Source organism: Plectropomus leopardus, chromosome 3 (genome assembly GCF_008729295.1).
Source record: "Plectropomus leopardus isolate mb chromosome 3, YSFRI_Pleo_2.0, whole genome shotgun sequence".
In the NCBI taxonomy this organism is placed as follows: domain Eukaryota; kingdom Metazoa; phylum Chordata; class Actinopteri; order Perciformes; family Serranidae; genus Plectropomus; species Plectropomus leopardus.
In genome coordinates, this window is record NC_056465.1 from 13,733,440 (window position 1) to 13,877,618 (window position 144,179).

At 38.3% G+C, this 144,179-nt stretch overlaps 4 protein-coding genes across 5 annotated transcripts in view; 1 reads left to right on the top strand and 3 right to left on the bottom strand.

Moving 5' to 3' along the window:
• Positions 1–17,663: 17,663 nt before the first annotated feature.
• On the bottom strand, positions 17,664–26,576 carry LOC121941356. The gene is made up of 10 exons (XM_042484134.1): positions 26,513–26,576; positions 23,296–25,116; positions 22,440–22,545; positions 21,753–21,900; positions 21,522–21,569; positions 21,220–21,297; positions 20,617–20,754; positions 19,557–19,640; positions 19,313–19,363; positions 17,664–19,001 (listed from the first exon to the last, which is right to left on the bottom strand). The coding sequence occupies exons 2-10, from the start codon at positions 24,806–24,808 to the stop codon at positions 18,891–18,893; spliced, it is 2,277 nt and encodes a 758-aa protein (XP_042340068.1). The 5' UTR covers positions 24,809–25,116; positions 26,513–26,576; the 3' UTR covers positions 17,664–18,890.
• Positions 26,577–28,649: 2,073 nt separating this feature from the next.
• On the bottom strand, positions 28,650–89,769 carry anos1b (anosmin 1b). Its single transcript, XM_042483932.1, has 15 exons — positions 89,504–89,769; positions 77,788–77,835; positions 60,637–60,699; positions 59,735–59,942; positions 57,983–58,167; positions 55,628–55,757; positions 50,377–50,470; positions 49,566–49,809; positions 45,520–45,658; positions 43,093–43,329; positions 42,265–42,359; positions 40,834–40,996; positions 29,514–29,746; positions 28,954–29,097; positions 28,650–28,686 (listed from the first exon to the last, which is right to left on the bottom strand). Exons 1-14 carry the CDS (start codon positions 89,678–89,680, stop codon positions 28,957–28,959), a joined length of 2,157 nt encoding a protein of 718 aa, XP_042339866.1. The 5' UTR covers positions 89,681–89,769; the 3' UTR covers positions 28,650–28,686; positions 28,954–28,956.
• An 8,137-nt stretch (positions 89,770–97,906) lies between these two features.
• Positions 97,907–128,194, top strand: swt1 (SWT1 RNA endoribonuclease homolog). Of its 2 annotated transcripts, XM_042483830.1 has the most exons (17): positions 97,907–97,940; positions 98,647–98,728; positions 100,522–100,595; positions 100,724–101,813; positions 101,990–102,119; positions 102,715–102,816; positions 103,005–103,196; positions 104,146–104,239; positions 104,726–104,961; positions 105,414–105,559; positions 105,807–105,945; positions 108,907–109,046; positions 109,355–109,485; positions 109,813–109,959; positions 115,202–115,268; positions 115,415–115,482; positions 126,710–128,194. In XM_042483830.1, the coding sequence occupies exons 2-17, from the start codon at positions 98,651–98,653 to the stop codon at positions 126,816–126,818; spliced, it is 2,943 nt and encodes a 980-aa protein (XP_042339764.1). In that variant the 5' UTR covers positions 97,907–97,940; positions 98,647–98,650; the 3' UTR covers positions 126,819–128,194. The 2 variants fall into 2 exon arrangements, with proteins under 2 accessions (XP_042339764.1, XP_042339765.1); XM_042483831.1 differs by lacking the exons at positions 97,907–97,940; positions 100,522–100,595 and having other exon boundaries at positions 98,653–98,728.
• Positions 128,195–130,787: 2,593 nt separating this feature from the next.
• ivns1abpa (influenza virus NS1A binding protein a) overlaps positions 130,788–144,179 on the bottom strand; it is a 14,791-nt gene continuing 1,399 nt past the window's right edge. Inside the window, exons 2-15 of the mRNA XM_042514824.1 lie at positions 139,684–139,974; positions 139,363–139,496; positions 138,563–138,732; positions 138,376–138,451; positions 138,092–138,265; positions 136,564–136,689; positions 134,152–134,262; positions 133,461–133,602; positions 133,010–133,234; positions 132,589–132,710; positions 132,203–132,329; positions 131,957–132,088; positions 131,483–131,656; positions 130,788–131,250 (exon numbers count right to left, since the gene is read on the bottom strand). Of these exons, the coding sequence (XP_042370758.1) occupies positions 130,985–131,250; positions 131,483–131,656; positions 131,957–132,088; positions 132,203–132,329; positions 132,589–132,710; positions 133,010–133,234; positions 133,461–133,602; positions 134,152–134,262; positions 136,564–136,689; positions 138,092–138,265; positions 138,376–138,451; positions 138,563–138,732; positions 139,363–139,473 (1,956 nt within the window). The 5' untranslated portion in view covers positions 139,474–139,496; positions 139,684–139,974 and the 3' untranslated portion in view covers positions 130,788–130,984. The remainder of the gene's footprint in view (positions 131,251–131,482; positions 131,657–131,956; positions 132,089–132,202; positions 132,330–132,588; positions 132,711–133,009; positions 133,235–133,460; positions 133,603–134,151; positions 134,263–136,563; positions 136,690–138,091; positions 138,266–138,375; positions 138,452–138,562; positions 138,733–139,362; positions 139,497–139,683; positions 139,975–144,179) is intronic.

Below are 144,179 nucleotides of genomic sequence, written 5' to 3' on the forward strand. Positions count from 1 at the left end.
TGTGTCACCGGGTCATGTTGTATGTGATTACTCCACATATGCTGTCTCCGGTCTGTCCTCGTTCATTACGCCGTGTCAGACCCTGCTGCCTCGCACTGATTCCTGAGGGATGGCATCAGGGAGTCACAGACCATAATTTTTCTTCGGCTTAAAAATAGATTATTTTTCACAGTCAAATACATATAGTTTGTCTCAAATAATCCACTGACCAGAGAGGTTGTGAAGAAGCTTTTCATGCTTAGGCTTAGTCAAACTGTGAATGCATGTTAGTTTTGGTAAAACCACACACATCCTTTACTTTTTGATCCCCAAACCTGAAAAAAAGCAAATCTCTTTTAAACTTTTGTTGTTCTTCTGTAAGCATGAGCGCAAATTTCTTTGAGTCCTCTAAATTGCAAGACGACACTGTCTGAGCCCTCCAGTGCTTTCTAGAATTGTGACACACACTGATGGAAAAACATAACTGTTTTATAATGTGGCAGTGCTATGATTAAGATTTGAAGAAGTTTTTCATAAAGAGATTTGGTTAGAGTTAGAGAAAGATCATGCAATTGCCACATGGTGAGGTCATGGTTCAAAGAAAACACTGGTGCTGACTGCTGGTAGGAAACAGGAAATGAAATGAACTTTGAATTCTATTTCTGACTAAAGAGCTTAAGACATGTAATGAATTTCTATTTTAATCCAAGCACTGGGGTCGTGTGCCATTTCAATCCAACAGAACGGACAGATTTCAGCAGATTTCAGAGATATAAATATATTATATCTTTCCTTGTACGTTTTTCTCTTTATTTTCAGAGTTGAGATTAATTTAACACACTATGACTAATTGAGATTTTCTTAGTAATATATTAGTGCTCATTATGGCATTCCTTTTGCCTCCCTCACACAGCGATTTGTGTTTTTCTTGGTTTTTTTTTGTTTTTCATAATAAATCCCTTGTCTGTCAGCCACCACAAAGCATGTCTAATCTGCTCAAGCGGACGCAAGAGTAGGTTTCTGTTGAAATGAGGATTTGGAAGCAAAGCAGCAGCCTATTGACTACAAATGTTATTTATTCATTTCTGGCATCGTTGACCCTTTCAGCCTCCTGTGTCAAGAAACAAGTCTGTTTTTATGTGTTACAGAAAAGGATCACACACACGGGAGCTCATAGTATTGAGGCCGAGTTATGCAAATAAAGTATTTAAGGCTTGGCACTGTGAGAAATGAAGATGCTACAAGGAGGAGAGGCGTAGTTTAAATCTTTCCTTTATTGTGCTTCCAATTACAGGAGCATTTTCTGTGAGCATGTGTGTGTAATAGTGCATCTGGTGCTCTGTTGCCAATCATTACCGCTGTTGCCTCTTTCCAGGCTTTATAAACATATTATGATTCGAAGGTAGACGGAGTCAGCCATCACATCCTTAATGTACCGTTCAGCACACCAAGACACAATCTCAGACCCCATCAGCTGTTGATCTGAGACGATAAGCCTCTGGAGGCAATGGCCAATAATTCAGGACTTTTGGTGAAGCCAGTGGATAAAGAGCATTCAATATTCAATCATTTTGGTTCATCTCTACAAAAAAATATTTACATACAAATGCACTGAAATTTTCAAAACTCTAATAAAGAGCTAAATCATTATCAGACGATAACTGGTTCTGAGATTTCGGTCAATGCTACATGAAAAGACCCACACAAAAAAAATCAGTTTATGTGTACACTGTTTTTGGGATGTTTTCACAGCTTTACCTTACACACTAATCATCGAAGCAGCGGTAGACAAGCAGGTCTGTCTGACAGTGTGGTAAAAATAAAATATACACAAATTGATATTGATTTTTTTAGTTGGGCCCTTTTTTAGATGGCTAAAAAATTAACCAAGACAGCATTTGCACAACGCAGTAACATAACATGCACTTGATGTATTATTATGTGGAGGTGTTCTGCCTGGAAGTTATTGTAAACAGTGTAATTCGGTCTCCACCACCTCCTCACCTCACATTAGTCAAAATGAGTTATTAAAGCCTCAGGTCAGAATTTTCCAGTCAGGCACAGTGAAATAATGTAGAAAAAACAGAGTATAAATTAGTTTGGATTAGATCATGAGAATTCTTTCACTTTTTGTATATATGGTAAAAAAAAAAAAAAAAAGTGTACTCACTGGGAATTGTTAAGGATCTGCTGTCAATAACAGGCCATTTTTCCAGCCTGGTTTATTAACTCTGAATCGCTACATCCTTGATTTTCAGTGATTTCAGTAGGTCATTTGACGTGTTCACTGATGATTCACTTTTTTAAGATGAAAATAAGCTATGCTGGCTGTAGTGGCATACAGAACAACTTATACTCAAGTATTGTGATTTTATACCAAAGTGTTATATCTACTTGAAGCCAATAAGCCTGAGGTGTATTTGGTCTCTTTTCCTAGTAAGCAGAAACCCAGAGGAATTACAACCTTTCTTCTTTGCTTATCTAAGCCTCTGAGCATTCTTATGAGGAAAATACAGCACATATACACATGTTCCCTCTCTGCGTTTCCACACACAGCTGCACACACAAAGCCATTTAAACCACTTGCTTCCTTGCTGGCTCAGGCTTTATGGACATTGTGTAGCCAATCTGAGTCTGTCCCATCCAGTTCACGATAATAGAGGAGAGAAGCAGATAGAGGCCCTGCTATCTCAGCTTGAACACGTGATTACCCTTTGCTTTGTGGTGGCAAGGATTGTAAACACGCACACATACACACACACACACACACACACACACACACACACACACACACACACACACACACACACACAAACTGATGAGATATGCAGCACCAGCTCCAATGTCAGGACACTCATCTGTCATATTGCTATGAATAAAGTCATCGGATGAATAGATATGTTTACAGGAGATAAACATGTATCTGCTGGGATGTAAACATCGCCTCTATGTGACAACAGATTCAGATGAAATGAATCTATTTAGGTCTATTCATATTCTGAAGCCAAGATGTATTTCATATGCAACCACATGATGGAAAAGAGAAGAATTATGTTGAATTGGTAAGGGAACAAAACCAAATTGATGCTTCTGAATGCAAATCAATTCAATCCCTCTCAGCATCTCAGTGGATTGACTCAATCTCACATTTAGATGTCCCTGTATCAAGTTAAACTAAAATATCTCTATATCACAATATGTAAAGATGATGCTTCCACGATGCTGATTTCATCTCACTGACATAATTCCTCTGCTCACTGTGTCAACTGCTGTCACTGGAGACACATGAGAATTAGACACGTCCATATCAATGACAGTTGATGCCACTGTGGGTGAACAATCTTATTTGTTAAAGCGATGACACTGTGCATTTAGTATTTCTAATTGGACACAGAGACTCACTGTGTTTTGTTGATTCCCACTCAACCCTGCAAAGCCCAAGAGCTCTGTATGTGTTGTGTTTAATTAATGATGTGTGTGACGCATGTGCATGTTCAAGTGAGGTTAGTACATCTACAAGGTGTGTGTATGTGTGCACAAGCATGTGTCAGTGAGTGTGTGTCGTTTTTTCGACAGGGGGGATTTACTACTTACGTGACACAACTGTGATTAGGAAGCATTGCCATCTGGTAGTTTGAGAGGAGTGCTGAGAGACTCATGCAGATGAGGATATAAACACACACACAAAATTTTACACAAGGATACACACAAGTAAACAGGAACACAGACACACACAAATATCAGCATGTAATAAATTATTCAAATACATAGAAAAAAGGCAACAATGTCTTTTACTGTCTTCCCATCTATGGAGGATGACAAATGACTCTGGTATCAACATGTAAATAATGTATAAATAATTACAGGAATAAATAAATAAAGGAATAAATTAATAATCAAAAGAAAAAACCTAAATGTTAAGATAAATATGGAAATAAATAGAAGAAATAAAAGTTAAATATGGAAATAAAACAGGACATAACGAAATATAAATTTATTTCTACATGTTTGTACAACAACATTAACTTATTTCTGTAATGATTTATATGCATATTAAGATAAATTATATTTATAAACATTTATTCATTAATACTTTTTCATCCTCCATATGTATCAGGCAATAACACACACATTTACATAGATAACACCTTCTGATACATTACTGTGATTGTGTTCCTGTACTTTCTCCTATTCTTAACAGACACTGCAGAGTTACTGAGTTCCTCACACATCTGCCTGATGTTTTCTTTTTCTCTGAAGTGGGAAACAGAATTCACCCTCAGTTAACTCAGGTGAGGACAAAACAACACGTCTACGAGGACAAACTGAATGCTTCTAAGCAACACATTTACCTCTTCCTGTATTGAACAACGAGGGTATTTTACTCCTCAGACATAGAGATAAACATCCTGTTTTCTCAGTGCTGCTTCACCCACAGAAACAACATTATCCCATCATTTATGTGCACAAAGATTAGTTTGACCTTGAAAGCCACCAAGTCAAGCTGATGCATCAAAGCACACTTGTGAGTGTTGTGTTTGTCCAGGATTATAACCGTAACCACTTCCCTCCGTGTGGTGTCAGAATGGGCCACATTTTGACAGAGATAAAGGTGAAGAATTTTAAAAAATGACATGCCGGAGGGCAGTAAGCAGAGGTAAGAGTCCTGACCTTATCCAGTAAATGTTTAGCATTTATCTCATCTTATTCATTATTTCTCCTTTCAAATGCATAACACACCAAACCAGTCTGTTGTAACACAGCAGTTTTTGGCTGACCTGCACTGAACCATTTTAACCCAGAAGAATCTCATCTCATCTCAACCTTACTGTGTTCTGTAGAAGAGAAGTAATACTGGAAACAGTATTGATATATAGATAATGAGATTATAAAAAATAGCATTCTTTGCACTTATGACTAAATCACATGCTATTTCTTCAAGTAGATAACTAAGTGATGCTCCCCAAGCCATCTCATTTTACCTCTACTTTATCTTCAGGCAATATTAACATAAAAACCCCAATGAGTCCTAAAATGCAGAAATAAGTTGGCATTTGGGCACCTCTGGTTCTTTGTCTCAAAATCTGTGGATTTTTGGCTAGATGTCTGAAATGAGGTTGATGGTTAACTCAAGCTTAACAGACTTTCACATTTTGTTTTCCAACATAAAATGTCAGTAAATACCCCACTTGTAAACTCTGAAGCTTTTATGCAACTTATAAGAGGCTCAAAGAGACTACACAATGTCATTACACAGAGTTGTACCAAACATTGCTTTACAGCCTTGTGGTGTGGCGATGCCATCGTAGTGTAGTTCCTAATAGCCTAAAGTTAGGTTTTTACTTCTACTGATTACATTTAGGCTTAAAAATCCCAAAAGTGATGTTAATTTGTAATGATTATCTTGCTGAACAAAACATTTAAGTATCATAAACATTTGTTTGCCACAGCTTTTTTGTGCAATGCTCCAAAATTCAATGGAAAAATCCCTAAGGCTTTTTGACGAGGGAACCGGTTTATTTAGGCTGAAGTGGGGTGTGGTAGGGCCCAACTGCAGCACAACAGAGCAGGTGAGTAGTTGGTGATGACCTTTATTTATTTTCAGGTTGAATGGAGCAAAGGTGAGTATAATCAGGTTGCAGGTAAGTAGGGACAGGTACCATTTGTGCTATTAACAGATCCTTACAGATCTCTGTGTAACATATCGCACCCTCATACTCATGTACACACATACACACACACATACACACATATGGACAACAAAAGTTTACTCCCCTCTCACTGACTCTCTCACACACGTGCACACACACGCACACACTCACACATGCAGATCACTCATTTAAAAAGCTTTTGATCCTCCCTTTGCTCATCTTGTGTACAGTGAGCGAGGCGTGCTGAGAGGTTTTGCCTACACACTGTGGTATCTCACTCTCCTCTTAGTGAGTTTAACCCGTCAGTCCTCCCAGCATAATCTCCAGACATGACTCACTGCTATAACACAGCATCTGTACACACACATACGAGCCTACTTGTTATACAACAAAATGGAGGCATAATTTTGTACACAGTTCATTCAATTTCATCTACGCCTGATTTTCCTTCTTTCACTCACATACTGCAGACCAGAGGTTCCCATGATGTGATGGGTCACACAAGCTCCAACACGACTTCATCATCACCAACTGTCGTGTACCAAATTTATTCAGTTAAGTAGATAATAAATTGCATTATATTTAATACTAAGATTATAGTGGATATTCTAACAATGGTTGAACTGTTTATGTTTTGGCTGGTTTGGCTGAGTTGGCAAAAGCTGAATGTTTCTCACATTACTTGAGCTAAATTTCAGCCAACAACTGTTAACTGTTTAGCCTTCCTTGCTTGCTTAATACTTCACACACTCCCAGTCTCAATAGATATTGTTCAGATGTTACAGATCAGATGTTCAGATGATTAAATATGTAAATGTATAATTAAAACATTTTTCAAATTATCTCACAAGGTACACAAGGCAATATTTGGAAACGACAGAAATAACCCCCATGGTACAAGTACCCCTGGTGAGGAAATGCACCTGTAGACACACACACATACACACACAGAGAGAAACACACACACAACACTGTGACAAGGAGGCATACACCCTGCTGTTCAAATGTTAATAATCTGTGTCATTAAGAAGTTCTTTTTGCATCAGGCACTCATGCAAAGACCAGCCTCTGACACTATACAGTTGGTAAAAGTTCTTACCAGAAATGATCTGATATAGTGAAACACAAGGGCAGCTGATCATCATAATATGAAGCATGCATTCAGTGCTCTGTAAAGTCTTATTTTCAGATGAAATAGTGCAGAGTGGGCTATGCATCAGCTCACAGAAACATATTTAAGTCCCATTTCAGGGTCAGTCTTTGCTTGTAGTGCTTTTCCTCTACATCTCTTTGTCTCCTGGCGCTCAATCTAAATATAGAAATACAGCCTTTGCATGTATACCCTAGTTCTGTAGGCCTGTATACACTCAGAAAAACTCATGTGGAAGCACAAACAAGCATGTGCATTCATGTAAACGCATGTATATACACACATATACTGTATCATCAGGAGATGACCAGCAGTGTTTTTGTGTCATTCTGATTGCACAGACCTGCAATCATGAAGAGACAGAGAGAGAGAGAGGGAGAGAGAGAGAGAGAGCATCCTGGAGGTAGACTGGGTTATTATTTCAATCAGTAGACAATGTGTTGATAGGTCCAGGTGCACAAACAGTTCAATGGAAAAAGACAAACAACCAGACTTCATACATCAAAGGATGCCTTCAAGAATATCTCTACCCAATTACAGACCAATTCTTTGCTTCTTTTTAGTTTTTCTTTTTAACAAGAAAATTTGAGACAGTTTGAAACAAAAACCCATGACTACATTTAACCAATAACATGCACTTACAGTGCAGACACACTGAAGTTTATATTTAAAACTTATGCACAAACAGTCTTGCATAAACTAATAGTAACACGCTTTTACTGAAATCAAGCACACACACTCTCATGTTTTCATCCCTTCAGAGGACATAACATTGACTTACATTCATTCCCTGGAGACTTACCTCAGCCCTCAAAGGTCCAGCGTGTAGGATTACGTGGCATCCAGCAGTAGGATTGCACCATGCAACCAACTGAAACTTCTGCTGTGTGACAAGCATGAAGGACTACAGTGACCAACGCAAAAGAACAAATACCTGAATATCCCAATACCTGAATGACTGTATCTAGAGTCAGTATTAAATTTGTCATCTCTGAGCTATTGTAGAAACAACATGCAAATTCCATATGAGAGGACCTGCTCTGTATGGAAATAAGCAGTTCATTTTAAGGTAACAAAAACACAATGATTCTTAATTTCAGGTGATAATAATGAAAACATAGTTTTAAATATTGTGTTCCATTTATGCCAATACATCCCCCTAAATCCCACACACTGGATCTTTAACCTAAACATAACATTACCCTGACGCCAGTCTTTTCCCATAAACATGATTTACTTTAGGCAGACTTGGATTTTGTTCCCAAAGGGAAAGCAAGTCCCCACAATGTGACTGTGAACAGATTTATGTCCCCACAGCATGAGAAATACACACACACACATACACACACACATACTGTAGACATGTCATAGAGAATTGAAGTTTCAGGCTGTGTGTTAGATCCATTAGACAACCAACCCATGAAAATAAACTGCTGAAATATTTACAGCAGAGTGTCTCTGTATTTATGTCCATATATGTATGTCTATCTCCATGAATGTCTCTGTCCCGCAGAGTGTCCTCTGTGGGATATTTCTTTAATGGCAGCCACCACTGGGATACAGACACTCAGACAAAATCTAATGTGTGCTGATACACTGATGGACTTCAATGCTGCCTGTGGAAGCATTTGAGTTTATTGTAACAGATTTTTTAAAGTTGTGATTTGGAAAATCTCGAGTCAAGTCTTTTTTTTTTTAAGGGACAGTCTCACTATTTTCCTGGTGCTAAGGATAGTGTTATTTTATCCTTTAATATTAAAAAGTCCCCTGGAAAGAGCACAAGCAACAATCAGTTTATCCATCTAACATTTATTATCATTTTTTCATGGATTACGTGCATTACTATTACGACGAACATGGCTGGTGTGGTTTGTTTTGGACAGTTTTGAGATCTTTTTTCCATCTCTGGATGGCAAAGCTTCACAGAGCTCACTAAGGTTGATCTGCTTGTTTGATGAGTTCAGTGAAGACACTGTTGATGTTTACATGTGTTCTAATGATCAAATATGTAATCCAAATGATAAATATTTGGACAACATTGGGGTTTTATGGCACAGAGGCACATAGTATATCAAGCAGGGGCTTAACAATACTTATTGATAGTTAAAATAAACTGACGGTTTTATTTGCTTCATTTGATTTGTTGGTTATAATAAAATAACAATATCACCAGCCTTATTATTTAACACTGCAAATAAACCCAGAGCACAACAGGAATATTGGCTCTATTGTATCAGTGTCTTTGTCCTCCACTGAGCCATGAAACAGAGGCTCATGATTTCCCTTTAATCTAAAGGACAAAATGGCGAACCCCCTGTTTACATGCTTGGCAGAAAAACTCATAATCAACCAGAGTGTGCTTTCCAACACCGACACAACAGCTGTTTCTCCCGTCTCGAAGCACTGCCTGATCATTTTATTGCTGTTTCTGAGACTTTTTCTGTCTCCTTGCTGACAGACACATCAAACTAACATTACTCTGAGGAGACACAAAGACACTTCTCTCAGGCAGAGTGAAAGCACCCAGTTCTCTTGGAGTAACAATACATATTGCAATGCAAATAAATCTTGGGAGTTAAAAGCTCCACAGTCTCCTCTGCAAAATAAGTCAGGGGTTTGCATGTCGCCCAAAAAAAATGTGTTCCCAAAATTTCCCATGGTGGAGTAAAAATGCTGTGTTGAATCTTCTTTGTAATGAGAGTTCGGAGAGCAATCACAGCAAAGCCAAACACTCTGCAGTTTGTGACGGCTGTTAACAGCAGTATTGTTAGCTCAGGGATGGAGAACCTTGGCAATGCAATGGAAATAAATACTTTTGTACATACCAGGAGGCTGGAGATGTGTGTGTAGGCTCTCGTGGTTCTGTATTTGTGAGGACCAGTCTGAGTATAGACCTGTAGGTGAGGGTTTTTGTGAGTCTTCACGACTTCAAAGGGCTGTTTTAGGGATGGTTTAACTTAGTTTCAAAGGATGAGTTTGACATTTTCTGAAGTGCTGTTGGTTTGCTTTTAGTAGAAAACCAATACTACCCTTGCATCTGTTCTGGAAATCTGAAGATATTATTAAAATTAATTAGCATAAAGACTGGAACCAGGGGAAATCATACATATCTTTGTTTATTTAATACAAAAACCAAAGTGTCAAGACTAATGTGCAGTTTTAGGAGAGGACTTCCATTTTTGTGTGGATGAAACAAACTATACAAATATGGTATTAGTCTTTTCTATCTTTCAGCAAGAGAGCAGATAAGTGTATTTCCCAACAAAACTATGACTTTAAAAATGCATTCGGCAATGAAGTTCCTCACGAGCATGGTACAAACATGTGTTTGCGTGTGTTTGTGTGTAAATTCACATGCTGTTCATGAAGTCATGGATAATTTAATCAGCATCTCTGCCCGCCTGAGCATTCAGCGCAACCCAATCTCCAGACAAAATGTTGGCATTGTACATTTCTGCAAACCACGAAAACATTACATCTGTATGTTATTATGAGGCAGATACTTTGAAACTTTACTTTTAGACAATTCTGTGGTTTTGTGTGGTTAGGTTTAAGCACAAAAAAAAACAACTTAGTTATGGTAAAGAAAAGATCTTTAGCTTAAAATGCCTGGCTTTTTGTGGCACTATCCCAACATGAAACACAGTGACATCTCAGTAAAAAACAACAAACACGTTACGTAGAACTATAATTTGTCTCTTTAGAAAAGCTGATATGATCGGTATGACACAAACCAACATTTTCTTCTGATGACTGTGCTGTTTACAAAATTCAGCCAAGTCTACAAGAAAAAAGAAGCCAAAAAAAAATCCATTCCCTGATAATGGATGTGCCACAGCTGCTGAAAAAAAAGTGACTCGTTTTGTCATTTTGTAATTTCTGCCTTTGGAGACAAAAGAGCTACCTGTGGAGTGACCCTTAATGGCAACGCTGACAAAGACATTTAGCCTTGGATTTACCTAAAGGCCATCGTCATGGCAATGAGGTAGCAAGTAGAAGGTTATATATGAAGCTCTACAGGGACAGAAAGAGCTTACAGTGTGTGTGTGTGTGTGTGTGTGTGTGTGTGTGTGTGTGTGTGTACGCGCATCCCTCTCTGTCTGTATTTAGTCGCAAAGGGCTGAAAACAGTCACAGTCTCACCACACCTCTCTCCACACTTAGCACTGTTTTGTCATACTGTAATTACACAGGACATTTTGAGTACATATCATTATTGGCACAACATTTTTTACCTATAAACAAAGACGAAAATTATGTACATACACTTAAAGCAGATCATTTTTTGCTGTGTATTTCAACACACACACCCACATAACACAAACATGTGTTGCTACACCTGAAACCATTGTTTTGTTGCACCATAGTATTTTAAGATAAAATTGATAACGTCAGTAACAAAAAGGGAATTGAGTTGTATACAGTCATGAAGCTCACAAGGAATAGACCCACATGCTTGACTCAGAGGCTGATCAGGTAAGTGGTTATCATGGTCTTCAATCAAAGGCAGAGTCAAAAAACAACACAAACAGGCACAAGGAGGTTAATGCACGGAAAATAGTGCTGAACCACTTGCTACAAGAGACAAAGACAAACTGAAACTAAAGGAACAAACACCCAGCCTATATACACAAGGGGAAGGGACAAGACAAGACACAGGTGTGACAATCAGATGCAGGTGAAACATATTAGGGATGAGCAAGTAATCACGAAGGAGGGAAACTTAGCAGGATGTGGGGGCCTGAAATGATATCAGACAGAGATTTAGGTATGAAAAGACACTTATTCTACAAATAGTAATCATGCCATTTATACATATGGTCCATATTCTCATGGGAAATTAGGGATGTCAAAGTTCTCTGGTAGTATTTAAAAATCCTGTGGTCGACTTTGTTTTTGGCATTGTTTGTTACAGTAATCAAATGGAATTAATCGTTGTTTTTCCAAAGGTCTGATTTTTTTTAGAATCAATACACCTCATGGATCCAAAGGTCAACTCATTCATTGATTCATTCATTGAGTCATTCATTTAGTCAGTCATTCAGTCAGTCAGAGTTAGGCCGTCTGCAAACATCACACACCACACACACCCAGCAGTTTCATTTTACCCGTCTGCACCCTGCTGACTGCTGCTGAGTCACATTGAGTGGTGGCATTTATGCAAAGGTAAAATTTGCTCATCAGTTATCTTTTTTTCCCCCTCATCTAAGATACATGTCTCCCATATCCAATCATTTCAGTACAAGCATCTCACCGCATCAGAAGCTCTGCTGCACACTAATCCAAGCTTCTGCAACAGATGGACATCTTAATCTTCCTTATCATGCCCTCCTCCATCAACACTTCTGTCTTAGTATGGTGCTTGTGCTGTTTACCAGAGACAGCAGATTGATGAAGACGTGCAGCTCTGAGAACAAAATAAACACTGAAATGAGCTAATTGTCATTGAATAGCTTATGCAGCAGTGTGAATGGTTGAACGTGTGTTTATTATATGTAAAATCACATTAGATTTCACCAATAATGTGTAAAATAAATTTTACTGTGCTGTTGTGTTGTACCACAATAGATGAGGACATCTGAGCACTGCAGCTTCATTAAAACAGATGCCTCATGTGGAGGGCTGTAATAGGAATAAAAGCTATAATGATAAGAATCAGAATCAGCTTTATTGGCCAAGTATGCTTACACAAACAAGGAATACGACTCCGGTTAGCTTTTCATTTTTTATATTCAAGGCCTTCTAGAATTTCAAGGCCTTGCACTCTTTGAAGCACTCTTTATGATCACTTAAAAGTTTCATTGATACTGCACAGTATATACAGATCCATTGACATGCTTCTGTATGAATTCATACTTTTTTTATTTCTTCATTTTGTCCATTTCTTGTTTTATTCATTTATTTTTGTTAAAGGAACAGTGTGTAAGATTTAGGGGGATTTAGTGGTGTGTAGTGGTGAGGATTGCAAATTGCAACCAGCTAAAATTGTTGTTAAAAAATTGTTAAAATTCCTTCAGTTTTCATTGTTCAGGAGGTTTTGACCGGGAGCCTCAGAGTTCACTTCCTCTCCAAAAAAATAAAAATAAAATAAAATAAATAAATAAAACATGGAGATCTCCATTGACCTGCTCCCTATGTGGATATAAACAGCTCATTCTTAGGAAAGAAAAACAATGATTCTTATTTTCAGGTGATTCTACACTACAGAAAATATGCTGATTACAATATATTCCATTTCTGCTAATACATCCACCTAAATTTACACTGTTGTTTAATTGAAGTGTTTGAGGAGAAAGAAGTATTTTGAAAACGTATATACACGGCACTCCCTTTATTAAATGACATTAATGTTGTTTACAAATATTGTTTCGTGAACTTCTTTAACTACTCATATTAATGTTTTTTTTCATTGATCTTGTAATTGTGATGTCCTGGTACATGTGAAAGGATAGGTTACCAGTTTTGCCTTTCCACAATCAGGTGGCCAAATGAACATTGCTGCAGATTTTTCCATGTTCATATTGGAAGGATGGAGATCTCTTTTTAATGCGCTTTGAATGTGAGAGATGGTGGTAAAAATCCACAATCCTCACTCTGCGCAAAAATATATTCCAAAGTTTATCTGAAGCTAAGATGAGACCCTTGAATCAAGTGAATATCTTCTAAAGTTACAGTCTTTTAAGTATGAAAACCCCCCTTTGTGTTTCCACAGACAGATTTTCCTTGAAATTCAAGTATTTGAATATTCATCAACCTCTATCGGACTTTCCTTTTCTTAAAGCCTCGACCATGTTTTACATAACTATTTGAAAAGCCTCTTATCCACATTTAGCTGTATGACTAATATCTGTGATGCTGCGTACCTCCTGCAGCGCTGACCTCCTCAGATCTTCCAAACCGTCCATCTCCTCTCATCCTTTAATCCATCTCAGTGTCCTTTAAGATCCAAACTCTTCTTCTTTCTGAGCTTTATCCTCCCTTTCTGACCTTCTTCTCAATCTCTCCAAAATAAATGTCTTTCCCTATGCCCACTTCATGCCACCCCACCTCTGCTTATCCTTCCCCTCCCTTTCACATTCATTTTCTGTGGCAAAGTTTTACTCAGTGAAAATAAGAAATCAGTCATCAATCCAAATAATTAACCCTTTAAGAACTGAGCAAATTGGTTTGTTTTCTTTAAAAACAAAAAACAAAAAAACAACACACACACAGGGAGAAGGCAACAAAAACTTAACAAGACATGGCCCAAAAATTAACAAAAAAATCAGTATAAAAGTTTCAAGAAAATCAACTGAAAATAGTTGAAAAAAATTAAAACCAAACACAAAAAACGTTGAAAAAATAGTAGGACTATTCTGAGTTACTCTCTGTATGAGTTTAACTCTTGCAGCTCCGATAAATCTGCTCTAATTCTTTAAAACAGGACTGCAGAGACAACAAGTCAAGATGTCCTGCAAGACCACTTCAACAAACTGCACCGTCTTTGAACACTCATCTGACATTAGTTGTATTGCATGGTATCAAAAACAACTGTTAAGCACATAGTCCTGCCTTATCCAAATAAAAATACAAACAAACAAAAATGAAAACTGTCTTTGGTACAAAGAACAAAGCTGCTGTCACAGAGAAGACATGGTGACAAACTTTTCGTTATATGAACAAGCTTCCTTCTAAATTCATCTGTAATAATCCCATATGGAATGAAATACATGTCAGGCCTCATGATAGAGGTAAAGACATAATCTCACTGGATTATTTTACTTTAAAGCGGCTGCCAGATAACCAGAAAAGTTTTTTTCTGATATTTAATACTCTTTCAGTGTTCTTCTATCATACTTATCTTTCCCTCTGAGATTATGATTTATGTCATATTTCCAGGTCTGCTGCTACAACTGACTTAATATATACTGTAGCACTGCAATGCTTTATTACTAACTTTACTTTTTTGTCCCTGCTCCAAAAAATAAGGACTCCAAAGCTTTGAATTACTTGACACCAGTGGCTCTCTCTGATGAAAATTATTTCAAGAGGTCACTGGAGTTCAACTTTTACATTTTTATTCTTATTTCAACATTCAGTTGTCAGTCAGTTCGGCTTCTTTTTCAGCCTTACGTGTTTAATGAAACTAAGATTTTGGATTGCAAAGTTTTTTTCTTGTCGATTTTTTATATAACCTCAATTTGCTCCTTTATATTCTCTGTGCATCAACATAAATCATGGTAAATGGTAAAATAGTTTCCCTTTCAGTTCACTGATGAAGGCCACGAACTGAAGAGGCTCTACCTGCCTGCAGTGTTCATTATATTCTTTCAAATGCTTTTAGCATAAATGGTCATCATTAGGGACTATAAACCCTCTGGAAATATTTACTGCCTACAGAGTCATGGTGCCCAAAATGAATGCAAGGTGCGTCAGAGACTCTTCCAGCAGACTAAATGTTTTAATGTAATGAGAGCTGGCTCTTAGCAGTTGGCTTCTCATACTGCAGCACTTCACTTTGACTGGATCTTATTCTTATGCTTTTAAAAGATCAATGTGACAGGAGCTACTCTGAGTTATCTGTTGGTGTCTTCTGGAGTTTTTATTTATCAGTGCTGGCGACTTTATTTTTGCCTTTATTTGCTATTTATTTAAGTCATATTTTGGTTTCTTTGTCCTATTTGTGGGTGGTTTTTAATATATTTTTGTTTTATGTACTTTCATGAATATTTTTAGTTGTTGGTTTGCAGCCAACTTTCCCTTTGGGACTATAAAGTTGAAGTTGGGGGCTCCAGACAGAAAGGCATCAGAGAGACAAGAGGAATATATTTCAACAGACCAACAGAGGCAAGTGGGGTGAAAGAAAAGACAAGAACAAATCTAACTGGGAGATGAAATCAGACTCATGCCAGCAGCTCTCACACAGAGGGAGGGCAGTTTCCTCCTGACTCTTATCAGCTCATCCTATTAAAGTTTCCCCACATTATGGGGATAAAGCTGTGCTTTGCAGCACTTAGGCTGCCTGTGTAGAGCTGAATTAGTTTTGCTGGTAGAGGAAGACAGAGGCACCCGCACCTACTGCTGTGCCTCCAAACTGCCTCCACACCACTACAGCAAACCTCCACACTGATGCTTAAACTAAAGCAGGGATGTAATCAGTTAAAGCTGAAGTCTATATTTTATAGCTATGTGAGCAGTGTGGCTCTATATAGTATGCCACTGTCTATTGGTAAATCCAACATTTTGGTCAAAATATCTCAAAAATTATTGGATCGCCTTGAAGAGACAGAGAACCACAAGCCGAGTGCCATCTAGTTGCAATATATGGGCAAGAGGACATCTCAAACAACCTAGATAGATAAATGGCATTACAGATTAGATGAAAAATCTGTATTTCTGATAATGGGGTAAACTGTCCCTTTAAAGGGATTACTTCCCCAAAAAGGCACAATAAAGGAGGGAAGAATAAACATGCTAATCTCAGCAGCAATAACATAAGTTGAGAAGAATTGATCTGAAGGAGAGTAAATAGTTTGATGCATACAGAAAGCCGCAGAGCCTTAATGCATTATATTCTATATTTTGAATTGTCCCCCAGCACCTGAATTTTGTGTTTTCTTTAACAGAAATAGAAACAATTCCACCATAAATTGATGCAGAAAAATTCACCAGAATGTAGAAAATTAGTTTTCGATGCTAAAAAAAAAAAAAATCAGATCAGATAATCAAGTGCAAAACAGGCAGCACAGCTCTTGTGTGCTCTTTTCAACTGTGCATATTTGAAGAAAACACTCCCCACAGGCTGAGATGAGCTCGAGCAGTAGTCTCAAACTGGAAGTTGCCTTTATATAATGCACATGATTAGCATAATGCTGTACTTAAAGGTCAACTAATTCATGGGCCTGTGTAATGCTAATTATGACATTAAAGTATGTAGCACAAAGGTAATCAGACAGACGTCACTCTGTAGGCATGTGTCAAGCACCTCAGTAGGTGTCACTGCCAAACGCCCTCAAGCAACACAATCTCGATTCAGCTCCAGAGCTCCTGTCATGGTCCTGACCTTGTGCTCTGGATGTGCAGCAAGAAAAAAAAAAGAAAGGACGACCCAGGCAACATTATGACTGCAGATAAAGGGCCCCCTCTTCTGGTAATTAAATAGTAATGCAGTAGTTCATTAGGCTCTGAATTAAGTACATTGATCTGTAACATATCATTTTTATCAAATAGATACTTTAGGTTTTTCATCCCTCACTAACGCAGAGATCCTCTCCTAATGATAGATTATTTTCATTAATAAAAAAAAGAAAAACGAACCTCATGATTTTGATGAGACTTTGAGGGGGAGATATGATCATCCTTAAAGTCAATCTCACACTATTAATGAGGGAATGAGAATTTACTGTATTAATATAAATAATTGTGCAGATGTCAAAATGAAGTCAATTCCTCTACTTACTTTTGGCAAGTAGATTTTTTATTTGGTACTGGGTCTTCAGGGACATCTAAAAAAGGATAAATCTTTTCAAGGGTGAAATGCTGAAGGGGTTTTGTTGGTTGAAAAAAAACCCCTCAATTATCACTATTAGTACAGTTTAAAAGTAGTCGTCCATCCTGTCACTGTATATGGTTGCCACCATGTTTTTTGGTTTGTTTAGTTTTTTAAAATTTTTTTTATAAACATATTTTTGATTTTGTTAATCACACCAGTGTGCTACTCACTCTAAACCACTTCAGAGAAAAGCGGCAACAAAATTCCCAGCAGTATTGGCCTTTTAATAACAACAATAAAAACAGTCCAGAAACAGCTGTGGTTTCTGGCCAAAGCAAGCATGTACAGTAGTAGGCCAGTAGAAGTACAATAAAATTTGTAAATACATATAAGTGAATATAACAACAACTCTATGTTGGACAGAAGATTTATTCAAAATAGCTGAGGTCCACTTGTTTCTCTGTAACTACGACTTCCTGCAACTGCGTTAATGCATCCATGTGAAGCAGTCGACTTTGACACTATAAAGTCAACATGGAGAAAATGCTTGGCCAAAAGAAAAAGAAAAAAATGGTGGTCCTCAAATCAGCAGCTAGCTGTACAGCTGAACAAGAAATTTACTCACCAGCATGAAAAACTGTTTCCAAATTGATGGATTCAGATGTAAGGTCAAACAATGGCTTTCAGCTGAAAAGGCAGGAAAATGCGTGTGCAAAACCTATCATACGAATGTGATCACAGCAACCCCCTCCAAAAAAGCTGTAAATGTGGAATTTTAGTAAGAAATTATATGAAGTAATGTGTCAAAAACCTGATACTCTGAACAAAAATGACCTTGAAAAATCAGATCCCTGTTTCAAGCCATAGCCAAAATGTGCCATCAGCCAGTACGGTGCTGAGTCTCCACCCTGCGAGGCAGCCAGGAAGAATACGTGATCAGTACATTCAGTTGATATCTTCATTGAATTGGCCTCTAACGGTGCAAATATCTGATGTCCAGGAGGAGGAAACCAACTCAAACCTTCAAGTTTTAAGTGAACGGTTGGTCCACTGAATCGAAACATCCTAATTTTAATAAACATGTTAGAAAAACAAGCATATAACTGTAAGCATGACACTGCTGTAAAGTCCAGCATGAAATGCATAAAATGATGCTAAAACAGTTAAAAATGTCGTTCAGGTTAAAATGGCCATCAGGGAGGTAAGGCCACTCCATTTGGGATGGAAGGTCCGTCCCATTGGTCCAGGCTGGTCCGACGCCTGTGTCCTCGGTCCAATTCAGAGCTCTCTTGTGTCCTTAACAGACCATGTGGCCATTTAGTTGAAATCCACGGAGAAAGATAAATGCACAACGCAATAACAACCTGATGGGTCCAGCATTTCTGTGGGTCAGTAGAGGGCCACGTCAGTAGTTCTTTGCCAGTAAAAATCTGATTAGCTACAGATTATTATTGAACTCCAAAAGTAACCAAAAGTGAGCAGCCATTCTGTAGTTCGGGCTCCCTGGAACACCGAAGGCCGGGTTGTGTTAGCTTACGTGACGGACTGTCAGTGACAGAGGTCGTCTGACAGGTTTGGACACAACGTCTCATGTAACCAGGCGAGCAGTCAGTGAGTGAAAGGGACTATTATTCAGTCGTTTAATCGTTGAGGCGACAGTCACACAGCTCCTTGTGGATTCTCTTGCGGATGCGAGGCATGTCCTCCTGACTGAACAGCAGTGGCTGCTTCACAGACAGACATCGGCAGTACTGAGAGACAAAGACAAAAAGAAAAGACAGTCAAGAAAATGATCCACAACCACAGCTAGGTTGCCATATTAAACGCGGAAAATGACAGAAACTTCTCTCCAGCGTCTTTCGCCCCCTTGGAGACAGAGTAATGATCACATTTGTGTAGAATCCTGGGGCAGGAAAGACACGCTGGAGACAAAGCTGTACTTAATGTCTTTTTCTGAGAGCAAAGAGAGGGGGCAAACAGGGACAGGAGATGAGGAAAAGAAAGAAAAGGAAAGAGTGATGAAAATGGACAGCTGTGAAGTTGGGAGAGGATAATGTCTCACCTCGAGGACAAAAACTCCACAGTCGCTGTCGTTCTTCTGCTGAGGAATACCCTGAGGAGTCAGCAAGTCACAGTCAGACAGGGGACATAAAATGTCACAGTTACAGCTTCTCAAGTGTCTTTATATGTGTATGTTTACTGCACATACATACAACTATATACAGTAGATGTTGGACATTATAGTTATTGTAGTTTAGATTGTAGGTGAATGCAGGATGAGCATTGCAGTCGGGGTTCAGGGTTACCTTGATGATGGTTATCTTCCAGCCTTTCTGGAAAGCTGTCTGTTGTCTTTCTTTGGCTTCAGACTGAAGATATTTCATAATGTTCTGAATCACACACAAAGACGACAACAGAGTTATGCTACGATGTAATTATCGCCAGGGACTAGCTTTGTCCTGGAAGCACAAACTTTTTTACATTTCTACTGTGAAATATGATGAATACCTACATCAAACAGGTTTAACACATTTTAACTTAATGTGAAGGCATTTAAATAGCAATAAGGAAGAGCAGACATGATCTTCACTAAAAAGCTGAGGGTAAGGACAGCTGAGGAAGACACTCCTTAGTATGATTAAGCAGATGGTGAGAGTGTGAGCTAAATTTAAACATGAAAATGTATGGTCAAAATGTATCTTCAGCTGCATGCCAACATATCTACACTGATGGTTTTGACTTGTTAGGGATCGGGTTGTAAGGGCATATATGTAATGTGACTGATGATTTCACTATTTCCGTCTACAAAAACTTCCCCTTTAATAATGCTGATAAAAGGTCATTCTGTACAGCTGTCAGAAATGCTACATATATGCAAGCATGCAAGCAGACAAATAATAATTATCAAACCAAGTTTACTATAGTTAACTAAAACTAAAATAAAACTAAAACTAGGTGTAAAAAAATTATGGAAATAAATATAAAAACCTGACTTAAAAATATAAAAAAGAATAAAAAAAGAAAACTAACTGAAGTAATTAAAAATATCATGTAGAAACTCTCCAAAAACTCTGAAAAAGAGGAGAGAAGAGGACGTTAGTATCACTAAATCCTGTGATCGATAATCTTTTCCCTGACAAATACCCCATATTATAATGAAAAAAACTAACCTAAAACTCGACATTTTTATACAATAAAACTAAACCGAAACCAGCAAACTTGACGGTTCAATAATTTATCAGAAAACAAGAGCAGAAGCGCTGGATCGCTGATGATCTCGTTTGTTTCACAAGGATTTAAAAACATCCAAAAATCTGAAATAATGAACTACGACCCAAAGACATCAACATGCATGCAGGCGCTCACATCTGTAGTGTGTCTGAAGACGATTCCCTGACTGTCGTAGTAACTGATGGTTTTGGTTGCCATGGTGACCGTGATGAGGGACCAGTGGATTTCTAAGTGGATGGGAAATAGCAGCAGCCACTTGGAGAACAGGTCAACCTGAAATAATCCGACAAATTAAAATACACACAAATTAATTATCCAAGATACTACATGTTGCAGGTGTGTACCGTCAAATTAATGATTTATTAAATGCTTAAACATTTTATTTAACACTAAGCCAAACAGGTGTTTTAGAATTGCTGTTTCACACAGGAAAATGTGTTGACCTCCTTTATTTACACGGCTGAACAGTAAGGTGGTTGGAAATGGTGGTTTTGTTAATTAGCACATTTCACATGACATACATTTACTTTATGTAGTTAGCCAACTGAATGTAAAGTTTGATGCCAACAGAGAAACCAGACCACAAAAAGGTAGACAGTAAAATCTCATTTCCTGCTGCATCTGGGCACCAGCTGCTGTCAAGCCCAGACACCAAGAGGCAAATAAAAAGCCAAAAACAAAAAAGTGACATTCAAGTAAATGTAAAATGGCTAAACTCCAAATTATATTCTTCCTTACTTTTTTAGTCCATCTCTTCACGCCCTCGTAACCCTTGGCAACCAGCTGCTTGTGGAAAAAACTGTTGAAAAAGTGGACCTGGGAGAGAAATAAGTAAGGCATTACACAGATTAATTGTTTATTTATTAATAATAAATGACATGTCTAAGACTTGAAATATTATATCAAGAGTCTCAAAACACTGTGAAACAGTTTGTCGACTCCTACACTGAGCCCTTTTTATATTTTATAAATCTCATCTTATGTCCTCGTTATATGACTTTTTTAATTTTTATATCGACTATATGAACACCCTGACTTACCTTGTGTTCTGTGGCCTCCATGATGAGTTCACCATACATGTTGATAATCTACACAGACAGAAGAAAAAGTTTCACTATAAAACTGTCTTACATCACTAACACAACAAATCTTTACATTGTTGATTTCATCTTTCAAATGACTTTTTATTTTAGAAGGGCAGACAGAGAACAACGAAGTGTGATGGTTGGAAGAATGCTTTTCTAACAGCACGACACTTCGTCTGTCTTTACCTGGTCATTAAGCCAATTCTGTTCCTCCAGTGTGCCGAGGTCCTCCAGGCCCAGGGTGTGTTTGTTATACGTCACCATGAAACCTGCGACAGGAGCAGAGGCCAGCGCCGCCCTGTACCGAGTCATCTCCCCTTTAATGTCCAGTCCCCTTCAACAAAAACAACACAGGAAATGCAGCGAAAATGTGTTCACTTTATCTACAGGAACATTAAAATGAACATGGCAGTTGCAGATTGATTTGACATAAAATGACATATGATGACATATAATGTCGTCCCACAGATAATGAAAAGGGTTCATATTTACTTTGAATAACACGTTATGTCAAGTTGATCATAACAGCAAAAAATCTCTGTACACAGTAAATGATGCATTCTATGGTTCGTTGTCGATGTTTCAGTGTGCTGTTTGGAAAAATTATGTATAAGGCATCTATGTTTCATCTTATTCCTGGTCAACTGAAGTACTTGCTGCTGTTTCCCCTGTATCACTTGTTTAATTTATGGCCGTCCTTGCAGGATTTTAAAAATGGCATATGCAAAAGTACTGACACACATAGATAAACCTTCAAGAAACATTCAGACAGACTGAGTGTGACTGTGAGTGTGTGTGTGTGTGTGTGTGTGTGTGTGTGTGTGTGTGTGTGTGTGTGTGTGTGTGTGTGTGTGTGTGTGTGTGTATACTGACCTGTTGCTGAGGTCAGAGTTTCCTTTCTTCTTCAGGTATTCCAAAACATCAGTCTCACTGAGAGGAATGAAACTGCCGTACTTCATGTAGAAACTCTCCAAAAACTCTGAAAAAGAGGAGAGAAGAGGACATTAGTATCACTAAATCCTGTGATCTTAACAATTGCTGCTCGTCATTTCAGGCCTGTGAGTTAATAAATTCAAGTGGTGTTACATTTTTGTGGATTTACCTCGAGTAACACACACGCTGCTGATATTTGCACATCCAATACCAATAACTCTCTGAAATTGTTTTTGTTTGTTTGTGTAAAAGCTGCAGTCATATTTATTCACTGGCAAACATTAGAAATGCCAGAAACATACTGTCTACAAATAAAAACCTTATTCTAAGAGGGTACATCAGGATAATGTGTTGTAAATAGAAAAAATCCCTCCCTATTTCTGATTCATGATATGTGCAGATGACTGATTTGTTCTTAGCCATGTGGAAAAAAAAGAAACTCAGGGCTGATCTTAAATTAGGCTTGTCCTTAAAGCTAAAATATCTCTGGGATTTCTGGACTGTTTTTTATTAAGCTAGATGACCAAGTTAAAACAAAAAAAAGGAACTTGTTTACATCAGCTTAAAAATAATTAACCTATGTCTTATCCGGGAAATTACTGTTAAGTGATTTTGAAATAAGAAAATATCCCATAAAAGTTCTGTGTGTACAAATGTTTCATGGAAGAGGCCACATTTTATGAATGTCATATGACAGATAAAAATGCTCTCCTCAGCACTTACTTCTTTCAGTTTCTGTGTAAAAAGGTCAATGATTTAACACGCTTCACACCAACAAACTGAGAGGACATCTCACCGTGGATCATATCTGTAAGCTGCTCTTTATCATTCTGCTTCTCCACATCCATCTTTTGTCCCTTTGTGTCTTCTGACAGCTCTTTGTCCCAGTTTTCTTCCACCCCCTCCTTCTCCCAGGTTCCACGCTGACAGTACAGCCTGTGGTCTCTTAATGCCCTGCTGTGCTCCATGCTGCTCACTGTGATCGGGCCCCGGAATGGAGGTGCAATCAAAGTTGGATGAGAAGTTTCCACCTCCATAAGTGTGGAGGAGTGGTCAGCACTTGTTGGTGTGGTGACATTTCCGTTGGACAGAGTTACTGGAACAGACACCAAGTCCGTTTTGTCAGGAGTCTTGTCCACCTGCATCTCAGAGTCCAGATCCAGAGGAGATCCTGACCTTGAAGCGGGATCTGATGGCCGCGAGATAGAAAGCGTTCCATTTTTCACTTCACTCATGATTATGTCACCGTCTTTAGTCTCCTCTGCAGGTTCGGTGTCACTCAGATTTACAGTGTCTCCATTTCCAAATGGAGCTTTAAGTGAGCTGGGGTCAGTCTGCTCTCCATGGTTCATCTGTGCATCTTTGTTTTGCCTTTGCACAAACACCAATGGAGCTGGTGCATTGATTTTAGAATTGATGACAACACCACCTGAACCTCCCCTCTTTATTCCACCGTCTACTTTCATTTTTGATGCAAGTGTAGCTCCCACCATTACCCTCCCTCCACTCTCTCTTACTACTGGTGCTCCCCTGCCCACTGTTCCTGACAATATCATCTCTACATTCTTGCAGTCACCGCCTCCTTTTCTCCCTGACACATCCATCAACATGTCCTCCTTTTTCTGTCCATCGCTTTTCTCCGGAGCAACATAGTTCCTTATTGGTCCCTCCTGCAGGGAGACTTTGGCAGGGGGAGCAACAGATATTTGTGACTGAGTTTCAGCCACTACTACAGTCTTTTGCACCTTCTCATGTCTTTCATCGTCATCTTCTGCTTCCTCTCCCGTCTCCTTGGTCAAATCAAAACACTTGAAACGTGTCAGCTGGCCATCCACTTTTCTTTTAGGGGTGTCCCCGAGGTCCCTAATGGCCCCTCTCCCTCTTCCTCTCCCTCTCCCCCTCCCTCTGCCCAAGGCTCTAACATCATGTCCCGTACTGTTGGGGCCACAACAGTCACAGGCTTTAGGCGTCCTCTTCCTGCCTGACGTACGGCCATTGACTGGACCCTGAGCAGCAGTAGATGTCTGTGTAGAAGACCAGGATGATACTGGGGTTGAATTAGGAGTAAGTGCTTCTCCAGCAGTTACAACAGGGGGCTCAGGATCAGCAGGAGTTGGAGTAGAGGGCTGTGTCGGGTCTGAGTTAGAGGTAAGGTCTTTGGTGAGGAGTTTGGTAGGGGTCTGGGTTAGGTCTTGATCTGTAGAATCTCCAGGGGGAGGCACTAGAGGAGGTGCTGTAGCAGTCACAGTTAAATGAGGTGATGCTGATGGTGTTGTTTTCATTGGGGATGCAGAGCCGCTGTGAACCATGACGTCCTCCGTTGGCTCTTCAACCCCATCCCCAACACCCCCTCTCTGCACTCCTGTCCTCTCCTTCCCCTTTGGTCCTGAATTGTATGTGTGTTGTGATTTTCTTTCCTTAGTCTTTATCCTTATGTTTCCATCCAGGCAGACTTCTGTAAAGTACTTTTACTGTGTAAAACAGAAGTTGTTCTCAAGCCTTCTCCACCATCGAGCTCATTGACTTGACAGCAGACTAGAACATGGCACTCATAAAGTGTTCCTCAGTGATCAGTAGACTCTGTACACTTCAGTAATACCACCATGGTCTCCTAAATCTGGCAAGACAAGGAGGAAACAGAGAGACAGAACAAGAGCCAATGAATGAAATGTTGGCAAGCGCTTCTCATTGTACAGTTAAATCTTTGCAGTTCAAATGTTTAAGGCATTACTTATTATTTCAAATAATGACCCCCCCCCTTTTTTTCTTTGTCCTCCTCTCTCTTTCTATGTATTATTTTGTAATATGGATTACTGTCATTTTATTACGTTGATCTGTTCAGTACACACAGCATCTATTACACGTGTGTCCGTCCTGGCACAGTAATCCGTCCTCAGTTGCTCCTCCTGAGGTTTAAACCATTTTCCCCTGTTAAAGGTTTGCTTTTTTTTAGAGGGAATTTTTTTTATCCACTCTGAGGAACAGCGGGATGTTGTATCTTGTGAAGCCCTCTGTAGGTAATTATGATTTGTGATATTGGACTTTATTAATCAAATTGAAATTGTTATTGAATTGCATTTATTATAGTTCAGCCCTTTGTAACATGCTCTGTGACTGGCCAACAATGAACTTTGACTCGACTAGTCTATAAATCACTTTGCCGTTGCCTTTGGGTATGAAATGTGCTATATATATAAATTTGCCTTGCCTTGCCTAAACAAAGTGCCCTTTTAATCTGTTTCTCGTTCTGCTGGGGACTTTATTCACTGCTTGTTTAAGACTTGGCCAAATACTGAACTGAAGTAGCAACTACAGTTATCTTCTATTAGGCTAACAGGTGTCTCGCTGTTCAGATACAGTATGTGAATAATTCGTTTTAGCTTGCAACAAACATAAATTTTGCACAAAGATATGCCGACTTAACAATACTAACTACTTAAGTGTGGCACTCGCCTATTTTTCCTAGTAACGTTACTGTCACTTTTCCAAAGAGATGTAATTTCGCCGAGAAGCTAAACTCGTAGTTAGCTTACGTTAGCAACATAGCAGCGACATTTAACAATGCCCGAGCTGTAAAAATTCAGTATGCACATATAAATTCGTCATGGCAGCTTTGCTGGTCATTAGCAAAAATGCAAAAGTCTGTTACAGTACCCACAATCACTCAAGTTATGAAAAGCTACGTTAGCTCAGGTAATGTAACATTATGCACCGGGCTGCTGCACACACAATTAATAATATAACGCACTGTCAGATAATTTACGCATGTCAGATATCACATATCATTAAGTTTTGCATAAGTTAGTCGTCCCCTGGAGGCTAGCTAACTCAGCTAGCTGCAGCCAAAACAAGAGAAAACACAAAGCAGCGACTACACACATTTCCTCCATTTTCAATAGGAAGTTGGAGACGTCTATAAACAAAACACGGAGCTGAAAGACGGTAGTTAAGGTGTTATGGCGTAAAAGGCAAAAACATGACTAAAAGAGAAGAGAAAAAACGTTATACAGTACCTTGTATGTGAAATAACAAACTGTGTTTCTTCTGACCACGATTTGAAGAAACAACAACTCAAGCTGTAGTCGCTGATTGATTACGTCACGGTGTCGGGCTCAGCTTCGGCTGCGTCCGGATTCTTCCGGCTGCTCCCCCGAAGTAACCGAACATCTTTCAATATCTTTTAATTAACTCTTCCTAATTTAATTAACTCTTCCTAATTCGACTCTCCCTTTAAATATCGCTGTAACGCTTCTAAACTCAATATTTTACAAAAGACAACAATATCTCCAGCAGATATTGTAGTCGATTTCCTATTTTAGTGTCTTTTATTTGCGTGACACGTCCATTAACCATTTGAAACCTGAGTTGGCTTAATTTCTTATTATTATTTAAGAAGGCGATGAGCAACAAAACGACCCAAAAATTAGCAAGAAATCAGTGAAAAATACGAGAAAATTACCTGAGAATTAGTGGGACAAAAATCCAAGTCCAATGGGAAAAAAGGTTTAAATAATAATAATAATACAAATAAACAACAACAAAAAATATGATTATATATATATATATATATATATATATATATATAATATATATATATATACACACATATATCCCTTTTTCCCCTGGACATTTTCCTGTAGCTTTTAAATAATACATTTCTACATTTACTAATTTATTGCAATTTGTGGAGAATTTCTTACCAGTTTGCACATTGCCGTTCTTTTTTTGCATGTTTTTGAAAGAAATTGCACCAGTTTGCTCACGGTTCAAAGGTTTAATCAGTAATGACATAGCAAATAAGATAAAATAGTGGATAAAGTGATGTTGAACATTGGCAAAACACATCTAAAACATAATATAATTACAATGCAAAATATAATGCATACTGCTATTATCATGGTTTTATGTTATTATCCTTTTTTATTTTCTTTTTACCCACCTGATCACTGACACAACACACATTGTATCTTGATAATCTTTAATTACAAAAACAACTAAGATAGGAAAACAATAAATAAAACTAATGGTCAAAAAGTAAAGGAATTGCGGTAAGTACAAAATTATCAACAGTAAAATTTCAAAGAGGTTACATGGAGAGAAAATTGACATGATTATTACTGGTTGCTTGACACCAGTAGTTTCCAATCTTGTCAATGTAATGCCGTGACTTTTTGTAAAAACAGAAAAATCGACCACAGGTAAACTGAATTAACAGTGTAAAAATATCACATATTATTGTTTAGTGAAATGGGTATACCATAATGTAAAGTAATGCTGCACAAGGCCCAAAATGTATCAAACAAGCAAATTCAAACAGATTTTAGTGAAAAAATTAGCTTTAAAAAACACATGTCAACAAAATATTTAAACATATTTCAGCTTAATTCAAGGCTTCAACAAACCAACTCAGACCTACCATTTTTAAAAATAATGCAGCAGAATATGCATTGAAAAAAAACAGTCAGTCTGTTGCTATACATTTCTATTTGTACATAAGGTCAGTGCTCTATTGTTCTCTACTTGCATGATCAAAAACAAAAGACATATTAAGCCTCTTTACAAGTGTTGTTTGGCTCCAGTGATGTCAGATGATTAGAGATGACCTGATTAGTCCCATCTAAACACCACCCCATTACCAGGTGCAGCTGTGCAAGGGGTCTCACTTTTCACATACAAGTCTTGCAACGCTGCGGTGCCGTGGCACTAATGCCACGAGGAGTCATTTGGAAAATGCTGCAGTTTTAATACAAAAATAGAAAAAATATGCTTTAAGGATACATGTTTTACTGCAAAGACAAACTGTGAGAACATAGTGCTTTTTAAATCGGCACCATGTACAGGTACAGTTTTTTTCACAATTTATACAAAACAATATTGACTTGGGTCATAACCTTTGGATCACCTGACAGATTGATCGATTAGATGAATGATTAATGATAATTTTCCATTAAAGCGGGCTCACAACCTTCCTGATGTTTGAAAAGTGGGGGGGGAGGGGGGTCATAGTAAGACAAACAGTTATGATGAAAGAATGATCTACACAGAGTAACTTTCTTTATTTTACAGCATGTTTTCTGCACTCAGACTGCAATTAAAGCATGTCGCACTGTGGAAGACAGCGGAGAAGTAGATGTTGGTGAAGATGACCGTTTAGTGCAGCAGATGGTGACAACTGCAGGGTTTGGGTCTGGAAGAGATGACAGGTAGGATTAATTAGACAAAAGGTGACTATTATCCTTTGATAGAAACACATTCTCAAACATGACAGAAATGTATGCTATTTTATCATGTAAAGGGATAGATAGTAAGAATATTAGTTTTTACCAGAGCTACAAATTAAAGCAATACAACAGACTTTACAACAACTTTATTTTCTATATCTAATTTATTTTTCTTCTTAAACCCTGGCCCTAATCCTGCATCGTAAAGCAGTGAGTTACTGAGAAAGCATTACCTATCAATGTGTGGTGTTGAGAGCTGGAGTATGTATGGTCTTGGAGACTGCTGCACCGTTGCTGCCTCCTGTTGTTAGCACCTGGAGCTGCAGCTGGTAAACACTGTCGGCCTGAAGGCTCTGAACTGACACCGACCGCTGAGACTGTGAAGGGTGAAGCAGGGTCAGTTTCAAAGACACAGAACAGATAAACTGCTCTAATTTGACAATAACAAAAATCCAGAATATCACCACATTTATGCTTTGTTATAAAATATGTAAATGCTGTATTATGATGGGGTTTTTTTTTTTTTACTATTTTTAACATTTTCTCAAAGTGACTAAATTGTTTGAATGCAAATACTGCCTCTTTAAAGTACAAATTAAAAGAAAAGAAAAAGGAAAGTGATATAGATATAGAAAGACTACCCTACTGAAAACACACACACACACACACACACACACACACACACACACACACACACACACACACACACACACACACAAAACCCTCTCTTATTCCAGCTGCATTTTTTCCACACACACAATGCCATCACTGTTGACCTGTCTTCATGTCTCACCGGTGCAATTGTCTGTGTCTGGGAGATAAGTGTGTCTTCTTGCCCCTCTGTTTCCATGGTAACACCTGATTGCAGTGTCCAGGTGAACTGGAACCCCTCCACAGCTGCTGGGTCCAGTGCATGCTGGGACATCCTCCAGCGAAGCGTCATGAGCAGGGTGCCATTGACTTGTTGAAAGTCTGCAGTCAGTCGTTCTGGTCGTAGTATCACCTTTCTGCCTGACAGGAGGCGCTCTGACACAAAGGACATAAAACATCATCTCACACTAAGAACACTTAAGGTATTTCTCAACAGGCTAAATATGACACGTTTTGTACACTGAAATGACCTGAACAATTATTTACACTTTGATAATAAAAGCAGTTATTTGAACTGTATTTAACTAGCGAACTGTGCGCATGCAAAAAGACTGGTGACAGGTTAACGTGTGATAATATATACAGGGTTCCAATGGTCATGGGAAACCTGAAAAAGTCATGGCTTTTCACAATCACATTTTCCAGGCCTGGAAAAGTCATAGAATTAGCAAAAAATATTGAAAGTTTTGGAAAAGTCATGGAATGTGCGTAATGAAATTGTTATAGTAATCTTAAGTGGATAATCCATGTAATGTACTATAACAGCAAATTTATTTTCTAAAGCTGTCAACATAACGTGGCTCCAATATGCGTCAATGTGCGACAACATTTTGTTCACCATCACATATGTTTTTCCATTTTCTCATTCTTACTCTTCCCCATGTATGCCAGATAAAAATTGTTTGACTTGTGATAGCAGTTAATCAAAAATGTTGCTGTTACTGTAGAATGTTACAGTTCTAGAATGTTGATGTAACTGTAGAATGTTAAAGTTCTAGAATGTTATGATGTACTGTAGAAAGTTAATGTTCTAGAATGTTGCTGTTATTGTTGAATGTTACAGTTCTAGAATGTTGCTGTAACTGTAGAATGTTAAAGTAATAAAATGTTATGATGTAAGTGTAGAATGTTACAGTTCTAGAATGTTATGATGTAACTTTAATGTTACAGTTGTAGAATGTTGCTGTTACTGTAGAATGTTACATTTCTAGAATGTTATGATGTAACTGTGGAATGTAAAAGTAATAGAATGTTATGATGTAAGTGTAGAATGTTTAAGTTCTAGACAGTTATGATGTAACTAGAATGTTACAATTCTAGGATGTTGTTGTTACTGTAGAATGTTACATTTCTAGAATGTTGCTGTTACTGTAGAATGTTACAGTTCTACAATGTTATGATGTAACTGTAGAAAGTTAATGTTCTAGAATGTTGCTGTTATTGTTGAATGTTACAGTTCTAGAATGTTGCTGTAACTGTAGAATGTTAAAGTAATAAAATGTTATGATGTAAGTGTAGAATGTTACAGTTCTAGAATGTTATGATGTAACTAGAATGTTACAGTTCTAGAATGTTGCTGTTACTGTTGAATGTTACAGTTCTAGAATGTTGCTGTAACTGTAGAATGTTATGATGTAAGTGTAGAATGTTAAAGGTCTAGAATGTTATGATGTAACTAGAATGTTACAGTTCTAGAATGTTGCTGTTACTGTAGAATGTTACAGTTCTAGAATGTTATGATGTAATTAGAATGTTACAGTTCTAGAATGTTGCTGTAACTGTAGAATGTTATGATGTAAGTGTAGAATATTAAAGGTCTACAATGTTATGATGTAACTAGAATGTTACAGTTCTAGAATGTTGCTGTTACTGTAGAATGTTACAGTTCTAGAATGTTATGATGTAACTAGAATGTTACAGTTCTAGAATGTTGCTGTTACGGTTGAATGTTACAGTTCTAGAATGTTATGATGTAACTGTAGAAAGTTAATGTTCTAGAATGTTGCTGTTATTGTTGAATGTTACAGTTCTAGAATGTTATGATGTAACTAGAATGTTACAGTTGTAGAATGTTGCTGTTACTGTAGAATGTTACAGTTCTAGAATGTTATGATGTAATTAGAATGTTACAGTTGTAGAATGTTGCTGTTACTGTAGAATGTTACAGTTCTAGAATGTTATGATGTAACTAGAATGTTACAGTTCTAGAATGTTGCTGTTACGGTTGAATGTTACAGTTCTAGAATGTTGCTGTTACGGTTGAATGTTACAGTTCTAGAATGTTATGATGTAACTGTAGAAAGTTAATGTTCTAGAATGTTGCTGTTATTGTTGAATGTTACAGTTCTAGAATGTTGCTGGAACTGTAGAATGTTAAAGTAATAAAATGTTATGATGTAAGTGTAGAATGTTACAGTTCTAGAATGTTATGATGTAACTAGAATGTTACAGTTCTAGAATGTTGCTGTTACTGTTGAATGTTACAGTTCTAGAATGTTGCTGTAACTGTAGAATGTTATGATGTAAGTGTAGAATGTTAAAGGTCTAGAATGTTAGGATGTAACTAGAATGTTACAATTCTAGGATGTTGTAGTTACTGTAGAATGTTACAGTTCTAGAATGTTGCTGTTACTGTAGAATGTTACAGTTCTACAATGTTATGATGTAACTGTAGAAAGTTAATGTTCTAGAATGTTGCTGTTATTGTTGAATGTTACAGTTCTAGAATGTTGCTGTAACTGTAGAATGTTAAAGTAATAAAATGTTATGATGTAAGTGTAGAATGTTACAGTTCTAGAATGTTATGATGTAACTAGAATGTTACAGTTCTAGAATGTTGCTGTTACTGTTGAATGTTACAGTTCTAGAATGTTGCTGTAACTGTAGAATGTTATGATGTAAGTGTAGAATGTTGAAGGTCTAGAATGTTATGATGTAACTAGAATTGTTACAGTTGTAGAATGTTGCTGTTACTGTAGAATGTTAAAAGTTTCTAGAATGTTATGATGTAATTAGAATGTTACAGTTGTAGAATGTTGCTGTTACTGTAGAATGTTACAGTTGTAGAATGTTGCTGTTACTGTAGAATGTTACAATTCTAGGATGTTGTTGTTACTGTAGAATGTTAAATTTCTAGAATGTTGCTGTTACTGTAGAATGTTACAGTTCTACAATGTTATGATGTAAATGTAGAAAGTTAATGTTCTAGAATGTTGCTGTTATTGTTGAATGTTGCAGTTCTAGAATGTTGCTGTTACTGTAGAATGTTAAAGTAATAAAATGTTATGATGTAAGTGTAGAATGTTACAGTTCTAGAATGTTATGATGTATCTGTAGAATGTTACAGTTCTAGAATGTTATGATGTAACTAGAATGTTACAGTTCTAGAATGTTGCTGTGACTGTAGAATGTTACAGTTCTAGAATGTTATGATGTAACTGTGGAATGTAAAAGTAATAGAATGTTATGATGTAAGTGTAGAATGTTAAAGTTTGAGAATGTTATGATGTAACTAGAATGTTACAGTTGTAGAATGTAGCTGTTACTGTAGAATGTTACAGTTCTAGAATGTTATGATGTAACTAGAATGTTACAGTTCTAGAATGTTGCTGTTACGGTTGAATGTTACAGTTCTAGAATGTTGCTGTTACTGTAGAATGTTACAATTCTAGGATGTTATGATGTAACTGTGGAATGTAAAAGTAATAGAATGTTATGATGTAAGTGTAGAATGTTAAAGTAATAAAATGTTATGATGTAAGTGTAGAATGTTACAGTTCTAGAATGTTATGATGTATCTGTAGAATGTTACAGTTCTAGAATGTTATGATGTAACTAGAATGTTACAGTTGTAGAATGTTATTACTGTAGAATGTTTACAGTTCTAGAATGTTGCTGTTACTGTAGAATTTTACAGTTCTACAATGTTATGATGTAACTGTAGAATGTTAATGTTCTAGAATGTTGCTGTTATTGTTGAATGTTACAGTTCTAGAATGTTGCTGTTACTGTAGAATGTTACAGTTCTAGAATGTTATGATGTAACTGTGGAATGCAAAAGTAATAGAATGTTATGATGTAAGTGTAGAATGTTAAAGTTCGAGAATGTTATGATGTAACTAGAATGTTACAGTTGTAGAATGTAGCTGTTACTGTAGAATGTTACAGTTCTAGAATGTTATGATGTAAGTGTAGAATGTTACAGTTCTAGAATGTTATGATGTATCTGTAGAATGTTACAGTTCTAGAATGTTATGATGTAACTAGAATGTTACAGTTGTAGAATGTTATTACTGTAGAATGTTACAGTTCTAGAATGTTGCTGTTACTGTAGAATTTTACAGTTCTACAATGTTATGATGTAACTGTAGAATGTTAATGTTCTAGAATGTTGCTGTTACTGTAGAATTTTTACAGTTCTACAATGTTATGATGTAACTGTAGAATGTTAATGTTCTAGAATGTTGCTGTTATTGTTGAATGTTACAGTTCTAGAATGTTGCTGTTACTGTAGAATGTTACAGTTCTAGAATGTTATGATGTAACTGTGGAATGCAAAAGTATAGAGAATTATGATGTAAGTGTAGAATGTTAAAGTTCGAGAATGTTATGATGTAACTAGAATGTTACAGTTGTAGAATGTAGCTGTTACTGTAGAATGTTACAGTTCTAGAATGTTATGATGTAACTAGAATGTTGCTGTGACTGTAGAATGTTACAGTTCTAGAATGTTATGATGTAACTGTGGAATGTAAAAGTAATAGAATGTTATGATGTAAGTGTAGAATGTTAAAGTTCGAGAATGTTATGATGTAACTAGAATGTTACAGTTGTAGAATGTAGCTGTTACTGTAGAATGTTACAGTTCTACAATGTTATGATGTAACTAGAATGTTACAGTTCTAGAATGTTGCTGTTACGGTTGAATGTTACAGTTCTAGAATGTTATGATGTAACTGTAGAAAGTTAATGTTCTAGAATGTTGCTGTTATTGTTGAATGTTACAGTTCTAGAATGTTGCTGTAACTGTAGAATGTTACAGTTGTAGAATGTTATGATGTAACTAGAATGTTACAATTCTAGGATGTTGTTGTTACTGTAGAATGTTAAATTTCTAGAATGTTGCTGTAACTGTAGAATGTTACAGTTCTACAATGTTATGATGTAAATGTAGAAAGTTAATGTTCTAGAATGTTGCTGTTATTGTTGAATGTTGCAGTTCTACCATGTTGCTGTAACTGTAGAATTTTACAGTTGTAGAATGTTATGATGTAACTAGAATGTTACAATTCTAGGATGTTGTTGTTACTGTAGAATGTTAAATTTCTAGAATGTTGCTGTTACTGTAGAATGTTACAGTTCTACAATGTTATGATGTAAATGTAGAAAGTTAATGTTCTAGAATGTTGCTGTTATTGTTGAATGTTGCAGTTCTAGAATGTTGCTGTTACTGTAGAATGTTAAAGTAATAAAATGTTATGATGTAAGTGTAGAATGTTACAGTTCTAGAATGTTATGATGTATCTGTAGAATGTTACAGTTCTAGAATGTTATGATGTAATTAGAATGTTACAGTTGTAGAATGTTGCTGTTACTGTAGAATGTTACAGTTCTAGAATGTTATGATGTAACTAGAATGTTACAGTTCTAGAATGTTGCTGTTATTGTTGAATGTTACAGTTCTAGAATGTTGCTGTAACTGTAGAATGTTAAAGTAATAAAATGTTATGATGTAAGTGTAGAATGTTACAGTTCTAGAATGTTATGATGTAACTAGAATGTTACAGTTCTAGAATGTTGCTGTTACTGTAGAATGTTACAGTTCTAGAAAGTTGCTGTAACTGTAGAATGTTATGATGTAAGTGTAGAATGTTAAAGGTCTAGAATGTTATGATGTAACTAGAATGTTACAGTTGTAGAATGTTGCTGTTACTGTAGAATGTTACAGTTCTAGAATGTTGCTGTTATTGTTGAATGTTACAGTTCTAGAATGTTGCTGTAACTGTAGAATGTTAAAGTAATAAAATGTTATGATGTAAGTGTAGAATGTTAAAGTTCGAGAAATGTTATGATGTAACTAGAATGTTACAGTTGTAGAATGTAGCTGTTACTGTAGAATGTTAAAGTTCGAGAATGTTATGATGTAACTAGAATGTTACAGTTGTAGAATGTAGCTGTTACTGTAGAATGTTACAATTCGAGAATGTTGCTGTTTACTGTAGAATGTTAGTTCTAGAATGTTATGATGTAACTAGAATGTTACAGTTCTAGAATGTTGCTGTGACTGTAGAAATGTTACAGTTCTAGAATGTTATGATGTAACTAGAATGTTACAGTTCTAGAATGTTGCTGTGACTGTAGAATGTTACAGTTCTAGAATGTTATGATGTAACTGTGGAATGTAAAAGTAATAGAATGTTATGATGTAAGTGTAGAATGTTAAAGTTCGAGAATGTTGTGATGTAACTAGAATGTTACAGTTGTAGAATGTAGCTGTTACTGTAGAATGTTACAGTTCTAGAATGTTATGATGTAACTAGAATGTTGCTGTTATTGTTGAATGTTACAATTCTAGAATGTTGCTGGAACTGTAGAATGTTAAAGTAATAAAATGTTATGATGTAAGTGTAGAATGTTACAGTTCTAGAATGTTATGATGTAACTAGAATGTTACAGTTCTAGAATGTTGCTGTTACTGTTGAATGTTACAGTTCTAGAATGTTGCTGTCACTGTAGAATGTTATGATATAAGTGTAGAATGTTAAAGGTCTAGAATGTTAGGATGTAACTAGAATGTTACAATTCTAGGATGTTGTAGTTACTGTAGAATGTTACAGTTCTAGAATGTTGCTGTTACTGTAGAATGTTACAGTTCTACAATGTTATGATGTAACTGTAGAAAGTTAATGTTCTAGAATGTTGCTGTTATTGTTGAATGTTACAGTTCTAGAATGTTGCTGTAACTGTAGAATGTTAAAAGTAATAAAATGTTATGATGTAAGTGTGGAATGTTACAGTTCTAGAATGTTATGATGTAACTAGAATGTTACAGTTCTAGAATGTTGCTGTTACTGTTGAATGTTACAGTTCTAGAATGTTGCTGTAACTGTAGAATGTTATGATGTAAGTGTAGAATGTTAAAGGTCTAGAATGTTATGATGTAACTAGAATGTTACAGTTGTAGAATGTTGCTGTTACTGTAGAATGTTACACTTCTAGAATGTTATGATGTAATTAGAATGTTACAGTTGTAGAATGTTGCTGTTACTGTAGAATGTTACAGTTGTAGAATGTTGCTGTAACAGTAGAATGTTAAAGTAATAAAATGTTATGATGTAAGTGTAGAATGTTACAGTTCTAGAATGTTATGATGTAACTAGAATGTTACAGTTCTAGAATGTTGCTGTTACTGTTGAATGTTACAGTTCTAGAATGTTGCTGTAACTGTAGAATGTTATGATGTAAGTGTAGAACGTTAAAGGTCTAGAATGTTATGATGTAACTAGAATGTTACAGTTCTAGAATGTTGCTGTTACTGTAGAATGTTACAGTTCTAGAATGTTATGATGTAATTGGAATGTTACAGTTGTAGAATGTTGCTGTTACTGTAGAATGTTACAGTTCTAGAATATTATGATGTAACTAGAATGTTACAATTCTAGGATGTTGTTACTGTAGAATGTTAAATTTCTAGAATGTTGCTGTTACTGTAGAATGTTGCAGTTCTAGAATGTTGCTGTTACTGTAGAATGTTAAAGTAATAAAATGTTATGATGTAAGTGTAGAATGTTACAGTTCTAGAATGTTATGATGTATCTGTAGAATGTTACAGTTCTAGAATGTTATGATGTAACTAGAATGTTACAGTTGTAGAATGTTGTTGTTACTGTAGAATGTTACAGTTCTAGAATGTTGCTGTTACTGTAGAATTTTACAGTTCTACAATGTTATGATGTAACTGTAGAATGTTAATGTTCTAGAATGTTGCTGTTATTGTTGAATGTTACAGTTCTAGAATGTTGCTGTTACTGTAGAATGTTACAGTTCTAGAATGTTATGATGTAACTGTGGAATGTAAAAGTAATAGAATGTGATGATGTAAGTGTAGAATGTTAAAGTTGCTGTTACTGTAGAATGTTACAGTTCTAGAATGTTATGATGTAATTAGAATGTTACAGTTCTAGAATGTTGCTGTTACTGTAGAATGTTACAGCTCTAGAATGTTATGATGTAACTAGAATGTTACAATTCTAGGATGTTGTTGTTACTGTAGAATGTTACAGTTCTAGAATGTTGCTGTTACTGTAGAATGTTACAGTTCTACAATGTTATGATGTAACTGTAGAAAGTTAATGTTCTAGAATGTTGCTGTTATTGTTGAATGTTACAGTTCTAGAATGTTGCTGTAACTGTAGAATGTTAAAGTAATAAAATGTTATGATGTAAGTGTAGAATGTTACAGTTCTAGAATGTTATGATGTAACTAGAATGTTACAGTTCTAGAATGTTGCTGTTACTGTTGAATGTTACAGTTCTAGAATGTTATGATGTAACTGTGGAATGTAAAAGTAATAGAATGTTATGCTGTAACTGTAGAATGTTAAAGTTCTAGAATGTTATGTTACAGTTCTAGAATGTTGCTGTTACTGTAGAATGTTACATTTCTACAATGTTTTGATGTAACTGTAGATTGTTAATGTTCTAGAATGATGTAACATTCTAGTTACATCATAACATTCCACAGTTACAGCAACATTTTAGAACTGTAAAATTCAACAGTAACAGCAACATTCTAGAACATTAACATTCTACAGTTACATCATAACATTCTAGAACTGTAACATTCTACAGTAACAGCAACATCATAGAACTTTAACATTCTACAGTTACAGCATAACATTCTAGAACTGTAACATTCTAGTTACATCATACATTCTAGAACTGTAACATTCTCCAGTAACAGCAACATTCTAAAACTGTAACATTCTAGTTTACATCATAACATTCTAGAACTTTAACATTCTACAGTTACATCATAAACATTCTATCACTTTTACATTCCACAGTTACATCATAACATTCTAGAACTGTAACATTCTACAGTAACAGCAACATCATAGAACTTTAACATTCTACAGTTACAGCATAACATTCTAGAACTGTAACATTCTAGTTACATCATAACATTCTAGAACTGTAACATTCTACAGTAACAGCAACATTCTAAAACTGTAACATTCTAGTTACATCATAACATTCTAGAACTTTAACATTCTACAGTTACATCATAACATTCTATCACTTTTACATTCCACAGTTACATCATAACATTCTAGAACTGTAACATTCTACAGTAACAGCAACATCATAGAACTTTAACATTCTACAGTTACAGCATAACATTCTAGAACTGTAACATTCTAGTTACATCATAACATTCTAGAACTGTAACATTCTACAGTAACAGCAACATTCTAAAACTGTAACATTCTAGTTACATCATAACATTCTATCACTTTTACATTCCACAGTTACATCATAAACATTCTAGAACTGTAACATTCTACAGTAACAGCAACATCATAGAACTTTAACATTCTACAGTTACATCATAACATTCTATCACTTTTACATTCCACAGTTACATCATAACATTCTAGAACTGTAACATTCTACAGTAACAGCAACATTCTAAAACTGTAACATTCTAGTTACATCATAACATTCTAGAACTTTAACATTCTACACTTACATCATAACATTCTATTACTTTTACATTCCACAGTTACATCATAACATTCTAGAACTGTAACATTCTTCAGTTACATCAACATTCTAGAACTGTAACATTCTACAGTAACAGCAACATTCTACAAATGTAAAATTCTACAGTTACATCATAACATTGTAGAACTGTAACATTCTACAGTAACAGCAACATTGTAGCTAGAATGTTACAGTTCTAGAATGTTGCTGTTACTGTTGAATGTTACAGTTCTAGAATGTTGCTGTAACTGTAGAATGTTATGATGTAAGTGTAGAATGTTAAAGGTCTAGAATGTTATGATGTAACTAGAATGTTACAGTTCTAGAATGTTGCTGTTACTGTTGAATGTTACAGTTCTAGAATGTTATGATGTAATTAGAATGTTACAGTTCTAGAATGTTGCTGTAACTGTAGAATGTTATGATGTAAGTGTAGAATGTTAAAAGTCTAGAATGTTATGATGTAACTAGAATGTTACAGTTCTAGAATGTTGCTGTTACTGTAGAATGTTACAGTTCTAGAATGTTATGATGTAATCTAGAATGTTACAGTTCTAGAATGTTGCTGTTACTGTAGAATGTTACAGTTCTAGAATGTTATGATGTAACTAGAATGTTACAATTCTAGGATGTTGTTGTTACTGTAGAATGTTACAGTTCTAGAATGTTGCTGTTACTGTAGAATGTTACAGTTCTACAATGTTATGATGTAACTGTAGAAAGTTAATGTTCTAGAATGTTGCTGTTATTGTTGAATGTTACAATTCTAGAATGTTGCTGTAACTGTAGAATGTTAAAGTAATAAAATGTTATGATGTAACTGTAGAATGTTACAGTTCTAGAATGTTATGATGTGTCTGTAGAATGTTACAGTTCTAGAATGTTATGATGTAACTAGAATGTTACAGTTGTAGAATGTTGTTGTTACTGTAGAATGTTACATTTCTAGAATGTTGCTGTTACTGTAGAATGTTACAGTTCTACAATGTTATGCTGTAACTGTAGAATGTTAATGTTCTAGAATGTTGCTGTTATTGTTGAATGTTACAGTTTTAGAATGTTGCTGTGACTGTAGAATGTTACAGTTCTAAAATGTTATGATGTAACTGTGCAAGGTAAAAGCGAATAGAATGTTATTATGTAAGTGTAGAATGTTAAAGTTCGAGAATGTTATGATGTATGATGAATCAGTCATTAAGATTTTAACCAAACATGTTACAATATCGATAGGCTATGCAATACTGTCAAATTATGTAATATGCTGCTGTGAGCCTTGATTGAGGAAAAACACATTTGGTATTTGAAATAATTTTATTTTACCAATAATTGATCAAGGGCAGTGTTTATTATTTACATCCCTTTATATAATCCCCCTTCATAATTCGTATCTGATATGTCTGAAAAATGCGCTGCAAGTAGCAAGTAGGGCAAGAAAAAATTATTATGGGTCCTTGAAAAGTCATGAAAAAGATTGGAAATTTTCTCCATGAAAATGGGCGGGAACCCTTAATACAGTGTTTCAGTGCATTTTCAAGTATGTAGGCTACTGTTAATGTTCTCTTAAAAAGACAAGAAAACAACCACATTTAAAAAAATTAATTAAAAAAAAGGCATTTTGGGGTTTCACATAATGAATGAAGATCAATGGAACACTCGCATTTATGTATGGTTGAGTGTGTGTCTTTAATTACCCTTACCCTCAGTGTTGCAGGGCAAAGCTTTGCCTCCTCTGACCCTGATGGAGGAGCAAGTCGGGGTTGTAACCCAGGCAACCGCCTCTGACCCCGGGTCCGCCTTCAGTGCCACAGCAACCTGGTACTTACAGGCAAACAGCAGGCCTGTGATGGTGTGATGGGTGCCCTGTGGAGAGATAAAAAGAGTGTTTAAACTGCACACAGCTGGTTGTTAAAACTGACATATTACAAGGTTCCCTAAAATATACACATTACCTCTAGTTTTGTTTGGGAACCTGTCTCACATAAGCAGCTTGTTAGCTCCATGTTAACATAAACAGCACAGTTTGGCAGCTTTGCAGGCTGGCGGTTTCCAATGGCGAGAAATGGAATAACTGTTTAAAAAAGGCTGAACTTCAATGAGAAGAAATCATGCTCTGTGACCTCAGCAAATTGCACACAGCACTTTGATATTTATCAGATCACTGAGTCTGTGATCATTTTAGACGAAGGTTAACACCAGGGCAACAAGTGGGTAAAGATCTAATGTTGGTGGTGAGTCCAATTTTCTCTTGATGCAGTGCTACATCACAGCTATTACAGCTGTATACACGGCACATCTGTTTATCTATTAAAACACTCCTCTTTTTGTTTTAAATGCTTTAGCCCTGTTTTATAACCTGGAGCCACATTACTTTTCTTGTGATGCTTTTAGATGCCTTTTGCAAGTATTTAAACCTTTGAACCCTGAGTAATCTGGTGTGATTTTTTTTAAAACATGGGGAAAAAGGCAATAAACAACATGGTAAAAATGTTCCACAAATGATTTAAAATTTGTAGATTTAGAACATTACTTTAAAAAAGCTGGAATGGGAAAATGTCTAGTGAAAAAAAGGAACAACTGTATTTCTTTTCAAACTTACGTATTTACAATTATGGTATAGAATTATGATAATTGTTTAAGCACTTCCTGCAGGTCGTTCCTTTTTTTTTTTTTTTTTTTTTTTTTTACAAATTTTCTGGTAATTCTCTTCTTTTTACTCATTTCTTGCAAAATTTGAGGTCATTTTTTTCTTTTAACACATTTAATGGTTAGAAGTTGCTGCTGAAATGATTCAGCAAATCACTTTCCCGTAGATCATTCTCAGTCAAATCCCTTTCTATATTGCATTATTTTAAATTTAAACATAGCATATTGCAGCCAGGGATTTGACAGAGTTATGTTAACAGTGATGTCAGGCAGAGACAGAGCAAAATGATGGCAGAGAGACAAAGTTACACCCAGACAGAGAATGAGAGCATTCCACACTGATCTGAGTTATGGTGCTGAAATCTGATCTCTGATACACACATATGCACAAAAAGACACAGCAAAAATGCTCATATAGAAACAAGATGCTTATATACATTTACACAAACAGAGACACACAAAAAACTTGGCCAGGGTAGTTATACCTGCACAGTTGCTGTTCTCTCTGTGCCTGTAACATTAGTACTGCAGGTATGTGGATGCCACCGCAAAACATATGGACCAGGGTGTCTCTGCCTACCTGTAGAGCAAAAGAGAGACAGACACTTAATGGACATTTGTCTGAGTCGTATGTTTGTTTTCATGGATTAGACTGCTTAAAAACAAAAGAAAAAAAAATGTCTTGATGCACACTGATAAATTTCCAACTTTTCTCTACATTTCTCTCTTTTACATTCTTTCCGTTTTCCATCTTTGAGTAAAAAATCGCTTGTGTCTTTATTCTTTATTTGATGATCAATAATCCTATTTGTAGTGACAGAGTTTTGTCAGAGTTCTCTCTTGTGAAGATGATTATTTTAATTCAAAATCTGCATCTCAAGCATAAGTATATACAATATATAGTAATTTAATACAATGACCAAAAAAATTCTGTATTAATTTTAAGTGTAACTCCTGGGAACATCCCCATAGTTTTTAGTGTATTTTTTGAGTGTTTTTGGTGTTTTTAGTTTATCTCCCTCATACAGATTAGTTCATACAGAGAGACATTACATTACTAAAATTATGGTTGGATAAGGGATGCGACTAAAAGGCAGAGCAGGGTTGAGCAACAAAGCAGACAGTGTGGGTAACAGGATTTTCAATGAAACTGGATTCACCCAAATAAATACATAAAATAAAATAGAAACACACTGTTTATTTTTTAGTTTTTACAGTTAAGTTAAACTATTAACACAGTATATCCAAGAGCCCACTCAAGCATAACATAATAAAAAAACTAACAGGAAAGTGACCGTTAAAACTCTACTCACCATGATGCGGCCACTTCCAGAATACCTTGACCTGCAGCTGGTCGTCATGGTAATGAGGAGCGGCGACCTCCAGGCGCAGGTTGCCGGGGGCAACAGGGTTAAGGGGGGATTCGGGCTGAGGCAGGGAGGAGGAGAGGGGGAGGTCAGAGGATGAGGGGGAGGACGATGAGAGAGAAGGAGAGGAGGGCAGAGATGATGAGGATGAGGAAGAGGGGAGCTCATTGGAGAAGTCTTCGCCTTTCGGAGGAGGAGAGAAGAAATAATAAGTTACAATTTCAAACTTTGGCTGATATGGCAGTATGTCTTTCCAATGAAAACAAATGGGGTGGAAAAATGTAAAAATATTTCGCTTTTTATTTTTAATATTAAGCTCATACATAAGCTGTGTTTCTCGCACATTTTCACAATAAAAATACCTTTTATGAGGTCAAAAAAAAAAAAAAAAAGGTTGCAGGAGTGATATTTATTTTATGCGTGTAATAAAGAAGCCACTTCTTAACCACTCTACTGTAAGCACGATTTATACAGTAGCTGTTCTGAATATCTATAACTGGCAACACACCAAAAATACATCATATGAAAGCCTGAATGTATGAGGCCTGTTACATAGCACATGGAAAGTATGCACTGTGCCAGGAATATCATAAACCAGCGATGAGAGTGCAGCTGGTAGCTAGCTTTCCCGTTGATTCATTTGCTCAGAAAAACTAATTGGCTTTATCTGGCCTAACTGACCCTCATTAGCACTGAGGGAAACCAGACCAATACACACACTATCAAATATTAATACTGCTAAATCATAAACGGCAATATGTTTCATGTAAAATTGTTAGTATGTGGTTTGATAATTGAGCTGCAGCTGGCTATAATCCTCCGCTGGACTGACCGATGGGTCACCTATAAATACCTCTGTTGCCTGGACGACCATTAACATCGCCACTTTCCACTGTATGTGAATGTTTAAATAGTGCAGCTGCAGGGAGACCAAATATGCTGACAGTCAGCAAATGCAGCAGCTCCGCATGAACTACTTACTTAGCTAAAATCATTAACTCAATAATGTATGGCTCTGTTAACAAATGGGTGCTGTGGACTGCACGTACAGTTCTCACTAATGGCATGACAAGTAAATGAAATGTTCAAAAATGTGTACTTGAGTGAGTCTTTATTTGGGGTAGGGTTGCTAGGGGAGTCCTTAGGTGGCTGTATTGTGGAATCACAGCAACATAAACAGTACAGCTACAGTTTTCACTACTTAGGCAAGAAACCTCTGTCTACCGGGCAACTATCAGCTTTATTTATAGCCCATTATTGTTTATTCTTTCAAGACAAACCTGTTCAAAACCTACTGGAGTTTTGGTTCCTCCCTAAAAGATATACATTTCTAAATGACTTTACACCTGGCACTACTTATTCATCCAAAGACATCATGCTCATCTAACCTGCTCAGAGAAGCAATGGTGAAAACACTGGATTCGTGGTATGTAACATCAAGCTGCAATTTTTTCTCGAACTAGAGCTTTAAACTACAGCTGCTAGTCTATGCAGACACTTGCACCATGTTTAAAATTCAGTGCAACCACTGTAACGCATATCAACTCTTCAAAACCTGGATCGACATCAGTACAACATTTGGACACCTTTCAAAATCATTTAAACCTTTGAAACGTGAGCAAATTGGCAGCAACATGCCCAAGCAACCGTATGGAATTTTCATAGTAGCTGGTGATTTCAAACAACTCATCCTTCAATTACAAAAATGTAGCAGGATCAAGAAAAAAATTTAATAAAATTTTTTAAACATTTAAATATAGTTGAAAATGAAATCTACCTTGTATCTTGACTTCTTTTGAAAACATGGCTAAAAAGACAACCATAAATTTGGCAAGAGATGTCCCACAAATTGCAAGAAATTAGGAAAAGCTGACAAAAAATAACTAAGAAATTAGTAAAAATAATAATGAAAAGAAGAAGTGAAGAAATAAAAAAAGAAAGAAAGAAAGACTCAGAGAGAGACAAATATTAGGAAAAAATGAGCCCCTTTGTTTGTTTGTTTTACATTCTTTTGTCTTTTTTGTGTGCTAATTTTTAGGCTATTTTCTTGTAACTTTTTTGCCTCACTAGTTTGGGGTTATTTCTTGTTAAGTTGCTCATTGCCTTCATACCATGTCTTTGAAGAGATTAAGCCAATTTGCTCAGGTTTCAAGTGGTTAATAGTAACACAGAAAAATACTGCAATTCCTCCTCTTACATCCTTTAATGCATTCAATTACGTGCTACTTAAATAAACAAATAGAACAGTGGCAAACAATGTTACTGTCAAATATGCAAAGTGAACAAGTATACCATGAGACAGTACACAGTAAATATCAAGTATTTAAATATTAAACCACACATCCCTGTGAGGAAGATGCTTTGTTTGTTTACCTGAATAAGACATTGTAGTGAAGACAATTTGGGCTCTGGGACTTTTCAGCCTCTTCTGACCCCAATAGGCTACCGTCTGGACAGAAAGGAAGTAAGATGTTGCTGGCAGCAGACCCTGCAGCCACAGCTCACACTGCGCCTATAACACATTAGAGAATGGGAAAATGGAAAGAGAAGTGTTTTTATCCTTTGGGAACAGCGATTCTTGGCTATGTTCACTTATGTAGAATTTTACTGATGTTTCAAACAAATGGTACCAAATTAATTCTAAGTATTAAACTGTAAGCAACTTGCTTGAGTTTCTTGAAGACATTTCACCCTTCATTTTAGGGCCAAATGAAAGACAAACAGTGAAAACATAAACTTACAATCACCACAGTTACTGCCACCATCACCAACATTTTAATCATCCTTCCTGTCGTCACACTCCTCACTGTGAGAGCTGTGTGTGTGCCGTTTTGCGACTGACATCCCAGACATGTTCTGCATTAGCCTGCTGTTTGACTGACAGCTCATTAACAGGCTCTTAGTCAATCAGGTCTGTCTGTCTGTGTGGATTCCAGCTAGTCACAACAAAGAGATGCTTGGATGATAACAAGTGCGTGTCTATGTGTGTGCATGTGTGTGTGGTTCTGTATGTGCATACACTTAAGACAGAATGAGACAAAAGCAGGTTAAAAGCAGTTTCTTGGTGACCTGCAGACAAAATGGGGTGGAAGTATTTCCATTACAGTGGAGATAGACAAAACATATGGCCTGTACAGCTGTACGCGTCTGTGTGTTTGTGAGCGGATAGAGTGAGCGGGAAAAGCCTGGATTTCTATTTCGGTGCATAATGTCAGTGAACATTATATGTAAGAGGCTGATGTATATTTAAAAGCACCGATTCAGCAGAGGTTTTTCCATGTTTGAATACTTCCTCCAATTTCCCCTTTTTACTTTAGGTTTAATGCTAAATCCCTCCAGTCCTGCATAAATTCCTGACTGACAGGATATATGTTTTATCCACATCTAGGGAATGTATCATCATGTGCTAATAGAGAGCAATAAAATATAAATGCTTTCCGGGATTTGAAAACTATTTTACACAACGAGGGACGTGCTTCTTGTCCCTAGCTACCTGTTGTGATGCTGCTGGCTCTGTGTGTGTCTAGATGCAGCTGCAAATAGGAAACACTAGTTAGGGGGCCTCATTTAAATTCCAGGCTGCCCAGCCAAGCAGAACAGAGGACCAGACTAGAGATAAATGGCTCCACCAGGCTTAGTCTGGGATCGCCATCACTACTTAGGATAGCCAGGTCCATATGAGTGCACTTGCAATAAAAAAAAAACCCTCCAAACTCTGATGTTTATGTTTTTCATTTTTTTGTTCCTTGAAGTGAGTGCTCACGTTAGGGTCGGTCTGAAGCTAAAGGATCCTGTGCACAGAGTACTGTTCACTAATATGAAGAAAAAAAAGAATGTTCAGTCACCACAAAGGCAATCTTAACTGTTGCGTCAAAGTTGTAATATAGCTGTTGTCTACTGTGATTATGGGTTTTTTGATGCTGCTGACTGGCCTTAGTTGCATCATGAACATATTACATCACCACCATACCTGTAATCATAATGGTAAAATCCACCCTCTTCTCTGTTGTTGCTGCATTAAAAACAATTTCAAAAGAAAACCTGTGGTATTTCTCAACATGTTATCTTTGAATTGAGTTAAGTGAGAGCAATGGTGCACTTTATCACTCTGTTTAATAACTTCACATCCCATAGATCTCTTGCTAAAATGCTTTTTAGGATAATTTTCATGTTGTGCTAAAAGCTACAGAAAATAATCATCTAAGTAGTCACATAACACACTTTACTTCTATGATAACTGAAGACTCACTCTCTAATGCCCTTGTGCTGTAATGACTGGCATAATGTAGGTACATTCCCACATGCTTTTGAGTTAAACTTGTTATCCAAATGCAGAGAGGCCACTTCCCTCTGTGTTGTCCATCAATCTACATGGCTAAGTTGTCATGTTATTTCACCGCTGTAAAGCCAGACTCGCATGTTGTCGTAGCACTCTAACAAAGTTATGTCCCATGAAGATAATGGTACGTCTGTCTGAGGACAATACTGCATTTTCATTTCCACAAGGCACATATGCACAAAATGTCTGCAGAATGCAGAAGTGGAGGGAAAGCGTGCCAAACACTGATTTCCGGGTAAATACATCAGAACCAGATCTAAAGGTGGTGCACATGTTGATTATTAACTTAAATACATGAGCATGTAACATGATAAAAAAAGTATAAAATCTGAATTATCTTCTAAAAGGTAAAGTTTTAACTTTGCAAATTCAATGGTTGTGCAGCTAGCTAATTATTGCTCATTATATAAATCACACGCTTAATTAAGAAGTCTGATTAGTTTGACTGTGTCTTCACCTAATTCTTATTTGTAGGCTTTTTTACAGGCCACAGGTGGCTCAGCAGGACAGTATTGCATTTGAGGTAATAATTTAATGTCTAATATTAAGTAATGTTAATGTCCAATGTCAGTACCATCCTTTTTTTGGTGTGTGTTGTTTCCTGTTTACTTATGCAATGCTGCACCCCAAACACTCACAACATACAAGTTGCTATGATTGTAATAAATGAGTAACTCCAGTTTGCGGGTTCTGTGAACAGCTACTGTGTGCCAACAGCACACAGTAGCTGTTCACAGAACCTGCTCTGTTGGAGCTCTGCAGAGGCCTGTAAAATCATTGCAGTAATCACAACCAGGATACAGCAAGGAATGTATGCATATGTGTTTGTGTGGTGCATGGGATTACAGACCCAGTAAAATCTCTCAGGTGCACCTACAGATGTGTGTGTGTGTGTGTGTGTGTGTGTATGTGTGTGTGTGTGTGCATGCATTTTATTTTGATCTTTGTATGGATTATTCTGTATTAAACCTACAAACGGAGATGTTTGTTTCAAAAGTGAAGACATTTTGCCCAGTACTAGAAAGTGCAGTTTTAGGGTCAAAATTTGATTTTAAGGTTAAAGAAATAGTTTTTACGTTATATTATTCATGTACTCCTGTTCCTGTTAAGACTTTAATGATAAAATCTCTGTTCTTGGCCTGAAATACAAAATCATTGCTCCTGACTAAGAAATAGTCCATAACATAATCCCCCATAAAACCACATCATGTCATTTCTACATTTTAGTTTTTGATATATAAAAGACATAAAATGTATTGATTAGTAAGCTTTGAAGGCACTGGGCAAATATTCTTAACTCTGGACACAGTGAAGCAAGTTTGCACCAGCCTCCCCTCTTCAAGATCAGCTAACTCTGCTGGATGTAGCTGCATATTCATCACATTTTTTTCATCTTATTCTTAGCAAGAGAAAGTCAATAAGCATATTTTTTAAAAATGCTGAACTTATAGTGTTTACTAAGCAGCAATTTTTCGGTACTGCCTGTAAACAGTTTCCCCGAGGAAAGTGAAAGTGGGAGCCAACCAGAGACTCACTCCTGTTTTGGAACGACCTTTGTCTGCTTGTCATTTGGCCTCACCATATTTCTGTTTTTAATTCCTCTTATATGGGTGCTGCTTAAAGTCTGGCACACAGTCACTACCTTTTTACAAAGTCCCAACATGACCTGTGTGCTGTAACCTGGAACTTCCCAAACACAGCAAAATAAGAGGAAAATAAGTCTCTGTAGATACAGACACTGCCACACACTTCTAGTTGGTTGTAGTGATGTTGAGAGAGATAACTTCTGTACGAGTCTATGCACATTTTTTTCCTCTGTAGGTTTCTAGGTCTTCAGATGTAAAAGAGTACAAATATGTGTGTATGTCACATAACATAACAACATACATACAACAACAACATAACAGTTTAGATATGAATGGGTTATTGTGTATATCATAAATTCGATGTATTCATATGTGTCTGTTTCTGATTGCAGAGAAAAAGGTTTAAAAAAATTAAATTGGTGTAATGTTAAAATGAACAACAGTTAATCACTTTTTGTCTTAGCGTAATGATGTTTATAAAAATGATTCCTTACCCCCTGAGTCACTCTGCTGTTGCTCTCCTTTTTACCCTGCTCCGCTGTGCGTGAGTGTGCTGGACGCGTGTGCATGTTACTGTGCACTGTATGCGTGTGTGCATGCAGCGTGTGTGTGTGTTTGTGGGCTGTGTGTTCAAGTCGAGACATCCAGGTGACTCTGTAGTTGTGGACTGGCAGGTCTCCCTCTCTGGGGGGCTCCCAGGTTAATAAGACCACCGCTGTGACCCCACTTCCCCTCGACCTAAAGAGAGACAGCAACAAGTCAAACAACATCACAGCATGGATGTAAACACATTTGTGGCAATAAAGTAGAAAGAAAAGCACTTTCTTATGAGATTAGATTTTAGTTTAGATGTAAATGTTTTTGAACACTGAGTGGCAGTTAAATAGTTTCGACACTTGTTTGTCAACTGCTTTCAATGTTGGGTTTCCTATCTTTCTTTAAGTTATGTATGTGCAGTCGCATTGAACCAAAGCTACAATTTAAGTCCTTAGTTCTGTGATCAAATGTTTTATTGGAATATTGCTGCTGATCCACAATATGATCTGAACTTTACATGACCTTGTTTAGCATTACAGCTCACAAATAGAAAAAGACACTGCAATTTATAATGGTAAGAAGGATGAACTGTAATTTGCATGCAACAACGCCATCAGACAGTGACACTGTCTATCCACTTTACCACATTTTCTGATTGATTGCCCACAGCGGCAGCCTGCAGTGCTGAAAGGATGCATAGCAACCAACCAAACAAGGAAAATAGCAAAGACATAAATCTACCTGATCATATTTCATCTATTGAGATACCTTTCTGTGAGCTGGGTCCCTGGTTGTGAACCCATCCAGGCTAAAGTTTGGTTGCTCACTCTGACATTTACTGGAGGTTCTGGAGGTGAAGGGTCTGCAGAGAGACATAATCAGAGAAAAATCACTGTATAGAAAGCAATGGCAGAAATATTCATTAAAGGTCCCAAAATGTGCTTATTTTCAGGTTCATATTCGTATTTGGGGTCTCTACTGGAAAATTTTTACATGCTTTTATGTTCATTCCAGGGAATGACTGTAACGGCACTGCAGCTGCACTTTCTATCTTTTAATATAGTATAGCTGTCGGCTCGTTTGAAGCCACTATTTCTAAATACAAACTGTGAGCTTTGGATTAAGGATTTTGATATCTTTGCAGTCATTATAAAACACCTATACCCGCTTCATAAAAATAAAAGACATAGAAATATGGCCTTTTACAAGATGGGACCCTTAAAATAAGTGTAGGTACTTTTTTGGCCGTGAATAATGCCTGCATGTACGGGGAAAAGCCTGGGTCAAAAAATGTCTGAAAATCGCTCACTGCTGCTTGTTAAGCTTATTGGTGTGAGTATAATTACTGAATGTGACTAAGAATATCAACATATTTACAAACTAAGACCTTCTTTCATGGGGATTTTGGCAACCAGAGGGAACTTTTTAAAGAGACTGTACTCAATAAATTAAATTAAACTGTAAAAGAGGAGGGGACATCCCCTGTGCAAATTACACCCTGGATACGTTTGTACCGACTGTTTCCAATGGCCAATATTATACTGACATATGTACATATCTACTGCCCAAGTGGCAAGGAAGCATTAAATCTATCTCGAGATTTGTGAGGACTTATTGGGGTTAAGATTGTGATTACCACGAAGCAGAGGCTGTTCACCAGCTTGACTGAATTGTTGAATAACTCAATGTTTAATATGCTGCAATGAACTAAAATAAAGAAGCCACTCTGTGGGGGAAAGGCTAATTTCCTCTTGGTCTCATTCAAGTCTACAAAGCCAATTAGATTTGCAGCATCAAAGGTGAGCGATATTGGAGAAGGCTGAAGCCTCCTCTTTCAGTAGCTGCCACAACACAGACCAAAGGCGACCACCACTAGTCACTGTTTGCATCCAAGATTAAATCCTAAGGTCGCTGCTCTTTCAACACTGGCTCTGTGTCTCATTAGAAACTCAAACCCCGATCCTGTATTTGATTAAAACTACAAAATGTATCTGAGTAGAACTACATCCCCCATGGCTGGCCTCCCACAGGCCCCGGGCTGCGCTTGGCCGACACAGATGCAGAGATCAAAGTTAGGGCAGCGTATTAGAGCTACGAGACCTGGCCTGTGTATGTGTGCGTGTGTGTGTGTGTGGTTTTTCTTCAGAATAAGCAGGGTGTCTCTCAGTGCCAGCTGTAATTTCTAGATCAGAACCAAAACAGTCTGAGGCCTTTTTCACTGTGTGTGTCTTTCTCAATCAGCGAATTTAAGTCCATTGTTTCATGAGATGAAGACATCAGGATGAGTTTTCTGATCCAGACATTCCCTTGTAATTGCTGCTGGCAGGTCCTGTGCAACCCTAATATCTGAATGAACAGGAAAGGGGATTTTCACGTTCAGATTCTCTCTCTGGTTTGCATCAGGTCACAGTGGAGGACCCCAACCATCCTGACATCTGCCAGCTTCCTGATTTCTGACCTCTGACCTCCAGGCCCTGACTAATCAGACTAATGAAGTGGAAACACAAGACTCTGACTGCTTCGGATGTTTAAGTGTGTATCTTTAACCTTTAACCCTGGCCCTCAAAATACATACTTTTACGAGGGCACACACACACGCAAGCGCACGTGCACACACGTGATCTTACTTTCAGAGAGAAATGTTAGAAGATCAACACCCCTCTCATGTCTAACAGTTTTATGTAGGCTATAGCCAGTTCACCAAAAATATGTTTTGTATATTTACATGGAGTATTCTTAAGCTATAAGACAGGCATTCTGTATAGGCTACTTTGGTTGTCTTATCTTTATTAATGTCAAAAGGATTTTGAATGTGTAACAACTTATGGATGTTGAACGTTAAAGAAATGTTAGTTAAGGGAATCATGAGTGGGTAGGTTTATGTGTGTAATCATGGAGTAGGGTTGCAACGGTACGAGATTTTCACAATAAAGTAACTGTCTTCGAAAATATCATGGTTTTACTGTATTGTGGTATAAGGTATTACACAATAATTATTAAAATTATCAGTTTTAAAAAAAAGTTAAAGGAACAAAACAGCTAGAATAAAGGCTTTATTATAACTGAAACTTAGAAACCTCATTAATGAGTGTAACAATTCTGACAGGCACTCAAGAAGGAAAGGAGATATGCATGTGCAGTTGAAATTTTCTGACTGGTTGCATTTTTAAAAAATATCATGGACAAGCATATGTACACGGTATGATAACTGTCCATTTTCATACCACGGCATGCATTTTTATTGTATACTGCTGCAACCCTTTAATAGACATACCTCCAACACAGTTGTGGACTATCATGCAATTAATGGCTGAATTTAATGTTGTGTTCTCATTATATAGTCCATTTACGCTGATATAACCTATAATTTTTAGGTTTGTTTTGAGGGTGTAGAGTAGTTTGTGTGCACAGTCACTGGAATCAAACTGATTTCCGTTTCCTGATTTCTTTACTTTTGCTAAACATGGCACTGCTTCAGAATGGACACATGGTGTATGATTCATTCATATTCCTTGATCTGTACGAGACGGAAAAAAAACACACACATGTTGGCTTAAATGCAGCTTAGAGATGTATAATTCCACCTTCATATATAATATATATTACATATAATATGCATAATGAACTGACATTTGAATCTTCTCATCTAGATCTCAGGAAGAAAGAGAGTAAGAGCATTTCCCGAATGTCGTATTAACTATTCCTTTAATGTGTTGATGAGCCACAAGGAGCTGCCAGAGAGGTTTCAGTATACTATGGCACAGGTTGTGCATTCTATATACTCAATTTCATGAGGAATTCTGCTCTTTGGTGTTTGGTTGAAGGTGGTGGAAAATGGTATCTCAGACACCTCCTTATAATCCCTCATAAGTGCTCAACTGATAAAGAACCTTTTTCCAAAGCTTGATCCAACCTGAAGTCATAACTCACATACAAACACGCTCGAGCCAATCCTGGCAGGGGATTCATATCACTAGCCAATTCTGGCGCAACACCAATATGACCTAAGTCTGCTAAGCATTAGAGCTAGGACCTCCTACAGGGTGTGCGGGTGTGCGTGTGTGTGTGCGTGTGTGTGTGTTTGACTGTCTTACTCTCACTTTCACCCTGTATCACTGACCCATTTCAGGGATTTGGCACTAAACCAACTGAATGAGTATGCATGCTCTACATGTATGTGTGGATATGTGCATGTGCAGTTGTGTATTTCCTGTCTGTGTTTTATGGACTGCCTGATAGTTTTCCTGCAGCGTGTACCTTATCCATCAACTCTGAGTGAAAGAGAGAAAGAACAGGGAAGGAAAGAGGACGGGAAATGTTCCCGAGTTTCTGATTTTTCCTCAGAGAGGTGTAATATCTCTCCTAAAATGACACAAATGGAACGCAAGAATCTGGTCATTGTCTCATGACAAAATATCAAAATTCCAACAGATAGGTTACGGAAATGTGCGGGAGGAATCATCACTCTCTGTGGGACAGCTCTAAAAAGGAAATGAGAGTGTCATGAAGAGTGGAGCAGGTGGACCAGAGCGCAGGAGACTGCAAGCAACAGGATCTCCAGGAAATAACCTCTATCCACCACTTGTGCAGCCAAGACACTACTGATCACAACAAAATCAGCGATCCAACAAAACTGAACTGAAAACCAGGAGCAAGTTCAATCTCAAAGCAGTGTCCACCCTTTTGCTACGGTTTCCAGGTTAAACAAAGTGTTTTCCTAAAATGGTGTGGAATGATGTGCAAAGGGGTTCGAGTTATGTTTTCTCCCGTTATGGGTGCGTCAGAGGTGTACCCAATCAGAGGCGACATTAATATAAATTTCGGTAAATCTTTACTTATTGCACATAGATTTTTTTGTGTTTGCTCGAAACTTGCTTTGGCAATGTAGATATATAACTTTCCCACAACAGTAAATCAAATAACACTGAATAAACCCCAAAATATTTAAAGCCAGCGCTCCTGCGTAACACAACAAGATGTTCAACACACCACAGTTTCTATTTGAATAAACCAGGCATACTCTTCTTTTTTTACATGAAGCCACCTTTGCAAAATAACAGGAGGCCATGGGCCAGTCGCAGCAGACCTATATGTGGCTCTAGGATTTTAGGACGGTTCCTGGATTTTAAGATGTTTTAAGGATTTTAGGATGTTTCTTGGATTTTAAGATGTTTCAAGGACTTTGGGACATTTCTAGGATTTTGGGGCGTTTCTGGGATTTTATGACATTTCTAGGATTTTAAGACATTTCTAGAATTTTAGGACATTTCTCAGATTTTAGGACATTTCCAGGATTGAAGGGCATTAGGGGCATCAGGGACCCTCTGTTGGGGGTGAGGGGGATCCTCCACTGGCACTTTTTTTGATAAAAAAAAGCTCTATTTTGAAGTTGTTTATGCACTCTGGCACCTTTTGTATACTAAAAGTACAAAAACAATTCCAAGCATGAATCACTTCATTTTTCTTGTGAATTATACAACTTTTTGAGGGGCCACACGCCCAATCGGGGACCAGATTATGCCCATAGGCCTTAAATTGAGGATCACTAAGCTTTTGCTATGTTTTGTTAGGGCTGAACATAGCCCAGGGCTTAAATATAAACAAATCGAATAAAGGGATGAAGTGCCGGTGGGAAAAAGTACAGAGAAGCTCAGGTGAGGGAAATATGGTGATTAGGCAAAATAACAGGTAAGGAGCTGATTGGCTGGGGGCAGGGAAGGACTAATGAGGCTGATGCAGGACAGGTGTGTGGAAGGCAAATGAGGAAAAGGCAGCACAGGAACACAGGAAGAAAGACACAGCAAAAAGAAAACCAAAATCCTAGAACACACAATCCTCTTAATAATAAACCAACAAACATCATAATGCCTCACATGAAGATGAACTTATCTGTCGCAAACAGAACACCAAAATCTAGAAAACAAAATCTTTTGAGTCATTGAGCACAAAAGTCTGAGGGTCTCTAGACACAGAGCCAGACTGGGTCAGAGAGTATGTGTTTCGTCTGTGTTTGTATTACCTTTACTGGAGATGTGGTGTTTGCTGGGTGTGGTGAAACCTCTGCTGCCGTGGCTGTTGATGGCTGCTACTCTGAACTGGTACCAGCGCTGAGGTCTCAAATCTGACAGAAGAACATCTTCAGAAAGGGTCTGAAAATACAAACACATATAGCAATGACGAAGTGCATGAAGGAGAAAGACTTCTTTTCAAAGACTTTGAGCAACAGACACAGTCTCATTACTTTACCTTATCAAACAACACTATATTTTTTATTTTCTCAGGGGCTGTTTTAGTTTTTTTTTATGCTGCTAAGAAGACACCCCAGAAGTTGGGTCACTCAAGTATATTTACAACACAATTTTATGATGGTAGTTTTCATAAATAAATGAATATAAATTACATAAAATGAAAAAAATCAAAATCAAAATCTTGAAAATTTTTCTGGTAATTCTACATTTTTGCTGTACTGAAAATGTACCAAGCCATACATTTTTTGAAGCCTTGTACCCCCCAAAAATATACATTACTCAAAACAGATTCAACGAGTAACTTAACATCCCTTGAAAGTCTTGTTTTTTTATGACAGTGGTTCAACTTCTCACTTTACTTCAGTTGATGTTCATGTGACACTGTGACATTGCACCCATCACTAATGTGTGGTCAGAGGTGAAACAGGCCTAAAATTTTCAACCAAAGAGGGCAGCAAAAGACTGTTTTTTCAGCCTAGCAGCCTAATATTTTAAGTAATTGTTTGATATTTGGGGAAATTTATTTATTTGCTTTCTTACTGAGAGTTATGGGAAGACTGATACAACTCATGTCTGTGTTTATCCATCCTGACTACAGCTAGCAGCTTATTAGATTAGCTTAGCATAAAAACAAATCCACCTTACATCACCAGCATCACCTAAAGCTCATTCATTAACACATTACATCTTGTTTGTACAAACTTGTACAAAAGCAGAAGTGTGCTGGACTATTTCTTGAAATTGACTGCATCCTGACAAAAAAAATATTTTAGCACATAACCACACTTATTATTTCTACACCTGTGTTAATTACAGCTTAAGAGGTGCTGGTAGGCGGAATTTGTCACTTTTGGACAGAGTCGAGCTGGCTGTTTCTCACTGTTTCCAGTCTTTGTGCTGAGCTAAGCTACCCTGCTGCTGGAGTTAACTTCGTATTCAGCCTACACACGTGAATGATATTAATCTCTGCATCTAACTTACAAGAAAAAAAGTAAATACGCATATTTCTCAAACTTGCAAAGTATTTGTTTAACATTATTCTCTGTACTACATGGTTTTGATACTGAAATCACTGTTATTTTTGATTTCCTTTATCATAAATAGAAAGTACAAAGAACAGTTTACCTCCACCCAAGCCCACTTTGGGCACAAATTTCCATCATCTCTCACATATCCATTCTATATCTTCTTTCAAAAACATGCCGGAGCCCTGTGTACTTTTAGACGTATAAGTTTCACAAGTTAATGAGGTGGAAAGTCAGATGAACACAGTCGGATTGGAATTCCATCTGATAATAGTGAGATTAAACGATTTGCCAAAATTATAGATAAAATTGCTAAAGATTCCCATGTTTTGTCTCCCTGACAGTGCAAATGTAATCAACTGTTTAAAAACTACTCATCCACACACACACACACACACACACGTACATGCACAGACACACACACACACACACAAGCTGCCATCTATTTAAGTCTATAATGAGCGTTCAGTCATTCAGACTCAGCCGGTGGAACGACTGTGGCTGCCTGTGGTTCCTTTTTAAGCTCTGCTTATTTACCTAACCTCACACAGGCACACACACACGGACGTACGAAGCACACACACTCACTCATACACACACACAGACGTAAGGTTTACCCTGGCAGAATGGGAGACTGGCTGGGGTGGAGAGGTTTAGACAGCAAGGCAGCAGACTGATGAGGTGGAAACAGAGTCTAACATCCATCTCCATAGCTGAGAAGTTTCATCATTCGAGGCAAATTGAGAGTTATGAGTTAAAGATATGTTACAAACTTTGTGGCGTTGTTCCACTGTTAAAGACACAGGGAACGATTTTTATAGCTTCAATGACTCTTAGACAGTATTAGCTGTGTGCCATGTTGTTACATGGTTGTTTTCCCTACATCAACAATGTATGGAGGGTGGTGTTAACATACACTGCGACCCGGCTTGGATAAGGGAACGACAATGGATGAATGGATGGATGGGTGGTGTTAACAGAATGATACTGTATCTCCTCAAAAGTTGAAAGATGATTTAGAAAGCAATAACAAAATTATTTAGCATTTCAAACCTTCTAATCATCAAATAAAGGTGAGAGGCTGCTGGTTACTGTAGTTACCATGGCAACAGTAGTCCATGGAGAGGCGTGGTCCTCACTGGGATGAATCCCGACATTCCAGCGGGACTGCAGCATGTAAATGACTGGCTCCACGCTGACGTTGAACTTTGACACCCACACCACCCTCACATGACCCTCTGAATCCTCTACGAAGCTCATCTCTCTGCGAGGCTTCAGAGGAACACCTGGAAGGAAATTATTACATTATTATTTAAAAGTGCAAAACAGGAATGTGATGTTTTTTTAAAGTTATTTCAATAATTTAATTTTAAATACTGATTGCTCATGAGATTGATAACTAGGGATAGAAGGGCATTGTGTGTTATAAAGAATGCAATTTTTTTGATTTTGGAATATACAGATAAAAAAATGGATTGTGCTCCGGACTAAAGAGGAAAATTAAAACTGTTACAAGTGCAACGTTTAAAGCCAACAACTGTTGTGGTATGGGGTTGCATTAGTGCCATGGCATCATGGGTAACTTGTCATCATTGAAGGAGCCATGAATGCTGAAAGATACATACAGGTTTTGGAGCAATGTATGCATCATAATGATGTCTTTTTCAAGAACCTCGCTTCTTATTCCAGCAAGACAATGCCAAGCCACATTCTGCATGTGTTACAACCGCGTGGTTTATGAGTAAAAGAGTGCAGGTGCGAGACGGGCCTGCCTGCATTCCAGACCTGTCTCCTATTGAAAATGTGCGGCGCAAACACAAAAACAGAGTTTTTGTACATGAAACAAGAGAAAAGAAAAGAAAGAATTTCACTTTCAAAACTTGAATATTTAGTGTCCTCAGTTTCCAAACGCTTGTTGATAAGGTGATGTTACACAGACATAAACATTCCGCTGTCAACTTTTTTGGAATGTGATTTTCCATTGCCAAAATTTAGCCTAACTTTGGAGCGTTATCCAACCCCCTTATTGAGAAGCTAGCATGACATGGTAGGTGCCGGATTCCCCCGGTCTTCCCCTTCATATGATACCAGTATCATCACTCTAGCTTTAAAACTCAGCCTCTTAGAGACAGGAATCTAACATGATTGAAAAAATAACATGTTATTAATGACATCGCGATTAACACGTCAACACTGACAGCCCTAAATATACATAACAATTAGGATGATTCCACTGACATTCACTTAATATGACTTGATCAGGGGTTTTAAAGTTTGTATATAATAAGAAAATCCCAAATTTGGTAAAGCAAAAATGTATACATCACTCAAACAATATTTTCTTTGTGTTTAATTATGGCTGCCCAATGCTCACCACAGAGGCGTCTGAGGCAGTTTGTGCTTCTGACAAGCTCCACACAGACTTGAGCTGGAGCCACGGCTGGGCCGTCTGGGACTTCAGATGCAGTCAAGCAGGCAGTATTTAAGGATCTTTATTACATTAAATTACATCTCACTCATATGGCAGACACTTTTAACTAAAGCAACTCACAATAAGTACATATAAACAGCATAGGAACAAGAGCTAAATGTCATCAAATTATGGAAGTGCATCCCTCAAAAAGAAACAACTAAAAGCATGTTCAGTCTTATGCACAAAAATGACAGCCTACGATTAATGTGTCAGCTCACAGAGATCCTTAATGAAAGAATCAGCATCAGCATCCTTACTTTTGATTCCAACAGTGTCATATGCATTGAAACAATAAAAAAAATTAATTCTTTAAACATGTTCTCTCCATCAGTGTCTCTCCTACTGAGGCCCATAAAATGTCACAAAAAACTTTCTTTTACCTTTATATAGATTAGCCGGGGCTTGGCAAGTGTGTCCACAGCCATTAGAGCAGCATTTCCTGGGGGAGGGACAATGCTGGTCTGACGAACAGCTCTCTACGCAGGCTGCAGCAAATCCGGTGGCTCGCTGAGGCGGCGGGCAGTCCCCCTGACGAGACGACTTCAGCGAGGTCAGAAACTCCCTGCTCGTCACACATTCTGTCTGCTTCTGAGAGAAACAACAGGGGGGAGCTGTTATTATTTCAGTTGACACACAACGGAAATATAACGTAATGTATAAACACACATGTGCGGGTAGAAAAACACACAGCAGAGGTGAAATGTTTCCTTTGGTAAACTCCTACTGACTCTTTGAAGGCAGCCTGGTCTGATGTGTGTGTGTGTGTGTGTGTGTGTGTGTGTGTGTGTGTGGTGTGTATCTGTGTGCACATGGCTGCAGATCATCAAAAATGTAAACACAACCGTTAGCTAATAGCTCTGGATTACCCTGTGTTCCCAACCAGCCAGCCAGTCAGCCATCCAGCCAGTAACATGCTTCAGCTATTGTGATGAAAAACTAATCTGAGGACCACAGTGACTGGCTTTACAAATAATCATCCAGGGCCACACACACACATAACTGCTGCACACTCTCACATGTATACATTCAAAAGCTCACAAACATGTAATTCATAACACACATAAACTTGCATAAGCACACAGAGAAATTCTCATTCATGGTTTACATAGTCAGAAAACAGCTTCATGGTGCCAACAAAAGCAAGGGTCTGGTGCAAGAGTGACACTGCCACCAAGAGTGTTGCGACTAGCACGCACAAAACACACACACACACGCACGCACGCATGCACGCACACACGCACACACACACACACACACACAATGCACTCTCTTTCTGTCTTACCTCACAGGACCTTGGAGAAAGCACTCGCCTGGTTTCCCACAGTTCTTTGCATGGCTGAAGGCACTACACATAAACAAACAAATAGAGAGAAACAAAATATGAGGCTTAATGTACAATCAAGGTTTGACAATTTCCAGTGCTGCATCATATATGACGAAATGAGTAAAAAATAAAATTTGTACAACACCCTCTTAAAGTAGCAGTTCAACAATATGGAAATATGCTTATTTTCTTTCTGGTTAAGAGTTAAAGATCTCATGTCTGCCCATTCAATATGAAGCCACAGCCAGCAGGCAGTTAGCTTAGCTTAGCTCAGCAGCAGACTGGAAAGAGAGGGAAACAGCAAAGCCTGACTTTGTCCAAAGTCAACAAAATCCACCTACCAGCACCTCTAAAGCCAACTAAGTAAGACTAATTCGCCTGGCAACTGATCCCAGCAAAGCAAGGTTCACATCATGCCCCTTAAAACAGGGAATTGAGGGTGCCCCACTCACTGAGTGGAACATGTGCCATTAAGGTTGAGTCCTTACAACAGCAGCCTGGCCTCCCTGGCCAAGGCCCTTAGCTGCATGTCTCCCCTTGCCTTTCCTGTCTCTGGTACTACCTAAATAATGCAGAAAATGCTCAAAATAAATAGGCTACTCCTAAAATAAATATATATGAAGTGTCAATTAGCTTTACAGGTGCTAGTTGGTGGATTTTATTATCTTCAGATGGTGTAAAGCTAGCTCTTTCACCTTTCTTCCAGTGTCTGTGCTAAGCTTAGCTAACCTGTTACTAACTGTAGCTTTACATTCTCAGCTAACTCTACAATGGAAATTAGATTTTTGGTTGAAATGTATTAAGGTATATATGCAAAAACTGTTATATACGTATATGTGTTTTTTAAAATGAACTATTATTATTTATATTTATTGTTTTATTTATTTATCTATAATTGATACATGTTTGTCTAAGCGTTCCCCTTTACTGAGATTTTGTTATGAGGAATTGGAGGGATGGGTTTTGCGAATGTTTGTTCTGTTTATTTCAAATGAACAAAAAAGCCAATACACATAATATGAAAGAAAAAAATTCTCTAAAATCTGCACAGTTTGAAGGTGGACACCCAAGATTAGAGTCACCGATTCAGTATCTGACCAAATGTCTCACTGTTCTTGAGATATGAAGTTGAGTAATGGCCAGAAAAGTGTTTTTGCAGAACATTTTGATATCACAGTGAAACTGACCTTTTGACCTTTGACCTTTTAGATTTAAAATGTCATCACATCATCATTTTAGACATTGGTGTGAAACATTGTTAGAATTACAATTAATTCTTAAGCTATGGCCAAAAACATGTTTTTGAGGTCAAAGTAAACCTGAACTTTGACCACCAAATTCTAATCAGTTCATCCTTGAGTCCAAGTGGACATTTGTGGACATTGCAAATTTGAAGAAAATCCATGGACGTGTTCTTGAGATATCCCATTCACGAAAATGGTAGTTATGGACGCACGGAGTCATAATGCCTCTGACCACAGCTATTGGCTGCACAAAGGCATAAAAAGTGTTAGAAGAAGGATTAATGACAGTGTCAGGGGATTTTCGCATTTGCAGAGCTCTCAGTGTTTAAGCAGGTAGGGAGCACAGAGGAAACACACACACACACACACATACATGCGAACTGAAAAATTTCACCAGAGGCCATAACACATGATTTTATGATGATTTAGAGCATGTCCAAGTGGGGACTTAAAAAATGTCCCCTGTTAGTTTTGCCGTTCCCTGTTGGTGACTGTGTAACGATGAGTATGTTCCCTGTTATATATATGCGCGAGTGCACACACACACACACACACACACACACACTCCTAAAGCACACATGCATACACTCATCTGGTTTGCCACCTCAGTGAACTGGTGAGTGATGGCTCTTACCAAATTAAAACCAGACAACATATAAAAACTGCGGTTTCACCCAGCAACCCCCCAACCTCCCCTCCCTCTCTCACTCCCTCTGCTCCCCAGAGTGCCTGGCTTCAATCATTTTTCCAATTTATTTCACCTCACTGATTCCTGGGGAACAAACAGAATCAACAAAAAGTCATAAAAACCTCATCTTTAGCACAAATAAATGGCTACCGTTGAATAAAAAGTCTTTTCCAAATCCCCAGCTGGCTCATTTGCAGACTGATGACGAATACTTAAAGGCTCATCATCACACTTGAGCACTGCATCAATGGCTTTTATTTCATGTATAAAATGAAAAAATAAATCACTGGGATTCATACAGAATCAACAAATCAAAGGCAGTGAGGCCACGTGTGTGAGTTTCTAAACCTTTGGGGCATAAAATGGAGTCTCAGCATGAAGCATGATAGCTGTTACATGCTGTACAGTCGGTTCATTTCACTTAAGTCATGGAAGAAAAAGTTTGGGTTAGCTTAAAGTGATACTCCACCCCAAACTCTCCCTATTGAGTATTAAACACTCTTGCTCTGTAGGCTTGAAATGCTGCAGGAAAAAGTTTGTAGTGTGCTTCTCCACAGGGCTGTAGTCAGCTTAGATTGATGTAGGTTACAATGGATGCCAAGTGACAATTTAAAAACCAAAACATCTACAGAAATGACTTTAACTCTTTCTCTGCTGTCCTATGTATGTCCACTATGTTCCAAACACTCATATTTTCACCAAAATCTGTGCACATCTTTAAAAAGCAGATTAAAAACCCATTTGTTTATAAGCTTTTTCTTGTTTAACTTAACTTTGTGGATCATATAATTATTTTACCTTGTTTTATATACAGAATTATCAGATAAAGAGGGAATTAAAAATATCTGAATAGCCACAGCTTACTGCCTCTGATGATCTGATAACATTATAGAGTTCATACAACAGTTTTATGTATATTATAATTTGATAAGTGCAACTATGCTAAAATTCTGATTACATTTAGGAGTCTAAATTAAACCACATCTAGAACTTAAAAGATTAGGCAATTCAGTGATTATTCAAATGACAGAAAAAAAGAAAAAAAGAAGCTAAACCCAGAAGGATAATTTAGATAAAAACTGGAGAAAATGAATGGGGTGTTTCTCAAATATTTGATCTGACTTTATTTGAATAAGTATTAGAGGCACAATGCAGTATAACCATTAGTACCCTACTGTCTCTGTATGTATGTTTTGATCCAGTATCTTAGTTTATATCTATTTCCTTACTTATATACTTACCTTTACCCTTATTTTATCTTATCTTTAATAATTTATTGATTTTTTTCCCACGCTTTAAAGGTCTTCATGTGGTTGTGATTTTGTCATTATAAACTAATAAGATCACAAATAAAAAAAACAAAAAAATAAAAATGCTAAACAATATCTAGTTCCAGCTTCCCATATATGATTATTTTCTGGTTTTATCAGTCTTTAATGATTGTAATCTTCATTTTTTTTGGTTTTGGAGTGATGGTTGGACAAAACATCATATTTTAATGTTACCTTTAGCTTTTAGAAATTGTGATGGGCATCTTTCAACATTCTCTGACATTTCAGAGACCAAAAGAAAGTAATAAAAAATGAAAAAAATCACGAGTTGCAGTCTCCACATACACATAAAAAGCACACTGGACCTGTCATGCAGACAAAGTAGTCAGGGTACAGAAGGCGGGATGTGCCAGTCTGGGGAGTAAATGGGATCAAATTGCTGCTTTCAGGAGAGTTGAGGTACATTAATTTGTCATGTGTGCCAGTGTGTAGTCTTTAATATAAAACAATCATTGACATGTGTCCCTTTAGGCATCACAAGCAGCCGAAGGTGGTATTTAGAGCATGGTAAAACGGCTGTGCAATGTGTGCTGCACTTTAGAAGTTTCTCATATTTAATCCATTAAAACTGCCATAAATCCCAGCTGACCACAACCTTTGTTCTCCATGAAAAAGGAAATTACAGGCCTTTTACAGTCACCTTTGAGTCACTTCTCTTAAAAAATATACATTTTGAGATTTTTTTGATTGTTTTTCTCCTCTGTAAGTTGATTAAGCATTTTTCTCTCGGAGTCAGAATATAAGAGAGCAGAAACATAATACAACACACACACACACACACACACATAAAGCATTGCAACCAGATCCTGAAGTGCGATTCGTTTCTTTAAAGAGCTCTTGTGGATTTCTTTACTGTGCTGCTCAGGTTGTCAAAATCTCCCCAAAAACACCCCACATGCACGCACACATACTCCAACCAACATATTGCCCTTTTCACATGCGCTCCGCTCCATCTTGCATCCAAACCCAGCCCACTCTGTGCTCCCTCTCTCCTCCTTTGCTGCCACTTTGATCACTTACAGACATGGTTAATTTTTTATACCATCCCTTGTTCCTCCCTCCAACTCCCATCCTTGTCCATAATCCTCTGTTCTTTTTCTCTCCTGTCTTCACATTATCACTCCTCTTCCCCCCCCCCCCCCCCCTTTTTTTTTGCTGCTTGTCTCTGCCTCCTCAACGCCTCCCCTCTCCTTCCTCTTCTCTCACCGACTCATCCTCTCTCCTTCAGGGCTAAAACTTGAACTTCATTGTTAGTTGTTTACCTAAAACATAATAAAGAGCACATGGGGCTTCCCTATGAAATAGATGTTTAGGATGTTGTCTGTAATCGCAATGTCCATTTCCTGCCATTGTCTCTACTATACAGTATCTATCAAACGGCCCCAATACTAGATAATCCCCTATCACCCCATATTTTAGATAGCAATTAATACTAACTATTTCAAACACAAATAATAAGTATTGTTCCTCTTTTACAAAAGATGTATTACCCCACTGCAATTGAAATATTACGTTTGTAAAGGGTTTCTCATCATTCATGTATCCCTAACAATGTGGGTGTACACACATATTATCAATGTTTTAATGAAATTATTGTTTTACATGCCTTCTTAAATATCTCACTTTTAGGTTACTTTTACAGACTAGCTGTGTTTGAAGTTAATGACAAATTTCCACTGCGGTGAACAAGAATGTTAAATTTTATCATGCTGCACATCAGTGATGGAATTTCAAACTACATTTACTCAAGTACTTCATACTTTGTATACTTCATATTTATATAGCAGCATAATTTTAAATTAGCTCTACTCTGAACCTTCCTCCAACTATAAATTTAGTTCTCATGTTAATGCATCAGTAAACTCTATAAACAGATATCTGCATATGCAGAATCTGCAGGCAAAGGGACAAGATTTTGGTATCAGACGTTTTCTGGTTTCCATTTGCAGTCATATTGACCAATCATGTTTGAGCAGGCTTTGGCTGTATGCAGTTTAACTGTCCACGTGGAGAGCAAAAGCGGTGGAACACACAGGCCGAAATATGATCTCAGAACCATCTGACCACGATGTGGCTTTCTATCTGCTTTTTTCTTTTTTATCTATATATATATACTCAGTAATCTGTTTATCTACATTAGCTGAAATGTTGTGTGGGCCTGTCTCAAGTTGCTAATTGAACTATAAACAATGAGTAGTGCATGGAAGAGGAACCCCTAAAATATTAGCCATTGCCCACAGAGGTCAAATTGTTGTCAGAGGTTAGCCGATGGGTTTCAAGATTGATGTGTGATAATAATTGTGATAATAACTATAATAACAATTCAACAGACATGTGGATTCAGCAAACTGGGGTTTTTTTGTCATTGTCAGCCCTAACTATTAAAGATAGACAGTTAAACATGGTAGTCTGACATTTCTGATGTTTCTGTTGTGCTTATTTTATGTATTGCAATGCTTTGCTTGCACCTTTGATGAACCAAATCTACCGGTACTAAAGCTAAGCAGAGTACTGCTATGGTCGGGGGCAGCAGCAAATTGTGTTACAGCCACCTAAAAAGACGCACCTAGAAATCATTTTTTGTGATTTGGAATATTAGCACCATTTTACCTTACACACAAACTAATTGAGGCAGCTACAGGCCAGCAACTCCCATATTCTTAAGTTCCCATATTCTTGAGTTTCTTCAGTTCCCTGTCAGAAATGGCTGTCTGGTGGCAAGGTTTAGGTTAAATATGCCAAATTCTAAAATGATGTTGATTAAAAAATATCAAGTTGAGGCAGTGTTTGCTCAGCGCTGTTTCATTGATATGTTTGTGACTGGGGGATTTTCTACCCTTAACTTAATGTTAACAAAAATTGTGATTCAGTGTGATTTAGTAATTAAACATCAACTGGAGCCATTCTGCATAAGGAGTACTTCACTCTAATAGCACCAGGCTGTTATAGTACTCTAATAATCTCTTTTTTTTATTAATTCTAATACTTAATGCAAATCATTTACATGTAACAGACTATTTTACTAGTTTCACTAAAGCAATTATTGTGAGTATGTATTATTTTACAAAGTCAATAGTACAGTAGGAAGAGAAAGGGGAGGAAAGGAGGGTCAAAGCAGATGGATTTAAACTGAAAACACTTGCGGTATGTATGTGGTACACACCTTACACTCTCAAATATCACTTGGAAGTTGTAAATCACTGAAAAGTACATGCGCTGTATTTGTGTAAGAGGAGAGACGAACAGACACTTTTGGCCTTGAGGGCGACATGATGAGTTATGTGTGTGTGAGAGAGAGAGGTAGACACAGCGGAGGTCAGAGGTCAGTGATGTTACAGTTTAACACACCAACACACTGTAACAACAGAGTCTAGATTAATGACCGCGTATGTGTCCATATGTGTGCACAGTTTGCATCGGAGCTCCTCAGATATATGTATAATAATTAATCACACACACACATACACACACACCTTGTCTCTTAGCCCTCCCCTGGCCTCTCCTGCTGTTTTATGGCCTCACCTGCCACGATAGAGGGATGACAGCCACACTCAGCGAGAGGGAGGAGAGGAAATGGGAGAGGGAGGGGAGGAGAGATGTGGTTTCAGCTTGGATAGAGGGGGAGGAGAAGTGAGTGTCAGTTGAAAAGGAGAGAAGAGATGAAAGACAAATAGTGAAACAGGTCCAGAGAAAAGGGAGAGAGAGACAAAGAGAGACAGCCACAGACCAGATGTGCTCACTCTCCATATACAGTCTCCAGTTCAGTGGGTGCAATGTGAAAAACTATTTATGACCATTTATGTGTTCAGCTTGTCATCAGTTGTTCGGAGTCTATTTTATATTTTCCACCATACAGTACATGATGTGCACCATTTGGTCTTTTAAAATTTGTCAGTACTTTTCCTTTCATTTTTTGTGCAACCAGTCTAGTGCCAATATTAATATTTTACACTTTTTTTAATCAGCCAAACTGTTTTTAAATACCTTAATTTGAAATATCGACATAAAATATAAACACATTTTCTACAAAACTCTCTATTGCTGCCTTCAAATAGGGCAGTGTTTACTGTGCTTACGAGAAGAGTCCAAATGAATCCCACTCTGTTGTGATACTTGAAATTGTAAATTTTCTGAAAGCTCCAAGTTCACAAGTTGCGATGTGTTTGCTCATGTTTTCTGAAATGGCAGAGGCCATGGAAATTCATTTTTTGGTGGATTATAGGTTCATATATCTTAATCATTCGTCATATAGAATTTTTAGTCATCATTTTACATTATGTCAAAGGGAAATGTCATTCCCAATGGTCTCATGTTTTTTCTCAGTCATTATGCCTTTATATTCCTGCTTTACATTACCCCATTGCTAGCTTGCTAAATATTTAGCCTCATTGGCTGTTTGAGTGTCCATGTTGTTGTTGAGTAGCAGCGGTGTTCTCATGACTTAATTATGCTAAGCATACAATGCACAAGACTTCCCATGTTGTAACCACACACTCATGCGTTAGATTTGAAGGCAGCATATTTCTCAAAGAAAGTCAAAGTACTCAAAAGTTAATTGTTGGTTATACACATACTCAAAAGTTAATTGTTGGTTATACACATACGTGCACAACCTAACAGCGCACTAAAATATGTTTTAGGAAAGGTAAGGCAGAACAGATTTATTATTTATTCTGTATATGATCAGCACTGCCTGGTGTGACACTTTGACTGCAGTTCACATGCAGTGTCTGACATGACTGACAGTTGCATTAAATTGTTCTCTGCTCTGATTGGTTGTTTTCATCGACGTGCTGAAATGCCATTAGAAGCAATTCGGAAGGGCAGAGAATTCTATGATTTTTTTCGCAGATCATCTGTCTCGTGTTTGAATATAGTGACAGTTTCAGCAAATGTGCCAAAATGTTATTTTTATAAAAGCTACCACCTACAGCTTTAAACACCAAAAAATAACTTGAAAATGATTTTCCATCAGCTTTTCTCATTTTCCACCACCAGCTATTTTGAGGACCTAAACGCTCCGTCTGAAGTAAAGAACAGCATCCTCATCATCATGTTTTCTCCTGCAAAGCAATCCAGCAGATTTCCTGCGAAATCTGACCTGCTGGCCCACATTGTAACATGCAGTTCAATGGTTGATGAGACCCAGTTATGTCACATACTGACTTGAGAGAAAAAGCCACCCAAACAACAACCTGACAACAGTGTAGGGAAAAATAATAGTGGCTACCGGCTGTTAGTCTGTGACTAATGCTACATAAATATCTGAATGCCATTTTTTGGAGCAATACTGTCATTGATAGTACATTCACAGTCTGTTAGTTTAGTCTGTTTAGTATAGTATTTGAAATGTGATTTTGAGAAGACTGAACAATTTTTTAAAATACTTCAGGTTACAAAAATTGCAGGTGATGAAATGTTAAATAACTAACTCTAAAATGTATCTTTTTTATATAAACTTTTTTATATAATTTCACATCTTTAAGCTTACCTTTGTCAATAATGCCTATTGGCTCAAAATGAATTAATAAGCTATGTCCTATTGATGTTACAGTGCTACATTCAGTTTTAATACTGCCACATTTAATGTGATAATGCATGTACAATAGAATATATAAGAAAAAAATATGAAAAAAAGAAAACACATTTTTCTGGACTACACGTATATGAAACTGCTCTTATATGCTAAATGAGATTCTACGAATCATTTCACAGGGCATGCACACACTTTTAGATATTTTGAATATTCACACACACGCATACATGTTTACAAACTCACACAGATACACACACTTCAGGCTTTGTGGTACATGAGTGTAAAAGTAGCAGAATTCCACAAATCCCCTTGAAAAGCAAGTTCGACTTTTGCCAGACATGTACAACAACCAGAGCTAACTTAAGTCGGCAGCTCGCAGGAGGAGAGGAAAGGCTGGAGGAAAGAGCACAGAGGAAAAGAAAAAGAGATTGGGAGGATAGTCAAAAAGACAAATGCTTCAAGATAGCTCAGTGGTTAACTTCCTCACCTCTCAAACCAAAATGTGCCCACAATAACCTCAGATGAAATCCTGCCAGAGCTTCTCTCTCTCTCTCTCTCTCTCTCTCTCTCTCTCTGTCTGTCTGTCTTTCCCCAAATCATTTTCTCTCTGTGCTTTCTCTCCATCTGAAATAAAACTTCTAAAAGGATGCTAGACTGACTGCTCTATTTTAAAGGAAAAAGGAAGGAAGTCTGGATAACAAAGAAATTAATGTGTTGTGGCGGTCAAAATACACATGAGGTAAACCGCTGTAAACAAACAAAGGTTTAATAAGATTAGCTGGTTTGTTAACTTTCTAGAAGGTGAAAATCAATCAGTCAGGGGCGTATTGAAAACATATTCCTTCAAATGACATGCCAGGATGAGCTAGTATTTCTAACAGTATTTTGACAGAATTGGCACTCAAGGCTAAGTAAATGTGACATATCCCAACCAGACATTTTATTAAACTACTGCACAAGTCTGAACAGCAGAGGGAACAGAAATGACTGTGGGAAAAGGAGAAGAAATGAGAAAATCAAAATTGATATGCAAGCTTATGCAGGCTAGCAAGCTGTTGTTTGCAGCTGTTTTTCTGAGATGAGTTGTACTTCAGTGTACTTCTTGTGAGAGTGAGACACTTTCAGACTGGCACACAGGGAAATCTGCCTGATTTCTGAGACTCTTTCCAACACATTCCTCTTGTTTTTTAATTATAACACTGTGAAAACTTGATTTGCAGCCAAGTGAAATGAAATTAAGGTGAGAGTCAGCACCTTAAAGCGCCCACTGGAATGAGATTGAATTGCTGCCTTGACAAAAGCAGTTTAAATATCTTGGGATTTTGTTCATAAGTGAGAGTGTGATGGTATTCAGAGGTGGACTGGTGCACACAACAGAAGTGGAGGTGTTGTACCTGACTGTTGTGGTTAACCTGAAGACAACACTAATCCGTCAATATATGTTCCTTTCCTCATTTACATTTATGAACTCTGGGTGGAGATTGAAAGAATGATATTGTGTACACAAGCGCTTTTTCTTGACAGCTTGTCTGCCTTAATCTTAGCAATCTTGTGCCACTGGGAGGAAAACCCAAGGAAAACGAAGAAGATGATAAAGGGACATCTAACCTGGGAATGTTTAGGAAACACTAGGAGGATTTGGAGTATCTGGCTAGAACATAAGGACATTTGAGCTACTTTGCTTTGCCTTGTGCTGCCACAACATATGGAAAATAGATAAGTAAGGAATTTTCTCAAAAGAAAAAAATGTACTATTTTTACACTGATATATAGAGAGGATTAGTGGGAATGGGCTGGAACTATGGCTGGGTAATATGGCTTATAAATCATATAAATGTTTTTAGGGCAATGCTACAATATATGCCCCTATATCATCACATGTTAAAATGTCATAATTGTTTGATGTAAACTAATTTGAATTTAGAGGGAACACAATTTGTACATAACATTAGGGAGGGCTTTAATTTTGAAATGTCACATGAGTGACAGTCTGATTTTGTTTGCTATAAATTTAAAGGGAAATTGGTGTTTAGAAACAGGATGTTTCTCTGACACTCTGAGGTGAAGGACTGTTATCAGATATGTCTTTACAAATATGTTCTTAATATTAAATGTGACTTATTATTCAAACAATTGCAAATCAAATTTTCTAGGAAATGCAGTTAGCAGGTGGTTTTTTGAAATCTATTATTTATAATTAATTGCTAAGTCAGTTCTTATGCACTCTTACTGTAATATTTAGTATATACAAGTACTGCAAAACAGTGTGGGGGCTATTTTGACTCCAGTGTTCTGCACTGTGTGATGTTTTAAAGGAATTGAACAGATATGTGGCAATCATTTTGGCATATTTTGCAGAGGATAGCAGTGTGTTCCACATCTGTCCTTCTGAAACCAAAGCACTTCCATATATTGGTGAATGTGTGTGAGAGGGACAGTGAGTCTCCTGCACGTAAACACACGGCCTGTTTTTAATGCATGAATAGATCATTAAAATGTGCAAGGAATATTTCAATTCACTGATATGGTCATCTGCTATATCACATATAAATTGATATTGGAGTGTAATGGATATTTTTCATACATTTTCCAGCCCCACTTAGAACAAGAATTATTCCTGAGCTCCAGGAACATAACAGCCTCTAATAAGTAATTTGTATAAGACTGCAGTAGCGCCAGAATTCTTATTTGCAGTATGATGGTATATCTACCAATCAAAGGCTAAGCAACTATTCGAAATGGTATTAAAAGTAATGTGAACCTCTACAGAGCAAGAAACAAGGAATAAGCACTAATAAGAGAGAGACTAATAGTGACTTGATAGCTCTGCTCCTTTGTTCTGCATCAGACCTGTTTGTTAGTGGACATCCCGCTGCCTCACACACCTGGCACACATTACTGAGTCTACTTTGCATGTGTGTGAGAAAGAGAGAAGGAGATAGATAAAAGAAGGAGGAGATGGACAGATGGAAGAATTGAGTGAGGGCTCTAGTTCAGTTTTATTGAACTCCCATGTGTGTTTCCATGAGAGAGAGTTTGCTGATGATGTGACACAAACCATATGTGTTGGGGCAACATCTGCCTGCTATGTGTTTGTGTGTCTTCAATGGCGAGACCCTCGGTCCTTATGTAACAAAGGAACAGATAAAGCACCACAGTTTCTTACCTTTGTCTCTTTCTGCTGTACTATTTCAACATGTCCTCTACGTTAGCATGATATATTACAAAAATACACACACAATCATTCATATTTCTAACGAATTAGCGCCCCATAAATGGTGTTGTCAGGTACTACTTACGTACTAAACATTAAGCTACATAGGTTAGGTTTTAAAAAAGTAAACATGGTAATGACATATTTTCAAATGACTCAAAGTCAGTTTTACACATGACACAAACAACAACTACTTCCTTCTTTACGCCAATCAACGCATTCATCACATGATAGCAGCCTTCCATATTATATAGGTTATATGCAAATTACTGGCTCATGATTAGGTGGATTATAGAGAAATTCCAGTGAATTACTTTTCGTAGGTTGCATAGAAACACTGCATAAGTACAGCCTGCCTATTTGTGCTGTAAAAGACATTCAACTCAACAGAGTAGTAGCCAAATTTGACAAATATATGTTTTATCCACTAACATTTTTCAGGTATAAATGAGGATGCTCGTCAAGCTCAGATTTCATAGATATAATTTGAAAGACTAAAAATATATCATTGAGTATCATTGAGTATTTGCACCCTTGGTGTCCTGCGGATGCATTTTATTGCTTTTTTTTTTTTTTTTAAAGAAAAACAAATCCTCTTAAAACTCTGAGACTGAAGATGATTAAATTATTGAAAAGACTGAAATATCGGGGGGGGGGGGGGGGTATCCTGTATTTCCTTATGAAAATAAAAATTGTAGCAAGCTTTCAGCCTCTTAAGTAAAACAGATAACACGGGAAATTAAATTCACCCTTTAGTTTCACCGTGTGCGTGTGCCTGTGTGTGACTGTGAGCGGATAGACTGAATGTGTTACACATGTTAAAACTCAGTGAGAACAATGTCGTTCATCCCTGCTCCAAGTCTGGGTAAGAACCCAATAAGGAGTTGAGGGGAAAGTAATACCAGTCCCCAAATTATTCTGTAAAAATTTGTGTCAAAACTTATTGAGTATGTTATGTTGCCAAAAGGCTTTATGAGATCCTGCAGTGGAATGAAGGTTGAGACCAAGTCATGGTTTGTGAGATTTGCCTTTCTAATAACCTTAAAATTTAGTTTATAAACAAAAGAAAAATGTAGCTCCCTGGAGAAAAATTCTGAAAATCAAACTGTGCAGAGGAGTGTTTTTCATCCAACAGATCAACAGCTACAGACAAATGGACTCACTACCTTCTCCCCTCTGACTCATTTGTTTTCTTTCTGGTTTGTACATAGGCTGCATATCCCACGTTAACAATGTTATGGTTTCAAGTATTGGTGTCCGTAGCAACAATTAATAAAAAACTGTCAAGAACAGAAAGCATAGAATGTCTGATCAGATGTATTATTCTTAAACATATAGTTACTGAAAGCTCTTTTTTGGCTGTTTTCTATTGGACAGCATTTAACATGGGAGTGGTTTGGCTTCTGTTTACATTCCTAAACGTGAAGTAAACATACTGTTTGGTGTACTGTATGGTTTATTGAAACTCTGGTGTCATATCAGCACTAGATGTAAAAAGCCAAAGAGTCTGTGTGAAGCGGTACTTACAGCAGTGCTCTGACCTCAGTGTCAGAGTCATTATGCTAACATGCTCACAGTGATGATGCTATGCTGATGTTTACAAGGCACAGTGAATGTTCACCATCTTAGTTTAGTGTGTTAGCATGCTCATTTGCTAATAATGAGGTAACGAGGTTGTCAAATACCAGCATGTTTGGTTGATGGTCAAGCTGAAACACCGACCCAAAATGTCAGTATTTGACGACTTGGGAATGAGACTCATTCAACTAAAAGTTACATTATGTTGCTTTAAATGTCTTTTTTCCCCTCATGGTATCAAAAATGGTATTGAATATCAATAATTTTCACGGTAATGTATTGAAATTAGATAATCAAGTATTGTGGCTTATACCATGACTACACAATTCCAGATTTAATGTAAGAGAGTAGAACTGAACCCTGGTAATATTTGTTAGCCTAATGAAACAATAATAAAGTGGATTGTGCTCACTGTATAATGCTCCCAAGGTGCACAATCAATAAAAAAATAGCAAGCCCTTAATATCTCCCACATATCCTGTTAACAAATATACACACCTTGGGAGCATTAAACAGGGTTGGACTTCCTCCTCTTTATAATTCATTATTTTGATTAATCTTGGCAATTATGGCTGAGGACTGGGATATGTGCTTTTCTGTTCTAATTTATTTTTGTTGGCCTGCCCTGGTGACTTTTACAAATTGGGCTGTGTCCACTTTCAACAGACTGTAAAACGGTAAGAATTAATAACAGCAATTCAAACAAGCAAGAAGAGACACTGTGCATGTCTGTGCAGTATCAGCCTGTCTGGGAGGAAAATTGTGGTTTGCACAGCGTCAGCCCCCACTGGCCAGTTTCAGAGACTGTTGTTGGACGTTGGTTACAGCACAGTGCCACACTGGTATTCACACATGTGCAACAGCAAGACACAAAGCCAAGGTAATAAAGTTTAGAGGAGGTATTAAACTAGAAAATATTTTCTGTTCTCATTCTGTCTATGTTGCTGTTGAACTCCAAACATCAGGACTAGAAACAAAGGAAGGGAGAGACGGAAGGAAAGGCTATAGATAAGTTTGGGTATAAGGTCAAAGGAGCTGTGTGTTTGTGTTTGAGGTGGTGAGGGGGGTTAGGTGGAGCTGAAACTCTGATGTTTCGCTCCACTGTAACAGTCCATTGGTGGAAGTTTTGATAGGGGGGGGGGGGGGGGGGGGGCATGCTCTTGACTGTTGTTGACATTAACCCCAGCTGACCTCAAAATACACACACACAACTGATATACGCACTGTGCAGAAAAGAAAAAGCTCTCGCTCTCATGCCTGTTTCTGGCTTTTCCTTTTTTACGACTGTGAATTTGTAGCAAAGCTTGGAAGTGTTGCAAGAAGTAAAATATGACTCAGGTGTGCTTTCAGCTGGGATGAAGCTTTTAAGTAGGTCTGAACCTGAAAGGAAAGTTCAGAGAGCACATCAATAAGAAACCAGACAGAATCTTTCAACAAGTCATTAATATTGAGTAAGTTGAGGTCAGTCAGTAAAAGGTCACGGTGGACAGATATTTTACAGACATGTTTTGGCTGCTGATTATACAGCATCATCATTTGAAAGAGGTCATGATCTCACATACTTGAGGAATAATCAAATTTTCTTTTCCTCTCAGTTGGTACATTTTTTTGCAACGCTAAACACATTTTTTTCTGTTTTCATCTTTTAGCCAAATTTAAAGCATAAAAGCATCAAAATATAGAGACCCCACTTCTGTTTTTTATACAAATTCACTGTATGTCTGAGATGTGACCAGCGATCTAAAACACCCACAGTAATGTCCAAAAAGCTGTAACAAGCTGGAACTGCTGCAGAGTGGACAGACTGGCAGCTAAAAATACAGCATGGAAACTCCTCTTGAATCAAACAATGAATTAGCTGACACACACACACACACACACACACACACACACACACACACACACACACACACACACACACACACACACACACACACAGCAAAGCCTCCTGGCAGGCAGTGCTAAGTGAATAAACAGGGGATAATTTTTGCTCCAGGGTGGATGGATAATGGGGATATTGAACATTATTTTAACTAAAAACATTTTACTATTACAGGAGCCATGCGGCCGCTGTAAAGATTCCACACACAAGGGAAATGAGAGAAAGACTTTCTCTCCGTCTCTTTCCTCTTGAGGCAGAGATGAAGAGCGCCACTCTGTCTCTGTTTTAACTCTTGTTGAGTCAGGTTTGTTATATTCTAGGATAAGGATACCTACAGCCAAAAAGACAAGATGGATTCATATCATCAATCACTTTTTCCGGTGATGTGGACCATTACGCCAGTGACAGTTATGCAGATGGTAATGTAGCACAAAGCAAACATACTGTTGTTGCTATAATTAATTGCATTTTAATGTGCCTTGCTCACTGATCTAAACTGTAAAACAGAAGAGTGTTTGAAGTATGTGCCAGCCAATCAGAAACAAATTTTCCATGGCCCTGGTATAATACTGAGCTGAGACATGATGCTAATTCATCATAAGATGTCCCCCCCAAAAAAGCCATACCTGTATAGAGCCCTTGGCAAGACACATAATTTTACTCAGAGTCAATAAAACAACATAAAAACACATACACACTTATCTCCGTAGCACCAAATGTATTACCTATGCAAAGGAAGTTATGTTTTCAATTTGGTTTGCCCCTTTATCAGCAGGATTACCAAAAAACTATTGGCCTGATTTTTATGAAACTTGGTGGAAGGCTTTAGCATGGGCCAAGCAAGAAGCAATACAATTTTTGTGCAGATCCAAGTCACGCAGGAGCCACATGAATTATTTTTCACTTTTGTTAACATTGCGAGATAGGGCATTTGGTCTTGGCGGAGGTCTGCTCTATCTGAGTGCCTTTCTAGTTACCTATGCTTTCGGCCAAGCTTAGAAAATGAATTCGGTGCAAATGCAATGCAGATGTGTTGATCTTTTTTCATTGCTGTTTTTGCTTTTAGCACCTTCATGTTTTTTGTTGGTCCGCTGTAGTTTGGGGCAAGTTATGTTAAATTACTGAGAGAAGAACCTGGCCTTGGTCTTCAAGGAATGTACTTGTTCATATTTGAGGACAAAAATCCTGTCACCTCAAAATCAACAACTATTATTACAATAAAACTTTGCCCCGCATATTTTTTGCCCTTTTCACCGCTAATGTACTGTTGTTCATACTGCTTCTTCTCAGGTGCAAGCAATGAGCTTTACAAGTAAGGTGCAACAGATGGAAGATCCACCCCAATTAAGGAGTAAAAAAAAAACAGCCTCTTAAGGCTAACCACCCTCGAACACAGCCAAATTGTGTTCAATGCAATGACCTGTAGAGTCCGACTTACTGTTACTAGAAGTTGAACCCTGGTCTTTACTCCCACACTTGGTTTTTAGGACTTGGTTTTAAGGGTTATCAGAACAGGGTAATGGCTTGTTAGGCTGTTAGGTATAAAGTGATTGTGTTTGGGAATGGAAATTGAATGTAAGTCAGCAAAATGTCTTTAGAAGTTTGGCAGTAGAGGTGTGTGTGTATGAGTACTTACCTGCGCACAGCGTCTGTGGTTTTCACACCAAACCAGAACTTGGTCACTCTGGAAAGAGACGGACAGCATGAAGATTAAAACAAACACAGTGAGAGAAAAATATCTGTCACAGACTAATCCTGTGTTTGACACATTCTGCCCACATTTGACCTATTCATGTGAGACTACTGTCTAACATACAAGGAGACAGAAAACTAAATATTGTTACTAAAAGGTCACCATAACCAGAGCAAATCTGACATGCAGACAGACGCACACTCAACCTTTCACTTATTTACATAATTATCCTCGGGGTGCAAAATGACTTCACACACTGCGTTTGTGGTCGCTGAACCAGACAGAGATCACGTCACTTGGTGAGATATATGTCTGTGTGTGTGTTTGTATGTGTGTGTGTACAGTAAGTGCTTAGTGAGTCAGGACCACCAGTAAACATGGCTGCTATAACCACTGTGAGAGAGGGAGACGTCATCTCATGACCACAAGGACAGAAATACAGATTATCCAAACCAACCCCTCATAGTCCTTTCAACTTTTCAATCCATCTAAGTAAAACTCATTAAAAGAAACTTGTAATTATGTATATTTGGTATTAAACACACAAGATCACACAGATCTGCAAGGTAACAAAGAATATTGATATCTGATCTACATTTTTTTTGCCATTATTCTGACACCTTGTTACACTTACCATAAAAATAATACCATTGTCAAGATACCTGATAGCCTCTAAGCTCCCACCTCCCATTGGGGACAGAATATATGATTATTTTCACTATCATTAATAAATTGATTAAATTTGATTAACCCAAAAAAGGGAAGGGCGGGAAGGGGGGGATTAATGCTCCAAGGCGACATCTTCGTTTTGCTTTTTTTTCTGAACTAAAAGTACAAAACCCAAAGATATTCAATAACAATGACATAAAACGGAACAAAAATATTTGGGAAGCTGAAGGTAAATTCTGTTTAAATTTAGCTGGACAGCTTACTTCAACAATTTAAACGACTATTGATGATTTTCATAATTGTTTATCTGTAATTGCTATCTGTCATTTAACTGACTGATTAATAAACTAATCATTTCAGCGCTAAATCCTGTTGGCTTTACAATGTGGATGTTACATCATGTTTTTAGTTTTTATTTTTTAACAGTTTTTCTGAGATTTTGGATAATTTTAAAGGCTTAAATGCAGACCGAGGACCCTGTCAGTTGCTTTTAACTTGCATTAGTGAGAGTCGGTGCGGCAAAGCTGCTGCTCTTTGCTTTGTCATCATTCTGCACAATCATGATGCCATCATCCAACATCAAAACAACTATTACAATACTGGTGTGTGTGCAGTTGTGTATCTGTCTGTTGTTATGTTTGTGTGCCTCTAGGGAGGATATGAGCCTCTGGTGTGTGTGCGTGTGTGTGTGTGTGGCTGTATGTGAGTGTGCGTGGGATAAGCCATCTTAACGACTCCTAACCCTCTCCTGAATGAGCTGTATTTAGCTGAACCAAGCTGCTCTCTCTCTCTCTCTCTCTCCACACACACACACACACACACACACACACACACACACACAAACACAAACTCACAAACACACACACAAACACACACTTTTCAGGGCTTGTCCTCTTTGTGCTTCTGGTATGATGAGGGTTAAGGGGTTAGAGTCAGGGTAACAGTGCAGAGGTTAAAGGGTAGAGATTAGGGGTTAAGGGCTTTCACGGTACAGAGGATGCTGAATTGGCTCATTCACTCTTAACATTCGAAACAGATGCATACTGACTATTATGGTGAAATTGTTGCTAAAGCAGCTAAATTGGACATTGATGTATGATAATGACTTGATAAGCACTATAGAAATACTGCATGTACCAGCTAAAATAATTTACCGTCACTAGAACAGCCAAAGATATATTTTTAACTTAAGTGAGTGCAAGATTAAGGCCGTGACATACTTTTGAAGACATGCTGGTGTCACAGTACGGTTTAAAGCTTATTTCTGACCGTAATATGAGGAGTGCTGCCTCTCAAAATTTTTGTAAATTTCCAAAACGGACAAACCATCTGTCACCCTTGCTTTCTGCTGTGACTGGCCACCGAGCATATGTGTGAAAATGGTCAGAGCTCCAAGTTCTCCACAAATTTTGTTTGCACCATTTCTCTCATACTTACATCCTTGTCCGCTGCTGCAGCTGCTTATTATTGCCTCGCTTGTCCAGCTGCTGGCAGCAGTGAAGAGGTGGTAAGTTTTCAGAGAGGAGACATGAGGAGTGCAACCAAAATCACGACCAACTTCTGAACAAAGGTCGCAATAAATTTCCTTAAACTCTTAGGAAGCTTTCCACGAGGGACCTGTGCAAACATCTAAATACACTTGACCACAAAGTCCAACTCGTTTGATTAGTTTAAACACTGTGTACTGTACCTGAGCATGGCTCATCAATCAATGCCAAAGTCGACTTGAAAAGGTGGTCTCAAGCAGTGGTTCCCAACTGGTGGGTGGTGGTCCAAAAGTGGGTCGTGGGTCCATTCTGAATGGACTGTAAGTGACTGGTGAATGTGTCAAGGTTTTCTGCAGAGCTATTTATTACCAAGTTTTAAGTAACTGCACTTTACTTATGCATTTTGTTTTATTTCACTATGTTCCTAGCCAAGGTGTTGTTAACATTTTGTGAAATAAAACTGAATATATGGTAATTTCCTAAGGAGAAATCTGGACCCTGTGGCTGAACAAGTTGGGATCCATTGGTATAAAGTAGTATGGTTAATGTGTACCATTCTTATCATTCTTATCAGGTTTGAAAACCAGTCAGTCATCAGTCAGTCATTTTCTGTAACCGCTTGTCCTCATAAGGGTTGCGGGGGGGGCTGGAGCCAATCCCAGCTGTCATTGGGCGGAAGGCGGGGTACACCTGGACAGTTCGCCAGACCATCGCAGGGCTGACACATATAGACAAACAACCATACACACTCACAGTCACAAAATTTAGAGTCACCAATTAACCTGGAGAGAACCCATGCAGACACGGGCAAACTCCGCACAGAAGGGCCCCCGCCTGGACCGAACCCCGTTCCAACTGGGATTCGAACCAGGGACCCTCTCGCTGTGAGGCAACAGTGCTAACCACATTTAATGTGAGTAGCAGTCAGCGAGTAGAGTTGCAAAAGAATTTCTCAGCGCCCCCCATCTCCTCGGAAATCTGCATATGTGTTCAGCAGGCGCCGATCTCATCCCCTTAACAGCACAGCAGTGGGTGATAAAGTAGGAAGACAGGTGAGAGGGTCATTGTCTCTAAAATACAAAGTAATTGTTATCTGTAGTAAGAATAATACAAAGTTTGAATCAATTGTAAGCAATTGGTGCTCTTTTCTATACTGTAGCAATAACATAAACAAATGTCACATAGATGATGATGCAAGTATATTGCAGTACAGAAGAGTATTTCTAATGTGAAAGCTGCATGGGGGGAAGTGAGGGCAATCTTACTCAGACACGGTACGAATCAGTGGGATCCATAATAATGCCCATATAAAAATTTTGTCTGCCTTTTCCAAAGCAGAAATTTGTCACTGATGACATCAACAATAGGTCCGTTTTATTCATGCACCGTAAGCAGTGACAGTGACCCAGCATGCACAGTATCAGAATGCTGAAATTGAAGCAGATAGATGTAATGCAGCCATCATTAATTTAATTATTTACACCTGTGCTTTTCCTACTCTGACATGTCAACATGTCTTTAGTGATCACGGGAGAAAAACAAGTGTATTTCTTGCCCAAGCTAGTATTCCTTTAAGACTAAATGAGTATTGATGGCTTGGCTTAGCAGTAATCCGTGCTAGTTGTTAAAGGGGATAATGCTGAGGCTATTGCTTAACCAGCCTCCGATAGGGATACATTAGAGAGGAAAGAAGAAGAAAGCAGTAGAGCATAAAAGCAATGGTTAAATCTCTGATGAATATATTAGTAACAAGTCTTTGGGGAAGGATGGATGGAAAGAGGAATAGATGAGAGAAGAAACAGAGGAATGGCTGTCATGGTATTACTACAGAGACAAACACCTTCTTCCTCTGCCCATGTTTTCTTTCTGTCCTCTGGTCTTTAACGGTCTTTCTAACTATGCACAACTGGCATTGCCAAGGGGCTACTGATTTTCAATTTCTATGCATATTACAAGATATCCAGTGAAAGATTTTACCATTTTTGATTTTGGCAACATTGTTCTGTCCTGACAAGCTTCTACACGCTGAATTTAGGTGAGCTGAACATTAGTCTTCCAGCAGAGGGATGCATTCCTTCTTTCATTTTTTACCCTCCAACTCAGTCTCTCCACATGGCTGCCAACTTCTGTAAAAATGACAAGAGAGGACTTGAGAATGATGGTGATGATATACTGTAGATGCTCCACTCGAAGAACTGAGGACAGTTAAACATCTCCAGATTTTCACTGAGGAGATATGAAGCAGTTTTCCCTGCTGCTGGCCTCGCATCTTCATCCCCTATCTTAGTCTTTTCACGCTCTCTCTTTCTTTTCCTGTCTTCCTCTCCATAACATCCCCCCTTTTTCTGTCACTCCTCGTCAGCCCCCTATGACACACACATTAATGCACACACACGTGGATGTACACATACTCACACTGATCCCAAGTCAATTTCATGGGACATATTTGCTGTCAGAGCCAATCAAGGCAGTTTAGATGGGCCTGTGTGCCGTATGGCTATTAAACGGTGGTCAAAGTGAGGTTTCATAGGGTCTCAGAAAGTGTGTGTGTGTGTGTGTGTCTGTCTGTCTGCGGCAAAACAGCTGCACATGTTGGAAACGTCGGGGAAGGGAAGGGAGGATTGGAAGAAGGTGACTGGAAGAAGAGAAAAGAAGTTGGATGTGGGAGGTTGAGAGGAAATGGGAGGAAGGGAGGAAGTTGAAAAGAGCAGAGGGAGGCAGACAAAAGAAGGTGAAAGATTGAAATAAATATTGGTTAACAGGAGGAGAGACTGGGATAGAGTGGATACTAGTTGTGAAACAGGACGCAATAAATTTTGTTGACTGTTGTTCGTCTGGCGGGAGCTTAGTCTTTAGAGTTTTATTAATGACAAGCCAATTTTTTTAAGTGCAGTCTCATCCACAGTAAAACCCATTTTAAAATGTATTCACTGTGGCACTATATTTATGGTCATGTATAAAGTTGTATGTGATGTATCCATTATTTTTTTTTAAGCTTAAAATCATTATGAAGACCTAAAGAACGTTTTGTCCAAAGCTTTTGTGCATTTTACAGTTCATGCACCAAAAAAATTCTCACACTGCTGCTAACGAGATACCGTGCCTGAAAAATATCAAGAGAATTTCACTCCAACACCGTTTATGATCTATGACTTAGAACCAAAAAAAGTGCAAAAATCCCATTTCATTTTAATGATGGATTTCCACAGGGCTGGATTTCATACAACACTAAAAAACACAGGGTCTTAAACCTTTTTTTATCCTGGGATCCGCAAGAGAAATTTGTCTGAGCCTGAGACACGAGAGACCCGTCAGAACCAGAACTGACCCACGGAGTTTGAAACACTTGCACTAAAGGACTTCCACATGGCTCTGATGACTGCTGCGTCCACAGTAATCATCGTTGAAGAAAAACAACCTGATATTACTTGATACAACAGCAGAGAAGAGGCAGACACACACACACACACACACACACACACACACACACACACACACACACAGGAACGTGCACGGCCAACATGCACGCGCACAGCTGCACACACCCTTCAGTGTTTGAAAGAGAGTGAGATATAAATCACACTTCTGCCAGATGCAGCGATAAAAAGTGAGTGTGTGTGAGAGACGCAGAGACGTGTGTGTATATTACTCTGTATGTGTGTGTGTGTGTGTGTGTGTGTGCACGCGTTGTGGTCAGTTTTTGCGGTGAGGCGCAGTAGAAAGTCTATTTAACACGAGGCATTAACTCTGCTAATCACACCCAGATGACCAGAAGCAAAAGTGTGCATTTTGTGTGTGTGTGTGTGTGTGTGTGTGTGTGTGTGTGTGTGTGTGTGTGGTAAATGTATCATTCATGACTAACTTCCACTTCAACAGAATATGAAGTTCTTCCAAAAAAGCCTATGTTGAGGTCTGAACATTCCCGACAGAAGCCCCTAATTAGTCTACGTGCGTGCGCCTGTGTGTGTGTTTAAGTGCACGTGTGTCAACGTTAGTGTTTGTGGTGCTCCACATCCTGTAAACAGCAAGCATCACAACAAAGTGGTTGTTACACGGTCCTGAACTTTGCCTCATCTGACAATTACATTGGTATCCGTCTTTCTGTTTCGGTTCACTTCCAACAGCAGCAATGATGAAACTCCGTCAGTAAACAAAATGCTTTTTTGCTATGTGTTACATGGTAAGATTGATACCACATTTGTATATTTAATATGAAGCCAGCTGACTTAGCATAGCACAAAGACTGTAAATAGGGAGATACCCGTTGCCTGGCAACCAGCAAAGATGGCAGGAAGTAACTGGTCCCACCGACAAACAGTATAATAAAGACAGACGACATGACAGCTCCCTTACAGTGAAGCCCAAACATCTTGATTGCCCACCTGGTGGCTGGCTGCAGTATGTCATAAACCCCACACCTTTTATATTAGTGGATGAAACATGGGCCAGTAAGTAAAAGGTAAAAAAATCAAAGTACAAGTAAAAAAAAAATGCAAAATCGGTACTGATAGTGATCAGTGGCATTACTTGCAATGAGTTGGATGGGTGTATGGATGCAAACTCGATTCCACGGGGATGTCATTTTTTAATTTTGGTTTTGTACAAATGACATGAACTTTAGATGCGCTGGTAGGCAGAATTTGTAGGTGAGCGAACTGTTTACCCTGTTTTCAGTGTCTGTGCTACACTAAATAACCCAACTACTAATCTCTACAAACAGATACTCGCATATCTATGCAGAATCTGTAGATTTTTATATCAGAAGTGATCTGGTTTCCGTTTGTAGTCCATTTCTACTTTGAGTAGTATTGACCAATAACTGCCTGCTTAATAATTTGAGCAGGCTGTGATTGCATGCAACCAACTACTCTGTGTGGAGAGTAAAAGAGTAGGAATAATTGGCCAAATTAAAATTCCGGGAAGCATTAACAATCATCTGATGACAATTTAGCTTTTCATGAACTTTCTTTGTTCTTATTTTACCTGAATTCATATGGAAAGATTAGCTGAAATGACAAGGGCATGGAAAAGAGAGCCTTAGCCCAAATATCTGCTGCTTGGGGCACCTTCATGATCAGGGTGCAGATATGAATATGAGACTGGTCACCAATGGGAAACAGATTTATGGATTTAATTGCTCCAGTATCAGATAGAATATGCAGTCATAGTTTTGATGTGGTAATGTGCATTGTCTGTCCAGCTGTGATTTACTGCCTTGGAATTTCTCGTCCTGGTTTCAGGTGAGAGACACTCCTATGCCACAATTTTATCACCATCCATCCCTGGTCCTGCTGATCAAATGACAGGGCAGTCACAAAGCAGCAGAAAGAGGTGGATGCTTTATCTCCGAGGTGAATCAAACAAGTCTTTGTCTCCTGCCGTCACCCACCCTTCTGCCTGTCTCTCTGCCTGCCTGTCTGCCTGCATGTCAGTCCACCTTTAAGCCTGTGTCTCAGATGGTCAGGTTGTCTCTCTTCATGTATGTTTGTCGCACCTGTCTGTGTGCATCGTCTACCTGCCTAGCTGGCCAGTCTTTCCATTGCTCTTGTCTGTCTTTTGGCTTGACCGTGTCTGTCTACCTGCCTTTATCTCTTCCGTCTGTCTCTGTGGAACCTGACCTGACCGTTGTCTCTGGTCTTTTTCAGAGCGTGACTGGTTGGCTGACCGACCTCTGGGCTGATTAGAGTTACCTACCGCAGAGCAGCTGGGACACACACACATAAACATGAATGCACAGGCAGCTCATTCAGCCTCGCACTGGCCCTCTGCCCTGACTCGAACCGCTAACCATCCGCTCATCAGCACCACAGACCTGTGAGTGTTTAAGACACGCAGTCTAATCTGATCTACTACGTATGTGCAAAAAGATCCAGCTCTGCAGGCAAGGCTGCTTTTCCCCCCCTTATTTTTAGGAGTTTACATCAAGGAGGAATTTGGGAATATGACAACATACCAGCAAATATACGCTCATGTGCACACACATACACACAAAGAGCTATAATTACGCTATTACACCATACAAGGGAAAGTAGTGGAAAACCCAGAGGAGCAGCAGAAAGAGAGGTGTAAATAGAAAACTGGTGACTCACATTCTAGTGGCTACACACTAGCCACACACACACACTGAGAGAGAAAGAGCCAAAAACACAGGGTTCACCCACATGAAGCCAGAGGAAGCAATGTGTGTGTTTGTGTCTTTGTGTCTGAGTGTGGCGACAGAGTTGGATGAGTAAAGCTCCACTTGCCCTCACTGATGTTATAGTTACTGGAGCTGTTATCAAAAGGTTGTTTTTTTTTTTTTAATGTTGTGTTTTTTAAATGAATGAATGCTCTGACACACAGTCTCTCCCGCCCATTAATCACTCTGTGTTCTGCAGCACTGTCCTATAATAGGTTCAGCGAGTGATGCTGTTCCCCAGGATGTGGCTGAGAGGAAACTTGTTTCCTTGTTTGCTCAAAGTTCAGAGGCTCTTTTTAATTTGGTAAAACACACAGTTTTCAGTGCCTCTTTATATCCTAAAATGACTCTCTGAGTCACACGTAGACGCCATACTTTCCTGTTTATCACTGTCCTGGTAATCAATAATGACATCAGTGCCAAGTTATTTTTCTATTTGTATTTCAATAAGGGTTACAACCAACAACTATATTCATTATTGATTACTTTGACTATTAATTTCTTGATTAATTGTGTTGCCTCTACAATGCCAGAGAGTAATGAAACGGGAGATGTGTTCGGTGTAGTCCATACGTTTATGGGTATTTTTGAAAACAGTGTTTTTCCTCTGTCATTCTAAGAAAATATCTTGTCCTTGATATAGTGTAAGAGAAACTGTGCATTTATATGTAAATGTGTAAAAAGTCCTGCGAGTAGGGTTAGAACCAGAAATGTGTCTTCATTTGTGACACCCCATAAGAAGATAACGGTGCACACTCTGATGTTATAAGCCAAAACTATGCTGATGTCTATACATCAACAATGAAAAGTTTACCTGGAAGGAGTTTTACAAAAGGTAGTTTTCAGTGACTTAAAACATAGCCTGTGTGTGGACGAAAAACCAAAACACATAGAAGAACCTACGTTTCAAAAAATACATGAGTATGTATTGGCTAGGCCTTCAAATGTCTTTTTTGTCCAACTAATTGTCCAAAATACAGAGATATTAATTTTACAATGATATAAACACAGCAAATTGATTCTCCACCTAAGTTCTCTAGAGACTAGAAAAGCTGGTGTTGATATTTTTGCTTGAAAATGTTATTAATAAAAACAAATGCAGATTAACTTTCAGTCAATCAACATGTTAATTTCAATGATGAAAATTAAAACACAATTCCCTTTAAGAAATCATTTCACGTAGCATTGAGCCTTAGTAACCTTTGTAATCTTAAAGTAAGTAAAAAATCTGACTAATAAAGTTAATTCAAAGGCTACTTGTTTCAGGAACTTTGATGAATCAAGCTCTGTCCTCTTACTGCTTCTGCTCTGCTTTGTTTCAAGATGTTGACAATCTTAAAAACTCCCTGAAATGAGTTTCAATAAAAAATATGATTTTAGGGGGGGAATATGACACTCAAACGTTTCTTTTCATTCTGGAATATTTTCTCATCAGGTAAGTTTGTCTGCTGGAAGATTTCAGCATACAGAGTCAGAAAATCCTGCAATCCTGGCAGACTAAACACATCATGGAAATGAGCTAAAGCCTACAAAAAAAATCACAAAAATAAGAGTTGTATCTGAATGGGATGCAACATTTTTTTTTACTTTTTAAAAAGAAACTCAAGTAGAAAATGAATGTCTCGCAGGTTTGCTACCTCCCAGTCAGTAGGTCTCTTTTCCATAGCTACTCTTTGATGCTCAACATCTGACTACTGCACTCCACTTCATAAAGTTTAGAGCAAATGTTACCTTTCTCACACTTCCATTCACACACGCACGCACACACACGCGCGCGCACACACACACACACACACACACACACAGACATCTCACTGCTGGAGAGTCGTCCAGGGGCCACCCTCATTACCCAACGCACAGGTGTGCAGGAGTCTATTCTGGATGGACGAGGACCAGACCAAACCTCCGTTTTATAGATGAACATATGCAAACCCACACACACACATAAATACACAAACTTTCTTCTACACACCTCAGAGCCACTGGGGCTGAACTCTGTGGTTAATGACTTTCCCACCCACTACACAGCATGCACATGTTGAAGCCGTTAACGATAAGTGGCTTTTCGAACTTGGTAACGTCCTAATGTCCCCGTTAATCTCACATTCCTCACTACAAAGGCCACAGAACATGGGCCAGCGATTTCACTGAGATGAGTAATTTTGTCAACTATTATAAACACAGAACCTACATTTTCCTTGGCCCTCTGTGCACTGACACTAGGCAACTCCAACCTAAGCAACATCAAAACATTTGTGCAAACCCTCGTGATGAAAACCGCATTGGAAATTACTCGTTGTTTCAGGTAAGATTACACAGTTTCTTTGCATTAATTATTCAGGCAGTAAGTGCTCCACTGAGCTCCTTTTCTGTTGTGCATAACAAGCTGATCTAAAATCTCTGCACAACATGGCATTGAGTGGCCACTGTTTCTCATAAGACCTTAGAAAAGAAATAATGGGAAGCTTCACTTAAAGATTAGGACGCTTACTACAAAATTGTAATGACAACACAATGTATTTATCTAGCAACCACCACAGTCCATGACGAGAACAGAGAACACATTTTTTTTATGTTTTAATGTTTTGACACAGTTTGATGATGCAATTTAAAGTTGATGGTATAATGTCTGTGGTTACATATTTAATTGAGAGAAGCCACTTCTGCATACTACTGAATCTGACAATTCACCGAGAGATCTTTATGTTGATGGATTATGACAAAGCAATTTTTAAAGGGTAACCTTTCTGATTTATTTACCAATTTTACAATTGACTGCACCTGATGCTGATTCCTATCACAACTTCTGGTAATTTCAACCTTTAATGCCCACCTGTGAAATATTTTAGGAGGCTGTACTGCTATAAGTATTACAGCAAAAATTTAGGTTAGGCAACTACACCCCACTGAACTATAAAGACTGTAGACGCACAGTGTTTGCAACTGGTCTGATAAAATATAGAAAATGCCAGATATGCACCTTTTAAGGAGAGACTTTTAGGGTAAAAAGCAGCCTTAAATTATCGTGCACCTTATAAGCTACTCCTTATATTTGAGGAATCTTCTGCAGTTAACTCACCTTTGAGTGTCAAGCAGTACAAGCTAGCCTAATATTTAAACAGCTAGCCTACACGTCATATTAAGTATCATACCAATGTTCCAGAATGGGGTTTAGGTGGCAAATAGCATCAAAATCCTAAATCACGGCTGTCTGACTCCTCTTTTATTTTGTATACAATGGTCATTTTCACCACTAACCGCAGATCATATTTGACCCCACGGTCAATAAACACTTCTAAATAAGAGTCAAAGTGTGTTTTAGTACCTGGAGGTGTCTGAATGCAGCCGTTAGCTGAGTCATATGCAGAGTGAGGCACCTGGACGTGCATCTGGCGCTGTTGATTTTCTCCTGAACATCCTCCTGCTCCGGTGAACTCCTGCGGGCACGAGTCACCGCCAACACCGCGCACAGGAGCACCAAAGCGGCCCGACAAACTGACATGACACCGAGAGGAAATACTAGGATGCGAAATGAAAGAAAAACACAAAATTAAACGGCAGACTTTTCTTTCTTCGCGTGAGGCTGGTCACCGTCCCGCTCTCGCGACCCTTTAAGTTCAGAATGAAAACATCAGAGCGTTGCTCCTGTCTGCGCGCGAGCGCTGAGTGGAGCGGCTCTTCCCTCCTCGCGGACACTCCCACCACCGGCACAAGTGCGGCCACGCGGAGTTACAATGGCTTTCAACCATATAATCCATATCCCAATCTTCATCACTTCTGCGATTTCGATCAATTCTTTCTCCAAATATTCATTATCATCATCATCACTCAAACTACATCACCTGAACATATGCAGCTAAAGGCATTATCGTCATCATCTTGGACCTGATGCACACCATTATCACCATTATATTGTATTCAATAGCATAATTATCATCACCTTTAGCTCCTTCATCTTCATAATCATCATTTTCATGTTTATTTCCTCTTGTAACATTGGTGCTCATGCCACTGACCACTACCATGATCTCTCACTCAAACACTAACTTACACTGTACCTGTTTAAATCTGTTTAAAATTTATCTTCACCGCCATAACCATAAACATCATTGTTACCTTCATCATCATTGTATTTATGGATGAATTACTAAGACTCAAAAAGAGACTCAAAATGACCACATAGACATGCAAAGGAACTGCAAAGAGACAACACACCTAAAAGAGATACTAAATGACCTCAAAGAGACACAAAACCACAACAAGATGCATAATGACAACAGAAGAATGCAAAACAACACATTCTCATCCAGACTCGTCATATTTTGTCGCTTTGTCAGTGGACTTTCACGTCTAAATATGAAGCTGTCAGCTAATATCAGCATGGTGCTATAGGAGACATAGACCTGATTTTGGAATGCCTCAGGAGGAAATTCCATTCAGCTGCTTCACTTTCGGGGTCCTGGTATTATTCATGCTGGCTCACTGTCACACTTTCATGACTTACGGTAACACTTGAATAGAACAGACTCATTGTTAATCTTATTAGTAACACCTGTGCTTTTCCTATACTGACAAGTCTAGATGTCTGCTGTGAAAAAGGACTGATAATCCATCATCATCACAGTCATTATTATCTGGCACCAGCATAATCAGTGCCATATACAAGAATTATCATCTCCATTCTCGTCTCCTCAGCTTCACATGCATCATCAATTTCACCTATAACCTTTATCTTCACGTTTACATTATTATTCATTTCCTCCTTTCCACCATGATCGTGATCATCATTATCTGGATTTTTGAATTGGTTCATGGTTAGATGCCTGAAATAAGGTCATGTTTTGTTCTGCAATATAATATGAGACCACAGAATGTCATCACACCACAAACTTTAGCTTTTGACTTCTGGCAACTACATTTAGGCCTGGTGTTCATTTGTGAAGATTATCTTGCTGAACAAAACCTGTAAGTATCATAAAAGTTTGTTTGCCACAGGGCTTATTTTCTAGAGTAATCAAAGATCTAATGGGAAAATCCCACAGGTTTAAAAGAACCAGGGTGAAGCTAACTGCCATGTTGGCTCATAGAAAAACACCATCCCTGGAGCAATTTATTATCATTGTCATCATCAATAATGTAACTCTCTCCCCCATCATAATCAGCATCATCATGCTCTTCACTATCATTATCTTGCGGCAAAGCATTCCATTTGTTTCCCCTTGCTTCACCTGTGATCATGCATCATCATAACTAATAATCATAATTATTATTAGCAGCAGCAGTACCATTATCTTCATCAATGTAGCATCATCATCAGCATCCTAACGTGTATATTTCCATGCTTCACCTTTATCATCTCAATCTTCCTCATGATGAACATAACATCTTCATCATCATCATCAACAACATAAATAAACAAATCCATACAGCAGCTATCAACTCAATGATTTCTTTGTTGAAGATCAAAAAGCTGCTATAAAAAGATTAAATTTAAGCAGATACAGTGAAACAAGAGATGGCATTTATGGCATAATGGTTTGCATGGCAGGCTATTGTTCTGAGCCTATTAACACTTTGGTATTACTATTCTGAAAAACAAACTTCCCTTTATAGTCTGGGAATTCTCTCTGATAATTATTAGCACAGACTAATAAAAGAGCATTTATTAATGGGAAATAGACCTGAAGAATGTGTTGAGGTACGTGTCTGTCACTGAGCCAGTCAGTGTGTTAGTCAGTCACCACTTTTCTGCAGCAACTGCAGAGCCAAGTGGGCTTTATTAGATCCAGGGCCAAGTCAAGATGTTTAGGACACATGGTTGAAAGCCCTATTTGTTTACATGAAACTGTAACCCAGCAGAGGAGTCATCTCTTTTGGCAATGAGATGGAGAAAGAATCACCTACGTTTTGATTTAGGGGAAATGGAAACATATAAATATTTAGTGCGTACTGGCAGGACTGTTCTTGGCTCTGCAGCAGATCCTTGACTTTTCATTCTGTCTTCATATAGAAAGGACTGATAGAGAAGACTGCATACTGCAGGTAAGTATGATAGTCCAGACTAGTGACTTCCAACCTTTTTGAAAGGTAAAATATATTTATACTTATAAAACAGCCCAGGGTGATGTATTTATGTAACTTCTTTTAATTGACCAACTATCCAAAATCCAAAGATATGAGGTTTATTGGTTCCAGATCCATAGAAATTAGCATATACTTGTGGCCCATTATTATGGGCTATGACCTTAGCGATGCCTTTAATCTACAGCACTGAGCAGTTCAATAAAATCATATTGCCTCTCAGATTCTTTAATATGATGGACTTTTACAGGCCTTAAAAACTCACAACTTTGTGCAAAATAAATGTTTGGGTTTTTTTCTTTCGTATCCCTGTAATCATTTTGTGACCCCTCCAGTTTATTGTGGGGATTCTTGGGGGTGTCCCAACCCCTAGATTGGGAACCACTGGTCTAGACTCTGACTACAACAGGACCTGATCAAAACTGCATCACCACGACCACAAGGGAGATAAATAAACAAAGACAGAATAAGTGACAAAATGTGAATAAGTGATGCTCCTTGAAGCCAAACTAAGTGTAGTCATTGTGTTCAAAGGCATGTGTGTGTGCACGTGCACGCCTGACCTTAGAGGACCTATAGGCAGGCCTTACATCAGAAAGCATGGAATCAATTCTTACACAGGCACACACACACACACACACACGCACACTCACACACGTACACACAGTAGTTGCCCATTATCCAAATGACCAACATAATATTTTCATATTTTCTTAAAACACCTTGCTCAGGTTTCTGAATAAACCATTAGTGGAGCAACGACGCTCTCCGACACATACTCAAACTTCACACAGTTACACACATTCACATAGTTCCTCACTCATACACACACACATGTAACAGAAGCATTCACCGTCTGTCCAAATCTGCTTGATTAAAGCCAAATGTCTTTGAATTTCACGAAAAGAGAGAAAAAAAGAGGGAGACCAAGAGGGATTGTGAGACAGAGAAACAGACTGACAGAGAGAAAGAAAAAAAGGAAGAAAGAAAAAAAAACAGCCAGAAGGTGACTGAACACCTAAAGAGCTCTTTTCTATAATTCTGTTGAATACTTCACTCTTTAAATACGATCTTGATTAAAGCTGCTCCAACACATTGCAAGGAGTAACTTAATTTTCACTCTGATATTATGCATTTATACTGTAAGCAAGTTCTAAGCGGGCGTCAGACCTCTTGTCAATGCCTACTACCGATTTAAGTAGATTCTGAATTGATAAAATGACTGTATTACTTCTGATCAGGCTAAGTGAGCAGGCCTGGATCTCGGGACACCCATGTCTTGCCCTCAATATTATTTAATCGACCTGAGGAGTTAACAATGTACAATTATAAAAAAAATAATAATCATAAGTTTGTCTATTCCTAGAATACACTAAACATGTTACAATTCTTAAATGTATTTAACATAACTTTATGTTGCAGAGGGAAGCTCAGAAAACCAATTATTATCTAATTTAATGCCATAGATGATAAAACATGTATTTGAAAGAATCTCAAATACATGTTTTATCATCACCAGATGAGAAGTCAGACTTTTAGCTGATTTTATGTGAGTGGGGAAAGTTTAAAATATCCTAAACAAAAGCAAAAATAAAAGCATAACAACATATGCAAAAATATTACCAAAATTAAAGGTCCAGTATGTAGGATTTAGTGGTAGCTAGTGGTGAGGTTACAGAACTGAAACTTCTATGTGTCACACATGAACTTTGGTGGCCGACAGGAAAATGCAAATGGCCCTATGTAGACACAGTATTTGGTTTGTCCGCTCTGGGCTACTGTAGAACAATAGGGCAGACTCCGTCAGAGCGGACCCACTCTTTATAAACAGCTAATTCTAAGATAATAAAAACACAATTATTCTTACTCTCAGGTTTTCAGTGAATTAGTGACAACTGGTTTATGAATGTCATGACCATTTCCACCAAAAGATGCCCTTAAATCCTTCACACTGGTCCTTTAACCTGGACTCCAGATGGTGGGTTTTTTAAGGCTGATTCTGGTGTTTTATAGAGTGTGAATTATTTCATGTGACTGTTTAAGTCAAAAGCAAAGTGAAGACATTTTTTTATTTTTCCACTGGATGTGTATTTATGACTTTGAAGGGAAGAATTAGCAAAAAAAAATGTTATGACAGTTGAATTAATAAAGGAAGTATGGAAAAAGAATATTTCACAGGCTTTTTTGGTTAGTATTTCCTGCATGCCCTGACGCAAACTTGCGGTCAAGTATGTTTGAATTGAGTTTGTTGGGGAGTGATAGGGTTGTACTGTCTAGTCTTATTCACTAAGAATAACATAAGGACAGATTTCCAATTGTGTGAGGGCTTTTCATGTTCACACAGAAGATTGAGTTTCATCACAAATGCTAATAAGAGGAGCTACACTGCTACATGTAGCCCTCTGATGATGAAATCTTATGAGGCTGTCTGTTTGACATCTGACCTCTGGAGCTTCATCGCAACGTACAATATTAACACATTTTATCACAACTAAACCCTGCAGAATTAACCGCCTCTATGAACTACAGAGCAGAAAAGCTGTTTCCAATTTTCAGATAGAATCTTTGTATTTAACATGTCACTGATCTAATTCAAGCTGTGTCATCTTCCGAATCCCAGTCCGTTTAACTGTCTCTGTCACAGTTTGTACATGTTTTGTACCTCATGTCCAGCATTATTGAAGTGGTCAGAGACTATTCCCTGCAGCTGGTACTACTCACTGCTCATCTGTTAGTCGTCTGATCTCTGTCACCTTAAGAGTCTTCAGCAGAACTGTTTTTAAAGCCGTGGTTCAGGGACACAAAGCTGGCTCACTGTAAAAGCTTAGCAAAGTCAGTGTTTGTCAAGATTAAGGACAGTATGGTGTTTCTGAATGGAGCTACAGTGTCACTTTGTGGCGCATCACAGCAATTGCCGTTTCAGTACTGTTTCATAAATGACCACAAATCGAAGACTTTGAAGAATTTACTTCAACTTTACCTTGCATGACTGACAATCTTATTTTCAGGATTAGCTTTTGAATATCCGTGTCAGCATTTTGTAAATAATGGTGGTTTTTTGTAATAGTGTTTTGTCTACAGTCACATTTTCACAACCTCTATATTGATGCATGTAGTCCCTTTGAGTGCTAATGAAATTGCCATGCCATGATATTAAATTGTCCAAACTGACCTACACTGACCTACATAGTGCATTCCACTATGAGGATACAACCCAAAAATTGCAAGAAACGTTTCAGATATTCAGTTTCAGCAAATATACTGGACTGCTTCCAATGCAACATTTATGAGGCACTTAATCTGGTGGATTGTTTGATATAGCTGATCATTTTCCTGTAGATGCTTGTACTCTATGTATGGTACTCAATTTTTATTTATTTTTTAAAAAAAACAAACTTTTTTCATGTATTATATGCTTTATAAGTGAATTACTTTATAGTGGTGTCTTTCTATGCCTTTGTTTAAATGTTCTGTAATTAATACATTAAATAAAATCAGATTTTCATGCTTTTAAAGCAGGTGTAGGAGCTATAAACTGTGAAGTGTCAAAACGATCAGTCGGCAGAGAAAGGCACACAGTCTGTATTCATAATCTGTGCCTTTAAGGAAGTCCTTGGGACTTAGGTAAAAATGTGATGTTATACTATACTATACTATATAAAGGAAGGAGGAACTGCAGCTACAGTGCCATTTTAGTCATTCCCTGGCTGCAATGACGGTGCAGAGACACCGAGAAGGCAGAAGTGGAATAAGCAGTAGGGTTTGTATTAGGGGTGGGGGAAAAATCGATTATCAAGAAAATCTCGATTCTCGTTTTTAACGATTCAAAATCGACTCAAAAATCCTACACGTCGACCATATTTACTAAATATGGTCTATTCTTAACCCTCTAAAAAATTTTTATCAATTAGAAAAGTCTTAATAATTTTGAGACCGTTTGTCAGATCGCCTTACTTTCTTCGCCAGTGAAAGCTGGCGGCTGTGCCGTTCAGAGGGATGTCTCCAATGCATCGTAGCTCTTTTAGAAGCCTCAGTATCCAGCCTGGGAATCCGGATGTTTTTTCAGGAACTTGTTCAATAAAAACATAATGACAGATCCGATATTGGTTGTCTTCCGTCCATATTTATCCATATTTCGATGATAAGAGTACATTAGCATCGATGCTATACGCCATATTGGTTTCCAATTCTTCCATGGAGAGGTCAGAGGTTTGTTTGGTCTTGTCCACCAATCGGAAGACGGTACGACGCTTTGTATCCGCTTACGTATGCCATACGTCATCTGGCGCAAACTGCACTGTGATTGGCCTAATCCTGCTGTGACTATCTCTGTTACTGGTAGCGCCTCATGCATTAGAATAAACTCTGGTAGTCCCTATAATAATAATGAGACATGGGTAGATCAGGAGACAGTCTAACAAGCAGCAGGGCCTCATATGGATATAAACTCTGTGTTGACTGCAGGCAGAGCAGGCAGGAGAATCAGGCCCCTCTCTGAAGTGTCAGGAGTGTGATGTGGCCCTCTGCATCTTCACAGATAGGAGCTGCTTTGCAAAATGGCACAGATAATGGGAAACGAAAACAACTGCAAAAAACAAAAAAACAAACAAACAAAAAAAGATGGGACTTTTTTTAAAAAGCGTGTCCATTTTTTGAACTATAATAATTACAATGTTTATTTTTCACTTTCCAATTCCCAACAGAAAGGTAGAAAGGTATTCTACAACAAAACAGCTTGTACATAATAAAACCATCATAATTTCATACACACTTTGCTTTCATATCATAATATGCAACTGGCAAAACAGACTGGAGTAGATCTTGAAATTACACCTCCTATATTTTGAATCAGGAATCAAGTTTGAATTGGAAATCACTTTGAACTGAGGATCAATTCTTAATCGAATCGTGACCCCCAGAATCAAAATTGAATCGAATCTTGAGATACTAAAAGATTCACACCCCTTGTTTTTAATGTTTTTGTTTTCTACTTTTCCTGTGTTCAATTATTAATCTTCCAATTTATTAAATAATTGGGTTATTTGTGTGACCTAGACAGACTTTCAATTGATGCTCAGCCAGTCAGCTGAACATGTAGATATTTGAAATACTTCCATGGGCAATAATACAGTCTAACAAAAAATATACAGTACAGTTCAACTCCTGGCACATACTGCCTCTATAGTTCATGTTATTAATGAATTTAACAGATTTGCTGGTGTCCAAACTCCCTCAGACATGTCTAGCATGCTAACCTTCTGGTGTATTATTGTGCTTTCTGGTTGTATTGTGAAAGGTAATGTATAAGGAGGGAAAACTACTGACCTGTCTGCTGTACAGCCTTAAATGTGGTGTGACCATGGTGAAAAGAATGTGTTTGTGTAAAGCTGTCAAGATAACCTACCCAGGCAGACACTGACTCCTTCTCACAGACCTTATACTATCTTCTCCTCCATTACGAATGACTGCGTCTGTCTTTGTCTTTAGAGCACTCACATATTTGCATGCTTTGGGTATCTTCTCATACAGGACAACAGTTCATTTATCCCAACAACTACCGGGCGCGCACACTCCAGTCCAGTCTGTGGCGGTAATGTAGCAACCAGAAGAGGCAGTAATCGTAGTAGAAGAAGAAAGAGGCGGAAGAGCAGCGGATGTTTTGGAAAGCCTTCGGTATTGGAGTAAGTCAATCTACTTTTCTGTGAATTACACATTTATTCCAACCACACATGCTTTATACGACTGCAGGGACGCACGCGAACGTTTCAGACATTAAAAACAGAGAATTAGTTTGTACTGTAGCGGCTTTGTTGTGTGTGTTTTTTTAAGCAGCTAGCGTTAGCTTAAGTTAGCTAACTGTGACATTTAACTTAAGCGTATAGGTGTCTGTACCGTGTTGTGTATTTTACAGTTTATATTCTATAGTATTACACCAGAAATTGGTTTAATACGATGCTTTCTAAAACATAAGAAATTGTTATGTTTGTTTCATAGCACAGTTTTAGCCCCATTTTGTTCCTCTTGTATTAAACAAGCGGTTTGTACTTTAAATTGATTACATTGATTAGCGACCAGTTACACGAGAGACAAAAACTGGAACTAACCAGTTCAGTTCGCGTGACACAATTTGAAAGTGCAGGAAGCCTTGTTGACATGTCATTTAAGCACTTACCGTTAATTTTAGGGTTTGTTTTTATTCAAATTAAAATTTGCATTTCCTAGTCCCTCTTCAAGAGAAGTTTAATTCTGTTTTATATAGGTATAGCTATAGGTGCACACTAGGTAGGTGCCAAAGAAGGTGTTGCTGACAATCAAAATGGATTGTTCTGTAAGGATGTTGCCTAGTCACTAAATACTATGTCTGCCATTTAAAATCACTTCTCATAGGAAAATGTCTAAAAAGTCAAAAAAGGCAAAAAAGAGAAAGCGCAAGAAGTCATCGTCATCCTCAAGTGAAGAAGATGATAAGGTAAGAAGGCATTCAGCATGTTTACTAATGTTCCATGTGGATAACATACTATATTTAATTGACAGGTATATACGTAGATGAGTAAAGGTTGTGTAAGGGGATGTTATATTATATGTTATATAATATATAGATGTTATATGTTATATATATGTTGTATTTATTTTGTAACACTGTGGGATATTTGGATTGGAAATAAACCCGGGATCGTTTTTTATGTATTTAATTGGGTAAGTGGTAAGTAAACTGGGGATAGTTGTTTGTATACTAGTTGTAAATTAATTTGGAATTTTTTTACTGTTAGTATGAATGTTTATGATTATGCATCTACCATAGATAGTTAAGAAGTGTGTATCTGCCTCAAGTAAACACATACCTATATATGCCAAACTCTTAGTGCCTACAAGTTATTTTGACCATGGATACCTGAGATGGACCAGTGCCAGTAAATTTAGCAACACAAATACATGTCTCATTTCTCAAGGAACTCTAGCACCAGACATGTTAATAAGTGCTACCTACCATCTACATCATAGCATTGTATAAATACTACTGCCTCTCCATGTGATCTGTGTCAGCCAGCTGTCTATATTTTGTGTCAGTTAGTCTGCTTTTAGTCTTGTCTCGAGCGCTCGTTGTACTCGTGTTTGTTTGTAGTTCATCGTCGTCTTAGTTCGTCTTTGTATTCGTCTTTGTATTTGTCTTGTATTTGTCTTTGTATTCATGCCCATTTTATTGTACTTGTATTCATTGTAATTGTAATCATGATCGTATACTTATACTTTTACTCGTAATAAACATTTCCAGATTGAAGCTTCAACCAGTATCTCCATCCTTGAAGAAGTCATCCCAAAAAAATCATCCTATCAGTTGACATAATATATGAGTTAAAAGAAAAAAAGTGAGAAAGGGTGTAGAGATATATAAGTTATATATATGTGTGTGTGTGTGTGTGTGTGTGTGTGTGTTTTACTTCTACCTATACCTTTTCGGATACCACACTTTTATTTTGTTTATTTATAATATGTTTTTAGTTTTGGTTAGTAATTAAGTCATTCATTCATACAGTTATATGTAATTTCAATACCATGGTGTCACTATATATTATGATAAAATATAGATGTGATGAAAATTAGTGGAGCTATTGTTCCTTTGTATTATTCTGTTCATGTTTTGTGCAAATCAAATGAGTCATCACATTCATGCAAAAATCATCTAAAATTAAAAGCTTTATAACAGTCCTTACTGATTTGCAGTGTTGCCTTCAATAGACCACGAACAGGTATCAATAGGATAGCTACTACAGTATAAAGGACATAGCAATATCTCTGACTCTGACAAATATAAATTATATCATGTTGTCTGCAACAAGCATTTACTTTATCTATTCATCTGATGATTGTGTTCTCAGTTAGTTGTTTTATTCATAAAATGTCAGTCACTGAAAAATACCCTTTACAATTTCCCAAAGCCAAAAGTGGTATCCAAATTGCCTTTTTGTCCAATCAAATGTCCAAAACCCCCCAACTCGTGAAAAGTTGGAAAAAGCAATTGTGTTGCTTTTTAACACACACACACACATATATATATATATATATATATATATATATATATATATATATATATATAATTGTTATTATATTATTATCAAAATATTACAGTTTCAACTGTAGTCTGACCATATATATGAAAATACCGGCCATCCGTATTTGTTTCTCTCATCAAGGGTCTGTGCTGAACTCTAACAAGCTGTTCACACGAGATTGAATGTTTTCTTTCCTCCCCCATGTTTTCAGTCATCACAGGAAGAAGATCTTACCAAGAATCGCAAAAGTAGCAAGAGGAAGCAAGATGTAAAAAGTCAGGAGAGGTTAGCACCAGTATACTTGATGTATACCAACTAATTGTTGATATTATGTAGTTGAACATCATTCCCTGACATGAATTTTTTGTTAATTATCTCTGACTGTGATATTTCTTCTGTTCTTCTACATTTAGCCGTGCAGCAAAACAGGAAAACTGTGCTTCTCCTTCAGTTAAAGATGTTTCCCAAAGCACCCGCCACATCAAGAAGCCTGTCTACAGACTGGCAAGAACACAAGCAACAGACCAGAAACCAGTTATTAAGAAAGAAGAGTGTAGAATGCCATTCCATAGAGAAAAAGGCTCTAGTAAAGCAAAACATGATATTTCAAGGAAAGATGACGCTGGCCGTGGGAGTAAGACTGTGGAAAGGGAATCCTCAAAACCCTCACGTACCAACAGTGCAGATGCAGTTCCTCCAAGAACAGACAAGACGTCTAAAGGCAGCTTCGATGAAAAGTCTTCCCGGAGGAGCCCATCCAAATCAAAAGAGCCCCTAATGAGTCCCAGTTTGGTTTCAGCTGAGCAGAAAGAACAGAGGCAGGATGTGCTGAAGAGGAGGTGCAGAACTGAGAAACCACCAAGGTCTGGCGATGACAGCAGCACTATCAAGACCAGGGAACCAAGCAAGACCTCCTCCCACTCCAAAGATTCTCAGTGGCAGAAGAAAACAGAACTGTTTGAGAGGTTGTGCCAAAGACATCAGGAAAATAAGGCCAAAAGGAGCTTGTGCACAGAAGCAAAAACCTCCTCTGCTTCGACCACAAAGCATTCCTCCCCTCCAGCCAAGCACACTACCTCAGTTAGTAGCTCAAATGCAGTGAAGAAAGTCACCTTAATCCCACGGAGTGTCACATCAGTGATTTGTAAGACAGCTAAGTCATCATCATCATCATCATCATCATCTGCTCAGCAACAAATATCTTCTGTAGCATCACCTCTACCTATTCATTTTAAGATACCGAAAAAGGTTCAACCAAGGCCAGTAGATAATACCAGTGAGAATAATGATGCCACTTCTACAAACAGAAACCTCAAACATGAAACTGAGCTTTCAGACTCCAGGGCCTCAACAAGCAACTCTAAGCAGGAAACTGTCCAACAAGTTCACAGTGGTTTGGATATTACACCTAGTTTTTCATCTGAAGGACAAGATAAGAAGCTGTCTTCATCAAGCCCAGTCCCAGTGACGCCCCATACTCTCACTGAGCCGTGGTATGATCAGGTATAAAATAAAATGAGCATAATTAATTTAATCTGAACAAGTCAATTTTTATGCTAGAAATCATTCTAATAAGTTTTGTCTGGTAATACGTCAAGATTTTGATGTTGCAGTGGTTCAGAATGGCAGGGAGGCAGTGTTTGTGTTTTGTTTGTTTTTAAAAATGTGTTTTTCTATAGATGCAAGTAGTGGAAGAGCTTCATCTTGCCCGCTCAGAGAAGAGATTGGAAGTTAATGTCATGCAAAGCTATGGAGAACTCACCTGTATGGAAATAGACCCTTCAGAAGAGAGAGGTGCAGACACACAATGTAAGTTTTATTGTTTTACTGGAAGATGCTTTATCACCCTCGTCATTAGAGTGGAATATGAACTTCTTGTGCAATGTTGTTTTAAATGACCACATGGAGGCACTATAAGTTAAGTTAAACATTGTATGCTTTGTAATGGCCTCACATTTAATGTCCTTGAAATGAAACATGATCCATAATTTGAAAAACGTTTGCTTTTGCCTCAAAATGATACATTAAAATGTTAACAAAATAAGAAATATGAAGTTTAAAGGTTGAAGATGTTCAACTCTAACTAGATTCTTTATTCTCTTATCTTTATTGGTTTCTGGAACCAGTGGGTTTCCTTCTTGTCCTGGAATATTTTTTAAAAAATGTTTAGATTAAAAAGCAGGCCCACAGAGGATGTGTAAAAGATAAATAGTCCCATATAAAACATGAGGTCTCATAACAATGTCGCAACAAAGTTCTGTTTAATAAAAGAAAGAATTCAGACCTGCAGCCTTCAACGGCACTAAGCTTTTCCTGCTCTGTACAATTTGATTTATTTAATTCAGCTGTTAAACTCTGACAATCAACAAGAAAACTATTTACTATACACTTGTCTTTTTTACAGGTAAACAGCCTCCCCATCAAGATCTAATCCTTGTTTTGGACACCAACATTCTCCTCAGTGACTTGGATTATGTGAAAATGATCACATCTCACGGCCTTGGAGGTTTTTTAAAACTGTTTTAATATGTGAAGTTTCTTGTAAAGTGATTTGTGGTTATTTCATATGTTATAGAATGATATAACATGCCAATATAAAAAATATCCAGTTAACATTTTAGGGTTTACTTCTAGCCATGATGAAATACACTTATGAAATATGGAATCATCACTTGTTGCTTTCTCCCGTTTTAGCCCTGGTGTCTCCTGTAGTCCTGATCCCCTGGGTGGTGCTGCAGGAGCTGGACTCCCTAAAAAGGGGAAGAGGCCTGTCAGGTTCTGTGGCCCACCTGGCAACTCCTGCCATCTCATACATTTACAGCTCTCTGAAGAGCCGGGAACCTCACCTGTGGGGGCAGTCTATGCAGCAGGCCGCTGAGAGCAGCAGTGAGTGCTGATTTAAGGAAAACTTTTACTGGGAACTGTTGGGTGTTATCAAACATGATGGCTGAAAAGGCCAATATAAATCATCCCTGGTAAGAAAAGAGAAACATAAACATTGCAGAAACTGCAGGCAAAACAAAAAACACTTAAAGGGAAAGTGTCTGCTATCTCTGTGAGTAAATGTATCACAGTAGAATAATCCATCTTTCATACTGGCACTCCAGCTCTCTCTTAAGCTGTAAAAACTGAGTGGTCATTGACCTCAAATATATTACATTATAATGAATTTATATGATTTTTTTCTGCAATTAAAGCCAGTATCTTTGGAAGTCAATCATTAAGCATGGTACAGTGTTTGAGGTGTGGGAGATTACAAAATGCTATTCCATGAGTTACTAACTGTTGATGCAATTGCATAAATGCACTTACATAGGACTACTTTTACTGTACATTATTTAACACACAGCAACAGAGCTTACCATACATCCGTGCCCTATATTAACATGCACACTAGGTGGCACTATTAGTAAGCTGCAGAACTCCAGTATTAATAGCATACATAGCATATCTCAAGGGCAGGTTTCACCCATGAACAGGGTAACCTACCACTTCTTAGCTGTATATAAATTAATCAGACATTAATTTTTTATCAGTGGTATGAAGTTCTTTTCAAAATGATGTGTGATAAACTCCAGCAGAGTATTTATGGAGTGTATAAGTATCCAGTGCGTTTCTTGAAATAGAGCTAAAATTTCCATCTTGTGTTTTCATCTTTGAATCTTCTTTAAAAGAAAATACACTCTGTTGTACTGCATGGCAACATGCTCACCATGTGGTATCAGTGTCATGAATTAAACATGTCTCTTTGTCCTCATACAGACTGTCTTGGTTCTCTCTGTCACTCTTGTCTTCCTTTCCCTTCCTCGTTCTCTTTGTACCTCCTTGTCCCCAGATGGTCTGAATGCCGAGAATAATGATGACAGGGTGCTGCAGTGCTGCCTGCAATACCAGAGTCTGTACCCAGAGTGTGCTCTCATTCTATGCACGTGAGTCCCCCCTCCCCCCCTTTGATACAGTGCTGCTGCTGCAGAGTCTGTGTCCTCTGCAAATAATGCACATGCATGTGACTGTGAGTGGGCCCAGCCAGATAGTTCCAGTCGGGATGAGAGAAAGAGACGGCCAGACAGAGTAATTAGGCAAGAATAGATGTGCTGAGCTCGGGTAGTTTAGTTCAGGGATTTTTTTTTTTCGGCTTGCATTGTAGAGTGGCTATTGTATTGTCTCACCTTCTTTTTACTTTTGACCTATTTCTCCAACTGGTATTATTTCCAGACACTGTCATTGATCATTTTGCTAAATTAAAGGAAAAATTAGCGAGTAGGCATTCGATTAGGGTTGCACAGCGACATGCCAGATAATTCTGGATTTGGTGTGAGCCACTAAACCTCCAGGCTTCTGTAAAATAAATGTCTCTTAATGTGATTTGTACCTGATTTATAAACAAAACATGCTATTCCCTATTTCCTCTCTAGTAATGATAAGAACCTATGCAGTAAGGCTCTCCTGAGTGGGGTGAAGGCCCTCAGCAAGAGTGATTTGGAGGCAGAGGTTGGAAGCTCCAGGCATGACTTTCATCCTCCACAAAACATTAAGACGCCCATGCTGCCCCACATCAGCCCTCAGGTCTCATCATCAATGCAGAGCAGGAGCTCTACATCGTTGCAGCCACACAGTCATGAGAGAACAGGCCTTTCTGTAGAAGAGAACGGTGAGCCAGAGATAAATGTGTGTGTCTTGCAAAACAGGAAATTACTTGCCATATTACATCACATTGTGAGTGAACAACGCATACCATCCATGTACTTGCCATGTCTCACCACCCCTTCCGGTTTTCCATGTTTTCTTTGCCTCACTTCAAGTCCATCCATACTGGGTATTTAATTCAGGTGATGTTTTAACAAACAAAAATGAAATGAGAATAAAAAATAAAATTGTCGCCCTTACACACACACACCATTAGTTATTACTAGTATTCCACTGGAAGCTGCATCTGCAGAGAAATGTTGCCATATTACCCAGTGTGTTTTGGTTGTTATGCCACTGCTCTCTTTTTTGCTGCACATACAGGCATATTGTGTAAGAAATAACTGCTGTCCTGCATTATGTTTTTATTTGATATCTTTACTCATACACGATATGTATGTATGTAACTGAGCACAGATAAGTGGCTGAGCAAAAGTGAGGATAAAGAGAAGACAAACTGGGACCCCAGCAGTGTTTCTGAACTAGAAGACTGCCTGCGAGAGGTGCTCTCTGATGTGTTAGAGGTGGAGATGAAGGCCGCTTACGATGACCTCTGGCTAGAAGTGAGATTGTGTTACATATTGTTATTGCTGTTTCTAAATGCATTCAAAACATGGAGAACTTATATGTCCAGCATTCATGAAGTGATTTAAAAGAGTGTACTTTGGTTTACTCTTTACATGAGTTTACTGTAATCGATTTTGAGTGTCATGTGTCGTAGGTGCCAAAAATTGTTTCATTTTAAACATTGCAAAATTTTTTCTTTTTATGTTGGCTTTTGTTCATTGTGGGGTTTTTTTCTGTTGACAGATAGTTCATCTTAAACCACCCTGGACTCTTCAAGATGTCCTGCAGTGTTTGAAAAAGCACTGGATTGCCGTCTTTGGGAGCGTTGTTCCACGGAGGAAGCTGCAAACCGTCTTACATCTTATTGATTTCTTCAACTCAGGTATGTAGGTGGAAGATGGTAAAATGGCATTATGTATATCAGTGGTTTTCAACCATCATCTAATGATAACATATTTATAAAGTATGTGATTCTTTAATATGATTTTGTATATTTCTTTAATTATATTTTGTTGCAGTTTTTGTTGCAATTTTCAGTTGTCTTTGGAACTTTTGTTCAGAACTGTGTATGACGTGTACCATCCTCAAGGTTAACTCAACAGTCGACTTTATTTTACAATAATGTCTAAATGTGTCATAACAGCTGGAAAAGAAAAAACAAAACAAACAGATAACAGTGGATCATCTGGTCAGTTAGATATCTCTACATGTAGGCTACTATAAACAGTCTTGTCTGTCTTGGCCACAGTCCAAACCCCTGAGCACTCAGTGTACAGTTGCACAGTAACTCAAGAAATGTAATGTGTAACTCAGGGAAAAAAAACAACATTTTCCACATTGTTCGCACAGATAAATCTGGTTAGTTTAGAAATGAGCTCTTCTTTATAGCTGTATTTCCATAAACTGTGATTTCTAATTTGGCTTCCATTGTGTGCAGTGCATCCACTTACTGAGAATGAACCTCTTACATAGTTTCATTTTTCTCTGTTGCTGGGATTTGAAAAGGCTTGACAATGTGACATATGGTAGATGAGAACATTTGATGCTTGTTTCCCAGGAGCACATTTTAATCTTCCTTTGAATGTGAAAAATAGATTCTGAAAATAAATTTTAAAAAAAAATTAAAAAACACTAAACTTGAGATACTACCTAAGATACAAGAGCATAAAATTTAACACCACCATGCTTAGTTCCAGAGGTGTCTAAATTCAAAGATAGTAGTCACACTGCAACAGTTTTAGGACTGAAAGCTGAGCAGCATTTTTCCTTTTATTCTCCTCTGGACAGTGGTGTTGAGATATACTGAGTCATCCCCCAGATAAAACCCTTACTCCACTGGGGGATGACGTGGTCTGTTCTGCACTGCGCTAGAACCCCACAGAACTACATTCAGAATCAGGTCATCTGCTAAAACAGGACACACCGATGTGTGTCAGAAAGATGCTGAGTCGTCCTCTGCAGCACTTCTTGCTCTCGATCTCATCACTGGATCTAATTACAATGCTGTGATACTATGTGCGTGCGTGTGTGCGTGCCTGTATGCCTGCCTATGTGTGGGCGTGTCAGCCTTTCACTCAGTCTCTCTGTCCACCTGTGCGGGGGTGACTGCTACAACAGCGGCACAATGATTTTTAATCCCTTCAAGAATGTTAATAGCTAAAACAATGGAGTTTTCGCTCTTGCTCTGTGTATCCCTGGTACACTAACATGATTCTGGATTTCTCGGTACCACGCAGACTGGCGCTTTGCCAGGACTGTGAGAGTAGGACGAGGAGGAGGAGGAGGAGGAGGAGGAGAAGGTGGAGGAATGGAAGGAGGGATAAACTGTATGTGAGGCTAAGAACAAATCTAGGAATGGAAAAGTACTGCGTGCAGTTTTCTGGTCTCCTTTAAGCAGGCTGTGAGTCAGCTCTAGCCACACTTGTGAGGACAGACCTTCCACAGCTTCCTAAAAAGTGACAAAAGCTCTATTGAATTTTAATTCTAGAGTTAGATTTGCTTAAAGGTAACTCATGTCAGTGTTAGTGAATTGTGTCACCTTTCATAGGGTTAAGTCTGAAGAAGAGCGTTTTGGTTCGAAACAACAGTTATTTTTCAGAATAAAATCCTTAAAGGGGAGCTCCCCAGTGTGCAGACCTACAGTATATCTTTCCACATTTTGGTTTATCTTGGATCCAGCACCCACTACGGGATGTTCGTTATGAAGGCCCAGTCATACCACTACAGGTCTATGTGATGGGTCAAAACAACATTTAACATGAATGCTGGGCTTCGATAGGAATGCTCATCCAACTTTTGGCACATTTTACTGTGTATTGATAGCTGCTTAGGTTGCACTAAGGTTAAGGGTTATGGATAGGTATTTATCTGTTATGGTTACAGCCAGAACGCAGGGGTCTTCAATGTTTTTCTAGTTGAAAAAAGACAGGGACACTGTAACACATATACTGTATAAAATTTAGATGTATATTAAACTGGACCTACGATAAGGTGTAGGGAGGCCTAAAGTGCCATGTATAAACATACCCTTTTATGGTGCATACAATACAAAGCTCTTAAAGTAATAATTATGGGCAGACTTATATATTCATACATCATTTTTGTTTCTGAGGTAGACGGTATGTCAGTCTCTTGCTTGAAAAGTTACAAAATGATCCAGTGTGGCTCACAAGAATGTCTGTACACTTGGAATAATAATACAGTTAATTGGCCAATATGTTTAAATATTCTTAACTGTTACCTAACTAACTTGCCTTGCAGTAACGGACAGGTGCCACACAGTGATTTAGAGGTGGTGCGCTAACATGACTGTGCAAGGATTCATTGGTAGCAGTTAGCTCCTCAGTCATGTTGTGTACTTTAAATTAAAAGGTTTGTTTGCTTGTTTTTTGTTTGTTTGTTTTTACAAATAGGCCAATATATCTTTACAAATACAATGTTTTCAAACACATTTTAAATTATTTTCAATTAAAGCAAATTAAATTGTCAAACAATAACTTGGCGGTTCCCCCTGCAGTAACTTGGAGGACCCCCTAGGGGTCGCAGACCCCCCTTAGAAGACCCATTACCAAGGGAATATTATGTACTTTCAGGTATTCAGTGTAGCAAAAGTAAACTGAGTCAGACATAAGAAACACACACACACACACACACACATACAAGCTCACAGTCAGTCTGAGCTGACTTGTTTTTGGCACACACCACTTTGCCTCGTTTGTTTTCCACCTGTATATTTATAACACTTCTCAGAGGGTTATACACACAAAACATCTATGTATACCTTTATGTGCATCCACTGTCACAAATATGATGGTTCACCTCTATCTATCATGTGTTTTCTCAGGTAATACAGCAGATTGTAGCTCCACCTCAACAGCCCTACAAGAAGCCAAGGAGCTTGTGAAAGCGTTTGGGAAAAGCTCAAGCCGTGTTCCCACTGCCATCTCCATAATGGCCAACATTTACAATAAGCTACATCCACAGGTCAGCTAGTAGTAATTTTGAAGTTTAAGTGTACTTCATGCACTCACATCTCAAATGTTTTCCACTTCTGATCCGTTCAAACAGTCAGCTCCTTTTCTAGGAATGCAAAGACACACACAAAATTTTTTTGTACTCTGTTTTAGCCATGTGCTGTGTTTATTCCCAGCTAACACTTGAAGGAAATCTATTCTTTTGAGGATTTAAATGAGCTTAAAATGATTACCAAAACAATAGTTACTCAGACAGTAGGATGCAGTTTCATGTTAGACGCTGTTGGATTTTATAGCTACATCTGTGTGTTTGTGTAGTGGGAATCTCCTGCCTGTGATGTTGTCATGAATGATGAAGATGAAGACAAACAACCCACGTCTGCTCAGGTCTCTCACCAGGAAGTGTGGGCTGTGTTTGAGAACATCTGGTGTAATGTGTGTCAAATAAGGTGGGTGTAAATGGGATTTGACTGATGCAGTGCAGGGATGATTGTGGTGCAGATAACAGTTGAGGATAATGTTTTTACAATTTTTTGCTCTAAAATGCCATGCTTTTCTTGAGGGACTTTGTTTTTAGTGGAATTTTATGTCAACTTGCATTTAAAATTTATTCCGTGTTTTGAGAAGACCCATTCTTTACAGTGAGCGAGGACTTTTGCAACACTTGTGCGAATAGAAAGAAGAGTAAATGGGGAGAAGATTGCAGAAACAACAACAAAACTTTAGAGGTTGTTTATTTTGATCCCTAAGGTCATTTTTTTTCTGTCATGTTTCAGCTTGGAAGTGTTTAAAGCTCTGGGCTTTGACCATCACACCATGCAGAGCACTCAGCCAGTGGGAGGTCCTCCGCCACCACAGGACGCCTTGGTGTGTTTATACAAACTGTCCTCGATGGTCTCGCAGCTGCTCCAAGCCTTCAGCAGGTATCTCAGCCCACTCACATCACTGCTGTCATTCTCAACAGACCACCAGATATTCTGCTCCTCTGCCTGTTAGCCACTAGCTGTCTGCGTCAGTTTATATGCAGTCTATTCACTTTGGTCATTTTTGCTGAAGAGGCTGTATTCAATATTTTTATTTTATTAATTAATTACATGACAACTTGTGTGTGAAAGGCGGTTACTTATCATCCGACACTGCAGTTCCCCTCAGCTCCACAGAGGTTTAAAAATACTTTTAGCTATTTGTTTTAGATTTATGTTGTTTTCAGCCAGAGAAAGCAAAAAAGCTCCAGAAACTAACTGTACACTACCTGCCCAACAAAGTTAGCAAATAACTGGTGAATGTAGTGGAGCAATCAGCAGCCAAACAACCAGATATTACCCTTAGGAGATGTTGAGACCAAAAACAGAGCTAAAAGGAGAGGAAATACTTGACTTACTTTTGGGAAGGGGCCAGAGACATGTCTCCAAATGAATTATATTGTTGTTGGGTGTGTAAATACAAACTATTCACTCGCAAGTTTGCCATATCAACTTAGAAGTTGATGATTTATTAGTGTTGTGTTGACAGCTACTTTCCACTGCCCACAAGTGTCAGAAAATTTGTTTGAGCAAAACACAGACGGTATAATCTCCTATTCTTCCTTTCTTCCTTTCTGTTGCAGCCAGGTCTTGTATGCAACAGTTTAACTTTATTGCCATAGCTATAAATGCAAAATGTGTTACAGATCTAATCCTCAGTGGGTTTGTAAAGTCTGGGCACCTAACCATGAAAGTATTGGAGGAGAATATAATGAAAGTCTTCAAAGAAATTTCTGAGCAGGAATTCATGTGGCACCTCAGGCTGCCTCTCTGAAAACTCTTCATAATTATTGTGTCGATCTCTTTTCATCATCCCCTCTTGTCCATCTTCAATAAACCACTGGTCCTTGAAGGAGTCCCAGGGTGTCCCCAGAAAAAAATGGGGAATAGTGTATTTTTACTATTTCATTGACATTAGACTGTTTCAATAGCATAAGCACTCTCAATTGATCTTTTTGTTTTTCCTTTTGGAATGTTCCGTCATGTATATGACTGACATCAGCTGACAGGAAGTAAATGTGAACCTAAGCTGTTGTCTAGCAATACAATTTCAGTGAAACGGTCCATAGAAGTGAGCCCAATGTGAGTAAGAGTCATAAGAGTGACTATTCTGAATAGAAGTTATACTTCCTCCGTAGTTATCTCCTCAACTTTAGTTGACTACTATAGAATTCTGGTTTTAGTCATATGTAACAACCAAAATCTTTTCAGATGACAGTCCCTAAAGCCAAATCTTATCACATGGAGGTCCTTGACCTAATGTGTATCGATTTAGGGGTCCTTGACACAAAAAGTTTGAGAAACACCATTAAACCCCTTGGATTAACCCTCCTCATTCCTTCGCAAGAGTATCACCTTTGTCTCAACAGCCAGCCCCTCTAAGAAGCCCCACTAAACTGTCCTTCACCTGTCCTCAACTGCCCACGCCTTCCTGTGTGTGCGTTGTATGCTCTCAGCTCTCAGGCCTATTTGGCATGTAGTGTTAGTAGTGTTAATCTGCTTGACCTTGTAGCTTTGCCTTATCACCTCTCCCATGACGCAACAAACAGTGTTACACTGTAGCACTGTTAAGTTTCTCACAAATGCTAACAGTTATCCCTGAGATTTCTTCACCTCCTGTAGGCTGTACAACTGGGCTTTGAGTGTCACCTGAAAATATTTGTACATGCTTACATTTGACACAGATTTGAACACATCATACAGCAGGCACAGTAGTAATCACAAAGGGACAAGTGGCTGAGTGAATCTTTGGTTAAGTGCAGTGAAGGATTTCCACCATGAAGAATTAATGCCATTGCTAGATGACATATCAGTGGAGCTCTTTGGATGGATGTAGTGGTCTTCTTCTGTCTTCTTTGATGATATCACCGTGTTTCTCAAGCTGACATCCGCTGCTTGCAGTCAACTTGTTTCCTTTTAAGTCAGTGATGATTCACATAGCTGTCATGCAAGAAAACATCCCACAATTCAGAACTCTTTCAGCTCCATGAATATGATATAACTATTTTAGAAAGATGGCTAGACTTTAATAATTTGGTTACATAAGTCTTCACATATCACATATCTGTCCTCATTATTCCTTATGAATTTCTTTTGCACTCTTCTCACACACATCCCAACATCACACAAATATGAGGTCCTGTTATGAGTCAGTACATCATTTATTCCCCAGATGGGATTCACTGTGACATTTGGGTCTCTTTGAGGGCGAGGAAGAATAAACTTCAGACATTCAAAGGGCAAAGTGTGTGTTGATCCCTGCGTTTCATCCTGGTGTCGCTCTGAACTCCTACAAAACCAGTACAGAGGACTTTTCCTTTCACTGTGATATGCTCTAGAAAATAACCTTGAAAATAAGTTGTGACCATGAAAAAAAAAAAACCAAAGTGACACTTTTAATGACGTTTTACTTAGTTAATTTAAGCAGTACATCAAGCAAGACAGATCATTTGAGATGTCAGCTCATCACTCATTGCTGCGTTTCTCACCTACCCTACATTCCAGTTAGATTGCTGCGCTTCTTAGTCCTGCCGTTCCTGTTCCTTCGTCATGGTTATAAAACTTGTGATGCTATGTCTCCAGACATGCTTTATGTCATGTGCTATGTGTCTGCTATGCTTTGTTTTGTCTTCTGTTGGTGGGCTGAGCTCCCTGATGAATCTATGATGTTGCTTTGAACAGTAAACATCTTGTTGTGCAAAACCTGAACAACCAGTTAAAAATAGTGATAGGAATTTGGACTGTATATTTTTATTCAAAGACAAATATGTTTTTATACATTTATCTTTTTGTGATGGAAGTAAGACAATAAATTGATGCCCTAGTTGTGCAGTGTTTTTTCAGCTGAGAGGCTATAAAACAGAGAAAACAGCCTCTCAGATCATAACCCATTAAACTCCTAAGTATGTGTCCCAAGTGTACTTTATTACCACTTCAGCCTCCCAGGCCTCTACAGCTCTCCTGTTTATTGTTTTTGCCAGACTGTGTACGACAAGTATGGTGGTACTTCATTACAAGATGTTTTGTCATATCTGTATGTTTTGATTCAATGTACTCACTTTGTGTTAGTTAAAAGCATCAGGGGATGTTTATCTGTCATTTGAAGTCATGCTACGGATGGTACACCTGTGGCTGCTTGAGTAGGTCTTTGTGTGATGTTAATCTGAGGAGGAGCAGTGTCCTCAAAACTTCAGTCGGATGTTTGTATGATTATACTGTTGTTTTTTCATGTGGAGCTTTAAGTGTGCAGACTCTATTGTTCTGACACTTGATATCCGAAGGCCTGAATGTGGTGAAGGTGCAGATGTTCACTCTGCACAAAAACCCCTTATCAAGTTGTTGCGCAACTGCATCTGCTTTTTAGATCTCGCTCTTCTCTCGAGGTTGTAGTCACTGTGTGTGTGTGTGTGTGTGTGTGTGTGTGTGTGTGTGTGTGCGTGCGTGTGTGTGTGTGTGTGTGTGTGTGTGTGTGTGTGTTTTTGTGTGGCTTTGCTCAATTCTGTGGCTTTGGCGCATTGTTGTTCTGGGTCATATATTGTAGATTTCCTTATGTGAAAGTTGTATGTATGTGTGGATGGGTTTGTGCTTTAGTGTGAAGCACATTGAGTTCATTATAAACTTGACTACAGGCAAAAAAATAAATAGATGTTTTTACTACATTGGGGCATAAAAATAGTTATTAATAACAGTAATTATGTTTAAAAACCCCATCTTTCAGGGCGCCCGGTGGCTCAGTTGGTAGAGCAGGCGCCCCATGTACAGAAGCTGTGTCCTCACTGCAGCAGCCACAGGTTTGAGTCCAGCTTCAGCCCTTTGCTGCATGTCATCCCTTTTCTCTCTTTCTCTCTCTCCCCCTTTTACACTATATCTGTCCTATCAAGTAAAGGCATCAAAAAAGCCCAAAAAATATATCTTAAAAAAAAAAAAAAAAAAAATCTTTCACCCGGTGTCAACTGAACTGGAACTGGCTCCAGCTCCCCCTTGATGGATGGCCTGATAATATATATTACAATATTACAATCTTTATATTTACAATATAAAGAAGGGATGGGCTGTTGGTTACATTTTTAAATTATCTCACTACAACCATCTCTGTTGGTCTTTCCATTGTTTCACCGACCGCTGGCTCTGGTTTGGTCGAAATAAACCCCTAAAAAAATGTTGGCTCTACATGCTGTTGTCCCCGTTGTCTCTTTGCTTGCTAAGCAACGACTCTCACAGATTGTTCAGTGACAGGCCATAAATTAGCAAAATAAAATGACAAAAATCGAAACAACAACAGCCATATTAAAAAAAACACTGAAACACTCATTTCATTGCAGGTAGCCTATATATTTGTCCAGTCATCCAACGCTAATACTTTTCCACTCACTTTGTATACTTCTCTCTGTGAATCTCTACACTTTTGTGCTTATCTACGCACATGCATGTGTCTGTTTGGCTGCTCAAGTCTCGTTGCCTAGGAGATGGCTAGACTCATTTTCACATGTTTGAGCAGAGCTATGACTTGTTCCACACAGACTATCGCTCTTTGTCTTCCTCTCATTCATTTTTCTCATTCTGTGGATAGTGGATATGGATAATTTAGGTCTCTGCTCAAATTCATTTTCTATTCCTCCCCTCTTTGCTGTCATTACTTTCGCTTTTTGTCTGTTACTTTATTTTATTTTATTATTTTCCCCTTGGCCTTCAGGGTAGCCCTCTATAATCAAATTATTGACAGTGGTGTGTGCCTGAGTTTGAGTGTGTGCAAAAGGGGTGGATGAATAGTTTGAAAAACATTCAAGCATTGTGTATTCATTTTATTCAGTTCTCAGTGTGTTTTGACTAAATGTGAACCAAAAATGCATCAAAACTAAAAAAAGAATTATGTTTAAATGTTTTAAGATTGTTTTGGATTAAATACATTCATAAGAAATGGTTGTATCTGGAGGAAGGGGTAGCAGGGCATAAGGAATTTAAAGAATTCTTGTTGAACAAAATTAAATTTACTCTTGAAATGCTCTTCCCATGGTTGTAACAAAAGATTGTCGAGTTCAAATTCACAAATTAAGAAATTCTGGCAAAATTGGGATAATGGTGAAAATAGCACTTCTTTCAAAGCTTCATATTCATTCTAAAATATGTGTTTTTTCCATCTCAGTGTCTTGTCCTCATCCCCTGGTTTAGAGGAAGTGCGGGCACTGCTGGGCATCATCCACTCTCATGAGGTGAGTGCCATTTGTTATTGGTTTCAAATTAGATGGGTTCCGTTTATTAGCGTCATTTGACCTTATTCTGCTGCAGCTGTCTTTGTCATGTTGAGTTCACCTTGACTTGTTCAATTTTAGCTCAGCTCACATGCTTTGTCTTTCAGATTGTTGATGTCGATTCCAGATTGACGGCCAAAGACCTTCTTGATTGTTTCTCACAACAAGACTACAGGTTGGGCACACACACACATGCACACACATGGGGATCAATACTCATTGTAATAGCGTGTACATTATTGATCTACATACATTTAAGTGATTGCTGTTACATTAACACCTCTTTCTGTTTGGTAAATTGGTTGGATTTTACATTTTACATTTCTTGATTTATACATGATACACTTCCCACATCACCAAAAGTATATTAAAAAACAACAACCTTAGAGACTCAATTTTGAGTATAAATCTTAGCCATGGGATATATTTGTAAAATCTGAAATCTATTATCTAGCCAGAAGATAACATTTTTCTGGAACCTTCACTGATAAATCTGTACTGTGCCTTTTGGGTTTTGTGTGATGCCAGAGCATTTTGTTTACAAGTGCCTACTTTTAATTAATCCTGTTTGATTTATATATATCACATTTGGTAGAACATATATTAAATCAAAATGTATTTAATATTTTGTAATCACAATTAATTACATTTATAGCTACAAAGTGTAAAGGAGATTCTCCAGATTTCAAAATCTTTTAAATATAGCATTCTCTTAAACAGATTAAATTTGATAGGCGGGTCTTTTTTAGGTGGCTTAGAACCAACCACTTGAGGCAGCGTTTGTTCAGCGCAGTTTTATTTTATGTATGTGATGTAGGGGTTTTGTACGTGTAAGTTAGTGTAAACATTGTGATTGGGTCCATAGGTAGGCTATGTGCCCACAGTTCAGTTCTATCTCGCCAGTTTTGTGTCTGCTCTCAACTTTCACTTGCTTTGGAGACTCATTTTCAGCATAGCTTGATTTCTTTGTCACTTTGTGCCTGTAGTAGTTTGACTTTAGTCTGGTGGTTCCATAACTTTAAGATTATCATTTGTGACACCATTCCAGGTCAACTGGAGTTATTTTTACTCCTACGTCTACCAATACCATCTTAACCAGGTGATCAGTTAAACTGTCTCCCTCGTTCTCTTCTGGTAGACTGAGGATTCATATGTTGTTTCTTAAGTTGTTCTTCCAAAGAATTTATTTTCTTCTCTTGAGAATGGATGTACACAGCTTGGGTATGCACACAATTTATCTTTAGTTTCAACAAAATACACTTTATGTTTCAATCGAGATCAGCATCGGCAGCATTTTCTCGGTGTTTAACTGAAAATTGTTTAAATGTTTTTTCATGTCTTTTGTGTCTCCTCATTGTTCTTTGTTCTCTTCGTCTCAGGCCTTTGAGGACATGGTTGACTCTGTTGTCTGAATTACTGATAAACATGACAGATCTCTTAAACTTGAAGCAAGTTTAGGTTTGTATTTGTGGAAGGTTTATCTTCTCCCTTATACATTTTAACATCCTCGACGAGCCTAGAATATGTGTTTATTTCACTATACTTTGGTGGTTAACCACATGAAAACTAGTGAAATAGATCCTACACAAATCAAACATTCTCCAAATTCTTGTGCTCTTTGTTGAGGCATGCATGGGCAGGTATGTGTCGTGTTTGTCTAGCCTCATAGCCATTACTTTGTCATAAAACCACTCCTCATAGATATCCCCAGCAGAGCTCTGACAATAATAGTAGCCATGTCAACAATTCCAAACAATTGTGACACTCGTTATTAACAGATATCTTTGAAGGGGTGCTTAATGGATCTTTGTACTTTTGTAATCAAATAGGCACACCACATGCCAGGCTGGCATGTAATGGGACTGTGGGGCCCATATGCAGTTGCCTGGATCCCATATCGGTTGTTTTGTCAGCTGTTGAAACATATTGTCTCGTAGGGTCAGGATTTATCTGTCATACGGTCAATGCTGGTCCTACACCAAGATTTCCCCCTCAAGTGGCAGTGTGAACTAAAAGTAAATGTTTAGTAACCAGTTGACTTTATTCGCACTGTGGAGATTAAACAGTCTATAAACTGCTCCCGAATGGGCTCCTATAAACTCTCATAAAGTAAAAGGATGTGTTGACTTACCAAGCGTAGCCTGGATCACAGCTGAAGTGAGTTATGTGTCACTTCACCAAGCTATTGTTGATGTCATTTACTTAAACAGCTTATTTTAACCTGTGGCCTATATATCATTTTTTTAAGGAGAAATGTAGAAAAGTATGTTTTGGAAGGAGGTATTTGTAAGCAGCTTGAGAAACATAAGAGCTGCTTGAAGGGCAGACTTTGGGGCTACAATGTGACTTCTACCTTTTCTCTCTCATGTATGTAACACAGGCTTTACTTTTACGCCTTCTCTGCGATTATCTTACCTGACTTAGGACTTAATATTAAACACATACAAGTACACAGTTATCCTACTTATCCTCCCTATTCTGAGCTGCTTTCCTCTGCTTGTCACGTGTAATATGATGTGGTTTAACATGAACTGCTCACAACTAATGTTTTCAGGATTGCAAACAGCTGTCACATATATACGGACTGGCGTTGTGTGCTTTATTTAAATGTTAGAGATCAAGACATAATTGAAATACTGTTATGCAATAGCACTGTGATGATTAGTTGATTATTGATTAGTCAATTATCAAAAAAATTAATCACCAACAATTTTAGTAATCGGTTAATTGTAGTGCAGTGTTAAGTGTTTCCCACAGAATTAGAGTGTATGTGTGTGGCGGTAGCTGATGGAAGGGAGTCTTTTTTTTGTTTGGTTTTTTTTCCAATTGCCCTTTTTCCCCTGTTTCCCCTCTCTAAATTCTGAGGTTTTTGTGGGTGTCTAAACATAGCACAGGCAGAGCTCTCCATGAGGTCTTTCTTTGATCAGCAACCGTTTGTGACTCGCGGGGTGGATCATTGATCTGTGTGAATCCATGCACAACTGATATGATCAGATCAATGGATGAGAGAAGCAGCTATTCGCGAGTTCATTCATTTATTTGTGGCCCGTCACAAATAAATGAAGCCCTGGTTTTGTGTCATTGTAATTGACATCAAATTTAAATATTTGAATATAATAAGTTTTTAAAATTTGGTTGGATGTTGCACATTTTTTTCCACATTTTATAGACTAAGCAATTAATTAAACTAACAAACATAATAATAATAAAATAAATAATAATAATAATAATAATAATAGCTATTTGCTTACATTGCATTTTAGTAAATTTTTATGAAATACCCACAGTTCCCTAAAATTTTAGAATCAGAATGTACATATACATTGAAGAGCTGAATCAGATCCATCATGATATACTTCTAAAGCTAAATTCCTGGTGCATTTATGGCAGCAGGTTGAACTGCATTTAACAGTAGCTTCCATGGAAACACGCCACAGTTCCATGTGTTTAACAGATTATTTCTTTTCCAGCCATTATGTGTCATCTCTTAATGCTTAAAGCTGTTTCTGCTGTTTTCATAACCCCATAAAAGATATTGATTTTCACTTGCAGTAGAAGTCATTTTTTGATCACTTGAAAGAGATCATTCTGAAGTAGTACTGTGGTTTTTGTTATACTGATAATGATCAATATATTCTCATAACAAACAAGTAGGATCATCAGATAACTAAAGTTAATGTTTTACTGCCTTTTAAATATTTACTTTTGCTTCCTGGAATAATGACATAAAACCAAAGGTTTATCCAGTATTAAAGACAACATCTGCTATGTCACTTCGTAGAAAAGCTTTGCGGGCACTTAACCAGTCACGTCACTCCAGCTTTTGTTACAACAGGTCACCACTGAGAGATATAGTTAAGCTGACTGTGTTGTGATGGTAAATATTTCATTCGGTACATTCACTGTGTGGTGATGTAGGCCTTTACTTAGTGAACGCATTATCTGTGGTGTTAAATATTTGATTTTGCAGCTCAGCGCGGTGGTATGATGTCATTAGTTATATAAAGCCTTAGGGAGGCCCTTTTCAGGAGCATGGTCGGTCATCAGCGGGCAATACAAGTGGGCCTCAACAGCAGATAAGATTGTAGAAATGTGCAATTAAAAAATGAATTCTGTGTTGCTTGCTTATCATTCCCCATAAAGCAAACATCATTTGGCTATATAATTTGAAAAAAATAATAAGAATAAAAAATTAACCACTAAGCATGTGTAACTACTGACACAGGAACACTAGTTATTAAGCAATCAGTAAAGATCCCACATTGTTAATCAGTCTGACTGAATTTTCTGTCTTTAGATATTTTTCTTATTTATGTGCATGTTCCCTGCATTTGTTACTGCTCTCCTCACTGAAAGCAGTGAGGGGAGCTTTAATGTGACTAGCAGGAAGGAAGGAAATGATTTGCAACACATTTGGGAAAGACGTGCCTGCACTTGTGTATTTACGTAAGCCCTTTTCTGAATGCCATCTCGATTTTACTATTATTGTAAGAGAGTGGGTGAGAATGGAATAACTGCCAGAGTACAGTCAGGTCCAATCATTTGAATATATGCAACCTTGCATATTTGTATCTGTTTGTGATGTTTATGTGTTGCTCCAATTGTGTGTGTGAATGTCCTGGTTTTGTTTGGAAACGTGTTTGTGGAGTTTATTTTTGTGGAACTGTTGTTTTTTCTCCGCCTGGGTTCTGTACACCTGTGGATGTATCATCAGGGTTGATGCCTCATGGCTTTTATTACATCTACGCTGTTGGTTATCACAGCTGATAGGTGAGAACAAATACCTCAAGATATCACCTCTCTCTGATATTGTAAGTATGTAACGTCAAGCTCGCGTGTCACCAGCAATGTTTAACTTGCATATCAATTTTTTTCACATACTTGATTGGCTCAGACACAAACAGCATCTCCTTATCCATAGTGGTCACCCCTTTTAGCATTATCATAATATTTACACATTAGTTTTATGTAGCTCAGTCAAACAAAATGAGCACGGGAAACTGATGTTTCAGTAAACTCACAAACCCACAGGAAACACCACATACTGTAGATTATTTGAAAAAAGCCTTAAGCCTTACATTAACTCATTTTCTGTTTGTTGTATTCAAAAGCTATACTAAAGAGAAACTGCTTTGTGTTTGATAATACATATCAGTTGTTTTTTATACTATTAAATAAGACTTATACAGCAGTTAGTTCCAACCAAGCAACTTGATTGATTGAGAGGCATTCCATGAGTGCTAGTTCCTTTTGCTAGCCCAGTGTGGCTACACATTTTTACAAATAAGGGCCTGCCTCGATTAGAGGCGCGGTTACCATGCAGTTCATTTTTATAGAAGTATAAAACTAGGTTGTTAGCTGACCGAGAACTAATGTTAGTTAGCTGCTTAGATCACGCAAAAAAATAAAAGTTGAAACTTTTGTCAATACAGACATGCTACAGACATGATTAGCATGGTAAGATCCTCTACATTAAATCTTTCAGTTCATTTTACTGAAACCATGAGCACCTAAGACGTAATACTGGCAGGGTAAACAAGACAGACACAAAAAGAGGTTTAAATAAACAATTTGCTCGTATTTCCCATCTTTGCAAAGCAACACTTTTGTGCAAAGAAAAAGAAGCCCGTCCCATATAAATGCTTGTCCCAAATATAAGCCTGTTGAGTTCAGTGATTTAAGCAAATATTAGCCCAGGCTACTAATTGAAGTTTTATGGTAGGCTACAGTACAACAGCACTGGGACTTGTAACTCCTCATGTATTTCTCTGCTTCACAGCTGTTCTAAATCGTCAATTAGGTGCACATTAAGGGTTGGTAGTTATCTATGATTACTGTAGATAGTAGTGTAACAGACTGCTCTGGAGGCTTATTGTGTGTCCCTCTGGAGTTGCCATATAGCAGGAAAAAAAATTGTGGGTGAACTTCCACTCTTTCTGAGGCTCATGCATGTGTGGGAGTTTTGGTTAAGCGATATAAATAGGCAGCAGTTGATGTGAGAGCTGTCACACCGTCTTCCGTTCCCTTTATTGTTTTAATAGTTTGGCCAATTAGGCGAAAACAGGACGCCTCGATTACATGGCAGCGGTGTTGTTCAACAAGCCGCCGTGAGGGCTTTTCTCGCGTGGAGCCGTTACCCGCGCTGTTGTTTTTAGCTTAGCTACCTCAGTACAGCTAACTGGCTTACCGCGCATTGTGCTTCAAGACTGCACAACAAGAACACAGCGCGGAGACGAGGACCCTTTAAAACCCGGCACGGAGATGTTTGATAGATGTCCGCCCGGCAGGTACTGTCCGGTTGGCCTGCCCTCTCCCTTCGTTTCCTCAGCTAGATGAGGCAGCTGGAGGTCGCTGTCAGCGCGGGTTCGGGAGGCGGAAGAGACTGCATGTATGAGCTGGTGAGCATTCCTCCTACTGGCGAGAGACACGCAATACACAACCGGCTGTTACAGTTAATAGGGTCTTTTTTTACGGGAAACACACAGATAATTGTCCATGATACTAAGCAGCCGGCGTGCGCATGAAATGTAGAACAAGCTAACACCATGGACATATGCAGACGCCCGTTACAGCGATGCATTAGCACATCCGCCATATTGCATGTGGCAGGCCTGCCCTGTGCCCTGTACACAAACACAAGTAAACGTAAAACCTGTGGGTTTTCTGAATAAAAATATATGCAATTATTTATATTAATTTAAGAACTAATTATGACAGTCATTGAGACAAATTTTTTTTTTTTAAAAAGTCTGTAAATCAAAATAAGACATTGTAGCTGGCAGTAAGTCTGCTTTCTTTTCTTTTAGCAATGAAGTGATGTACTCCATGACAGAAAATTATAGACCCTTATTTTATTGTCTAAAAGAACATGGTAAAAAAAAAAGTAAACTTGCAGTAGGGTACTATTATACATATGCACAATATATTATGAAAGGCAGTTGTTCATATTAAGTGCTAAGTGTTTTTTTTGTGATTAAACTTGATTTGCAGGACTGCAAATGTAGTCAACAAGTAACAAAAAGCAAGGAAACGAACAACCATACAAACATGTAACGCCAGGGGTAACTAAAAAATAGTTTAACACAAATAAAAACTGAGCAATAAGAATATATATATATATACATATGTAGTGCATATGTTAAAATTAACACATTACATTTTGAGCACAGACATCTGGTCTTCACAGCTTTTATACTGCGTGAGGTACATCGTGTTCTAATGTAGGATTCAGCTTCCTTTTTGAAGGGTTGAAAAGGGGTTGCATTCTCAACACCGTAATATGATAAGGTTTTTAAATGCTTGAGACATTTTAATGGTTAAACAGGTTAAGAGATTTCCGTTTCCTCCTAAAAATATGTGATGTAAAGTACTGGTATAATTAACTCCTGCCTACGACCAGATCACAGCTGTGATAATACACAGTACGACAGCACTCCCTCTCGTGTGACATTGCTAAAATGGATCATAACTTTGTAAGAAATAGAGGGGCAGACATATAGAAACTTTTCTTTTGTCTACTATTTCATAATTTAGCTAAAGTATAATGTTCTTTAATCATTAACTTATTGGACTGCAACAAAAGCCCTCACAAGCCTTTGTAGGTCAAACATTTTATAAGTAAACCCTGTGCCACCTTGTTATCATTAACTGGCGTTCCTTCATAAGCCTTTTAGTGAGACTGAGTCACATGCACAAAGTCAGTGTTTTGCTTTCAAATGAAAATCAAATGGAAAACCTGACAAAATATGTGTGAGCCTTGACAGCATCATTTTGGTGCAGTAAAAGAGGGGAAACACCATTAATGTTAACAGCAGAAAGAGAAGGAATATGCCAGAGTGTTCCTGCAAATTAAATTAAAAAAGCTATAGCTAGATAAGCAATTGGAGGGTGGGTACATTATTTTATTTTTTTTTTTTTTGTTATTTTTCAGTTTTTTTAAATGATTCTGGAGCTTACCAGTCACTTCCCTTATGTAATAAAATCAAAACATTCAAAATTTAAGGGCATTAGAATGTTGCAAATCAATCTTTCAAAAGTCTTAAATGGGCATGGGAAGTAGGATTTTATTTTATTTTTATAAGATATTATATTCTCAAATTTCAAAATAAGTGGTAACATCCATTTAAATAAAACACTGATGATCATCATTTACTGAGGGCTTCTCGCAATGACATTATCAGATCAGGATAGTGGGAAAAAAAAAACACTTGTATTTAGTTTACATCCTGGATGCTCAGAGCTGAGGACACACAGTCCGCTAGCTAGCTGTCCCTTTAGCCCGATGACATGGGAAGTGCAGATTTAATGAAAAGTGGCTATTAAATCAAGGTTTGTGGCATGGCTAAAACCAGTAAAAGGCAACGCACACAAGGTTTAGAGTGTTTTACAGCTTTTTTACAAACTTTTTAAAAATTCTACATTGTATGTAGAGGCAGAGTAAGAAACACAAAATTGTCAAGAAAACTTGCCAACAAATGCTACGTCATCTCAGTTCTTCTCAACCCTCGTCTCCGCCGCTAGACAAAAGAATCAAGTTTTATGTAACAGTAAACATTTGGGAAAAATTGTCCCTAACCCTTAGTAAGTGATGACGGTTGATGTTTTGGTTTTTTTTTAATTCAATTCCAACTGATATTAAAAAAGTCTAAAATCAGACGTGCATTAAAGGGATAGGTCTGATGTTTTGAAGTGGGGGTTTGTGTTTGTGTTTTTTTTTCTGTGGAGTCTGGCTGTAAAGAGAGCAATGTAACGGCTTCATTTTCCCGCTGGAAATCACTGTCTGACATTAAGGTAATCAGGAAAAAAATACTGCTGTAGGAACCCTGTTTAATTATGGTTTATTAAAGGGCAGCCCTCCTGCACATTTTCCCTCCTATTGTTCTACTTTTTCTTGTTATATTGAATATTAGATTATGGAGACCAAGAGGTGGTCACCATGGAGATGATCCATGTGTCCATAGCAGCATAATATGATTGGCTCGAGGAGAATAGTGATCAGTTATGTCCGCTCGGCATATCACGTGGTTTGATATTCAGTTCTGTGCAAATCGTTACTGTCTCCTGTGGGTATCCATTAATCACCTGTTAATCACATATAGGCCATTATGTAACACACAGAAGCAGCACAGCGCTCCCTCTTTGTGTATACATTGTCGATCTGGGTCAGTGACTCTGTACAACTCATTTGCGTCACTGACTTTGTGTGACTACGTTCAGATATCCTTCCTGCAAAAGCTCGATGTTCTTTGACGGGACCAGTGTGTCACAGTGTTGAATCTGTAGTTTTAGCAAAGTAAACACATTGACAGGAAGCCTTTCACACAGTCCCTCTATCCGTGGAGCATGCTGGAATGTTAAGTTTGATCATTTGAGACAGACCAGCACATTCTGGGAAAAGTCTAAACCACCAAGAGTAAAGAGTTGGTAACACACATTTCCACAGATTATAAAAACACACAGCTGCACTGTCAGATGGAGACCGGAGAAGTGGAAGGATGGATGTAGGGCAAAAACAGTGGACGTCAACCACTCCTTCTTTCCTTCTTCTCTCCACTCTGCAGTTACATAACGTTCCAATGGAAACAAAGCAGAGGAGGAAACAAACAAGCAACAAGGTCCCTCAGTGTCTCCGCTGCTAGGCAGCCGTTGCCAAGACTCTTGCAGCCAATTTGTGTGTGTGTGTTTGTGCTCATAGTGAAGACTGGTTGTGTGTTTTGTTTGTGCATATGTAACGACATGGATGTATCTGGTGTTGTATCAGGAAAAATGTAATTCAGCTTGAGAAAAGTGTGTGTAAATAGCTGTGACCCGGAGCTTCAGGAAGCTGCAGCATACACAGACACGCTTTTGTCTGTTATGGACATTCTGTGCTGAACACAATCAGCACAGAGACAGTTCATCCATCAAGATGTCTGTGGAGGGTCGTCCAGGGTCATACAGATAGGATTAAAACAGTAGTACATAAATCCAACAACAGGCTTTGGTTTTTGCTAAAACCCCAGCTTTTAAAAGAATAATAACTTAACCCCTTTGAAACCTGATCAAACTGGCTTGATTTATTTCAAAAGCATGGGGAGAAGGCAATCAGCAACTTAACAACACATGGCCCAAAAAATAGCAAGAAAGCAGAAAAATGTTACGAGAAATGTATCTGAAAATAAGCAACAAAAAAAAAGAAAACAATCAAGAAAATGACCCAAAAAAAGTTCAGAAAATTTAATATGTGTATAATTTTTTTTCCTGTAACATAATTTTAAATGAAAAAGTATAAATAAAGTTTTCTGGATATTTTTTCCTTGTTTTTTGAAAATATTTGATAATCATCCCCTTTTTTTAAAACAAATTTTCAGGTAATTGTCTTCATCGCCCTTTACTAATTTGTTGATATCTGTGGGATACTTCTTGCGAAGTTATTTATGCCTTTTTTCTCCACGTTTCTTTTTAAGAAATCAAATCACTTTCAATGGATTAAATAGCTTCTGATGGGCATTTGAAGGCAGCACAAGAAAACCGATGTCCAACCAGGTTTTAAAGAGTTAATCAAAAAACAAGCATTCACATTTCTTGATAGCAGAGAATTTGTGTTAAATACAACATTAAGAGAAATCATTGATAATATGTGATAAAAAAACTTTTCAATAAATGCATGATGATAGAGAATTAAACGCATCATATCATTATTCAGCAGTTAAAGGACATGCAGTTTTCAGGACTGCAGTGCAGAAAATCCCAGATGGAGAGGACTGGTTGCATTAAATATTCAAGACTAAATAAGCAGCAATCAAAGTAAAAGTTACAAGTCCTTGGTTATTTAATAAGAATATAACACTTAAAACTCAGATAATCTGCTTTGTCTGGATTGTGAAGGTATGATGTGCCAGCAACCACACAACTGTCACCAGATCTAGATTCAAACATTGCTTATGGTGCATGAAACAGGTGACATTACTTTTTCCACCCACTTAAAATTGAGTGCAGCAAAAGACACAGAAATGTGTGTTCATGCAGGACTCCAACACCTATAGAAACGAGATGACTTCTAGAAAACGAGATGACTACTAGAAAATAGTAATGTCACAATACCAGAATTTAAAACTTTGATATAATACTAGTATAAAAGAACACATAAACACAATACTCAAAACCACTTTTGATAACACAGCAGTGGCTGCTAGCTGTATCATGCTACCTGCTTGTGCCTCTGCGTAGTCACACAGTCCCTGTTTGTTTTTTTTCTCTGCAGCCTTGGGTTGAAAATCTGAGTGTTAATCTGTTTTTTTTTTTTTGTAGGTTTGGTACTATAGATACTATTAAATGTATTGTAGAAGAATCAAATTGTACTTACTTCTGACAACCAAAGTCCTGTCTCTGCATCTCATGTATCTCTTTACCTGTGTTCCCAGGGAGAAGCTGAGAGTTGGAGGGATCCAGTTAATGCAACTTAAAGAAGCCCTGGATCGTTGTGTTGGGACCACAGGTCAAAACATCACCTTTACCACACCACCGCCCTGACTGGATCAGAATCGGGAGTTTGTACATCAGCCAAACAGATGCTCTGAATAAACTGATATCCTTTACTAGAAGAAAAAACTAATTTGAAGGGATGTCCGCTCATACTGTACCTTTGGTGATTAGAGCCTTTTTTTTTTTTTATTTCTGTGTAGAAATCAAAGTTTCTGTTTCCCTGAATGGATGGATGTCCATGGATGTTCTCCATCATCCTAAAAGGCTATACATTTGTTAAACAGTTTGTATTATCTGTTTTGGACCATTTTACAGTATGCAGAGTTCAGCCGCATCAAATACTGCTTTCATTGTACTCCAGTATTCCTTCAGCTACTTTATACCTGGTTCTCATATCTACTGTCAAATCACAGGTGAGCAGTGATTTGTCACCTTTTACATTTCAGTTCAGTTAAAAGTGAATGCTTAAATCACTTATTATTATTATTTAGATAATTAAAGTTAGCTTTCAAACAGTTTGTCACATAAGTTTGCAAAATTAGATTTTAGATTTTTGCTAATTTTAACTTTGTTGCATCATCACACATTCATGTGGTCCAAGACATGTATTGGACCATATGAATGTGTGATGATGCAACAAATTGTACTCTAGGTTTACCCCTCGGCCCATTGTGACAACTGACAGACAGCGTATTTTTTTAAAGGACTATATTTCTATATTTAATTATATTTTATCAGTTGAACAGTTGTTTCCCATTATTTATGATTAAGAAACTTTACCAAAAGCCTTAGTTCACAGGGCTCAAAGGAATAGAAGGGCATTTTGGTAAACATGTTTATCCACTTTTTTGCTAAGGATACCACTCTCATGTTAGTCCATTAATATCGATCTAGAGCGAGGAGATGATTTGCTTAGTTGAGCTTTAAGCCCGGACACAGGGAAACAGCCTGCCTGGCTTTGTCCAGACGTTAAAAAAAAAATATATATACATCAGCCTACCAGCTCACTGATAAACACATTACATCTCATTTGTTTGATTTGTACAAAACCCAATGTGCAATAATGACTAGCTTTGGTTTTACAGTAGTTATGTGTTTTTTTTTTTCCTTTCTCTAAATTTAATTTTTTGATTTTACAAAAAATTATTAGATAAAAAATCTTCTTTTCAAGAGTGTGCGGGCCAAGACAGGCAGTAACATATGTTACAGACAAACTATAAAACCTACACACAAAAAAACCCAGAAAATTAAATTACTATAAAGAAAAACTCAAAATTATGTTAACAAATATTTAGAGTGAACCATAAAAAACAAACATCTTTTTGTATTATAAGTTGTAGAGGTGCTAGAAGGCAGATTTTGTTACCTTTGGGCAGAGCCAGGCTAGCTGTTTCCTCCTGTTTCCAGTCTTTCTGCTAAGCTAAACTAACGGTTAATTTTTAGGTAGAAATGTAAATAATTTGAGAAAATATCTTTATGTAAAGGAGCAAAATGTTTACAACAAGAAATTAAATATTTTGAAGCTTTGTCTTATTCAGGATTGTTTTGGTTTTTTTAATATGCATCATTTGCTTCCATTAATCTTTCTGTAGAATTGATTTCAGAACTGATACAGACTCAGTGAATTAACCTGATCTTTAAGAACTTCATACTTTGTGGTATTTCCAGCCATTTTTAGGAGATGCTCACAACAGTGTGTGCTGTGACTGATAGCCCGAGTGGGAGTGCATGTGCTCGCATGTGTGTGTGTGTGTGTGGTGACTAAGGGGATTAGTGTGCAGGTGATGCCAACAGACAGGCTGAGATTACACCTGCTGCTGCTGCTGCTGTGTCACAAACAGAGAGGCTAAAGCATCAGATATCACGCACGTGTAGGGAGCACAGGAGGAAAGGACAGGTAAGAGGCCAATGATGATGTGATGTTATCAAACTTCCTGGCTCATTAGGTCAATGCAGAGTTGGACGCTGCAGACACAGCTGCTACTGAACATGTTCCATTGTAATGTTGGACTCCAACCTCGACCTTTTTGTTCAAAGTCCTCTTTTATTTTCTTTCTAAATTTAAACCATTTTCATGCCAAAGTGGTTTATGCCAAAGGAAATGCTTTTAATTTAAAGTAAAGTTAAAGTAAAGTTTTACTAAAGTACCGGGCTAATGTGAAACAGCTTTTACTCCAGATTGATGTGATAGAAATGTCCACAGTGGAAAAAAAAAAAACACCAGTTTTGTCTTCTCTTATATTTTAGCTTTCAGAACGCTTTTGTCTAAATTTGGTTTTCTGGTTGTAAATGGTCACCAAATGTGTAAACAGTAAGATCCAAAATGACGAAATAGATATGTTTATACTCTGCTTGCATGCGTAGTTGCCTTCACATTTTTACATTAGATTATGTCCTCACTTTTCTTTACCACTTCTTAGTTCAGACTCTGCCATCCAAGGCTTGTATAAATCCAAAGCCAAGAGGAGCCAATAAAACTTGTCCCCAATTAAATATGTAAGGGAGAAGGGTGGCTGGACGTTAGCTTACATAGATGTGGCGAGGCAAAAAAAAAAGACTAAGAGGAAGGACAGGTGTTTAGTCCCCACTTCCTGTCGCACGTGGTCCATCTGCCGTTTTTTTCTGTGACTGTCAGGTGTGTCAGCAGAGATTATCAGAGGCTAACTCGTGAATGAGCGCAGGGTAGGGATTTAATAATCTGTCTGGCAGTTGCTGGTGTCTGAGGTCATGCAGATGCAGCTGGTCCCCTTACAGCACTCCCGCAGCCCGCAGTGACTGTTGTCGTCCCTTCCTGCTGAGGTCTGTTAGCCAGCTTAGCATAATCTCTCCTAAAAGACACTTAGAGGAGCAGAAAAAAACCTGGCTTAGTGTGGTAGTCTGTGAGGAAAATGGTGGCAATGAAAGCTTAGACAGCAGTGACCAGGACACCGTAATTACTCAACGGTAAAAGCGGAAAGCAGGGGTGACGAGGTGGCAGTGAAGTCTAAATTTAGGATCAGCAAATCAGCTGTTGGAAACCAGGCTTGAAGCACCTGGTTCAGCTGCTGATTTTAAAATGCTGATGCTTACAAAACAATCAGAACTAGGCAGCTCCTCAGTATTTATTGCACTCCTCAGATAGTTAAAAACCAATCAGTCCTGGCAAGAGGTACTATTATGACAAGTTATTGCCCATTGTCACTTCATGACATCTAGAAATCAGGCTGAAGACAAAAATCAGATTTAAATGATTTATTAATTAAGAAATGTTACAAATGTGATAATTTTTTTCTCGTTCTAACATTCCTTCCAGAAGAATCTGCCAATGCCTGACACTTTAAAACACAAAAGAAAAGAAAGGATCTTCAGTAAACTGCATCTCTACATACATCAATTAGTTAAATCACAATAACAAAAGTTTTGGTTAGCAGAAGCATGGTTGTGCGTGTGGTGTGTGTGCACAAAAAATTAACTAAAACTGGCACTGGTTAGATTCATTAACTTTAAGCTGTCTGCTACTACTTTTTTTTTTTTTTAATCGGTAAATCAGCAGTGTATAAAAAATATAAAAAAGGCCATCGTTTAAGATTCAAAAAGCAATCCAGCTTGTTTAAAATGACACAAAAAGCCATGACAGGTGTTTATCAACTCGCACTCTGAGTAAGGCTTCAAACCACTGACCTTTAAATATGTGAGCAAAATTACATTTCACAACAGAAATATTCTTAAATAAAACTTTTAACTTTCAGAATTCAATTGTCACCACACCATACCGCCACCTTCCAAGTGATCAATAACGGCGAGCTCATCTGAAAACCCTCAAAGTGACAAACCTTTCAACTATAAGAGAAAAAGAAAAGCACTAAATGTGTATTAAATGTTGGCATATGACAAAACGAGGAAGAAACAAAATATATACAGCACGAAAAAACATTGTATGCAATAGAATCACCCAAATTCAAATTCCTCACACTTGGCGCTTAGTCAACATGTTGATAAGCCCCCCCCCTCCCCTCGTCCCACCCGCCAAATATAAGCCAGTCTTCACTGAAGACCCCTCGTCCCAACAACCCCCGTCCCCACCCACACATATCCGCTCATACACACACACAGAACATCACGAAACACGATTACGTCACTAAGCCTGTTAGTTTGGAAAAAGGTGAAGCACTGTGAAACTCCCCAACCTCTCGTCCCTCCCTCCTGCTCCTCCCACCTCCCTGTCTCCCTCCTCTTCAGTCTTCGGAGAGGGGAGTCAAGGCCTTGGTGCAGTCGTTCCACTCGTCGGTCTCCAGGTTGTACACCTCCATCGTGTTGAGGAACTCGTTTCCGTCAAAGCCGCCCACAGCGTAGATGGTTTCTCCCAGCATGGCAACGCCAGCATTGCTGCGTGAAGATGTCATGCTACCCAGCATCCTCCACTCGTTGCGGGCGGGGTCGTACACCTCCACACAGCGGAGCGCGTGGGAGCCATCGAAGCCGCCAACAACAAACAGTTTGCCTGGACAGAGTGAAAGACGGTATGTATTAGCAGAATGACTAACTTGTGCTTTGCACAAGAACTGAATCACCCAAATTCAAATTCCTCACACTTGGCGCTTAGTCAACATGTTGATAAGAAGTCAGTTTCCCACATAACATGATGTTCTTGCACCATGCACAATCTGAAGAAGCTGGAGAAAAACTACAGCCGACTGTACCATTCTCACACCCATTTGTATTCGTGACACTACCTGCATGGACGGCGACGGCGGCCCCCCTGCGAGCCACATTCATGGGGGCGATCAGGGTCCAGGTGTTGTTTTCAGGGTTGTAGCGTTCCACAGTGTTCAGGCAGTTCCACGACTCCGCCCCTCCAATCACGTACATGAAGCCTTCCAACTCACACACGGCTGCCTGGTGCCTCCCTGAAAACAAATGTGCTTCATGAATACGATTTCACAATATCCCCTTGGGAAGCAGATATCACAAGTGCTGCTCTCTGATTAATTGTTATCCTACTTTTAGTCTCATTCTTAAACATAATGTCTTCTCTGCTCCAATAATGTAATTCCCCAGAGGGACTAATTAAAGCTTTATACGAAAGACAGACATTTGTTAGCCCTCTGATAAATATAACATGGTCTAACCTCAAGCATTAGGCTGAATATCTTTTTCAAAGATAAATGGAAGGTTGTGAGAGTATTTGGGACTGTGTGGACACGTACTGATGTTAAGAGAGGCACAGTTGGACCAGGTTTTGGTCACAGGGTCAAAAGCATCACAGTTCTTCAGGCCCTTCTGCCCGCAGGGGTCCGACCCTCCAACAACGTACAGTTTGTTGTTTAGTGCGCAGACACCTTAAAACAGAGAGAATAGCAATGAGCATGAAGTTTCTAACCGAGAAAATACTTTATTCAAGCATTATCCTGGATAGAAATCATCCAAATCAATCATTTGCAGGAGGGACTAACCTGCATTGCAGCGATTTGTCCTCAGCTCTGGCACTTGAGTCCATTCATCAGCATGTGGATCGTACATCTCCCCACAGCTCAGCTCGTCAGAATGTCCGTTTGAACCTCCAATCACGTACAGCTGACCCTGTGAGGTGTAAATGAACAAGTCATTAGATGATAATGATACCTCAACCTTGGAGTTTGACATATATTCGGAACTACTGACATTCAGTTAATAGACTTTAGAAATCCACTTATTTGGACAGGAAAAGCAAGATAGAAAAGCATTCAAGTATTTGCTCAAGACAATTGAAACCTAAATAGGTGCCTTCCTAGGCTTATATTAGAGATGTAACTTCATTATAGAGCCAATAAATGTGGAATAAATATGAGTAGTAAACTACCATGAGCACAGCCATCTGGAATCGAGCCCTTGGAGTCCGCATGGGAGCGATGAAGGTCCAGCGGTCCTCTTTGGGGTCGTAACACTCCACAGTCCTCAGACACTCTTCCCTGTTGTAGCCTCCTGCAGAAACATCAAGATGCATCAAGGTTACATCGGAGCTTTGTAGGTTCCTCAGCTTTTTTACACAGCCCTCCTATTTAACAATAAGAACTTCAGACACTGATGCCCAGATAAGCTTGGTTTAGGTGTTGGTGGCACTTGGCCTACACAAAGAAACTAATCGCCCCAAGGTAAGTTTGTCTCTGAAAACTGAGCCAAGATAGAAGCGTGTATCTTCCTATGTATCCCACCCTCCTTTTAGTTCAAATCATTTAGCCTTTACACATGATATAATCTCTCTAATGCTGTTAGGTGCTAACCTGCTGCGATGAGTCTTCCACTCAGAGCCGCGGTGCCCAGGCCAGAGCGAGCATAATGCATGGGTGAGAGTGGCTGCTCCTCCAGCTCCTCAGGCTGGGCCTCGAAGCTGAGGCTCTTCATCAAGCAGGGGGTGGCAGAGGGAGAGGTCTGAGGGCTGCTGCGACCGTGCAAGAAGATCACACACAACACACCGTCCAGCACAGCCAGACACAGGTAGTTGTTGTCTACGGGTAAGATTGGAAATTGTTAGAGGCATTTTTTGGGGGGGGGGTGAGACTAGGCTTAGAATTCAGATGCTATGTTCTTTAAAATAAAGTTATTACAGTTTAAAGTCTGGAAGCCACCACACTTTAGACTTTCATCTCATCTATTCTAATTGTGCTGCATCTATGAGACATTCATTTCAGATTGTACTGTGACTAATTACATGTAGTTCATGCAAACACTTACTTGTGGTCTTCTCAGAGGCGATGTACTTCCACTCTCTCCTGCCGGTCTGTTTCGGGGCATTTGCTGCTTGGTTGGAGGGCGACAGGCTTCCTGAAGAGCTGCAGCTCATCTGTCTCTGGGTGCTCTCCCGTACGGGTTTCTTCTGCAAGAGCACAGTGCAGCTACAGAAGCCAAGCTTGCACCACAGGCCCACCAGTGGCCACATCACCAGGTAATCATACCCCAAAACTACAGCTTGATCCAGCTGCTCTAATGTAGACATTTGTATCAAATACGTTTTAAAATGTTACGCCATCTGAAGCCACCAACACGGCACTGCAAACTAGTTTCAGACCACACTATAATCAGATCTAACAGCACAGTTCAATCAAAACTCAAAATAGAAGGTAAAAAGCTGAGACAGCCATTACTGCATTCACCTGGTTGAGATCATCTTTAAAACACTGTCGTGTGAATATATGCTCAACAGCATTAGCCAGGCAGGTATCATGGCTCATTTCTTAGTTAACTTCTGATATTACGTTGTGGTTAAATTCTCGATAAATGAGCCGTATCTATTAATCGCCAGGCGCAGGCTGTGTAGTATTTTTATGCATGGCCAGGCACAAGCTGTACAATAAAGCTACACACTGCCAAGCAAAATGTGGTAGAGGCCTCAGTACAATGAAGCCAGGCACAAGCTGTTGAGTACCTGCACAAACTGAAGGTGGTCCTCCTCGCCACCAAACACCTCACTGTGCCCATCAATCACCAGCCCTCCATCCACCAGCTTATGGTCAGGTGAGTAGTACAGCGTTTGCACCTGAAAGACAAACAGGAACAACACACCCATGTGGCTGTCTCCATGGCAACACACTGAGAACCCCGTCATAAGGGGGAGGAGGAGGGAAGGGGGAGGAGGGAAGCAGTGCTGTGAAGAGGAAGAGGGGGAAGGGACGAAAGGCCTGGATCTTCTTTCGCCTGGATGGAAAGCTTCTTTTAAAAAAAGACACACTGCTCCATCTGCAGTGTTTGAGCTCAAGAAAGTATCCGACAGTGGCTCTCCTTAGTTTTCATCTAAGAAAAGAGGGAGTTGGTGAAGAATGAGAGGCTGCGTCTGGAAAGATCTTCTGTGAAGAATGAAGAAAAGGAGGAGGAGGCTCTGCATGTGGCCCCATTTCCACCTCTGCTGATAGGAAACCAGTCCTGAAGCTGAACAAGCTGCACATTGTGATGGCAGCCACGATAAGCAGTCAAATCCAGATGACTTAAGACAGTAGTGCTGTTGCAACAACTATCAAGCTCATCTTAAACAGTGCTCATTAAGAGATTAAATCCAAAAACAAAAGAAAAGAAAAAGCACATTATGTTCTGTTGAGGCCAGTCAAAATAAAACGTGACATGTGCTGCCCATCTGAAGGGCACATCTTAGAAAATAAGGGCAAAAGAAAAAGGTTCCTATAATTTCATGAAAAGTTGCTGAAGTTTATAATTCCACCTGGATGGTTAATAATTTATTTGCAGTCAAGTGAAATACAATTTCCACTTTTATAGTCCATTTTGAACTAAAGGCCAATGCTGTTGTGTAACACATCACGCCTATTTTGATTCCACAATGACTCTATAATCACATACCAAAGTGTAATGATGCCACTGTTGTTTGGTTCTGAGTAAACATGCAAAGGAGGCATAAAGACGGGACTTAGTAGCAGCCCTATAGTGCGATGTCTTGGTAAAAAGGTCTAATATTTATACTGAGCAGATCACTTTGCTAAAGCCTAATGCCTAATTTAAGTGGGTCTTGATTGTGTCATTGGATAGTAGGCCTGTATGAGAATATATTGTTTGGTGTAGTAAATGGGCATTCAATTACAGGGTTTCTGCATTTTAAGGCAAGTTAGATTTGAGACTTTTGTCACCAGGAATTAAGTTTGTCTAGTGACAAATTAATAAATCAATAAATTTATTATCTGTGTCAGATGTTGAGGAAAAAGAAAACCTTTTTAGAGTGGAAGGCAATGAGTATATTGTATTCTTATAAAAGTATCTATTTGGTTTACCGACAGAAGTGGGAAATATCTAGCTTTTTTGGCTGGTTTTCTTGGCGATTGTGTGTTTGAGATTCCATGTGTATGTGTGATACCACTGCTTGGATTCCCATAATGTCAGGTTTAAGAGGAGGAATTCATTACATTACTTAATAAAAAAGTAGACGTTATCAATTATCAAGAAATTTTACAACGCAACGGCAGATAATACGATTCTACTGTCCATGTCTTAGCATTTTTAAGACTTTCAAAAGATTAATTTTAAGTCATTTTAACACTAAATAAGGATTTAGATTCCTGAATTCAGTGCTTTTAAGAGTTTTTAAGATCCATGGGAACCCTGAATTAGATGTAAAATTGTTAAAGGTTTGTGAGCAAAATATTCTGGTAAATGCAAAAATGGGATGCATCTGCATATATGGGATGCATCTGTATATGTGGCATGGACAGATGGGAGCACAGTGTTGCTTGGCTGCAAAGAGGGGCTGCTGAGAGGTAGTAGTGCTCCTCTCCTCCCTTTTCTCTGACTCATTACCCTGGTGGCTCAGTCCTGGCTCTTCAGTCTGGTCTCCTGCTGCTGCTAATAAACCTACAGGAGATATAAATCAACGGGGAGGAGTGACTGTTAGTGCTGGAGCAACAAACACGCACCTGTTCAGATAGTAAAGAGGCAGTGAGACAGTAGAATCAAGGGTCACACCTTTGAGAACCTGTTGTTTTTGTGTTTCAGAGGAGAAGAGCACCTTAATACTCAGATGGGGTTGAATGTAAACCAACCACATACCCAAAATAAAACAGTGGAAACAAAAAACAAGAGCAAACAGCAGCTCTTTTTTTCGGCTCACCTCTAATTTGTAGTATGGTTCGGGGTACAGAGTTTCTTACTGCAAAAACCTCAACAAATCAGAGGAAAAAAGAACAATCCTGACATAGCAGCATGACAATGGCATGCTAGTTCTACTTCAGCCCCCTTAATGACTTCTAAATGTCAAAAACAGGAGTCAGAACGAGGGGGAGGGGGCAGGGTGGAAGTGAAGATCAGTCTGTGAGGTGAGACTGCATGCCCTGGTACTGACCTCCTCCATCAGTCGTTCTAATTGGTCTCCGTTCTCCCAAAGGCTACGCTGCACCCAGTTGAGCACCTTGGAGTAGAGCTTGCCATTGCTGGGCAGGGTCAGGTTGTCTTCTAGCATTACTTCTAACTGTAAACACACAAAAGGGGTGGAACAGGAGTTAGATTTACACATAACAGGAATAAAGTGGCTGCTTAATTGAAGAATTTAATACCGTGACCCTTATTGTTCACCGAAAAACTTGATCCTGGTTGATAATTAATTTTCCTGAGAATTAGGTTCACATGACCTGTATAATCCCTTAATTTTGCCATACTGTCAGGATTTACATTAGTATCATATTAAGTTGCTTTGGAACCACCCACATTATCCATTTGTAGGCTTGGGTTGCTTTTCTGTTTCATCTTTAAGCCACTTCTTTTAGAATTTTCTTTGTTGGTACAAGTGGGGAAGGGTATCATGTGAAACAATTACCAGTACCAATATCCTCAAACTGATACCAACGCTAATACATTTAATAGAGCCAAGTACAGTCAGGTTGCTGGTATAGGTGGGTGTGCATAGTGTCTTTTGGTTCTCAGTCAAAACCAACCCCCACTCCTCCATATGGCCACTTCTGGCCCCCCAAAAAACAAGATGACAACAGCCAAAATGCCACCTTGAGGTGTCAAAATGGTAGTCCAAGAAAACCAAGAGGTGACACTACAGTGGCTACGTCAACTTCTTTCATATAGTCACTCTGTAAAGTGCAATGGAGGCCAAACAGCTTGCATGTTTGTGTTTCAACCAAATGGCTTGATCCGATTTATTTGATCTTAACCACAGATATCTTGTGAAGTACCTAGTGCAGTCCTCATGTTAAGGAGACACCTAAACCAGGGTTCCTACAATGTAAGACAAGTTAAATTTAAGACTTTTCGAAACCATTCAGAATTAAATTTGAGACCAACTTTACAATAGCGATAATTTAAGAAAAAAAGAAAACAAAAACAAACTCACAGAAACTCATAAATTATTTCAAGATTTGCAACATCGGAAAAAAAATGAATACAATTCTTTACTTTTTTAAAGACTTGATTGAGATATTGAGATTGATTTGAGACATTTTAATACCAATTAAGGCCATATTTTTAGACTAATGAATTCAGTGCCTCTAAAGACTTTAAGATCTCAAATCATCTACGCTAGGCCTTACATTTGCGTATGTTTTAAGTCCCCTGCCCAAAATACATTCTCGGCAGGCCTTAGCAGTGGGGAAATCTATAAGAGGCACACGTTTATACTATAAGTACTGGTAATCTCATGTCAAAGCCAGACATGTAAAAGTACAAAGCTTAATCCAGTGTATGTTATTCAACTTCAGAACCACCTACGCAGGCTAGTTTAAGTACAGGGGCAAAAGGGGACAAGACAACTTCCAACCTATGTCACCTCATAGCTTCATGACTAACACTTTCAAAATCAACTGTAACTTACTAGTACTTAAAATACTTAGAAACATTATCGCATTTGTCCAACTTTAAGCCGCTACCTTGAGGCGGGGGAGTTTGAGGAAGTCCTCCTGTTCAGACACTTCCAGTAGATGGTCTTGGATGAAGGCGTCCACCTTGGCCAAAACTCTGGCATCTCCCATAGCGCTGGCAAAGTTACGAAAAGAGATGGCGCTCTGGGAATCCATTTTAGACAGCAGGTAGTCACCACAAATCTGAGAAGTGAGAGGTTTTTTTTTTAAGTTATTACGTTCCTTGTCGCCTGTAAAAATCACTTGAATAAAATTTTGGCATTGGGGAAGTAAAATGTTATTTAAAAACATACCTGTTTGACTCGCTCCATCTTGAACCGTTTGGCTGCAGAGTAAACTTCCTTGACCAGTTCCTTGTCTGCCTTTAGCCTGTGTTACAGACATAGGATACAAAATATAAGGTTGGCAACCATTTTCTAAAGTCAGAACTTGCAGTGATAAGTTCAGAGGCAAAAGGTCAAAGGCCAAAGTGTTACTAACTGGGCAGTATAGGCGTAATTGAGCAAGATCTCCACAGCCTCTGGGTCCAAGTCCTCAAAAGTGACATGTGAGACTCCGTGAGGCTCAATATCACTGTTAAAGATCTCAAACAGGTAGGGACTGCAGCAAGCCAGAACAGCACGGTGAGCCATTAGCTCATGACCACACACCTGGACAAATGAAGAGACAGAAAAAGACACAATTAGGATGAGTTGGTTGAAGGAGAACAACTGCTACCAAACATAAGCGTCAAAGGAAACTAAGGAAATAAACCCGATAACGATTGAGAGAATGTTGGCAATAAAAAGCATGTGATCAATAGTTAAATCTCAGAGCCATCTGATTGCCTTGTGCCTCAATGGCAAAATCTAAATTTCACTTTCTGGTTGGCTGCACAACTCTCTCGGTCTGTATTACACAAATGGTGGGAACAGGTTCTCACACTTGAGATAAGAGAGCAACGGAAACATAACAGGAAACACAGAAGTAAACCTTTTTTCTTGTTTCTGTGTGCCAATACTCATATACACAGGTGAACAAATCACACAATCATCAACGCAATCATCACTCAGACCCAGTAAACTATGCTGTGTTATTTCTAAACTACACACACAAATACATTTTGCCCCGTAGGTTGTCCTGAGATCGTGTGCATCTCAAACTGCTTTGTATTGTCATATTATCCCCTGTGCAGTGCACCACTTCCTCTTATATTTCACATAGTAACTCTGGCTTCTCTGAAAAAGTGTGTGTGTGTGTGTGTGTGTGTGTGTATGTGTGTGTGCGCATGCGCGCATTACCTGCAGTCTAACATCACAGAACTGTCCACTCTTTCTCAGAGCGTTCATTTTGGCCACGGTGGAATCCAGGAAACTTTCATCCTCAAAGATCAAATAACCGTTTGGAATCATCTTGGTGAATTTTGATGGTATTTCTGAAAAAAAAAACAAAAAGAAATGTATGTAAAGTGATAATACCAACATGCACTCAACATGCTTATAGCTGTGCAACACTGCAATAGCTGGTTTTATTAACTGATGACCAGAGTGAGGATTAGGATTAGGTGCCTGTGATGTTGATTGTGTATCATAATCTGTCCAATGCATTAGACATGGCCTTACCTAATAGAGAATAATGCAAATCCAGGGAAGCACCACTGCTGAGAGTAGAACTGAAGGTAGGCAATAGGCAAAGCAGACTCAGATCACAGTGGAACTCAAGTCGTCTTCACCCGAGGAGAGGGATGGGAAGTTGTTAGAAGCAATGCCAGTTGACTAAACAGGCGTGAGCAGAAGGGAGAAGGGGAGCAGCCGCACGGACAAACTATCAGGCTTGAAGCGACTGTAATCAAGTCCTCGAGATCCCGTTGGCTATAGAGTTGTACTTATTCTGTGTTGGTCATACATTATAACCTAGAAAAAAAGGAGAAAAAAAGAGAAAGGAAACACTTCGTTAAGTTGTTTTGTTTTTTTTTTTATTTAAGTGATGAGAGGGCAAATGGCTAATTTTGAAACTGATGCTGCCTATTCTTGGCACCAGTGCAATGCGAGCATGAGTCAGATCCTCGCAGTAAATCAAGGCAACCTTGGGCACTGTACGCCAGTTGAGAAGACTGCTCCCCCCTCCTCTTCTTCATAAGCTATTTTTCAGTAGAACACACAATCTCCCATATCCCCCACATGCATACAAAGTAAAAAAATAAATGATAGGATTCACATTGGCCACCTCACCTGACCTAATGTTATCCTCATCAAATTCAGAAAGAAACAATTTGAGCATTTTATCCCAGTATGCTCTTGACGAAAAGCCATACAGCACCAGAAGCTGAGCTCGTGCCAGTGATACTCCTTCCTTACAACACCATCCATTTAGAGCTTTAAATCTCCACACCTGCTGATGCGTCCCACCAGGCCGAGCAAGACCATTTAATCCATCCCAATGCTTGAGCTCTGTCTCCACTCTCTCTGAAGCAAGCCCAATCCAACTCTATCTTATGTGACAAGCCCCTCTGACTGGCTCCTCCCTATACGAGCCCTTTCATTCAAGCACTGACCTATAAGGTGAAAGCAGGGGGAACAACCTGTGACAAGAGTTTCCACAGCCAGTAAAATGGTGAGATACAGTGAAGCTCTGTTATCTGTTGCTATGAATTGTGGTTGGCCATCTTAGTTCTCACATAACATGTAACGCTGGCCCACTAGCCCCACCCACCGACAATTGCGTGTCACATCCAATACAGATCATCCCATATCTATCCATCTCAAGATATTGTATTACGCTATTAAAGAGTCTGGATTTTACTAACCGTAAATCCTCTGGCAGCCTGAACTGAGACAAACCAAAACCCACAGATCTCATATGTACTAATCAGATGAATTAACACTCATCTGACATAATTCCATGCTGAAAAACCTCACTACTTGACCTCTGCAGCCTGAAGCTAAATAAATTACACTACAGTCCCAACAATTTTATCACTATACCATATGGGGAGAGGGCACGACAGACCGCAGCAGCTGCCCATAGTCTGAAATTGTATCCACGCTCCATGTGACAAGGCTTTCCTGAGAAGCCTAGCTTTCTGAGTATCCAACTCGCATGCGATTCTAACTCATTAGAAAAAGCTGTAATTTACTCAACTGCCGCACTTATTATGTACTTGTGACTCTAGCTGCCGTCAGTGGCACATTCAGTAGCTGCATGCAAACTGTAAACCCCTCGAGCTTGTGTGTAGAACTAACAAAATTGACAATTACAAAGCATAAATCATGGAACAAATAAAAGCAGGCCTCTGCTTCTCAAAAAATTAAAAACAATCATGTGACTTGGCAAGGTAATCACCAATCTCCATGTCAGGCACACGGCGAAAAATGTGAAAACAAAGACTTCTCTCTCTTTTTTTTTTTCTCAAGTCTTGCAGGAGCTTTATCTGTAACAGTTTAAGATCTAGTTGCACTGTGCCCAATGTATGGGTAGACTTCAGCTGCTGCTATCATTAGACAGACAATGTGAAAGGCAGACTGACACCGGGGCAGATGAACAGTATGTTCTTTTTATGCTGCTGTATAACCATCTTATCCACAGTCAGATGGTTTAAAAGAAAGGCATAAAGATACATTCTTGCAAACCTACAGCCATATCTGACAGGAACTTTTATCCTAAAATAATATTTTTCTGGAAATTTTGTCTTCAGCTAAAAAGAAATTCTTACAAAGCAAGACAGCAGTGCATTTTTAATTAAGCAACTACTGCCCTGAGCAATGCCTTTTCAGTAAATAATCCTTACAACAAAAACCACATATGTGCAAAAGGTGCCAAACAACTGGTTGAACAACTAAATCATCATGTTAGATGAGAAAAGTTAACTGTGCATATCACCCTTCCCATATTAAACATTATGCAAGGTGATGACTTGCAAGCCAAACATCCCAAACTACCACCCATCTAATATTAAAAATCGCCCACAAAGCACAAATACACGTGTTTACTGTGCCAGATCAACAGACAACAAAATACTGAAATCCAGTGACCTACTAAACTCAAAACCACACAGTGTGAATTTAATAATCATAAGTCAAATATCTGAAGGAATAATAGGAGGAATTATGTTGAGATCAGATTACTTAGCCTAAGACTGTATTTAACCTTTTTTCTTTTTCCTTTAACAACACTGACAAGCCGTTGCAAAGAGACATTGAAGACAAAAAGCACAAGAACAGGAAGAAATAAAAGGAACTATGAACCTATTAACTTAGCTCTAAAAAAAAAAAGTGCCTTGCATTATTAAGATACAGTCACCGTCAGATGAGTCTTGTTTGAGAGTATTCTATCTAGAAAGATTTTAATCATGTGCAGTGTGAAAGTTTACACACTCCACATACGTACATCCTGTCCTACAATAGTGTGTTTGGTTTGGCAAAGATGCATCAAAGGTGGATGTGTAAAACTACCAAGTTAAGCAGGCTGGGAAGAGAGCCAGTGGTTTTTATGGGTAAATGCTCAAGCACGATGGCACATGCTAAAATATGGTCTTTCTGTACTGCACTGAACAGCATTTACAGCCAGGCTGGCATGGAAAGCTATAATTCACCCTGTGTGTAGATGGAGGGAACACTGACCCAATTTTGAGTCGTTATGCAACATCTGGCAGAAGACTCCTTGTGAAGGCTCAAAAGCTCAACTCCTCCACATGGTTGGGTCCACCACGCTCGCCTGTTGCCTTCTTTCCCTCACATTTCTCTTCTAAATAATTAGCCCAACACTGCCAGGCACGCCATGGCCTAAACTCTCTGCCATATTCTTTACAGAGTTGCCGCTTTAATTGCAGCTATGATTAAATAATAATCTTCTGTAAGACAATCTTACGCCATTGCCAGTGTTACTCTGGGAAACAGGCATTGGCAATTTAGGATTTATCTGGACACAAGGTTTATGTGCAAAAACTATGGGGAAATAACAGAGACAAGATTAGCTCATCGACCGGGCTCAAAGGAATTCATGTATAGACAAAAAGCCAGGCAGACTGGGTGAGCTATAAATGTAGATATATGGGCATATGCTTGAAAAGCTGGCAACCGATAAAAGAGAACAAAAAGGCACCAAAGAGAACCAGTGAGATTGTTCACAACTTTGTCACAGAGGGTAGCCCTGAATGTATTTTCCCTCTCCATTTTTCCAACTGAATAGTCAGTCACAAAAGGGCAGGCCCAGCACTGAACAATCAATGCTTGTTAGACACCCCTCCAGTGGCGAAGAGGGGCACTGCTGGATATTTCACCCGGTTTTACTGTGTGGAAATTTACCGCTTAAATCTAACACATCCAGAACAAGGGAATCTATTAAGGGCTTAACAATACACAATGAAAGAGGCAGTAAACATTGAATTGCTTGTGTGACTATTAAAAACAAAAAAATGTAAGAAGCAGCAGCAGAACCAAGACACTATAATACCTCAAATGAAACAACAGACAATGAAAATGAGGAAGAAGTCAAATGTGTTATGAGAAATCAGGAAAAGAAACATTCAAAGACTAGAGCAACTTATTACAGAATCAGTAAAGAAAGTAAGAGGAGGAAAATGTGTCTGAGTATGGCCAGTCATACTGTAAGGCTGTTTTATTAATGTATTAGATAAGCCTACTAAATGCCCCCCCCCCCCCCCCATAAAATCACTAATCTGCAGTATGTTATTTGGGGATTTTCCACGTGGTTGCCAGCTTCAGAACTGGATTGAAAGCACAGTAGGTCAAATACTACCACGGCATTAGGCAGCCCACAGCCTATACTATACAGTAAAGCACTTTAGGAAATCTTAAACATTAAGATTTGGCTAGACAATCAATACAGTACAGTCAATAATGCTGGAAGTCGACATACACAGTGGTGTGTCAATACCAAGGCTCCTACAGTTTAAGGCATGTTAGTTTTATGACTTCTTTTGGATATTTTTAATGCTATTCAGAATTTAAGACCAATTTTTACAACAGCCAACACTGAAAGAAAAAGACATTAATTATTCATTACTCGTAATGTTACCCAAACATTTATTGTACCGTCAAATTAAAAAGTCAGACAATCTTCTTAACATGTTAAACAAAAAGTCAAAACTTTCCTCTTC

Bases quoted from the DNA above. Each gene is read 5' to 3' on its own strand.
- LOC121941356 (XM_042484134.1), bottom strand. From the start codon at position 24,808: ATGGTTCACAGCGGCTCTGCATCCCCAATGAAAACAACACCATCAGCA. The intron at 19,364-19,556 runs GTAACCCTGAAC...CTGACTCCTCAG, and splicing joins GGAAGATAACCATCATCAAG to GGTATTCCTCAGCAGAAGAA. The intron at 19,002-19,312 runs GTGAGACATTAT...TTTGTCTCTCAG, and splicing joins GTGGAGTTTTTGTCCTCGAG to TACTGCCGATGTCTGTCTGT.
- anos1b (XM_042483932.1), bottom strand. From the start codon at position 89,680: ATGTCAGTTTGTCGGGCCGCTTTGGTGCTCCTGTGCGCGGTGTTGGCG. The intron at 45,659-49,565 runs GTAAGGAATCAT...AATGTGTTATAG, and splicing joins ACAGCAGAGTGACTCAGGGG to GCGCAGTGTGAGCTGTGGCT. The intron at 43,330-45,519 runs GTAAACAAACAA...CTCCTCCGAAAG, and splicing joins CACTACAATGTCTTATTCAG to GCGAAGACTTCTCCAATGAG.
- swt1 (XM_042483830.1), top strand. From the start codon at position 98,651: ATGTCTAAAAAGTCAAAAAAGGCAAAAAAGAGAAAGCGCAAGAAGTCA. The intron at 100,596-100,723 runs GTTAGCACCAGT...TTCTACATTTAG, and splicing joins GATGTAAAAAGTCAGGAGAG to CCGTGCAGCAAAACAGGAAA. The intron at 105,946-108,906 runs GTATGTAGGTGG...GTGTTTTCTCAG, and splicing joins TATTGATTTCTTCAACTCAG to GTAATACAGCAGATTGTAGC.